General features: G+C 42.4%; 2 protein-coding genes across 2 annotated transcripts in view; one reads left to right on the forward strand and one right to left on the reverse strand.

The window, feature by feature from the left end:
- Positions 1–21150, forward strand: part of NOX4 (NADPH oxidase 4) — a 145770-nt gene extending 124620 nt beyond the window's left edge. The window contains exons 15-18 of the mRNA XM_070944016.1: positions 490–598; positions 2615–2683; positions 7303–7403; positions 21030–21150. Coding sequence (XP_070800117.1) covers positions 490–598; positions 2615–2683; positions 7303–7403; positions 21030–21150 — 400 coding nt within the window. The remainder of the gene's footprint in view (positions 1–489; positions 599–2614; positions 2684–7302; positions 7404–21029) is intronic.
- Positions 21151–48791: 27641 nt separating this feature from the next.
- Positions 48792–121450, reverse strand: TYR (tyrosinase). Its single transcript, XM_070944017.1, has 6 exons — positions 120632–121450; positions 96005–96221; positions 78736–78883; positions 61028–61209; positions 56470–56472; positions 48792–49012 (listed from the first exon to the last, which is right to left on the reverse strand). Exons 1-6 carry the CDS (start codon positions 121448–121450, stop codon positions 48792–48794), a joined length of 1590 nt encoding a protein of 529 aa, XP_070800118.1.
- Between the last annotated feature and the right edge of the window lie 20770 nt (positions 121451–142220).

Genomic DNA, 142220 nt, shown 5'->3' on the forward strand with positions numbered 1-142220 from the left:
AGATTCTTTATAGATGCCTAGGCTGGATAACAGATTCAGTTCTGGTTACGGTACCCTTTAAAATAGCAACTTTAAAATAGCTCTCCTTCTAGACCTAGATGGTGGTGTTGTCTCACTGTCCATCTCATTGTTGCCTGGTGTACCAGCCACATCTCCTCAGCACAATGTCTACAAAGGGATTTTAAGGAGCCCTTGGTGACACAGTGGTTAGAATGCATTATTGCAGGCTGACTCTGCCCACAGCCTAAAGTTCGATCCTGGCGGGATCAAGGTTGACTCAGCCTTCCAACCTTCCGAGGTTGGTAAAATTAAAACCCCAGATTGTTGGGGGCAATATGCTGACATTGCAAACTGCCCAGAGAGTGCTGTAAAGTACTATGGGGTGGTATGTAAGTCTCTAAGTGCTATTGCTATTAAATTGCTGCTTGATTTTGAACTTGTGATTTCATATTGCCTCTCCCCACCCCCAAACATGGTTCGTGTGTGAAGGGATGACTGGAACCACTACAAACTCAGAAGGCTTTACTTCATTTGGGTGTGCAGAGACATCTTGTCCTTCCACTGGTTTGCGGATCTACTCTGCAAATTGCATAACAAGGTAAGGAGTAAGTGAATCAGAATAGAGTTGGGAGGGACCTTGGAGGTCTTCTAGTCCAACCCCCTGCTCAAGCAGGAGACCCTATACCATTTAGAGAGATAGTTGTCCAGTCTTTTCTTAAAAACCTCCAGTGATAAAGCACCCACAACTTCTGAAGGCAAGTTATTCCACTGATTAATTGTCCTCACTGTTAGGAAGTTTCTCCTTAATTCCAGGTTGCTTTCTCTCCTTGATTAGTTTCCATCCATTGTTTCTTGTCCTGCCTTCAGGTCCTTTGGAGAATAGGTTGCCCCCCCCCCCCTCTTCTTTGTGGCAGCCTCTCAAATACTGGAATATGGCTATCATGTCAACCCCAGTCCTTCTTTTCTCTAGACTAGCCAAACCCAAATCCTGCAACCATACTTCATATGTTTTCGTCTCTAGGTCTTTAATCATCCTAGTTGCTCTTTTCTGAACTTTTTCCAAAGTCTCCATTTGACATACTCAATTCCAGCAACCGTTCTTTATATGTTTTAGCCTCCAATTCCCTAATCATCTTTGTTGCTCTTCTCTGCACTCTTTCTAGAGTCTATAATCTCTTTTTAATGTGGCGAACAAAATTGGATGCTGTATTCCAAGCGTGGCCTTACTAAGGCTTTATAAAGCAGTACTAATATTTCACCTGATTTTGATTCTGTGCCTCTGTTCATACAACCAAGGATTGCCGCACACGGTTGACTCATGTTTAAATGATTGTCCACTAGGACTCCAACTCCCTCTCACAGTTACTATTTTTGAGTTCCCCATAGTGCCATGAAAAATAATTGACGATTGTCTTAGAACTGATGGTCAGATATCAGGGATGGACTATATTCAGTTTAACTTTTTGAATTGGCATGTTTCCTCTGCACAATCCTCTGAACCAAGTGGGCTGTGTCTCCATAGCATACTCAGCCTCCCCAACCCAATCCAAATCTAACTAAAGTTGAACCCTAAATACTGCATTTAGTGTGATGCAGTCCTTAAGTTTTTAATTATACTGGTTAAAATGCAGTGGGATCTCAATTGATATTTTGGACTCCATACCAATACTGTATCTTGGAACTCTTGAAAGCTAGCTTCTGACCTGTTCAGGATTGGCTCTAACTGTTAGATCAGAGACCGAGATAGATTTTTTTTTCCAGGAATGTGTTCCTAGTTCTGTTGTGTGGCTGTGTTATTTTTAGCTATGATTCCTGGTTCAATCCCTTTGGTATTGTTTTGGACATTTGGTTCTTGATTTTTGGCTCCTATCAGATAGCAGCCAATGGCTCAACTTTGGCAGAGAGTTGGAGTGAATAGAGAAGATCCATCTCTCCTCCTCCCCATAGTCTGTGTATAGTTTGCCAATTGCACAGTGGCAGATAGGACAGCACTCCAGAGGGTCAACTTCATTGTCCAGAGGATCATTGGTTGCCATCTCCCCTCTTTGGAAGAGCTTTATAGCTCCCGCTGCCTTAAGAAAGTTCAAAACATTCTTAAAGATCCATCTCATCCATGGCAACCTTTTTTTTTTTTTTGAACTATTACCATCTGGCAGACGGTACAGGATAATAAAAACAAGGACAAATATGTTGAAAAACAGCTTCTATCTCAGGGCAATAACCGTATTGAATTCTACGGTATAGTGCAAGATCGGGTTTTCAATTTCAATTATATAGAATGTAAAGGATGTATGTTTGTGTTTTTACTTTTATAGTCATAATGTACACTGAAGATGGCATTTAATTTCGTTGTACCATGTGCAATGACAATAAAGTAAACTGAACTAAACTCATGACAGTGGAAGACCCAATTTCCTTGGCTAAGAAAAAACAGAGCCGAGATTTTAACTGTACACACTTTCTGTCAAGGTACACCACTGAAACATGCTAGATTGGCCATCTAACTCTTTCTTGAGAGTGAGGTTAATGATAGAAAGAGCTTTGTTTCCACAAATAAGAAAATATGCTAATTCACTTATGATTCCCCCCCCCATCCTTTTCTACTATGTGCTAGCTGTGGGAAGAAAACCGACCAGATTTTATCAATATTCAGCTGTACCTCAGTCAAACAGACGGGATACAGGTATGTTGCAAAATACAGTTCGCAGCTGAAGTGGTGCTTCAAATACTTGAAAAAAACCTATGTCAAATTAAGATTCGGAGGTTGCCTTAAGCCCCATGGATCGTCCATTGATGCTGGGAGCTTGAGAAATGAAATTGAGCCGATGAGTATTCTGCTGCTTAGGTTCATTGGTGACCTAATGGAACGATGGAAAATATGTAGGTGACATGATACCTTAGTGCACGGATGGTAGCCTGTGGCTGCATGTGGACTACTTCAGTAGCAAAATATTTTTCAGCAAACATTTTGGGTTCGTTTTTTTTACCCCACTTTTGTTTTAAACCAAGTATGTTTTTATTACATCTAAGAGAATCAGTTTGGTCTAGAGCTGTGATGGCAAACCTATGACACACGTGCCCGAAGTGGCACACGGAGCCATGTCGCCTGGCATGTGCTGTGCCAGCTGTTCCTCTTCCGGGTTTCTGGTCCTCATGCACGCATGACCATCAGCTTTGTGCATGCAGCAGGGCTGAATCCTGAAAAGCTGCTCTTCCGTTTTCTGGCGTGAGCATGCCTGCCGGCCAGCTGATCAGCACTTGTGCATGCGTGGCAGTAACCGGAAGAGTTGCTGGCGCGCCGGAAACCAGAAGTTCATTTTCCAGTGCGTGCATGCCTCCTGGGCAGCTCCTCTTCCTGTGCGCACACAAAGTGCTCCCTTTTCAGTACTCGGTACCACGTGCGTGCGCTCCCTTTTTGGCACTCAGTGCCGAAACAGTTTGCCATCACTGGTCTAGAGCTTAGGGCACCAAGCTAGAAACCAGAAGATGATAAGTTCTAATTCCTGCCTTAGGCATGAAAGTTATCTAGGTGACTTTGAGCCAATCACCAGGAGACTGAGAGTTCTAGTCCCTCCTTACGCATGAAAGCCATCTGGGTGACAATGTCAGGTTTAATGTCAGGAAGTTTGCTTTCCTGTTGCAAACTACGGATCGATACTTTGTAGATCTGAAAAAAAGTAGACCCTGCACTTGTGGGAAAATGCTAGGAAGAAAAAAAAATGCTTTTATTATATCTTCAGTGCCCGACCTTAGATTCTCGCCATCTTGATCCTGACTGTCAGAGTAAGCTTTTAAGGAAGGCAGCAATAAGTAGACAGCCAGTGATAAGAGCTCATCGAGTGGCGTGGAGAGCTGCCATTCAGAAACAGGGCTTTTCAAAATGTGTTCCACAGAATGCAAGAATCCTGTGAGAAATTAAACTGAACTTTGCTTCTTGAAAAGAGGTTCTAGGATTTTTTTTAAAAAAATAGAAACAGGTTTTGTAGCCTAAAAAAAACTTTAAAACCTCCTGTTCTAGAGTATCTTGTCAATACTTGGAAGCATTGGCACAGAGAACAGCACTAACCATTGAAGAATTGGGTGGTTTTTCATTTACTGTATTTTTCAGAGTATAAGACGCACCGGAGTATAAGACGCAGCTTAATTTTGGGGGAGGAAAATAAGAAAAAAAAAATCTGCCTACCAGGTATTCATCTGGCTAGCGTCCTTAGTCTGGTCATCTTCAGCACATTAGTTTGCTGGTTTTTTATCCCCTGCTTGGAGATAAAAAACAGCTTCTAAGGCACAGCTGAGAGGAAGCAGCAATGAGAAAAGCAGGCAAAGCACGGGGAGATCGCTTCACTCGGCTAGCGCTTAGTTAGGGCTGAAAAAAAGCTTCTAAAGAACAGCTGAGAGTCGGAGCAAAGCATGGAGATCGCTTCACTCGCTAGCGCCTCGTTAAAGCACAGCGGAGAGTCGAGGGAGCAGGCAAAGCTGGGAAGCTCGCTTGCTAGTGCCTCGTTAGCGTCTCGTTAGGGCTGAAAAAAAGCTTCGAAAAAGCTACATTCGGAGTATAAGACGCACCCAAATTTTCAGCCTCTTTTAGGGGGGAAAAAGGTGCGTCTTCTACTCCGAAAAATACAGTAGATCGGTCCATATAGTTTCTCAGTCATCCAGGTCATAATTGTCCCAAAAATGCTTTGTCGGGAGGCAACTGAAGCTTCTTGGATGAGAAGCGAAACATCTTCAAAAGAAAAAAGAAAAAAAAAATTAAGAAACTCCAGTTGCCTCTTGAAAAAGCACCTTTGGGACAACCATAACCTGGATGACTGAGAATCTCTACAAACCTTTAGCTATACAATTTGGGATGAACACCCTTGGAATGGTGTGAGAGTAGGAATGGATTTCCAGAGGGAAAAATTGCAGACTACAGGAACCAGGAGCACCACTCAGGTGACCTTAAGGACACAGATAAACCTCCAAGTGCTTCAACGACCCTCTAAAACAGTGTTTCTCAACCTTGGTAGCTTGAAGATGGGTGGACTTCAAGCTTCCAAGGTTGAGAAACACTGCTCTAAAAGGATGCAAATGTCCAGCTGTCTGCAAGGAATATAAATCCTCCCATTCTCCACTATTCTGTCAGAGCTGAAGAAGCTTCTTGAATGAGTAGCGAAAGAAAAAAAACAAGAAAGTCCAATTGCCTCCTGAGAAAGCACCTTTGGGACATTTAGATCAGTGTTTGTCAATCTTAGCAGCTTTAAAATTTGTGGTCTTCAACTCAGAGAATTCCCTAGCTGTTGTGCTATCTGGAGAATTCTGGTTGTTAAAGGCCAAACACATTAAAGTTGCCAAGTTTGAGAAATGGATAGGTTAACGCTAAAAATCAAAGGAAAAGAAGACTGGGAATATTTTATAACATGGAAACTATTCTATAAATGGTTAAGTGACAGATACTGAGGTTAGAGGAGTGGATTTATGTGAAATATGGACTACATGAGCAAGAAAAACAGATGAGTAAATATTTTTGTGGTTATATAATCGATACTATAATGAAAGGTAGTATACTTTTCAATAAAGATTGATATTATCGCATATATGTTTTATGTATATATGATCATAATGATTATGATGATGATGTTTATATGTTAACACTTTGGACACCTAGAAAACACACAGAACAATGGAAAACAAAGAAATGGAATATGTGATATAAAACAATAAAAAATATTTAACATAAAGTTGCCAAGTTTGAAAAACATTGATGTAGATTGCCCACAAGGCCTAGCTGTCTAGACCAGGGAGACTCAACCCCAGTCCATGGCTCGGTACCAGTCCATGACCCATTGGGAACTGGGCCACACAAGTGTGAGTGCATTTGTGCAAGAGATGCACTTATGCGCATTCATTCTCCCTTCCCACCCACCCACCCACCCCCGCCACTGGTCCACAGAGCTGAAACGGTTGGGTACTGCTGGTCTAGACACTCTAATCTTCTTGGAATAAGACCTAGGAGCAAGATGCTCCTAGATTAGACCTAGGAGAGTTCAGATATTTGTAGTTCTAATGTAAATATCCAACCTCATTTTAGATGAGTCTAATACAAAGGGACATGGTGGCTCAGTGGCTAAGATGCTGAACTTGATCAGAAAGTTGGCAGTTCAGTGGTTTGAACCCCTAGCACCGCGTAACGGAGTGAGCTCCCGTTACTTGTCCCAACTTCTGCCAACCTAGCAGTTCGAAAGCAGGTAAAACAGTGGTGGGTTCCTCCCAGTTCGGTCCGGTTCGGCCGAGCCGGTAGCGGTGACGATATGACGTCACCGAACCAGTTCTCCCCCCCTGCGCCCTCCCACTCCCCCACGTTATTCTTACCTTTTATTTGGTCCCACCCCCAATCTATTGCAGCCTCCTGAGTCTAGCTGATGACTAGAGGGAAAAAAACTGTTTAAACTCTTGCCGCGGGGCTTCAAAGGGCCGCCCTACAGCTGATCAGTGTTAAAAGCAAACAAATGTGTCGGGGCGTAAGTGCGAGGACTGGTCGTAAGTGCGAGGACCTTCCAGAAATGACTCAGACCAGCTAGCCACGCCCACCTAGTCACATGACCTCCAAGCCACACCCACAAAATAAGCCACGCCCACAGAACCGGTAGTAAAAAAAATTAGAACCCACCCCTGAGGTAAAAAATGCAAGTAGAAAAAATAGGGACCACCTTTGGTGGGAAAGGAACAGCCTTTGGTGTTTAGTCATGCCAGCTACATGACCATGGAGACGTCTTCGGACAGCACTGGCTCTTCGGCTTTGAAACGGAGAGGAACACTGCCCCCTAGAGCTGGGAACAACTAGCATGCATGTGTGGGGGGAACCTTTACCTTTACCTTAATACGTTATGCAATTCTAGCAAGTTATGTGAAACAGGTGATAGCATTAAGACATAATATTATTTATTTGTTGGCGAAATCCATGCTAGGGGAACACAGATCATGTGAACTCAACCTATTCCACCACCAATGGGGCAAGCATATTCTACAGTACAGTGGATCTTCCAGGGCACCAAAGTCTCAACAGATACCTAAGGAGGCTATCCATGGATGCAGGAGAATTTTCATATAATCAGATGAATGCATGCACATACGCACAAACAAACACATATTAACAGATGAATCGAACTGGCCATCAGTATTTTGAGATATCCGGAGGATGTTGTTCAGGACACGTTTTTAGACTGACATGCAAAGTGGGAGATGATTGATTGGCAGCAATCTGCAAAGTGCACCAAAGGGAATGTTTTGGTCTTTTTTTTTCTTTTGTTTGTTCTTTTTTTGCAGAAAATAATTGGTGAGAAATACCAAGTGCTGAACCGCCGGCTTTTCATTGGACGGCCGCGATGGAAACTCCTATTTAATGAAATAGCCAAGTATAACAGACAGTAAGTAAGATTCCCAACTCAGTTTATGCAGCAGCTTGAGGAATGGGAGTGTGTGTGTGGGGGGGGGGGGATTTGCGTTAATAAACTGGATTTGTATGGAAATGAGTCTGGGTTTAACACATTCATTTAATGCCAAAGCACCTGATGCTTGCTGTTATCTAATATGTTGTATCTTGAGAAATGGAGTTTTACCAAAGACCTGTCAGCTTCCACAATCGAAGTGCTTCATCTTCCCAGTAACCAGGCAGCTGGTAGGGGGAGAAAAAAAAGAAAGAAAGAAAAATTCTTCTATTTCAACATCCGTCCAAGGTGTTGCACTTTCTGATATATTTCCATACCTTGGCCTTGTTTGCAGCCTGCGTTGCTTTGGCACTGGCACCTGTCTCATCTGTTGTTATCGTTTCTTTGAGTTAGTTATCTTAGGAAAAGATCTGTAATCCGTGGGGAAATTTTCCTGCACAGATCTCTTGAAGTGAATGGGAGCTGATTGTTGGTACAGTGTTTCCCTGAAAATAAGACTGGGTCTTATATTAATTTTTGCTCTAAAAGACGCATTAGGGCTTATTTTCTGGTTAGGTCTTATTTTGGGGGAAATACAGTACTAAATGCATCCATCTGGCTGACAATCTTAACTGGGGCTTATTTTGGGGGTAGGGCTTATATTACGAGCATCTTGAAAAATCGTGCTAGGGCTTACTTTCTAGTTGGGTCTTATTTTCCGGAAAACAGGGTACCCATTTAGGTGGGACTTGTGGGGGAGAGTGGAGGAGATGCTGGATATACAGTATTATCTTTGGAAAATAAAATATTTGTGCAGTCAGGTGGCCATGGCATTCTCTCATTGTGTCCCAAAAATGTACGTGAGAACATAAAAATTGTCTTGCTGGATCAGGTCTAAAGTCTATCTAATCTGGGTCTCGGTTTCCAACAGCAGCCAAGCATATGTTGCTTCTTGGTCTTTTGGATAACAGAATACAGAATAACAGTTGGAAGGGACCTTGGAGGTCTTCCAGTCCAACCTCCTGCTCAAGCATCCTTTCTGGATCAGGACTCGTTACGCACGGTCACTCATGCCCTCGTCACCTCCCGTCTGGACTACTGTAACGCTCTCTACATGGGGCTCCCCTTGAGGAGCACTCGGAGGCTCCAACTGGCTCCAACTGGTGGTGATGGGAGCGACGTGGCGCTCCCATGTAACGCCCCTCCTGCGCGAGCTGCACTGGCTCCTGGTGGTCTTCCGAGTGCGCTTCAAGGTTTTGGTTATCACCTTTAGAGCGCTCCATGGCTTAGGACCTGGTTATCTACGGGACCGCCTGCTACCACCAATAGCCTCCCACCGACCAGTACGCTCCCATAGAGAGGGGCTCCTCCGGGTGCCGTCGGCCAAACAATGTCGACTGGCGGCCCCCAGGGGGAGAGCCTTCTCTGTGGGGGCACCTACTATCTGGAACGAGCTCCCCCCCGAGATACGGAGGATTCCGGATCTGCGTACCTTCCGTCGCACGCTTAAGACGTTCCTATTCCAGCAAGCCGGCCTGACCTAAACTTCTCCGCTTTTAAATGGGAATTTTAAATTTGGTTTTAAATTATTGGGGTTTTAAATATGGTTCAGCCAAATTTATTTAATTTGTTTTATCTCTATTTTAAATTTTGTACTTCCATGTTTTATTTTTATGGCTGTTCACCACCCTGAGTCCTTCGGGAGTAGGGCGGTATACAAATTCAATAAATACAAATACAAATACAAATACAAGCAGGAAGCCTTATACCATTTCAGACAAAAATGACTGTCCAATCTCTTCTTAAAAAAACCTGCAGTGATGAAGCACCCACAACTTCTGGAGGCAGACCGTTCGACTGATTTAATTATTCTGTTGGGAAATTTCTCCTTAGTTCTAGCTGTTAAGTTAGTAACATCGTTGTTAAGTGAATCTGGTTTTCCCCATTGGCTTTGCTGGTTTTCCCCACATGACCCCAGGACACTGCAACTGTCGTAAATATGAGACTGTTGCCAAGTGTCTGAATTTTGATCACGTGACTGTGGGAATGCTGGAATAGTTGCATGAAAAATGGTCATAAGCAGGAGTGAAATGCTCCCGATTTGGACTGGATCGCCCGATTCGGTAGCGATGGCAGTGGGTGGTTTGGAGAACTGGTAGCAAAAATCCCTGCCGCCCCCCCCCCCCACATGCCCAGCTGAGCCACGCGATCATCAGACTTTTTTTTTTAATTTTCAAAAGCATTTTTTCTTCGGCCGAAAAAATGCTTTTAAAAGTAAAAAGGAAAAAAAAAGCCTCTGATGATCAAGCGGCTCAACTGGGATCGTCAGAGCCTTTTAAAAGCATTTTTTAAAAATGCTTTTAAAAGGCTCTGACGATCCCAGCTGAGTTGCCTGATCGTCAGAGCCTTTTAAAAGCATTTTTTTCCAACCTCTTCAGCTGAAGAGGTTGTAGAAAAAATGCTTTTAAAAGGCTCTGACAATCCCAGCTGAGTTGCCTGATCGTCAGAGCCTTTTAAAAGCATTTTTTACAACCTCTTCAGCCGAAGAGGTTGTAGAAAAAATGCTTTTAAAAGTAAAAAAAAAAAAAAAAGTTGGCCACGCCCACCCAGTCACATTACTCCCCACCACCACCAAGCCATGCCCACAGAACCAGTAGTAACAAATTTTACATTTCACCACTGGTCATAAGTCATTCTTTTCAATGTTGTGTTAAAGTGTTAAGGTCGTGTTCTGTTAAAGTCTTCAAAAAGTCTTTAAATGAACTGTTGTATAATTCTCTCAACCCTAGTTATCCTCCCTTTCTTACATTCTTACAAACCCTACATTAGACTTGTCCAGGCATGTTAGATCTAAATACTTGTCCCCTCAAATCATTAGTATCAGAACTCTTAACCAGGACTGGAAATCAACTTACAAGGAACCAGCCTTGGGTTCTGACATTTATTGAGAAAATGGTTTAAGTGTGAACATGTGAATCCCAATGAGTATTTTGGGCTGTGTGAGATTATCACTTGCAGCCTTTCCAGGTGACGAGCTGGGAAGGTGTGGCTCAGAACATCTGGAGGGCGCAGGTGGGGAAGGCTGTTTGGCACATTAATGCTGCATCTGCAGGTGACTAACTAAAGGAGCTGTTAAAGGAGGAACTGGTTAGAAGATTGAACGCGTCTCCCTCTCCCAAGTGTCCAATTTATATATTTGCAATTTCTCTAAATAGATTGGATTTCTGTTTGTTGTTAGTCAGGCTGAGCGATCCGGCACAAAACATCTTTTGTGTTTACAGGATCTTTTCAAATGAGGAAAGACTGCCTTTGGTCTCAAGAAATGAAGGTTTTTTTCTTTTTCTTTTTAATGCATCTTGTATTCCCTGCTGAAAAGACACAAGCCAAGTAGATTTGTCTGCAAACCTATTGTCTGGAAATCCAATCATTTAGAACCATTAACCAGTTCCACCTTCCAGCAGTGAATTTGTAATGAATTGATGGCACGTTGCGTTTCCCTTGCATCTAATCTCAGAATGCGGTATGCGTGTTTGTGTTTGTGTGTGTGTGTGTGTGTGTGTGTCTGTGAGTGCACGGAAGGGTTGCGTTAGAGATGTTTTCTCAGTGGGAGACTTATCAGCAAGGCTTTCTCGTAACTTGGATAACTTGGATAGTTATTCAAGGTTGCAGGTGCTGCTTCCAGACACAACTGTAACATCTGCTGCTGTAGTAAGAGGCAGTCATTTACACAATATAACTGATAAGAGAATTTTGTTTCACAAAGAAACACAAGGGGAGGTAATATATACGGGTTGTCCTCGACTTATGACCGTAATGGCGCCCCAAATTTATGTTGATAAGTGAGATAGCAATAGCACTTAGACTTATATATCGCTTCACAGTGCTTTACAGCCCTCTCTAAGCAGTTTACAGTGTCAACATTATTGCCCCCAACAATCTGGGTCCTCATTTTACCCACCTCGGAAGGATGGAAGGCTGAGTCAACCTTCAGCCTGGTGAGATTTGAACTGCCAAATTGCAGGCAGCCGGCAGGCAGCAGAAGAAGCCTGCAGTACTGCACTCTAACCCCTGAGCCACCATGGCTGATTAAATGAGATTTGCTACGTTTTACAAACTTTCTTGCCACAGTGGTGAAGTGAAACGCTGCAGTTGTCGAGTTAGACACACAGTTAGTCAAGTTAAGTGAATCCGCTTCTCCGTCGACTTTGCTTGTCAGAAAGGGGATCACATAATGCTGCAACCATCATAAATATGAGCCAGTTGCCGAGCTTCCAAAATTCTGATCATCATGGGGATGCTGCAAAGGTTATTAAGTGTGAAAAACAGACATACTGTAAGTCCCTTTTTTTCGGTGCCGCTGTAACTTGAAACAGTGACGTTTTACAATGTAAGCATTATTTGCCTCTTGCTTCCAATAATCTGGGTCCTCATTTTACCGACCTCGGAAGGATGGAAGGCTGAGCTAACCTTGAGCCCTATCAGGATTGAACTCCAGGCTGTGGGCAGAGTTTGACTGCAATGCTGCTGTCTAACCACTGCACCACCAGGGTTCTCTCTGCTGTGGCTCTGTTCCACCAGATGCTAACAGAGGCAGCTAAATTAGCTTGCTGGAGAATTAAACCCCTGGCCTTTTTGAAAAGATTAGCATATTTTCTGCATGGTACAAATGTTTTTAGGCAGGAAACCATGCAGGGGTGGGCTTCAAAAATTTTAGCAAGGGTTTCTCTGACTGGTTGCTGGGTGGGCATGGCCATGGTGGGTGTGGCCTAGTTGACCTCCTGCACCATGGCAGGGTGTGTGTGTGTTTTTGCCCTCCCGGGTTCCGGAGGCTTTCTTGCATGCAGCCTTCCCAAGTTCCGTTTTTTCTGGCATAGGGTTGCAGGAGGCTGTCGCAGCCAAAAATGGAGCTCAGGAGCCACCACAGGCGCCCCTGACACAAGTGATGCCGAGCTGGCCACGCCCCCCATCCCTGCCCTCCCCGCCCCCCCCCCCGCCCCCCCAAGGTCAGACACAACACTGATGCGGCCCTCAATGAAATTGAGTTTGACATCCCTGGGATCAGCGGTGAAATCCTCTGAAGTCTGCAACCGGTTCTGTTAGTTTGCTACCGAGCGCGTGCTTTGCGTGCATGCACGCACGCCTGAAGCACCCACGCAGCGCTAAAAAAGGAACATTTTGAAGCCTTCCAAGTCTGCAGAGGTAAGTAGAACAGCGAGGGGTGGGAATCCGCTGTTCCATGCAATTTAGATTAGGTAGAAAGCAGGAAATCCGACGATTCTAGCTAATATAAATCATTCATCACAGCTGATTGTCGTCCAGCTGATTGTCGGAAATACCGGTTCGCCCGAATCGGTAGCATATTTTACTACCAGTTTGGGCGAACTGGTCCGAACCAGTAGCATTTCACCCCTGCCCAGGATAACATTATCATCATCATATCATTGAGGCTGTCATTTGCTCGATTAAAACATTGAGGCCCTGAGGTGGAAAGAGAGCTTCTGTTCTACTTCTTTGCCGTTCCAATTTGTAGAGAAGAGCTACAAGGAGGAGTTGTGGCTGTGCCATTCTTCAGCAGCTGGTCTTGGTGCATTCAACACCAGGGAACATTTGTGGCTCTCTTTAAATCTCTCGATGTTGCAGGAAAGCAAGCAAGAGCTCTCCCTCCCCCACTTCCCCATATTGTCTCATCCTGGGCATTCAGCCCTCTTCACAATTGTGCTGGTTTTGCAGCCTCTCCACACAATTTTAGAGTTGGGTTGATGAACGCAGTTGGAGATCGAGGGAGAAATATAAAAGACTCCTACAAGATTCATGCAAGAGTAGCTGGCTGCCACACTGTGAAACCTAGATTGAGTTTAAACTAGACCAAGTCAAATTCCAAAAATTCCTAACATTAAGAGCATTTCTTTGGTGGAACTAGTGGGCATAATTTTTTTCCCCAATTTATTGATATATTTTCTCTTTGCATACAATAAGTGCTTAGTGAACAGAGTACCATTTGAGTCAATTTGCTTATATAGTAATACTTTTTCAGTTCCTAATTTCTACCTCTATTACCCAACCATTGATAAAACAAGTCCCAAGTTCAAAAATATTCTGTGTCTTCTTTTTCTTTTATCTTCAGTGTTAGTCTATCCATTTCTGCACAGTCTAATATCTTTTTAATTATATCATCTTCTGTAGATATTTCCTCATTTTTCCAGTATTCTTGCTGCTGTCAAAACATGTAATATTAAATATACATTATATGTATATATGACCAGCGGGAGGTGAGCGCACATGTGCAGCGAAGCTGAACTGGGGCAACTGCTCGCGTGCCCACAGAGAGGGTGCTGAGTGCCACAGGTTCGGCATCATGGGTATAGGGTTTCCTCTTGAGCAGGGGGTTGGATTAGACAACGTCCAAGGTCCTGTCCAACTGTTATTCCGGAATAGTGACTTTTGATATTTTTATTACATCCTTCCTACACCTTTTTAAAATGCTCTTAATGTTTTAAGTAGTCCTGGAATCTATCCAGAGATTTTCAGATCCTACTCATTCGTTGACATCGGCAACCAAGTGAGAGCTGCAATGAAATGCTAAAGTAGGAAGGGCATCTCCTCAAAGTGCCAGCCAGCTAGATGTGCCGTCTTCAAAGAAGTCCATTTCATTTCTTCCTCCTACCTGATCTGATTTCTCCCCGCAGTCCGGGGTGAAATCCAGCAGGTTCTGACAGGTTCTGGAGAACCGGTAGCGGAAATTTTGAGCAGTTCGGAGAACCAGTAGCAGAAATTTTCAGTAGTTCGGAGAACTGGCAAATACCACCTCTGGCTGGCCCCAGAGTGTGGTGGGAATGGAGATTTTACAATATCCTTCCCCCAGGAGTGGGGAGGGAATGGGGATTTTGCAGTATCCTTCTCCTGCCACGTCCACCAAACCACGCCCACCAAGCCATGCCCACAGAACCAGTAGTAAAAACATTTGGATTTCACAACTGCCGCAGTCCTTCAGCACTCTCTACTCTCTGTTTATGGGCTGTGTCTGGAGTGTGTATGTGTGTGTTGTATTCATTTAAGATTTCTAAAGATACATTAGAATGCCTTCAAATCATGTGGTTCCAAATAGCATCTTTTTGTAACTCGAGAGACACCGTTTTGGAAATGCTTGCCAAAATGATCACCCTGCTGTGTCCTTCCTGTTCAAGTGGAAACAAATTCAGCTTCAGAGGCCAGGAAGGACTTTGTTCAAAATTCCCTAAGAGCTCTTTCTACATGTAATGGGGAAAGAAAAAGAACTTGACAGAATAACAGTCTCTTCTTGAATGAGACAGAGCTATGTTCTGAAGATACAATAAATATGGTGGATTACAAATGTTCATTCTGCTGGATCATGCTTTTTTTTTTTAAAAAAAAAACAGTTTTGATAACACTTGCCCCCCCTTCTCTCTCTCTCTCTCTCTCTCCCCATCCTTCCATCCATCCATCCATCCTATCTATCTATCTATCTATCTATCTATCTATCTATCTATCTATCCATGTTTCACCGAAAATAAGACCCTGTCTTATAATTTTTGAGCACCGAAATAAGCAGTTGGCCATATTTTTGGGGAGGTCTTATTATTTTGGGGCACGTGGAGCGAGACAGGGCTCCTCTTGTCTGTCTGTCTGTCTATCTATCTATCATCTATCTATATCATCTATCTATCTATCTATCTATCTATCTATCTATCTATCTGTAGTCGGATTCAACAATTTTCTGTGGATGTGGCTTGGTAGGTGTGTCATGGCTTGGTGGGCCTGGCAGAGGAAGGACACTGTAAAATCTCCATCCCCTCCCCACTCCAGGGGAAGGATACTGCAAAATCCCCATTCCCTTCTAATCAGCTGGGACTTGGGAGGCAGAGAATAGATGGGGGTGGGGCCAGTCAGAGGTGGTATTTACCAGTTCTCCGAACTACTCAAAATTTCCGCTATCGGTTCTCCAGAACTGGTCAGAACCTGCTGAATACCACCTCTGCTACCTACCTACCCATCCATCCATCCATCCAGGAGGAGTTGAATCCAATAAGGTATTTGGTTAAAGCTAGTGGCAATATACTTACAAAAAGGGGCGATAGAGTAACACCTAACAGAGCACTGCCACCATCATAAATGTATGTCAGTTGCCAACAATTAATGTGTGAATCTAAAAAATATCTCTCTGTACTAGGTTATATGTTCAGTGAAATCACAATTCACTAGTTTCTGGGCTTTTTTTCTTTCTGGCAGCCAGCAGACCCTTTGCTGCCCATTGGGAGACTAAGATAGATCTATTTCAGCCTTATAAGGCCTCATCAGTTAGCCACACCCTCATCTCATGTATCCTCCCTGTAAAGGTACCATATTTGTTTTTTTTTCTTTTTTGTAGGTTTTGTGTGTATTTCTAATACACATAAAAATACACATAAAACCTATGAAAAAGAAAGAAAAACAAATATGGTACCTTTACAGGGAGGATACATGAGATGAGGGTGTGGCTAACTGATGAGGCCTTATAAGGCCGAAATAGATCTATCTTAGTCTCCCAATGGGCAGCAAAGGGTCTGCTGGCTGCCAGAAAGAAAAAAAGCCCAGAAACTAGTGAATTGTGGAGACAGATCAGGCATGAAAACTTCAAGTGATAAGCAATAGTTGCACGATACGGTTTCTGCAAGCAGCAGCTGCTATGAGAGAAAGCAACTATTGTCTTGAGATCATTAAGAAAAGGTCACATCAAATATATAACTGCTTTCCAACAAATGTGTTGACCTGCCTCCAGAGGTTGTGGGTGCTCCATCATTGAGGTTTTCAAGAAGAGACTGGACAACTATTTGCCCAGAATGTTACAGGCAATCCTCGACTTATGACTACAGCTGAGCCCAAAATTTCTGTTGTTAAATGGGACATTTATTAAGTGGGTTTTGCCCCATTTTACGACTTTTCTTGCCATAGCCGTTAAGTCAGTCATTGCCGTTGATAAGTTAGTAACCCGATTGTTAAGTGAATCTGGCTTCCCCATTGACTTTGAAGGTTGCAAAAGGGGATCATGTGACTCTGAGACCCAGCAACCATCATAAATATGAAACTGTTGCCAAGCATCTGAATTTGGATAACGTGACCATGGGGGTGGGGGGGATGCTGCAAAGATCGTAACTGTGTGAAAAACGGTCATAAGTCGCTTTTTTTCAGTGCCATTGTAACTTTGAATGGTCACTAAACAAACTGTTAAGTCAAGGACTACCTGTGTAGGGTTCCTGCTTGAGGAGGGGTTGGACTAGAAGACCTCTGAGGTCCCTTCCAACGTTATGATTCTATGTTTTATGATTGCAGATGCATGATTGGTATTGAACTGTTGGAGGTACCTTGGCAAAACCTTTTTATATTAATGACTAGCTGATAACCCAGCATTGCCTGGGTATTTATTTATCCCAATCCTGCCTTTGAGGTGATTATCTGCATTAGCAGGCACCTCCCCCAACAACTTGCCCTCTTTGCTTGAAGCTGAGGGCCTAGGGTGTTAGTTTGTTTTTTAAGAACCAATCCCCCTTATCAGAGGAAGCCCCCTTGTTGAGTAGTGTGAAGCCATTATCATGGCAATTCCACTGTGCTGTACAGTAGAAGCCATTTTAAGGCACAACAGGCTATATCTTAACAGAACCTGAATCCAAAATGCACACTATCACTGTGAAAAGTACTGTGATTTGACACTATGGTTATAATTCATTCCTTTTCATTTCAGCAGCCCAGACATTCCAGAGTTATGCTGGAACACACACACACAACACATACACACTGAGGGCTGTTAGGGGTGTCTTACCCCCACAGCATTTTTTTTCCAGAGAGTAAGTCATCTGTGTACCAAGCTTGGTTGAAATTGATCAAGGCATTCCAGAGTTATGCTGGAACATACACACACAGAGAGAGCCATTTTTATACATAGATAGATAATGATCTCCAGGTGAAGCTCAGCAACCCCAATAGGAGAGTCAAATTCTGATTCCTAAGAGCTCATTAATCACTGTGTAGAACTGATCTACAGAAGGGGTAACTGGTGCCATCTTTGAATCATCTTATTTCAAAATGACAGTAACGATTAGGAAGCGAGAAGAACATCTGGCATAGATGCTGTCACCATGAAATGTTCCGGGCAACATTAAAAGGATTATTAATTGTGACTCTCCCACAGGAGATTATATATGGGCATAAGACTTGTGGTCGGTCCCGTCAATCCAAGATCAGCCTCGTCAAGCACCAGACCGATTAAATTAATTAGTCACCCAAAGGAGCTCTAGAAGTCTAGACCCATCTAAGAGAGGCAGATGCCAACGATTAATGGATCAACCCCACAAAAAAACCTATCTCTAGACTAGTTTTGTGATGAGAATCTTTTTCTCCCAAAGAACAAAGCTTCTGATCTTTGGAGACAGGTCAGGCATGAGAACGTTGAGTGATAAGTAATAGGTACATGATATGGTTGCTCCAAGCAGCAACGGCTGTGCAAAAGGCAAATGTTGTCTTGAGGCCATTAAGAAAAAGGTCACATCACATATATAACAGCTTTCAAACAAATATCTTGTGCAACTGAAGTTCGGATGATGTTATTTGGGCAATCAAAGAGAATAATAGAGCTGGGGTAGATGAGCTGGGACCATTAAAATGATCGAGGGACTGATATATATCCATATTCAATTTGTAATAGCTGCCCATCTGAAATCAGTGACTCTGGGCAGTAAACAGTCATAAAACCAGTGTTGGGATTCAGCCGGTTCGCACCGCTGCGGGAGAACCGGTTGTTAACTTTCTGAGCAGTTTGGCAAACTGGTTGTTGGAAGAAATCATTAGGGCAGAGAACCGGTTGTTAAATTACTTGAATCCCACCACTGCATAAAACTATATATTGAATGTTTTTATATATGTATATTCATTATATATTTTGAATGGTTGAATATATTCAAAATAAGAGCCTTGGTAGTACAGTGGTCTAAGGCACCCTGTTATTAAGTTGGTTATTAAGACCAGCTGCCTGCAATTACTGCAGGTTCGAATCTCGCCAAGGCTCAAGGTTGACTCAGCCTTCCATCCTTTCTAAGGTAGGTAAATTGAGGACCCAGTTTGTGGGGGCAATAAGCTGACTTTGTATAAATATACAAAAGAATGAAGGCTATTGCTTAGCGCATTGTAAGCCGCCCTGAGTCTCCAGAGAAGGGCGGCATATAAATCAAATTATATATATATTTGTTTTCTCAGGTTTTCGCGGGTGTTTGTATGTAGGTCTTTGGTTATTCGGGTCTTCTCCCACGTAAAATTGGAAGTGTCTTGGCGATGTTTCGACGAAGTCTCATTCGTCATCTTCAGGCTGGTGTTCTCGGCTTCGTGCTTCCAGGAGCAATTTGCTCCTGGAAGCACGAAGCCGAGAACACCAGCCTGAAGATGACGAATGAGACTTCGTCGAAACGTCGCCAAGACACTTCCAATTTTACGTGGGAGAAGACCCGAATAACCAAAGACCTACATATATATATATATATATATATATATATATATATATATATATATATATATATATATATATATATATATATATATATGAATGATTGTCTTGTGACCCACTCCTCGCAGGTAGCGATAAGACATTTACTCACGAGTAAAACAACCCCCTTTTTATAACAGGGCAGTAACAGTCTTTTATTCACATGGATAAACAAAAAATCAAACATAATTAGTCCCAACAAACCTGGGTTTAGCCAAGGAATCCGAATGGCTTGCTGTATCCTAAAAGTCTGTGACAACCGGCCCCTCCCAAACCCCTCCTATTTATTTCCCAGCCAAGGAGGGGCTGGCCAGCGTCCACGTCTGTCTTTCCTTGAGAGCCGGCTTATTGTTTTCCTTTGCTCTCCTCTCCTTTCCTCTCTGCGCATATGCACATCTGGGATGGGCCCCATCTGTTCCTCCCCCTCACTCAGCTCAGGCCCTGAAGACAGCTGCCCCTCCACCTGGGGGAGGACGGAAGGCCCCAGCTGTGCCTCTTGTCTCTGATGGTGTTTCCTTATCAGAGCCTTCCAAAGGCTCTGAAGCCGGCCTGGGCCCTCCCTCAACCTCATCTGACTCTGCTGCTAGCTCTGCTGGCAGCCGACGGGCCACAACAGATTGTTTATTGCCAGGAGTCACTGGATTGAGATGGGCACTAATAAAATGTTGTAGGTAGGTAGGTAGGTAGGTAGGTAGGTAGGTAGGTAGGTAGATGATAGATAGATAGATAGATAGATAGATAGATAGATAGATAGATAAGATAGATAGATGAGATAGATGAATGAATGATAGATGATACATGATAGATAGATAAATGATTGATAGACAGACAGATAGATAGATAGATAGATGATACGTAGGTAGATAGATAGATAGATAGATAGATAGATAGATAGATAGATAGATAGAGACAGACAGACAGACAGACAGACAGACAGACAGACAGACAGACGATGATAGATAGATAGATAGATAGATAGATAGATAGATGAATGATAGATAGATAGATTGATGATAGATAGATAGATAGATAGATAGATAGATAGATAGATAGATAGAAGAATAGATAGATAGATAAACAGACAGACAGACTAGACAGACAGACAGACAGACAGACAGACAGACAGACAGATAGATAGATAGATTGAGATATAGATAGATTGAGATAGATAGATAGAGATGATAGGTAGGTAGGTAGATAGATAGATGATAGATAGATAGACAGACAGACAGACAGATAGATAGATAGATAGATAGATAGATAGATAGATAGATAGATGATAGGTAGATGGATGAATGATAGATAGATAGATAGATAGATAGATAGATAGATAGATAGATAGATAAACAGACAGACTAGATAGATGGACAGACAGACAGACAGACAGACAGATAGATTGAGATGTAGATAGAGATGATAGGTAGGTAGGTAGATAGATGATAGATAGATAGATAGATAGATAGATAGATAGATAGATAGATAGATGGATGATAAGTAGATGGATGAATGATAGATGATAGATAGATGATAGATAGATAGATAGATAGATAGATAGATAGATAGATAGATAGATAGATAGATAGATGATAGATAGATGGATGGATGGATGGATGAATGATAGATAGATAGATAGATAGATAGATAGATAGATAGATAGATAGATGAGTGCTGTGGTGGCCTAGTGGCCACTCGCTTCCCACTCAGAAGTTTGAGAGTTGAATCCTAAGTAGTGGCAGATATTTCTTTCCTAGGACTCAAAGAAATGGGCCCACCCACAGGCCCACCCACCCGCCCCAGCTCTATGCCATCCTATTTAGGCAGAGATTTGAGGCCGGGCGCATACTCGAAGGTGCGCATGCGAGCAAAGCGCATGCGTGGAAGGCCGGGGACATGCACGGAAGGTGGACGTGCACGCGCGGGGCGAACCGCTAGCAACAAAATGTGAAAACCACCGCTGCTGGGAATCCAGACTATATTCCACCACACCTGTTAGTCTTTACAACCCAGAGAAGGGAAGGAGAAGGGTGGGCTCAATGTTAATTTTTTATTTTTTATTTTTGCATTGATGACTTTGGTAATTCTCTCCTTGGTCTCCCCAGGAAAACAGTTGGCGTTTTTTGCTGCGGCCCTCGTGGAATCTCCAAAGCTGTTCACAGACAAAGCAACAGGGACAATCCTTATGGGACGAAGTTTGAATACAACAAAGAGTCATTTAGCTGAGAGCATCTGGGGCTTTCCAAGGACTGCTTGAAGACTTGAGTGCAATTTTTTTTTTTGGTTAAAAAAAGAAAAATCAACGGCTTTACTTTAATCACTTGTACCAAAGCCTGTTTTTTTTTTTTTTTTCTTCCTTGCTTTCTCTTTTTTCCTGATAATTTATAACTATTTAAATCCAGGAAGCATTAAAAAAAAAAAAAAACCTTGAAACACACTCCTTCGCAAAAAATAAATAACATTGAAGTTATTACAGTTGTTGGCCGTCTGCCCAAATTGCACAAAGGCAATTAGAGATGGAGATTTGCATCTTTGGCTGCTTTTTTTTTTTTTTTAGAACAAATCGCTGGGACTTTTGAACTTTCCTCAAATCCCAGGAAATAACATGGCTTGATTGGACAGGAGATTGGAGTATGTAATGGAAGTGAAATTCTTCCCTTTGCTGGCAGATGAATAAAGCAACTTGAAAATGAAGGCAAACCTGCTACAGATTCAATAGGAGAAAGTAAAGAGCTTCCAATATTCTCAGTCAATTACAGTTAATTAGAAAAGGATCAAAAACATCCCAGAGGCAATGCCAGATTAACATACACACTGTGTTTCCCCGAAAATAAGACCCTCTCTTATATTTTTTTGAACCCCGAAATAAGCGCTTGGCCTTAGTTTCAGGGAGGTCTTATTATTTTGGGGCTAATGGAACCATTGTAACTTTGAATGGTCATTAAGTGAACTGTTGTATGTTAAGGATGTTGTATGTCTCTACATGGGGCTCCCCCTGGGGTGCACCGGAGGCTCCAGCTGGTCCAGAACGCAGCTGCGCAGGGGATTATGGGGGTGATGAGGCGCTCCCATGTGACACCTCTTCTGCGCGAGCTGCACTGGCTCCCGGTGGTCTTCCGGGTGCGCTTCAAGGTGTTGGTGACCACCTTTAAAGCGCTCCATGGCTTAGGGCCGGGGTATTTACGAGACCGCCTTCTGCCACCAATAGCCTCCCACCGGCCAGTTCGCTCCCACAGAGAGGGCCTCCTCAGGGTGCCGTCCGCCAGACAATGTCGGCTGGCGACCCCCAGGGGGAGAGCCTTCTCTGTGGTGGCGCCCACCCTCTGGAACAACCTCCCCCCAGAGATACGTACAATAACAGACCTCCGGATTTTTCGTCGGGCCCTGAAAACCTATTTATTTCAACGAGCTGGGCTGGCTTGAGTTAAATTTTAAATTGGGTTGTTTTAATTTACGGCCAAAATATTTAATTATTTTAAACTGTTTTTAAATTTTGTATGTTCTGTTTGTTACTTTGGCTGTTCACCGCCCTGAGTCCTATTTGGAGAAGGGCAGTATAGAAATAGAAACAAATAAATAAATAAATAAGGAGTATCTGTAGTACAGATGGTAGATTCTTTAGCAGGGATGGTATTCACTTGTTTTCCCTACCGGTTTGCAAACGTGTGTGTACACGCCCCATCCATGCATGTGCCCAGCCTTCTGTGCATACGCTTTGCTGGTGTGCGCGCCTTCCACAGATGCGCCCAGCCTCAAAAAAATACCTAAATAGGATGGCATAGAGCCAAGGGGGGTGGACGGACCTACCTGTGATTTCCGCTACCAGTTTGGGTGAACCGGTCCAAACCGGCTGAATACCACCTCTGCTCTTTAGGTATTAACTCTGGCAAGTTTCTGCTAAATTTCAAAGAGTTTATCAAAGTATATCTCTTTAAATATCCCCTTTGTAGCTCCTTCAAAGAAGAGCTAACAAGGATGAGGAAAGGATGCATAACAGCTTCCAAATTGTTCAGAAAAGAACCCACATTGGGGGGGGGGGTGAACAAAGGGAGAAAGGCTATATTCTGATCTATATATATATATATATAAATGGTTGTGTGTATGTGTGTATGTTCCAGCATAACTCTGGAACGCCTTGAGCAATTTCAACCAAACTTGGTACACAGATGACTTACTCTCTGGAAAAAAAATACTGTGGGGGTAAGACACCCCTAACACCCCTCGGTGTGTGTGTTCTGTTCAGATACAACATTGTGTACCTTAAAATGACTTCTACTGTACTGACTTAAAATGGCTTCTACTGTACAGGACAGTAGAGTTGCCATGGTAACGGCTTCACAGTACTCCACAAGGGGGCTCCCTCTGGTAAGGGGGGGGGGGAAATTCAATATTAGAAATTACATTTGGTCCGGATATTTTCAAAAAGGATTTGATTATTCTTGAGGACAACTGTATGGCCATGATCAATAAAACATTACTGCAACTCGGCCTGCCTGCACCACTACGAGACCGACACAACGTCCTTCATGCAGATTATATACAAGAAAAGAACGGCAACATCGAACAGCTTAGTGCATATATCGCGGACATGAAGCCACTTCTAAATCACGATCAGAAAAAAGGATACCAAATGATCAAGGATCAGCTACCAAAACAACAAGGTGGTATCATGTTACTTGACGCTTCTGGGGGCACAGGGAAAACATTTCTAACTAATTTAATTCTCGCCGAAATCAGGGCTCAGGGTGAAGTTTCTCTTCCTGTCTAATACAGGATTGGGATAAATAAATATCCGGGCAACGCCGGGTTATTAGCTAGTTTGAAAATAAAAACTTCAACTCCTATTTTTTTTTCACTTGCTTTTCTAAGCTGAACATTCGGCATCACACGGGAGAAAAACCAGTGAGTCCCTCATGATGTGCCATGTTAGAAGAGTTTTATATATATATATATATTGCTGTTGCTCAGAACCAAGGTTTGTACAGAGAACACGACAGGAAAAATAGATGCGTTAGCTAAGGAAATGACAGGTATTAACCAAGGGATGGGGAGTCTGCGCTAGTGACAGTGAAAACCTGATTAAGATCACCAAGGGAGGGAGGGAGAAGTAATTATATTCCTGCATCCTTGCTGTCCAAGGAATAGTAAACTCTCACCTCTAGCCTCAAATCTACACCTTTTGCTTGGCAACTCGTATGATATCGGTACAGTAAGGAAGAAGTTGAGAGGGGATGGAGTTACAGCTAAGTAGTGTCATCACACATTCACCACACGGCAGAGGAATTCAGGAATCGGAATAATCAGAAAATGACAGTTAAATAGCTACAGGTGAACTGAAGCGGAAAGCCAGGAGAGTTAGTGAAATTGAGGTTCCCACTCTCTCCTTGGGTGGAACTTTCTAGCTTCAGCCCAGCAATTCTGTTCTGACCCAGCTCCCCAAACATGACAAACCCTCTGAAGTGAACTCAAAGATTCCTTTAATTGGGAGTGCAGGCAGCCCCGGCAAAAAATTTCTCTCTCAACCCAGGCTAACAAGGCCGTCCAGCTGGAAGATGAATAATTGTCCACCACATCTATTCATCTCCACCTTTATCTCCCTTGACACACTGCCAAAGACCTAATTGGCAAAGCCACACAGAGTCCAGAATCAAACAGAGCTTCAGGGTTTAAGTTGAACCGAATGAACAAAGCTGCTTCCTGCAAAGGCTCAGGTGCCTTTGTTCCTCCTTTATGTCTTATGGGAGGGGCCAATCATCTCCAAGCCATACTCCCGAGTTGTCTCTTTTGTCTTAACTGTTCTTGCCTTCTGGCAGCTCTGTGCATGTGCGCACTGGGAACAGGCTCCCCCTGTTCCTCTGCCTCGCTGAGGTCTGACTCTGGAGGCTCCGGAGGCAGCACGTACCTCCCAGATGGCCCTTTCCCTGCCTCCGACGCAGAGCCCTCATCCGAACCTTCCCCAGACTCCAGGACTGGCCCATGGTCCTCCCCAGCCTCCTCACTGTCCGACTCTGCTGCCAGCTCTGCAGGCTGCTGGCGGACCGCAACACCGTGGTGACGCAGTGGTTAGAATGCAGTACTACAGGCTACTTCTGCTGACTGCTGGTTGCCAGCAGTTTGGCAATTCAATTCTCACTGGCTCACAGTCGACTCAGCCTTCCATCCTTCCGAGGTGGGTAAAATGAGGACCCAGATTGTTGGGGGCAATCGGCCGACTCTGTAAACTGCCTAGAGAGGGCTGTAAAAGCACTGTAAAGCGGTATATAAGTTATGCGTTATTGTTGTAAGATTCCAAGTTTGCCTGCCTTTGCTCTCAATACCTGCCCTCCCAGTCCCAGCCTTTACTGAAACTTTGTCAATAGTCCAATTTGGATCACACAGATTGGGTGCTGCTGGGAGAAAAATGTCTCCACGAAGATCATCTCTCATGTCCTCTAGGCCCAAAGGAGCATTTTGAGATGCTCTGCAGCCCTTTATTGCACGACTTGGAGGGGGGGAGAGAGGGACAGCAATATTTCAGAAAGAGCCACTCGGTCACCGTCTTTGATCTGTGCTTTGATCTGAATATCATTATATATAAATATATATAGTTTAACTCCTTCGCCTCCCAGCGCTGTCCAAAGCTGGAACAGAGCGTCCCTGGATGTAAGCAAATTTGACAGCTTGATAAATAAATCTTGGTTAAACGGCTTGTTGACCTCAGGTAAGGACAAGCATGAAGGCTGAGGAGTAGACTTACATAAATGTCTGGTGTATATAGGAACGCTTGGAAGAGAATGAGAGAGAGAGAGAGAGAGAGAAAGAGAGAGGGAGGGAGGGAGGGAGGGAGAGAGCACGCAGGCTGGCGAGCCAAAGCATTGCTTTAGTAGTGCCAGCCACCGATTAAAATTCTGTCATTGCAAGGTCATTCTGTTTGTCTTCTGATCCTTCTGCTACCTTCTCCCTCCGGGCTCAGAATTTGGATAGGAAAATGACAATTGTGCCTCCCCACTTTTACTCGAGAGATACGTCTTCACATTGTTGCAGGGCATTTCTTGCTGCTTATCTTACCCTCTTTTTTGGGGGTAAAAGACGGCACCCTTCTCGGCTTGACCGATTTACAGTCCTGATCAAGAGACATTTGCTCGCCGGATGATGCAGCGAGACGCCCTGGTTCTAGCCAAACAAGGGAAAAAGCTGCCAGACACACCATTAATAATCCCAAAGATATGTCACCTGGTCATTTGCTCTTGCAGAGAGTGTCCTGGTGTGTCTTGACAATGCAGTGTGGCTTCATTAAGCATGCTCTGCCATACTCTCTGGAAAAACTCCCCGGCAGAAATCTTCAGAGACGAAAGGAAATAAAATCTCAGGAAGAGAATTATAACAGCAGCCCCTGAGATCAGCTGGCGGGAACTGACTGCCCGATTTGGAGCAGTTGCTCTGAATTATTGTCTTTTTAAAAAAATAAATAAATAATAAATTTGTTTAACGTTACAAATGAAAAAGGTAAAAACTAATGCAAGCTAAAAGGAAGAAAACTAAATGTAATTTATTGTAATTTTGAAATGACAGCTAAACCAGGGAAATCCAGCAGGTTCTGACAGGTTCTGGAGAACCGGTAGTGGAAATTTTGAGTAGTTCTGAGAACTGGCAAATACCACCTCTGGCTGGCCTCAGAGTGGGGAGGGAATGGAGATTTTGCAATATCCTTCTCCCAGGAGTGGGGAGGGAATAGGGATTTTGCAATATCCTTCTCCCAGGAGTGGGGAGGGAATGGGGATTTTGCAATATCCTTCTCCCAGGAGTGGGGTGGGAATGGAGATTTTGCAATATCCTTCTCCCAGGAGTGGGGTGGGAATGGGGATTTTGCAATATCCTTCTCCCAGGAGTGGGGTGGGAATGGAGATTTTGCAATATACTCCTCCCAGGAGTGGGGAGGGAATGGAGATTTTGCAATATCCTTCTCCCAGGAGTGGGGAGGGAATGGGGATTTTGCAATATCCTTCTCCCAGGAGTGGGGTGGGAATGGAGATTTTGCAATATCCTTCTCCCAGGAGTGGGGTGGGAATGGAGATTTTGCAATATCCTTCTCCCAGGAGTGGGGAGGGAATAGGGATTTTGCAATATCCTTCTCCCAGGAGTGGGGTGGGAATGGAGATAGGAGTGGGGAGAGAATAGGGATTTTGCAATATCCTTCTCCCAGGAGTGGGGAGGGAATGGGGATTTTGTAATATCCTTCTCCCAGGAGTGGGGAGGGAATGGAGGTTTTGCAGCATCCTTCCCCTGCCACACCCACCAAGCCAAGCCCACCAAGCCACGCCCACAGAACCGGTAGTAAAAAAAATTGGATTTCACCACTCAGCTAAACAAATGGTCATAAATCAAGGATTACCTGTACGTGATTTTATTTATCTCTGCCGTGACCCTCTTTAGCATGTGCACCTGTAAACATACACACAAAAGAGGGGAATGGATGGAAACCAATCAAGGAGAGAAGCAACCTAGAACTAAAGGAGGAATTTCCTGACAGTGAGGACAATTAACCAGTGGAACAACTTGCCTTCAGAAGTTGTAAATGCTCCAACACTGGAAGCTTTTAAGAAGATGTTGGATAACCATTTGTCTAAAATGATATAGAGTCTCCTGCTTGAGCATGGGGTTGGACTAGAAGTCCTCCAAGGTCCCTTCCAACTCTGTTCTTCTGTTAAATCATAATGGTTTGTGCAGCATGATGGTGCAATAGCACTTAGACTTATATACCACTTCACAGTGCTTTACAGAACTCTCTAAGCAGTTTACAGAGTCAGCCTATTGCCCGCTGTTAGGATATGGTTTGAGCCTAACTATGTTGTCCAGGCAATATAAGTGTACTGTTACTTTATCTGTATATGTATTATGTGGCTTAATGCTGAGTCATGCTGTAATCACATAATTACTGGTTGTAAGAATATTTAAGCAAGGTACTGCAACGTGTTCAGTTGCTGCTATGATATGCTGTTGAGAGGTTGCTGCTATGATATGCTGTAGTGAGGAAGCTGCAATGCCATGCTGCCATTGTGTATGAAGCTGTTGATAAGCTATCATTGAGAGGAGTTGTTATCTGCTAATTATCATTGGATGGATCTGCAACCATCGTGGTTTGTGAACCAGAGTGAGTTTGTTATTCTAACCAACTACTGTTTGTTGAGTAAGAAGATTCTGTAACAACTGGACTGATTTACTGGCAAAGACTTGGAATTTGTTTAAAGACTATGAAACTGTTTTTCTACTATAAAGTAAGCTTTTGATAAACCAGTTTGCATAACTCTTAATCATTGCTCTCAGCAACGTTTCACTGTGCAATCTACTCTGCTGGTTGGTAACACAACAACAATAACCTTAACACCCGCAACAATCTGGGTCCTCATTTTACCCACCTCAGAAGGATGGAAAGCTGAGTCAACCTTGAGCCAGTGAGACTTGAACTGCCAAACTGCTGGCAGCCGGCAGTCAGAATAATAATAATAATAATAATAATAATAATAATAATAATAATAATAATAATAATAATAATAGAATAATTAGAATAATTATTAGCAATAGAATAATAGAATAATTATTAGCAAAGCTACTTTTGTGATTTTAATAAATCCTGCAAATGTCTCAGGCTTTCCCCATTTAAAAAATGGCTATGGGAGAAACAGCCTATGGATAACATTACAATAAAAACTTTACTGGGTCAAGCCAACAATTCATGAGGGTCAGGTTTTGTTTAACCTCACATCCAGGGCATGTAGAAAATGACCTCCTTCCTTTCCTGCTTCCCATTTGTGGGCAATCTAATGGCAAGACAGATCAATTCAATTCAGTTTATTACAGTCAGAGACCAGAACAAATAAAAACACTCAGTAAATAAGCAATTAAAAATTCTCGTATAAAATAATAAATAACAATTAAAATGTAATGGCAAGACAGATCACTAGAGAGCCCTATTCTTCACCTAGCATTGTTTCATCTCACATAACATCTCTTTTGTACATCAGATAGCTAATATATGCATTATAACTGAGCAATGTGGCATATGCAGTAAAATGCAGTGAGCCATGTGCAGATCTGTACATTGGGGAAACAAAACAACCACTTCACAAGTGCATGACACAACATAGGGGAATAAACCTATCAGGAGTAGACTCAGCAGTCCATCTGCATTTAAACGACAAAGGCCACTCTTTTGAAGACAGCGAAGTCCACATTTTGGACAGAGAGGATCACTGGTTTGAAAGAGGGGTCAAAGAATAGAATAGAATAGAAATAGAGTAGAGTAGAGTAGAGTAGAGTAGAGTAGAGTAGAGTAGAGTAGAGTAGAATAGAATAGAATAGAATAGAATAGAATAGAATAGAATAGAATAGAATAGAATAGAATAGAATAGAATAGAATAGAATAGAATAGAATAGAATAGAATTCTTTATTGGCCAATAATTGAATTTGTCTTCAGTGCATAAGCTCTCAGTGTATATAAGGAGAATAAAATACATTCATCAAGAATAAAAAGACACAACACTTAGTGATAGCCAATAATAATACTAATAAGCTATCAAATCATACTAAGAAACAAATAAAAACAATATATTTGAAAGATACAAGCAACATGGTTATAGTAATAAGTGGGAAGAGATAGATACTAGTAAGGAAGAGCAAAATAATAGTAATACAGTTTTAGTAGATTATGTGACAGTGCTGTGGGAATTAGTTGTTAAACAGAGTGATGGCATTCAGGGAAAAATTCCTTGTGTCTAGTTGCTTTGGTGTGCAGTGCCCTTTGGTGGTTTAGGGGTGGGGAATTTGTGGTGGATGGGAGTGTGTTTGCGGATTGTTATGTGTGTTGGACCTGGTCTTTGGGTGTTAAGTGAATTTCGTTGTATGGGTATACTGTGTATACAGGTACAATGACAATAAAGTTATTATCATTATAGCGTCTTTTTGAGGGTAGAAGTTGAAACAATTCATGTCCAGGATGTGAGGGGTCTGTAGATATTTTCACAGCATTCTTTTTGACATAGAGGCAATTTATGTCAAAATTGAACAGCCCTCTCTCAACAGAAGGGGAGGGATACAACATCATCTATCTCCAGTCTACAATACCGTCCTTTCAGTAGTTCCAAGAAGGCTCCACATCCATTTGCACCACTCAGGTGACCCTGAGGACAAAGATAAACCTCCAAGTGGCCTCAATGACTCCTTAAAAGAATGCAAATGACCAGCTGTCCACAAGGAGTATAAATCCTTCCATTCCCCACCATCAGAGCTGTAGAAGCTTCTTGGATGAGAAGTGAAACAACTTCAAAGAAAAACCAGAAAGTCCATCTGCCTCTTGAAAAAGCACCTTTGGGACAACCATGACCTGGATGACTGAGAATCTCCATAAATGTATAATGCATTTGTAATACACATTATAATGCACAAATGCATAACGCATAATGTGCATTATAATGCACATTATGCATTATAATATTATACTGTATATTGCCAATGGTCTCGGCTCAGTGGCACTGGGTTTTTCATTCTCCAGCTATTTTCCACAGGGCATCTTCATCCAAGTCCCGTCTTCTAACCGTTTCTCCTACATTATCTCCACAGGGTTGTCTAGTATTTCAGCTTCAACAGCAATACACTTAGTAGCAACAGCAGCCACAGCACTTAGACTTTTATTCTGCTTCATAGTGCTTCACAACCCTCTCTAAGCCGATTACAGAGTCAGCCTATTTCCCAAAACAATCTGGCTCCTCATTTTACCCACCTCGGAAGGATGGAAGGCTGAGTCCATCTTGAGACTGTCAGAATCGAACTCTTGGCAGTGAGCAGAGTCAGCCTGCAACACTGCCTTCTAACCACTGCGCCACCACGACTCTCAGTGATGGGATGACAGGGCTGGAAGCTGCCATTTTAAAAGTCCCAGGACAATTGCCTGAGAAATTGACATGGCATCTTTAGAACTATCTACCCAGAGCAAGACCAGAGTGCCGGAGAGAAGGACTGTATAAATGAACTCATGAGAAGTGGCAGCAGCCAGCAAAAGTTTATCTGAATTTAAAAACTAAATGTGATCAGATTTCCTTCATAAATGCTTGGGCAACCATCCCCCCAAAAGCCACAAGTGGGGGAGGCTACACTGGGAATTTTGGGTGGGTGGGGGGAGAATCACTCAGAGAAAGTCAACAGCAATAGTACCGTATTTTTCGGAGTATAAGACGCACCAGAGTATAAGACGCACTTTAGTTTTTGGGGAGGAAAATAAGAAAAACGCTGATTGGCAGGTGGATCGGCCTCCCAGAATACCCCCAATCAGCTGTTCCCAGAGGTGAATTTTAGCAACAGGTTCCTTGGTTGTGAGCTCTATGCCTTGCCTTTTTTTTTTTTTTTTTTGCTTTTTTTCCTGCCTCTGAAAGCCTCCAAAACAGTTTCAGAAAAAAAGCCTCTGAAGCTCTGTTTGGGGGCTTCTTTTTTGAAGAAGCTCTGTTTGGGGGCTTTTTTTCTGAAGCTCTGTTGGGGGCTTTTTTTTCTGAAGCTCTGTTTGGGGGCTTTTTTTCTGAAGCTCTGTTTGGGGTTTTTTTTTTTCTGAAGCTCTGTTTGGAGGCTTCTTTTCTGAAGCTTCTTTTCTGATGCTCTTTTCAGCCCCTGAAACCTCCATTTGAGAAGCTAGGCGGGGCTACATTCGGAGTATAAGACGCACCCAGATTTTCACCCTCTTTTTTGGGGCAAAAATGTGTGTCTTATACTCTGAAAAATACGGTACCTCTGGCTTGTTATCGAGAAAAATAACATGGACCTCCACATGTAGTTGCCAGGAGTTGAGCTGATTGGACTGAAATTTATTTATTTTTTACAGTTCAGGTATCAGTCAAAGGATTCATTAAGGATGTTCCGACTCAGATTTTGCCTGCCAATTGAATACTTCAAACAGTGCCTGTCAGATGTAAATGCCTTATTCTCTAATGTGTAAATAATGTATATATGGAACATCAGGGGTTAACTTATTCTTTGGACTTTAATGTATTCATAATTTACCACTCCCATTCCTGACTCCACCCCTTGTATATATAAGGAGCCATCCTCCCCATTTTACTTGCTTCTATCTTGAATATTCAGCGAATATAGAATGCCTATTATGATTAAAGAAAAATATATTTAAATCTCTAACTTCTATTATCTTTATTGAGTCTGATCCTGAAAATATTGCAACAAGCTGGTAGCAGAGGATGGTTAATTGACTCAATAAGTAATTAAAAATGTCCAAGAAAGATAGGCCCAACACCAGGGCCTACAGCAAAGAAATAGAAACTGATCAAGAGACGATCAACGAATCCACTAATGCGATTTCGAGAGAATCCGAAGAATACACCACTGAAGAAGAAGAACTGATGAGTGAAAATAACGACCAGGAAGAAATCGAGATAGAAAATAACGAACTCAGGTCAGAGATATTAAAAATACTAAAAAGCCAAAAGAATGATGAGAGCCTCATCGCGGACCTCCAGGAGATGCTGAGAAACAGCGGAGCAGCGAGAGAGAAAAACGTCATTAAAGAAAAACCCAAAGATCAAAAAACTGTGAGTGAAATGACTACTGAGAAAATAGTTGTAAAAAAGAAAAGATGTGACATCGCGCGAAATTTTGAATGGCAGCCATCTTGGTTTCAACGAACTTCAAAAGAGAGTGAAGCAGAGCCAATCAAAACGCTCAGTTCAAAATTTCTGGCGCGAAAAACGCTATCAGACGAAGAAAGTGAAAAAGAAGTCTCAAACTCTTCAGATGAACCAAAATCAGAAAGTGAAGACGATTTAACAAAGTCTCAAGTAAAGTCAGCAATGAAAACGCTTTTTGCTGCTTTTGGGCCAAGATTGAAAATTTCCAAGACATCAACAAAGAAGCAAGAAATCAAACCGACAACTCAAGACCTGCACGCTCCCATCCTGACTTCGAAAACGACGACACCCGAGCCCAGAGAGCCATGCCGATTCCGTCCTACACCGCAGACAGAATCGAGTGCCAGCGCACACAAGAGAAAGAGAAGAACCGTCGCCATCACCAAAGCCCCAAAAACCGAGCCAGAGACCGACTCATCTGAAGAGGAGCGGATCGAGAGAGCTGAAATGGAGAGAACCTTCCACAACGGCGCCAAAGAAGAAATGAGCAACGCGCATGTGCAAAACTACGTAGACAGCCCCGAAAGACTTGAACTGGCCAGAGAACCGCGCAGACTCGTTACAAGCATCCCAATGCCGTTCTGTAATTTCCTGCACTTGAGAGACCACGGACTGCCTCAGGTTGTAAGTAATGGACAAAATAATGTGGGGAATTTACCCAGTGACTTCCCAAAACTTAGAGTTGATGGCATTAATTTACAAGAGTGGTACCAACAGCTTCAGGTTATTTTTATGAAAGAAAATTTACTATTCTTTATAACTAGTCCTCCAAGAAGACCTTGGACTTTAAAAATAGATTGTTTACATCATAGAGCATTTTTCATAATAATTTCTAGCGTGTCTCCTGCAATGTATCATAGCATCAAACCAAACCTAACTGTATCAGAAATAATTCAATGCATGTTTAATCTATTTCACAGCGATAGCGTAGCCACAACCACAAGAATGTCTAAGGATTTCTTTTCTTCTAGAGTGAAACCAGGGGTTTCTATAAGTGAGCATTTGATAAATCTAAACAAAATAAGAGCTGAGCTGCAATTGAGGGGGGAAGTGATTTCAGATCAAACAATGAAAAGTGTTATTATCAATTCACTTGATCCATCATGGGATAGCTTTATGTCACACTTAGATACCATTAATTTGGGATATTTATCAATAGAAAGTCTATCTAACAAATTGATAGCAGAAGACAATTCAAGAAAAAATCGTTCCAGTAACCAAACAGAACACAAATCCTTTAGGAAAGTAGTCTTTCAAGATAAATATAATGAGGCCTTTAGATGCCACAATTGTGGATCCAGGGAACACAGTAGAAGAGACTGTCCCAAAGTCCCAAGGGAGAGACATAGGCCAGAATATAGGAGCAAATACAATTACAGACAATCTTCCACAGATAGACACAAATATAGAAGTCCACCAAATTACAGAGAAAGTAGAGGGGGTAGAGAAAATTCAAAAGAGAGAAAATCTGGGTCACTAAATGGGCTAAATAAACAAGACAGCATCAGAACACAACAAGATGAGAACAATAATTGGCTTATTGATTCTGGTGCAACAAATCACACCACTAACAACAAAAGTATATTATCTTCATTTACAGAAGATAAGTTTGTGATAAAGGTAGCTAATCAAGAAAAGGTTCAAGTATTAGGCAGAGGAAATGTGACCTTGCCTGGTTTAGGGAAAATAGAGGGGGTATTATTAATCCCAGAAATACCTCACAACATACTGAGTGCTATAAAACTAAGCAGAGAATCTGACATCAATATAGTTTTCTCAAAGGGGAAAGCAACTATAGAAAAGAACAAAACAAATGTAGGCACTGTGATGATAAAAGGGGGTCTACCCTATCTGATAACCAAAGAAAGATGGTTACATAACATTGATTCAAATATGGAAGATTGTATTGAAGCAGATGATGAAAATGTCAGTAACAGTGACAATGATGAATGTAAAATAACTCATGATAACAAAAATGCACACAATGAGAAGAAACCAAAAATAGGTAAACCAATTCATGATGAGTGTGCTCACATCTTACATAGGAAGTTAGGACATGCAAGCTTTCCTGTAGTACAAAAAATGACTGAACACGCAGAAGGTGTCAAAATAAAAAATTGTGAAAATTATTTGGAATGCTCAGTATGTAAATCCACCAAACTAAAAACCAGTCCCAGACCAAAAAAATCTAACAGATCAACCAACAATATTTTTGATTTGGTACATATGGACTTAGTTGGTCCATTAACTCCATCAATTACCTATAGAAAACGTTACTTCCTAACAATAGTGGATGATTACAGTCGCTATGGTTTTGTTTACACATTAAAGCACAAGGATGAAACATTTCAGAAATTTAAGGAATTCTACAAACGCATAGAAACACAACATAATATCAAAATAAAACAAATTATGACAGATAGGGGATGTGAATTCATGTCTAAAGAATTCTCCCAATGGTTAAAGGATAGAGGGATGCTACATTTCACGTCCAATCCATTTTCTGCATTTCAAAATGGGATTGCAGAGAGAAAGAATTCCACACTACAAACCATGATTAGATGCACATTAGAGGATGCTGGTTTAGGCAAACAATTTTGGTCAGAAGCCTTACATTATTCAAATTACACTCAAAATAGGACATGGTCCAGTATTGTGAATAAGACACCATATGAGGTGATGTACAATAGAAAACCCAAATTAGCACACATGCACATATTTGGAGTTACTGCAGACGTACACATACCTAAACAATTGAGGAGAAAGGGAGAAAACGTATCCAGGAGATTAAGATTCATGGGATACGAAACTGGAACCAAAGGGTACAGATTCATTGATAATAATAACAAATTTATAGTATCCAGAACAGCTGTGTTCCATGAGCAGGCCAATTGGTCTAAATTGCACCTTAATGAAATATTTCCTAATAAAAGCAAAGATAATATATCTTGCGAGGAAGGAACAACAGAAAATCAAAGTATTAACAAAAGTAAGAACAAAACCAAAACTTGGACAAATAGTCAGCATAAAATAAAGACAGACACATTAACAAAAAAGGAAGCTAGATATTTGCATGACAAACATAGCAAACCTGAAAGAAATATTAGAAACAATAGAAACCAAATACCAAATAAATACAAAGATTACATAATGCATATGGATGAAGAACAAATAACACCTAATACATATGAGGAAGTATTGAAACTTCCCCGTGAAGAAAGAGAAAAATGGGAACTAGCTATGGAAAAAGAGATGGAAAGTTTACAAGGATTAAATGTATTCACACCTGCGATCGCACCTAAGGATAAAACAATTATAGGTACCAGGTGGATTTATAAAATTAAGAATTTAGAAGGAGGTAATACCTTATACAAGGCCAGACTAGTTGCACAAGGTTATGCACAAAAATATCCAGAAGACTATACTGACACATATTCACCAACAGTGAGAACAGAGAGTGTCAAAACAGCTCTTGTAGTAGCATCTGCACTCAATCTGGACGTGTTTCAATATGACATACAGACTGCATACTTACACGCAAAATTAGATAAGGAAATATATGTAAGAGCACCACACAGTCAATACACTAATAAGAACGAAATTTGGTTATTAAATAAGAGTCTGTACGGATTGAAGCAATCTGGCAAAAGATGGTACGATTGTTTGGTAAAAGTACTTAAGACCATGGATTTCAACGCCACCACTGCTGATAACTGTTTCTTTGTAAAAAAGAGTAATGATCATATTGAATTTGTATTAATTTATGTTGATGATATTTTATATATTGGAAAGCATAAAGAGAGCAGGGAAATCTTTGTAAATAAGTTAAACGAACACTTCTCATTAAAATCACTAGGTAGAGTGAACAAATACCTTGGTGTACAAATTAACAAAACAAAAAGGGGATTCAAACTTACTCAGAAAGATAAAATCATTGAACTCCTAAACAAATGTAACTTAAATAATGCCAAAACATGTGACACACCTATGCAAACTGATTTTCTCAGAAACATTGATGAATCTTCCCCTGAGTTTAAAGACAACACATTTTACAGATCAGTTATAGGTTCACTCCTTTATATATCTAATTGGACTAGGCCAGATATTGCATTACCTCTCAATTTATTGTCAAGATATGTTAGCAGACCAACCTTGTATCATTGGGAAGCTGTCAAAAGAATTTTAAGATATCTGAAAAGTACATTAGATTTTTGTTTAATATTGGAACCCAATAATGACAAAGAACCAAAAATTACTTGTTATGCTGATGCAGATTGGGCTGGTGATACATCATGCAGAAAGAGTACCTCTGGTTATGTTTTTCTATTGAACGATTGCCCAGTTTACTGGTATACTGGTAAACAAGAACTGGTAGCCACTTCTACCACAGAAGCGGAATATGTTTGCTTGTCTAAAGCTGCAAATAACCTTGTATGGTTCAATGATTTGATCACAGATGTTTGGAAGAAACCTACTTTACCATTTATTATGCATGAAGACAATAAAGCGGCCATTGAAATATCTAGATCCGATGCAATTGGACAAAGGTCCAGGCATATTGATATAAAATTTAAGCACGTGAGACAACTATCTCAAGACGGATTCATCAAAGCAATACATTGTGATACTTCTGAACAATTAGCTGACATATTAACAAAACCCTTACCTTCTAAACAACACAAATATTTAACTTCTAAATTATATGTATTATATTGTCCTGAATCTGAATGTAACTGGTGTTGTATAACGAACCGGCATTTAGAGGGGGATTTGTCAGATGTAAATGCCTTATTCTCTAATGTGTAAATAATGTATATATGGAACATCAGGGGTTAACTTATTCTTTGGACTTTAATGTATTCATAATTTACCACTCCCATTCCTGGCTCCACCCCTTGTATATATAAGGAGCCATCCTCCCCATTTTACTTGCTTCTATCTTGAATATTCAGCGAATATAGAATGCCTATTATGATTAAAGAAAAATATATTTAAATCTCTAACTTCTATTATCTTTATTGAGTCTGATCCTGAAAATATTGCAACAGTGCCTTTGGAATCATATAGTAGAATGGATTTATTTCCCTGCTACGTTTGGAGCAAGATCTTGGCGAGGAAGCTTGAAAATGCTCTCAGATGAGGTCTGTGGCCAATTTTGTAGTTATCAGGAAGCAGATATTTGGCAGCGATTCCGCTGTGGAACAAACACTTTTCATCTTCTAGGATGTTGCCAGTTCAGAATAGAATTCAGACGTTTAGCTAAATAATTAGATTTCCATTGAGTAAACTGGTAGTAAAAGCTATCGCTGTGATACAAGGCCAGAGGAGCCTAACTTTTTCAAACATATACCTATACCTGCAGAATAGAGCTGGAAGGGACCTTGGAGGTCTTTTAGTCCAACCCCTTGCTCAAGCAAGAGACCCTATACCTCAGTGGTGGGTTCCTCCCGGTTCGGTCCAGTTCGGCTGAACCGGTAGCAGTGATGATATGACATCACCGAACCGGTTCTCCCCCCCGCCCTCCCACCCCCCCCACGTTATTCTTACCTTTTATTTGGTCCCACCCCCAATCTATTGCTGCCTCCTGAGTCCCAGCTGATGACTAGAGGGAAAAAAACTGTTTAAACTCTTGCCGCGGGGCTTCAAAGGGCCATCCTACAGCTGATCAGTGTTAAAAGCAAACAAATGAGTCAGGTCATAAGTGCGAGGACTGGTCGTAAGTGCGAGGACCTTCCAGAAATGACTCTGACCAGCTAGCCACGCCCACCTAGTCACATGACCTCCAAGCCACACCCACAAAATAAGCCACGCCCACAGAACCGGTAGTAAAAAAATTTAGAACCTACCCCTGCTATACCTGTTATGGCGAACCTATGGAGTCATATCTGTGGGCACACAAGTATTGTCCTAGCTCAGATCCAGAATGTAAGCCAGCTAATTTTCAGGCCTTCCAGGCCACCGGAATTAAGGAAACGGGCTGTTTCCTACCTCCGGAGGGCCTCTGGGGGGAGGGGAGTCCGTTTTCACCTTCCTCGGGCTCCTAGAAAGTCTCTGGAACCTGGGGAGGGCAAGAAATGGGCCTTCCGGTCCCACCAGAAGTCTGGAAATGGGCTGTTTCTGGCCTCTGGGGGTGGTGGAGAAGGCTGTTTTCACCCTCCCCAGGTGCCAAGAAAGCCTCTGGAGCCTGGGGAGGGCGAAAAATGGGCCTACCTGGCCCACTGTGCCATTACGTGCCAAAAGCGAGGGGAGCGCGGCGGGTTGAGCGCACATGGGCAGGACACATTGAATTATGGGCGTGGGCCTTTGTGTGTGCAACCCCCTGAGCTCCCCCTGCTTTTGGCAAGCGATGGCAAAAAAGTTAGCCATCACTGCCCTATACCATTTCAGACAAGTGGTTGTCCAGTCTCTTCTTAAAAGCCTGCAGCAATGGGGCACCACAACCTCTGAAGGCAAGCTGTTCCAGAGGTGGTATTCAGCCGGTTCGCACCGGTTCAGGTGAACCGGTAGCAGAGATCGCGGGTGGGCCTGCGCCCCAGCTCTATGACGTCCTATTTAGGCACGTTTTCGAGGCCGGGCACATGCACGGAAGGCATGTGAGCAAGCAAAGTACATGTGGGGAAGGTGCACGCGCGAGGCAAACCACTAGTAAGAATATTGGAAACCCACCGCTGAGCTGTTGCATTGGTTGATTGTTCCCACTGTCAGGCAATTTCTTCTTAGTTCTAGGTTGCTTCTTTCTCGGGTTAGTTTCCATCCATTGTTTCTTGTCTTGCCTTCTGGTGCTTTGGAGAATAGTTTCAATCAATCAGAACAGAACTGGAAGGGACCTTGGAGGTCTTCCCATCCAAACCCCTGCTCAAACAGGAGCCCCTATACCAGTGGTGAAATCCAATTTTTTTTTTTTACTACCAGTTCTGTGGGTGTGGCTTGGTGGGCATGGCAGGGGAAGGATACTGCAAAATCCCCATTCCTTCCCCACTCCTGGGGGAAGGATATTGCAAAATCTCCATTCTGGGACCAGCCAAAGGTAGTATTTGTGGGTTCTCCGAACTGCTCAAAATTTCCGCTACTGGTTCTCCAGAACCTGTCAGAACCTGCTGGATTTCACCCCTGCCCTATACCATTTCAGGCAAGTGGTTGTCCAGTCTCTTCTTAAAAACCTCCAGTGATGAAGCACCCACAGCTTCTGAAGGCAACTTCTGTTCCACTGGTTAACCTACCATCTGGAACGAGCTCCCCACAGAGATACGGAAGATCCCGGACCTGCGCACGTTTCGCCTTGCTCTCAAAACTTTTCTATTTCAGCAAGCTGGCCTGGCCTAACTCCCATCTTTTAATTTTTTTAAATTTTTTAATTTGTGATTTTATAAATTGGGTGTTTTAATCTGTGTTTCGGCCGAAATATTTAATAATTTTAAGGGACTTTTTTAATATTTGTATTATCCGTATTTTATCTTGGCTGTTCACCGCCCTGAGTCCTTCGGGAGTAGGGCGGTATAGAAATTTGATTAATAAATAAATAAATAAATAAATAAATAAATAAATAAATAAATTGTTCTCACTGTTAGGAAGTTTCTCCTTAATTCTAGGTTGCTTCTCTCCTTGGTTAGTTTCGATCCATTTTTTTCTCGTCTTCCCTTCTCATGCTTTGGAAACTAAGTTGGCCCTCTCCTCTTTGTGGCAACCCCTCATATATTGGAACACTGCTGTCATGTCCCCCCACCCCCAGTCCTTTTTCCCCCTAGATCAGTGGTAAAATCTAAAATTTGTTACTATCGTTTCTGTGGGCGTGGCTTGGTGGGGGGGGGTAATGTGACTGGGTGGGCGTGGCCAATTTTTTTTTTTACTTTTAAAACCATTTTTTCTAAAACCTCTTCAGCAAAGAGGTTGTAAAAAAAAAATGCTTTCAAAAGGCTCTGACGATCCCAGCTGAGTTGCCTGATCAGCAGAGGCTTTTTTTCTTTTAAATGTCTCTGCCGATCAGGCAACTCAGCTGGGATCGTCAGAGGCTTTTAAAAGAAAAAAAAGCCTCTGCCGATCAGGCAACTCAGCTGGGATCGTCAGAGCCTTTTGAAAGCATTTTTTCTACAACCTCTGAAGAGGTTGTAGAAAAAATGCTTTTAAAAGCCTTTGACGATCCCAGCTGAGCCGCACAATCATCAGAGGCTTTTTTTTTACTTTTAAAAGCATTTTTTCTACAATCTCTTCTGACGAAAAAATGCTTTTAAAAGTTTTTTAAAAAAGCCTCTGATGATTGCACGGCTCAGCTGGGATCGTCAGAGGCTTTTCAAAGCATTTTTTTCTGCAACCTCTTGGCTGAAGAGGTAGTAGAAAAAATGCTTTTAAAAGTAAAAAAAAAAGCCTCTGATGATTGCGCGGCTCAGCTGGGCATGGGGGGTGGGCAGGGATTTTTGCTACCGGTTCTCTGAACCACCCGCCTCCATCGTTACCAGATTGAGCGATCCGGTCCGAACCTGGAGCATTTCACCCCTGCCCTCGATGGACTAAGGATGACATCATAGCATTATGTTCCAATATTTGAGGGGCTTCTAATTTCTTTTGATGTCCATGTTGCTTACATTGATCTAGCAGTACTTGCAAAATGTTGGAGTTTCTCAACTGGAAAGTCCCCACTTCTTGTCAAACGCCAAGGAAAGTATTTGATTTGCACTTTTCTTTAATGGCATACAATTCTCCTCTCCCTTATTTTTTTTTTAATACGTTTTAACCTGCTGTGACATGTTGGGTCATTTTATGGAACTGTGTTTAATTAGCCTGACTGTGAAATTGCTTTGTGAGCTGCCATAACTTAGCTAAAAGGAAGGAAGTCTCTCTGTTTTTTTAACCATCTGAAAAGGTTTTGAAAATCAATTTCAGTTGTTACAAATTTCATTTTTTTCCCTCCATCTGAATAATAGGCTTGACCGCTAATAGCTACTTTGGCATCCTCTGTCTTGGCGTGCAATTTTTGCAGGCACTAATTGACTTGTGTAAAATGGGAACAACCTTCGGATGCGATATTGTTGAGTAGCAGTACACAACAAAGCACTTAGTGCATTAAAAGTACTGTAACAATCGGGCTTTATTTTTTGCAAGCACAGATTTTTCTCCAAAGCACACATTAAATCTTGGGGGTAATTGTAGGGTTTCAGTACTGTACAGAAGTTGGGACCACCCCCCAAATCGTTTGAAAACAGAACATTCCTGGAAGATGAAATCAGAGAATTTCTGAATATGGGTCATTAAAATCCATACCGTGCCCTGCCTGATATATCTGGTCCTCTATTTACGACAGGGGTGAAATGTAAAATTTGTTACTACCGGTTCTGTGGGCGTGGTTTGGTGGGGGGTGTAATGTGACTGGGGTGGGCGTGGTCAACTTTTTTTTTTTTAACTTTTCAAAGCATTTTTTCTAATGCTTTGAAAAGCCTCTGCCGATCAGGCAACTCAGCTGGGATCGTCAGAGAAGCTTTTCAAAAAATACCTCTCTGCCGATCAGGCAACTCAGCTGGGATCGTCAGAGACTTTTTAAAGCATTTTTTTTACCACCTCTTCGGCCAAGAGGTTGCAGAAAAAAAATGCTTTGAAAGGCCTCTGATGATTCCAGCTGAGCCGCGCGATCATCAGAGGCTTTTTGTTTTTACTTTTAAAAGCATTTTTTCATTGGAAGAGGTTGTAGAAAAAATGTTTTGAAAAGCCTCTGATGATCCCAGCTGAGCTGCAAGATCATCAGAGGCTTTTTTCTTTTTTTTACTTTTAAAAGCATTTTATCTACAACCTTTTCCAATGAAAAAATGCTTTTAAAAGTAAAAAAACAAAAAGCCTCTGATGATCGCGCAACTCAGCTGGGATCATCAGAGACTTTTCAAAGCATTTTTTTAACCACCTCTTCAGCCAAGAGGTTGCAGAAAAAAATGCTTTGAAAAGACTCTGATGATCCCAGCTGAGCCACGCGATCATCAGAGGCTTTTTTTAAAAAACTTTTAAAAGCATTTTTTCGTTGGAAGAGATGGTAAAATAAATGCTTTGAAAAGCCTCTGATGATCCCAGCTGAGCCGCAAGATCATCAGAGGCTTTTTTTTTTACTTTTAAAAGCATTTTTTCTACAATCTCTTCCAACAAAAAAATGCTTTTAAAAGTAAAAAAAAAAAGCCTCTGATGATCTTGCAGCTCAGCTGGGCATGGGGGGGGGGCAGGGATTTTTGCTACTGGTTCTCTGAACCACCCGCCGCCATCGCTACCAGATTGGGCGATCCAGTCCGAACCGGGAGCATTTCACCTCTGATTTACGACCACAATTGAGCCCAACATTTCTGTGGTTAAATGAGCTTTGGCCCCTTTTACGACCTTTCTAGCCACAGTCGCTAAGGGAATCACTGCAGTTGTTGACCTAGTAACACGGTTATAAAGTGAATCGGTCCTCCCCCATTGACTTTGCTTGTCAGATGGTCACAAAAGGGGAACACATAACCCCCGGGACATTGCAACCATCATAAATACTAGTCAGTTGCCCAGCATCTGAGTTTTGATGACATGACCATGGGGATGCTACAATGGTCGTTAAGTGTGAAAAATGGTCATAAGTCCCTTTTTTCAGTGCCGATGTGACTTCAACCATCATAATGTTATAAGTCAAGGATTAGATGGACAACCTATGGCCCTAATGCCATTTTTAGCTCTAGGTATCACTGCACTAATAGCAATAGCACTTAGACTTATATACCGCTTAACAGTACTTTACAGCCCTCTCTAAGCAGTTTACAGAATCAGCACATTGCCCCTCAACAATCTGGGTCCTCATTTTACCCACCTCAGAAGGATGGAAGGCTGAGTCGACCTTAAGCCTGGTGAGATTCGAACTGCCAAATTGCAGGCAGCCGGCAGGCAGCAGAAGTAGCCTGCAGTACTGCATTCTAACCACTGCGCCACCATGACTCAATCCCAACATCTTGCTGAATGAATAAGAGAACTGGAGGGGAGTTTAAATGAACTTGAGGAAGGGATAATGGAGGTAGGGTGGGGGTTATCCAAGCATCTCCAGACTGGCTTGCAATTTTCAGTACGTTATTCTTGAGAAAGTCTTCTACTTCAGCTTTCGTGTGGGATGTAGCAACTACATTTTAGCAGCTACATTTTCATTGTGATATTTCTTCAGCCTTGGGAGATACCAGATCTTGCCTTGGGAGGTAGTAATATTTAAAGAAGCTGAGCTTGTCACCTGGAAAGCTGACAAACACAGGAGCTCATCCCGTTGCAAAGTGCTCGGGTCTTGAACCAGGGCTGTCAGCTTTAATCCCATTGCGAAGTGCTCGGGTTTCGAACCAGTTCGAGACCTGAGCCACTTCGCAATGGGGTGAGTTCCCATGCTTTGCTCCACCTCCTTGTCCACCTAGCAGTTTGAAAGCATGCAAATGCAAGTAGGTAAATAGGTATCACTTTGACGGGACGTTAACAGTGTTCCATGCATCTTTGGCATATAGTTATGCTGGCCACAGAACTACAGAAATTGTCTTTGGACAATTCTAGCTCCCTCGGCCAAGAAATGGAGATCATCACTGTACCTCAGAGTCAGGACATTACTTGAACAAGGAAATCTTTATCTTTTCAAGATGAAATATTTAGCCTCTTTGTTGGGATGGCAACTGGAAGAGGCTGGAGGTTATTTAGAGGTGATTTCCTCTTTGGGTCCTTGTTGCTCTCTGGATTTGGTTGTTTTCTTGCAGACATTTCCTTACCCAACTTGGTAACATCATTGTATCATCATGATAGCAATAGCAGCAGCACTTAGACTTATATACTGCTTCACAGTGTTTTACAGTCCTCTCTAAGCGGTTTACAGAGTCAGCCTATTGCCCCCAACAATTTGAGTCCTCATTTTTACTGACCTCGGAAGGACGGAAGGCTGAATCAACCTTGAGCCTGGTGAGATTCGAACTGTCAAATTGCAGGCAGCCGGCAGGCAGCAGAAGTGGCCCGCAGTACTGCATTTTATGCTACTACAGCTCTTAGGATGATGTTACCTACTTGGGTAATGAGACATTTGCAAGAAGAACAATCAAGCTCGGAGAGCATCAAGGACTCTCAGTTCAACTCTGAGCTTTAAATATTGTCTTGCATTGGTATTTTCTCTCTATTTGCAGAAGGAGAAAATGAAAAGTTTGCAAAGTGAACTTGGTGGAACATTTGTGTTTGTCTCTAGGTTGAAATCTTTCCTTCTCTTTTAATAGAACCGGGTACCCAATTTAATATTTCTCAAGCTTGCTTTTCCCCAGCTTCAAAATATGTTTCATTCTTACCTCCTATAATGTAATGTAATTGGAATGTAATATTGCAGGCTGAATTCTGCCCACAGCCTGCAGTTCAATCCTGACAGGCTCAAAATTGACTCATCCTTCCATCCTTCCGAGGTCTGCAAAATGAGGATCCAGATTGTTGGAGGAAATATGCTGATTCTGTAAACCGCTTAGAGAGGGCTGTAGTACTGTGAAGTGGTATATAAGTCTAAGTGCTATTGCTATATCTATCTGTATTCAAAGTATTAAAAGCCCCTGACTCATTGGGGGAGCTGTCAAATATTTCATTCTTTAAAGAAGTTAAGGCACAATATTTGGACATAAGGAGGAGCCCTGGTGGCACAGTCAGTGGTTAGAATGAAGTATTTATTCGAGGCTGACTCTGCTGACTGCCAGCAGTTCAATCCTGACCGGCTCAAGGTTGACTCAGCCTTCCATCTTTCCAAGGTTGGTAAAACAAAGACTCAGATACTCGGGGGAAATATGCTGACTCTGTAAACTGCTTAGAGAGGGCTGTAAAGCACCATAAAGTGGTATATAAGTCTAAGTGCTATTGGTATTGCTGTAATTGTGGCACGTAGTAGGAGATCCCATTGCAGTTGTGTGTTGCCAAATCCTTCTTCTACCTGCTGCCGTTTTCTATTGAATGATTGAAGCAGTGAACAGAACTGTCGAAGATCTTCTATTGTCCCTGTCTGAAAAGTCAAAGAAATTTTGAGTATGTGCCATTCAGTCTGTCTTTCCAGATTTAAAAAAAATGCCTCAAAGCCAGCTTCAATTCATAAGAATTACTGCAGTTGCCAGGAGTGCATTTAACAGAGAACTGTTTACGGAAATGTATTGGGTGTTACGAAAATATATTGTCATGAACAAAAACTTTAAATAAAGCAACCTATATTTTTTTTCCCCAAGTTATTATGATCAAGAAAACATTTGTGGCTTTGCAAGAAACTGTAATTTTGGAACACTGCTGGAATATTAAGTAGGAAGCAGCTAGAGTTTTGCTTTTAAGAAAACCTGGAAATTTTACAGAACCATTTATGCAACCTTATTTCTATAAAAGAAAACAAGTGGTCCTCAACATAAGAACAAAATTGAGCCCAAAATTTCCATTGCTAAGCAAGACAATGTTGTTAAGGGAGTTTTGCCCATCAGCATATTGCCCCCCAACAATCTGGGTCCTCATTTTTACCCATCTCGGAAGGATGGAAGGCTGAGTCAACCTTGAGCCTGGTGAGATTCGAACTGCCAAATTGCAGGCAGCCGGCAGTCAGCAGAAGTAGCCTGCAGTACTGCATTCTAACCACTGCGCCACCACAGCTCTTAATAATATTGAAATAAAAGGTGATTGCTATGTAATATGACAAACTGGGTGTATGAAAACAGTGGTGGGTTGCTACCGGTTCACCCCAGATTGGGCAAACTGGTAGCAGTGGCAGTGGGACGCTCTGCCTACCCATCTGGACATCTGTGCATGCGTAGGAGCTTCTGTGCGTGCCCGCGAGTGAACCAGTAGCAATGGGATTTGAATCCCACTACTGTATGAAAGTGATATAAGGCATTTGTTTGACGGGACTACCTGGCTCCTCATATCTAATGAGTCCTGAATCCATCCCAACTCTTTATAATTTTACCTAATTTTCCCCCCTCTCTAAAAAATTTGAGGGGGTTCAAAAAAGGTGAGTCAGAATGTCTCTGTTCAATTCCTATGTTCCAACCCTGAACCCCAATTGCCGATTGATCATTGTAATGACTTCAAAACTCCATAATACATGTGAATATTCTCATCATCACTCGATGGTTCATTTCCCCAGCTATTATGGCTTAGGAAGAAGAATCTGGAGATTCTCCAGCATCCAAGTCATGGTTGTCTCAAAGGTGTTCTTTTTCCCCAAAAGGCAACTGGACTTTCTTGTTTTGTTTGTTTTTCTTTGAAAATGCTTCACTTTTCATCCAAGAAGCTTCTTCCGTTTCAGAAGAACAAAAGCATAGCAATTAAAGTATTGAAGCGGGCAAGAGATGATGGATAGATGATTTTTCATTTTTGGTGTTGTTTTGATTTGCCTTCCTTTTCCTCTCTCTTTCCTTTCTTTTTCTTTTGTAGGCAGGTGACATGATTAGCAGTTAGGTTGGATAGAAAGAAAATGTTTTTTTAACAAAGGATGATATGATTAAAAGTCAGAATAAGAGATAGAAATAAGAGAAAAGGGGAATATTAATGTATACAGTTTGATATAACAAAATAAGAATAATAATAAGAGAAAATATAGAATAATTGAATAATAAAAGATTGCAACTTTATATAAATATGGATCACTATTAGAAATATATAAATTGGATTGAAAGTAATTAACTATGACTAAATGCTATTAGTTTATTTGTATCAGAATGTATGATGCCCAGGCGCCACATTGTTCACGCATTGATATGTCTGTAAAAAAAATAAATTAAAAAAACTTTTAAAAAAAGAAGAAGCAGCTTCTTGAATGAGAAGTGAAATGCTTTCATAGGAAAAAAAAAACAAGAAGCCTTTTGGAACAAGAAGAATATGTAGCTCATATTCTGTCAACCAACTATAAGCCATAGTATGCAACGTAATACGCACCAGTGGTGAAATCCAAATTTTTTTTTACTACCGGTTCTGTGGGCGTGGCTTGGTGAGCATGGTGTGGCTTGGTGGGCGTGGCTTGGTGGGCATGGCAGGGGAAGGATACTGCAAAATCTCCATTCCCACCCCACTCCAGGGGAAGGATACCGCAAAATCCCCATTCCCTCCCCACTCTGGGGCCAGCCAGAGGTGGTATTTGCCGGTTCTCCGAACTACTCAAAATTTCCGCTACAGGTTCTCCGAACTACTCAAAATTTCCGCTACAGGTTTTCCGAACTGCTCAAAATTTCTGCTACTGGTTCTCCAGAACCTGTCAGAACCTGCTGGATTTCACCCTTGATATGCACCATTCAGACAACGCAAGCATCCATTAAAAAAGAAAACCATTATCCTTTCATCATTACTCAACCAACTAAGTTGCAGATACAAAGGAGACCAGAAAGTCAGCTTTGGAATGACCATTGGACAGTTTTCAGTGACTTTAATTTCAATTAGCACCTTAAAATAACTTTTGGATTCATAGGTCAAGGTCAATGGGAATCCAGCAGATGTGCGATCGCCTGGTCTTCTCTCAAAATTTAACATGGAGTGACATCAGGAAGGAGAGCCAATCCATAGTGCCATGGGGATTATAAGGGTTTCTGACCTGTTTTGAAATCCACCAGTGAGGCTTGATGCAAGAATCACACACAATGACAGCTATTTTGTAGAGGAGGAGGAATATGGAGTAGGAAAATGTTATGTAAACAGGAACACTGCCCAACAAGTTTGGAAATCCTCAAAGGATGATCATCACAGATGTCTATGGGGATTCTCAGTCCTCCAGGTCATGGCTGTCCCAATGATGCTTTTTCAAATGGCAACTGGACTTTGTTTTGCCTTGAATATGTTTCACTTCTCATCCAAAAAGCTTCTTCAATTCTGACTGAATGGCTTTGTCACCTTCTGACTGTGTTGTAAACAGGATACGACACCATCTATCTCCTGTTTGCAACACAGTCCTTTCAGCAGCTCCAGGAAGGCTCCACACCCACTTGTACTATTCAGATGACCCAGATAAGCCTCCAAGTGGCCTCAGCGATTCTCAGAGGGAGTACTAACAACCAGATGACTGCAAGGAATATGAATCTTTCCATCCTCCACCATTCAGTCAGCTTTGAAGAAGCTTCTCAAATGAGAAAGCAAAATGTCTTCAAGGAAAAACGAAGTCCAGCTGCCTTTTGAAAGAGCACTTTTGGGACATGCCAACATGGATTTTCTTCTTCATCACAAAGTTAGCGTTAGGTGTCAGCGCCAGGATGGTTTTATAAGTGTGACTGATACGTAAGGTGTGGATAATTTTCATCCTCCATGAGTAAAGGCTGGGTCTCTTCCATGTTTCTTTTCTTCTTTCGAGTCCCTAGTGTGATGAGTCCTTTGATCGCCATTGCTATTATGGCACCAATCACAGCAGCTCCGAGTAACCATGGCCAGATCTGACGAGCTTGTTCCAAGTAAGGGGTGAGGAAAGTCTGAAAAGGAGAGGCTGTAAAAATGGAAAGATAAAAAGAATATGTCTTTTATTTCACACGAAGTACTCTTGTCTGGAATCAGAACCTGATCAAAAATCTGGTGAGTTATATATGAGCCTATGTGAATATGAGCTTATCTGTAAACTGTAAACTAGACTAGAAAGTTTTTTTAAAAAAATCCCAGAAATAATCAGTGGCCAAACATTTATTTACTGTAGTCAAGAAAACTACATGAATGGAGTTTTCTTGACTACAGTACTACCTCTCACAAGGTTAGAATGCTGGGCTGATGATTTGACAGGCTTGTGTTCGAGACCTGTTGCTGCCATGGGATGGAGTAAGCTCCCATCATGTGCTCCAGGTCCTGCCGACCCAGCGTTTTGAATGTGAGCAACTGTGAGTAGATAAATGGGTATCACTTTGCTGGGCAACTTAATGGGGACATGAAAAGAGCCCAGACTGGATGTCCCCCGGGCTACAGTGATGTCACCAGCAAATCCTTTCATCATGGAAGCACTTCCAACACAGAAGTATTAGTAATGAACAGAGCAACCTTTTTTCTATATGCAGGTAATCCTGGATTTATGACAATTTCCGTTGCTAAGTGAGACAATTGTTAAATGTGTTTTGCCCCCTTTTTTTGACCTTCCTTGCCACAGTTGTTAAGTGAATCACTGCCGCTGTTAAGTTGCTAACATGGCTGTTAAGTGAATCCGGCTTCCCCAGTGACTTTGCTTGTCAGAAGGTCGCAGAAGGTATGAACCAGTGGTGGGTTGCTACCGGTTCGCCCCGGATCGAGCAAACCGGTAGCGGTGGCTGCGGGAGTCTCCGCCCACCCGCCCGGATGCTTCTGCGCATGCGCAGCAGCATCACACGCACGAGCGAACCAGTAGCGACAGGTTTTGAAACCCGCCCCCTGGTGTGAACACGTGACCTCCAGGACACCGCAACCGTCATCAATTTTCCCCATTGTCCACATCCTAAATATGAACCAGTTGCCAAGATTCCAAATTTTGATCATGTGACAAATAGGGATGCTGCAATGGTCATAAGAGTGAAAAACGGTCATAAGTCATTAATTGTAATTAATTAATTAGTCATTAATTGTAATTTTTAATTTTATTATATAAAATATAAAATACCAAAAAAAAGAAGAAGAAGAAGAAAATAAGAAATTAAGGGCGGGATAGGGAACAGGAAAAGGGAGTGTGGAATACAAGGGGGAAGAGAAAAAGAAAAAGAAAGAAAAGGGGGCATTGACTTCCAACTCTTCCTAGCTCAGTGCAAGATACACACTCCAGCCTCAACTTTTTGTTTTTATACATTAATATGTAACTAGCCATTTCTATAGCACCAAATCTTTCTAATCAACAAAACCAAGATCAACGTTTCATTTATTTCTTCACAAGCACAAATTCCAGAAGTGATATCCAAATAAGAACACATTTTCCTCTTTAAATAAAGTAACCAAGTTAACCATTCCTGCTTTATCTTCCTTGCTATGGAAATAACGTGTATTTCTATTGGCGCCTAGCAATCTTTATAAACTGTCACGAATTTTGATCACATGACAAATAGAAACGTTGCAAGGGTCGTAAGAATGAAAAACGGTCGTAAGTAACTTTTCCCAGTGCCATTGTAACTTTGAAAGCTCACTAAATGAACTGTTGTAAGTCGAGGACTAGCTGTGTATGAGACAATTCAAAGTAGGGTTGCCAGGTCTGCTTCCAAAAAATAGCGGACAACCGGGGTGGGGGGAGGAGTTTTAAGTAGTAAAAAAATAAAAAAAAATTACAATTAAATTATATATTTTCTTACAAACATTTTAACACGTATTAAAATAATCACTTCAAAACTTTACTTAAAATTCAAAACATCAAATATATTATAATAATATGTAAAATATTAAATTACATTTTACTTTGCTGTCGTGTGTATTTTTTATTTGACTGCGCAGCCGGTACAAGCAGTCGGTTACGTTCGTCAGTCCACAAATTTCCCATGACGCTGAAAATTCGTTCAATGTTTGCATTTGATACCGGAATAGATGCACAATACTGGAACAGTTTCAGTAAACTCGGAGCTGGCTCTTTCTTAAAAAAGTACGTCCACTTATCAAGGGATGAATCGCCCTGCAGATGAACATGAATTTCTTCTAAGGCAGAATTTTCATCGAAGTGAGTGTTGGGTGGAAGTTCTTCTCGCCATGGTGATAATAACCAGATGTTCATTATTTCTTCTAAAGTTGGAGGATTATTGCGATCAATTAGATTGAAACAATTTAGCGTCTCATATACTGAATCAGTGAAATTATACCACTTTTCTAGGTATGCAATGGCTCTTTGATACACGTTGATGGCTTCTTTCTTGAACTTTTGCACAGCATTCTCAGGCAAATGTTTTTTATGTAAGGCAAATAAAACTTTCATTCCAAAAACATGCTCATCGTATTTTTTTTGCAGAGAATCACGCAGCTTACACATGATAATGTGAAGATCACATGCAAGAATTTTCTTGCTTTCCAGCTTCAGTAGGGTGTCTTGCATTATTGACATGAAGAAGTGCGTGAAATATAAATACAGTTCTGAAATTGTTAGTTCATCGTCCTTTGCGTGTTCATTTTCCTGATCCGAAATAAGGTTCCAGATAACCTTATGGCACTCATCAGATCCAAGAGAAATAAAATACGATTTTAGAGGTATCCAGTTTAAAAGAAGTCTTTCGACCGCTTTAAACAAACTTAACCAACGTGTTGGAACATGGCGCAAAACTTCATGGAATTCTGACCCACAAAACTCAAAAAATGATTTCAACTCTTCTCGTTTCTTCGCAGAATTTGAAAATTCGGCAAAAACTTCAGCACTACATTTTTGATATCAAAAGATAACTGCTTTAATGCATTTTTTGCGCTGTTGTGTAAAATGTGATTATTGCAATGAGCATTCGATCTTTGTCTCATTCTAACTTATGAAAAAAAAAAGACAAAACGCGATTCTCCTATCCTTATTCTCTTAGACTGTACAGCTTTAGATTACGTACCATTTCATCATAAAGCTTTTGAATAAAAAAAAATGTCCACTATTTTATGAAAAAAAATAGTGAACATAATGTGAAAAAAGTGGACTGTCAACTCAAATAGTGGACACCTGGCAACCCTATCAAAGACAGGACCATCTCTGTCTCTCAGATGCTCTCTCTGGTCAACTTTCATTCAAGTACTATTTCTTCAAGGACCAACAGGTATGGACCTTCTTAACTCTTTGAGATCCATCAGTTGCTAGTTAGATGCCGCCACTTAATGAGAGTAGGTTAAAAAGGCAGAGCATAAAATGACTATTCCTCTGGTATATTGATGTAAGTAATTCAGAGTGGTGCGGTGGCCTGGAGGTGGCGCTCTCGCCTCACAATCAGGGGGCTGTGAGTTCGATCCTAGGTAGAGGCAGATATTTCTCTCTCTGGGCACATTGAGAATATATCTGCTGAATAAAACTCTGTATTGATGTCAGGAAGGGCATCCGGCCAGTAAACACTCAGCTCCATTCAGTTGCCCAGACTCCACCCCACAAGGGATTATGGGACTGTTAAAAGAGGATGATTGATGTAAGTAATTCAGGCTAGCTATATGGCCAATCAAGCATAATTAAAAGATAACGGGGTAGAGAGCTGGGGAAAGATTTGAATCAATGCCAATCCATCTTGATCAAGTCAGGAAATAGAATCCTTAACTTTCAGGAAGCAATTTAATTTCTGAGGGAGTAATAAGGTGAAACTGAGGAAATTGCTACCGTTTGCAAAAAACGGGACCACGGAACAGGGTTTCAGGATGCCAAAAATGGCTGTATTCGGTGTATAAGATGCACTAACATTTCCACCCTCTTTTTGGGAGGGGGGGAAAGTGCGTGTTATACTCCAACAAGTACGGTAATTCTTTTAGAAAATCTAAACCTGCCAGAAATAGTCCCTTTGCCTTGGATTTTTTTTAAAAAAAATGGGTCTGGGAAACTGCATGAATCTGAAGATTGCCATTCTTACCATAAAATGTCATTTATCAATCAAAGACTTTTCCCACTAAATCTGACTACAGTCACCTCCATCATGTCCCTGCGTGCATTTCTGGTCTGAACTCTCCTGCTGATAGGTACCTGTTCCAATAGTCTTGAAAGGAAATCATAATTACTTTTCCAAAGATTGACTGTTTCTGCGAATAATTAAGTCAATGCAGATAACAGTTGTAATAAGCTACAGCATATTATCCGCAGGATGAGGGGACAGGCGCAGTGAAGGGGGAAAAAAATCTCTTCCTTCCTCTTCTCTACCTTTCTCTTTTCAATTACTTTTATTCTCCTTTCCCTGTGACCTCCCCCAAAATTGCTTAGGGCTAAAATTTTCTTTTTCTAATCGCTTCTGTTAATTTGACGTTTTAATTTTGTTTCCAGTCACACATTATTGGTATTTAAACACATATATCTCAAGAGGGCAGTTCCTGTGGGCTTTCAACGCTTAATTAATGCCAATTGGTCAACCGTCATCATTGTTTCATTGGAACTAAATAGAGGTTTTTTTTTTTTTTCAGAGCCACCAGATCGGATCCCCAAAACAACGCTTTAGAAGGAGCTCGTTTTGTAGCATTCCGTGTGGTGGTTGATTAAACTGCATTTTTTAAAGGAAAAACTTTGGCTCGCTTCTTCTTGAAGAGTATATACAATTCTACACAGAGGTTCACAGGTTCGTGTCATAGAAATTAGAATAGAATAACAGAGTTGGAAGGGACTTGGAGGCTAATTGTTCTAACTGTCAGGAAATTTCTCCTTAGTTCTAAGTTGCTTCTCTCCTTGATTAGTTTCCACCCATTGCTTCTTGTCCTGCCCTCAGGTGCTTTGGAGAATAGCTTGACTCCCTCTTCTTTTGGGCAGCTCCTGAGATATTGGAACACTGCTATCATGTCACCCCAGTCCTTCTTTTCATTAAACTAGACATACCCAGTTCCTGCAACCGATCATTATATGTTTTAGCCTCCAGTCTCCCAATCATCTTTGTTGCTCTTCTCTGCACTCTTTCTAGAGTCTCCACATCTTTTTTACATCATGGCGACCAAAACTGGATGCAGTATTCCAAGTGCGGCCTTACCAAGGAATCATAAAGTGGTATGAACACTTCACATGATCTTGATTCTATCCCTCTGTTTATGCAGCCTAGAACTGTGTTGGCTTTTTTTGGCTGCTGCCACACATGGCTGGCTCATATTTAAATGATTGTCCACTAGGACTCCAAAATCCCTCACACAATTACTATTATTGAGCAAAGTACCACATATACTTTGCTCAATAATAGTAATGGTGTGAGGGATTTTGGAGTCCTAGTGGACAATCATTTAAATATGAGTATAAAATGTATAATACTTTTTTAGTCAGGGTTTTTTCCTATGTAGATCAAGTTGTTTACATGGCCATAGTGGGGCGATATCTCAAATCACCACTTTCAGGCTTTGTCAGACATCTTGTGTTGTTTGTTCTGAGACTTATGGGAGACTGGGATAGCACTATTTCTGTCTTTTTGGACATCGGCCAGCCACACCTATATTTTATGACTCCTCCCTGTAAAGGTCAAATATTTATTCTTTTAATTCATAGGTTCAAATGTATAATACTTTTTTTAGTCAGGGTTTTTTCTTATGTAGATCAAGTTGTTTACATGGCCATAGTGGGGTGATTTACAGGGAGGAGTCATAAAATATGGGTGTGGCTGGCCGATGAAGTCCAAAAAGACAGAAATAGTGCTATCCCAGTCTCCCATAAGTCTCAGAACAAACAACACAAGATGTCTGACAAAGCCTGAAAGTGGTGATTTGAGATATCACCCCACTATGGCCATGTAAACAACTTGATCTACATAGGAAAAAACCCTGACTAAAAAAGTATTATATATATATATATATATATATATATATATATATATATATATATATATATATATATATATATATATTTGTTTTCTCAGGTTTTCGCGGGTGTTTGTATGTAGGTCTTTGGTTATTCGGGTCTTCTCCCACGTAGAATTGGAAGTGTCTTGGCGACGTGTCTTGGCGACGATTATGAAGGTGTGGACGACACCTTCATAATCTGGCCACATGGGAAAGAAAAACTGGACAACTTCCTCACACACCTCAACAGCCTACACCCCAAAATACAGTTCACCATGGAAACAGAAGCGAACAACCAACTTCCCTTCCTGGATGTCTTAGTCTACAGAAAATCCAATGGCTCCCTAGGACACACTATCTACCAGAAGAAAACACACACAAACCGCTATCTGCACACACTCTCACACCACCACCCTGCCCAGATCAACTCTGTAGCCAAGACACTCATTTCCAGAACAAAACGCTTAGCTGACGAACAACACCTAAAAACCGAACTACACACTCTCACTAACGTACTAACATCCAATGGATTTCAAAGAAATAAGATCACCAACCTAATCCAAAAAGAAACCCCCACTAAAATCCAAGACAGAGAACAAGAAAACGGCAAAGCCCTCCTCCCATACATAAAAGGCACCACAGACAGAATAAGCAAAATCCTCCACAAACATAACATCAAGACAGCATTCTGCATAAACCGAAAAATATCCACCATCCTAAGGAACCCCAAAGACAAAATTGAGTTAGAAAATCAAGGAGTATATGAAATCCCATGCACCGCCTGCCCCACCACATACATCGGACAAACCAACAGACGAATAAGTGCACGCATAGAAGAACACAAGAACTCAGTCAGAAAAGAGGAACCAACTTCTTCCCTGGTCCAACACCTTAAAGCCACAGGACATGATATTGACTTTAAAAAGACCAGAACTATCGCCAAAACTGAACACTTTAACAACAGAATAATCAGAGAAGCCATCGAGATAGAAAAACGCCCACACAGCATGAACAAACGAGACGATACCTCCCGCCTACCAGCCATTTGGAAACCCGCCCTTATTGACAAACGAGTCCCTAACACGACGAATGACACCAGACCCACACTCACGAGAGCCACACAGGATGTCACCACCACACATCCACGCAGAAAGCAGACTCAAACCCACACTGATAATGAGCCACGACCAAGGACCAGAAGCCAGACCGCAGCTGCATCATTAGCCACTTTAAACCCCTCCAATCCATACATGAAGCAGACTGACACCCACCATGAAGAGCTCGCACGGCCACAAACACGAAGCCAAACAACAACAACGCAGCTCACCAGCTCAAATCCCCCTACAACTCAGACTAAGCTGAGCACAACCAAGCCCCCACCCAAACAGAACACACACCCAGCCAATCAGAGCACAACCAACCCCCCATCCAATCAGAGCACAGCCAAGCCTCTAACCAATCAGAACACACCTCTACCCAATCAGAACACAGCCAAGTTCCCACCCAATCAGCTAACACCCCCACTAGCAGTTAAAAGGAAGAGACAGCTGCGATCTCACATTGCTCCTGGAAGCACGAAGCCGAGAACACCAGCCTGAAGATGATGAATGAGACTTCGTCGAAACGTCGCCAAGACACTTCCAATTTTACGTGGGAGAAGACCCGAATAACCAAAGACCTACATACAAACACCCGCGAAAACCTGAGAAAACATATATATATATATTTATACCAATGGTGATTTTTTTTAACTACCAGTTCTGTGGGCGTGGCTGGGTGGGCGTGAGTGGCTAGGCATGGCTGGGTGGCCATGTAAGTGGCTGGGCATGGCCAACTCAATGTCACTCCCACATGAGCCTCCCCCCCCCCAGCCACACCTGTCCAGGTTTTGTAGCTCCCGGTGTTTTCTGTGGGAAATGGGTCATGTGACTGGGTGGGCATGGCCAACTTGATTGGTCTCACCCTTAGGAAATTTCTCCTTAGTCCAACTCACAATAAATAGCAAAATAAAATAGCACTGTTCCAATATTTAGAATAGAATAGAATAACAGAGTTGGAAAGGACCTTGGAAACCGTACACCACTTCAGACAAATGGTTATCCAACATCTTCTTAAAAACTTCCAGTGTTGGAGCATTCACAACTTCTTCAGGCAAGTTGCTCCACTGATTAATTGTTCTGTCGGGAAATTTGAGGGCCTCCTACAAAAATGAGGGAGTTAATCTATTTTCCAAAGCACCAAAAGGCACAACAAGAAACAGTGGATGGAAACTAACCAAAGAGAGAAGCAACCTAGGACTAAGGAGTAATTTCTTAAGGCTGAGACCAATTAACCAATGGAATAGCTTGCCTTCAGAAGTTGTGGGTGCTCCATCACTAGAGGCTTTCAAAAAGAGTGAGGGAAGTACACCCCAAAAGGAATCCCTAGATGGGTGATTGATGGATTTCCCTGCCCTAATCCTGTCAGTTTCTGTTGTTTATTGACTTGAGTCAGCACGTATTGGCTGCATTCCAGCTGCTGTTAAGTGGAGCTATTAACTGAAGGGAGAGAGCGAGGGGAAAAAGAAAATCTCTCTTGCACTTTATTTTTAACAGGTTCTCTGAACTGTCTAAGAAAATTACTAACGGTTCGGGCGAACCGGTGAGAACCGGCTGGATTTCACCTGTGGTATACATATATGTGCACATCGGTTTGGTGTTATTATCAGGCAGGAAGAATCACAATCACACAGTAAGTTCCAGTTAAGCTGATTTATTGCTCATGCCCAAAGTAGCTAGTCAACTAATGGTCAGCACTAGGTGCTAGATAAGAGTTAACAGAATCCAAGAGAGATTAGATTTAGACCCTTTGTGGGAACTTAATGATTCTAGGCTGATTCCTGTCTTGATTCCAGCCCCAGGTTCTGCCGGTCCTATTCCTACAGTTATTGAAATGAAGTTTGAACTTCTTCCTCCCTTCTATCTTCTCAAATTCTTATCCTATCAAACATCTAGATTTGGGCAAACCACAGGATATTGGATTGATTATTTAAACCCAGCAATCTGGAGCAGTAGTGGTTTTTTCACTTACCTTCCTACCGGTTCGGAACTGTGAGTGTGCGTGCGCACACGCTTTGCTGATGTGCAAAACCTCTGCTGATTTGCAGAACCTTGATGATGATGTCCAGGTGGGTGGGCGGAGCCTCCCACTGCCGCCGCTACCAGTTTGCCTGAACCGGGGTGAACTGGTAGAAACCCACCAATGATCTGGAGCAGTGGTGGGTTTCAAAAGTTTTTACTACTGGTTCTGTGGGTGTGGCTTGGTGGCATGGTATGGCTTGGTGGGCGTGGCTTGGTGGGCATGGCAGGGGAAGGATACTGTAAAATCTCCATTCCTACCCCACTCCAGGGGAAGGATACTGTAAAATCTCCATTCCCTCCCCAATCCAGGGGAAAGTTACTGCAAAATCCCCATTTCCTCCCGATCAGCTGGGATTTAGGAGGCAGAGAATAGATGGGGGCGAGGCCAGTCAAGAGGTGGTATTTACCGGTTTTCCGAACTACTCAAAATTTCCGCTACCGGTTCTCCAGAACTGGTCAGAACCTGCTGAAACCCACCTCTGATCTAGAGCCTATCGAAACCATGGTTTGGGAGCTGGAAAAAGGCAGCAGTGGGTTTACAGCTTGCTCTCAAACTAATTTAACATGTAAAGTTGGGAGAAATGGCACCGACGGAATGAAGAGAAAACTAGGACTTGTTAGCCAACCAGGAAAAAAAAATAATTCTACTTCAAGGAAACTTTACTTTTAAAAAGAAACAAACTGCATTTAGCTGAAGAGTGAGGTAGTTAAAGTGGAAGGTAGCAGAGGCCCTATATGGAATTGATTAGTACCTGACCTATTTGCTAAAAATACTGTAACTCTCTCTCTCCATTCCCCCACGACAGAAGATTAAATGGTTTCCTGAAAAAGCGTTGGGCAGACGATTAGTCTGGCAGAATGCCTACTGGTGTCGGATGGGATGTGGTGGCGAGAGAGGGTGGGAGGAAAAGAGATTTAAACATTACTGGGACTGAAACATTCCCTGTCATCCTTGGTAACTGGTCTCCGGGCTCTAGAATGCATTTTTCTGCCAATGCTAAAATGCACTGTACGAAGTTTTGCAGCAGAGACAGGAATACAAATTTAGAGGTAACTCTTGGCTTGTATTTAGCACCTTTGAAGAGCAGAGCAAGCAAACAGAATGCACACATACATAGGTAGTCCTCAACTTACAATGGTATGTTTAGTAACTGTTCAAAGCAGGGGTGAAATCCAGCAGGTTCTGACAGGTTCTGGAGAACCGGTAGCGGAAATTTTGAGTAGTTCGAGAGAACTGGCAAATGCCACCTCTGGTTGGCCCCAGAGTGGGGTGGGAATGGGGATTTTGCAGTATCCTTCCCCTGGAATGGGGTGGGATTGGAGATTTTGCAGAATCCTTCCCCTGGAGTGGGGAGAGAATGGGGATTTTGCAGTATCTTTCTCCTGGAGTGGGGTGGGGATGGGGATTTTGCAGTATCTTTCTCCTGGAGTGGGGTGGGGATGGGGATTTTGCAGTATCTTTCTCCTGGAGTGGGGTGGAAATGGAGATTTTGCAGAATCCTTCCCCTGGAATGGGGAGGGAATGGGGATTTTGCAGTGTCTTTCCCCTGGAGTGGGGTGGGAATGGGGATTTTGCAGAATCCTTCCCCTGAAGTGGGGTGGGAATGGAGATTTTGCAGTATCTTTTTCCTGCCATGCCCACCAAGCCACGCCCACAGAACCGGTAGTAAAAAAAATTTCAAAGTTACAACAGCACTGAAAAAGTGACTTATGACTGTTTTTCATTTGTTAGCCCTGAAGCTGGCTTAACTGTGGCCATTTACTTTTTGTAGCTTTTCTCTAGGGAAGTTTTTCTTCTGACACAGCCTGGAGCAAGGGGCCAGGGATGGCGGTGTAGAGATAACTGGGGTGTTGTAGCCCTAAATAAAATTCTTTCCCCTGGGAATCAAGGACGCTCATGCAGGTATTCGAAAGATGGAGAGTGAGGTCACCTAGCAACTGGACTACATGCTGATTAGATCAGGTGACCGGGGACTTGTGACTTGTGACTTGGGGGAGGGGAAGTGACAAAGTTTTACTTTTAATGGTCACCACGATGTAAAAAAGATGTGGAGACTCTGGGAAGAGTGCAGAAAAGAGCAACACAGTTGATTAGGGGACTGGAGGCTAAAACATATAACAAACGGTTGCTGGAATTGGGTAGGTCTGGTTTAATGAAAAGAAGGACTAGGGGAGACATGATAGCAATGTTCTGATATCTCAGTGGCTGCACCAAAGAAGAGGGAGTCAAGCTATTCTCCAAAGCCCCTGAGGGCAGGACAGGAAGCAATGGGTGGAAACTAATCAAGGAGAGAAGCAACTTAGAACTAAGGAGAAATTTCCTGACAGTGAGAACAATTAATCAGTGGAACAACTTGCCTGCAGAAGTTGTGAATGCTCCAACACTGGAGGTTTTTAAGAAGATGTTGGATAACCATTTGTCTGAAGTGGTGTAGGGTTTCCTGCCGAAGCAGGGGGTTGGACTAGAAGACCTCCAAGGTCCTTTCCAACTCCGTTATTCTATTCTATTCTATTCTATTCTATTCTATTCTATTCTATTCTATTCTATTCTATTCTATTCTATTCTATTCTATTCTATTCTAATTGGGTGTAAAACTGGAGGGAACCTAGAGCCAGTTTTCCACCAAGACTGTGCCAATTGGATATGTCCCAATAAAATGTTATTTGAGGAATATGCCTGCCTCGGAGTTCTCATTGAAGGGGATGTATTACTTGGAAGCTTGACATCATGCTTATGACCATTGCTGTATCCCCACAATTATGTGATCAACCTTCAGACACCTGGCATAAATTGTAAGTCACTTTTTTTAGGGAACTTCAAAAAGTCACTCAGTGAACTGTTATACCTTGGGGACTACCTGTATTATTCTTCTCAATGGGATCTTATTTCTGAGGGTCCTGATGAGCCCATGAATCAAAATAAAGACTGGTACAAAAATGCATATCGCATTGCCTCTACTGGTCCTCCTTAGAGTGAGGGATCAGATTACCTGGTTCCAGGAGATACTCGTAGTCGTAGCCCAATTCTTTGGATGAAATGAAGAATTCCCCATTCCTATAGAGAGGAATGAACGGGACCATGAAATATCCCCGGTTGTGTCCAATAGGAGCGTTGGCTTCGGGGTAGGCCTGAAGCAGGGGTTTGTGTCTCCGGAGCCACTGTTCATAAATGCTGTGGAAGGAAAGTTTGATATGAATATTTCAACAAAGGAAACAACGATGCTTTTCAAATCTAAAATAGGTAGGAACGAATGTCCATGTTGGTCCTAGATAGATCCAGATGCAGGAGATCAACTGCAGGTTTCCATGAGAATGGTGAAAACACCTACCTGGACAGTCCACCGGAAGACCATTAGAAATTCAGAAAATCTTGGGCACAGGTGGTCCTTGACATAACAACCTGTCAGCTAGCCTTCTGCTTACTGTCATAGAAAAAGGGGGAGGGATCAGTGGAGAATTTTTCATTGCAGCTTTGCAACTACGGCCTGGGCTTTACTTCCCTCTCCAAGGCCATTTCTTCTAGCTTTGGTATGCAGCAGCCCTCTGGTTGCCTAGCTACAAGCGGGTTGGTCTGTACAGTTTATTTCAAGTTGCTGTTTTTCGCGCGCTTTGCCTCAGAGCTTGCCTGGAACTTCTTGCTTTCGGTTCGTTCCTGGTAAAAGTACTTTTCGCTAAATCTATGGAGCCAAGGATTTTTCTTTCCTAGGAAATGGACGGAGGCAGCCCTGGCACAACCGTAACAGACCCTGTTTTAAGACCCTGATGGTTTTAAATCAGCTCAGTCATGTGAGTGACTCGATTTTATGACCTTTTTTGCAGTGGTCATCAAGTGAATATGGCACTCATAAAACTAACGCAGTGCTCATTAAATGAATGCCATGATTGTTAAGCGGACTGTTTATTCACTATGGCATAGTTTTGCTGAAAATTGCAATTAAGTTGCAGTTTTCAGCAAAAACGTCCTGAGAGATGGTCATGTCTCATGGAGGCTCCAACTGGTCCAGAATGCTGCCGCGCGAGTAATAATAGGGGCGACCCGTCGCTCCCATGTAACACCCCTCTTGCACGAGCTGCACTGGCTCCCGGTGGTCTTCCGGGTGCGCTTCAAGGTGTTGGTTACCATCTTTAAAGTGCTCCATGGCTTAGGACCTGGCTATCTACAAGACCGCATTCTGCCACCGATTGCCTCCCACCGACCGGTACGCTCACACAGAGAGGGCCTCCTCAGGGTGCCGTCAGCCAAACAATGTAGACTGGCGACCCCCAGGGGGAGACCCTTCTCTGTGGGGGCCCCTGCCCTCTGGAATGAATTACCCCCGGACATACGAAGGATCCCCGACCTCCGCACCTTCCGTCATGCAGTGAAGACCCTGTTATTCCAGCAAGCCGCTCCGATGGGATAAATGATTTTAATTTGATCTTAATGGGGTTTTAAAATTGGTTTTAAAATGAGAGTTTTAAATTTGGCCTATGATTTAATTATTTTAATCTGCTTTTAAATTCTATTTTGTACATTGCTTTTATTATGGCTGTTCACCGCCCTGAGTCCTTCGGGAGAAGGGCGGTATATAAATAAAATAAAATAAAATAAATAAATAAATAAAATGTGATCCTAGGGGTTCTGCAAATGGGCATAAATGTTGTGTTGCTGAGTGTCTGAGGTGTGATCATGTGTCTGCTGGAGAGGACATCATAACTTTGGAAGTGAGGGATAGCTCCCTTCTTCCAGGTATGTTATACCTTTGAATGTCACTAAACATTCAAATAAACTCTACAGATAGTCTTCAATTTACAGCCGTTTGTTTAATGTTCATTTGAAGTTACGACGGCACGTAAAAAGTGACTTGTGATCATTTTTCACACTTAATTTACCATTGCAGCATCCCTGTGGTCACGTGATCAAAATTCAGACAATTGGCAAATGGCATGCATTTATGACGGTTGCAGTGTCCCCGGGATCACGTGATCCCCTCGTGTGACCTTCTGACAAGTAAGGTCCAAAGGGAAGCCAGATTAGAATAGAATAACAGAGTTGGAAGGGACCTTGGAGGTCTTCTGGTCCAACCCCCTGCTTAGGCAGGAAACCCTACACCACTTCAGGCAAATGGTTATCCAACGTCTTCTTAAAAATTTCCAGTGGTGGAGCATCCACAACTTCTGCAGGCAAGTTGTTCCACTGATTAATTGTTCTAACTGTCAGGAAATTCCTCCTTAGTTCTAGGTTGCTTCTCTCCTTGATTGGTTTCCACCCATTGCTTCTTGTCCTGCCCTCAGGGGCTTTGGAGAATAGCTTGACTTCCTCTTCTTTGTGGCAACCCCTGAGATATTGGAACACTGCTATCATGTCCTTCTTTTCATTAAACTAGACATACCCAGTTCCTGCAACTGTTCTTCATATGTTTTAGCCTCTAGTCCCCTAATCATCTTTGTTGCTCTTCTCTGCACTCTTTCTAGAGTCCCCACATCTTTTTTACATCGTGGCGACCAAAACTGAATGCAGTATTCCAAGCGTGGCCTTACCAAGGCATTATAAAGTGGTATTAACACTTCACGTGATCTTGATTCTATCCCTCTGTTAATGCAGCCCAGAAATGTGTTGGGTTTTTTGGCAGCTGCTGCACACTGCTGGCTCATATCTAAATGGTTGTCCACTAGGACTCCAAGATCCCTCTCACAGTTACTACTATTGAGCAAGGTACCACATATACAGTACCTGTGCATTTGGTTTTTCTTCCCTGAATGTAGAACCTTGTTTTTTTCACTGTTGAATTTCATTTTGTTAGATAGAGCCCAATGTTCAAGTCTGTCAAGATCCTTCTATATCTTGAGCCTATCTTCTGGAGTGTTGGCTATTCCTGCCAGCTTGGTGTCATCTGCAAATTTGATGAGTTCACCATCTATCCCCTCGTCCAAGTCATTGATGAAGATGTTGAAGAGCACTGGGCCTAAAACAGCCCTGGGGTTCTAGCCCTGGGGTAAGTGAATCAACCTGGGGTAAATTCACTTAACAACCATGCTACTAACTTAACAACTGCAGTGATTCACTTAACAACCATGGCAAGAAAGGTCATAAAATGGGACAAAACTCACTTAACAAACTATCTTGCTTAGCAATGGAAATTTTGGGCTCAGTTGTAGCTGTAAGTTGTATTGCTCTTAAATGGGAAGTTGCTGGACGTCTTAGTAAACTACATTTCTTTTTGTCTTAATAAATCTTGTTAAAGTGACACTGGGAGATTGGTGGCTGGGAAAGAATTGCTTTTGGGCTGCGCCAAGGAACCTGACCAATCACCATGAATAATCATGAAAGCAAAGTAAAGCAAGTCCAACAGAAACTCAAGAATTGCTTTAACTCTGCAGTTGAAAGCTAACAAAGAAACATCCTTAGGGACTTGCAACTTGAGGGCCCTAGTGAAAAGACCCTGTGGAAAGTGTTTTTCTGCAGGAAATCTAAATGGGAGGTTTACATCATGCAAGAGAAGCTATAAAACTATAAGGCAACTTATTCAAATTTGGAAGGACTCTAACACAGTACCCTGAGTGTTATGGATTCTTGACTCTGTGAAGTGTTTGCTTACTTCTGGAGTTACACACAGATAACAGTTTCGAAAATGAAAGGAGACAACCACTACACTTGTGTAAACATTCATGTTTTCTGCCTTGTGCAGATGAGTCCATCCACATGTTCAATAAATAACAATAGCACTTAGGATCAAACCCTTCCTTCCTTCCTTCCTTCCTTCCTTCCTTCCTTCCTTCCTTCCTTCCTTCCTTCCTTCCTTCCTTCCTTCCTTCCTTCCTTCCTTCCTTCCCTCCCAATAGCACTCAGACTTATATACTACTTCATAGTGCTTTACAGCCCATTCTAAGCAGTTTACAGAGTCAGCCTATTGCCCCCAACAATCTGGGTCCTCATTTTACCCACCTCGGAAGGATGGAAGGAAGGCTGAGTCAACCTTGAGCCTTGGTGTTGTGGTCCGCCAGCGGCCTGCAGAGCTGACAGCAGAGTTGGACAGTGAGGAGGTTGGGGAGGAACATGGGCCAGTCCTGGAGTCTGGGGAAGGCTCGGACGAGGGCTCTGAATCAGAGGCAGAGATGGGGCCAGTGCCATCTGGAAGTTATGTGGTGCCTCCGGAGCCTCCAGAGTCAGACATCAGCGAGGCAGAGGAACAGGGGGAGCCTGTTCCCAGTGCGCACATGCACAGAGCTGCCAGAAGGCAAGAACAGTTAAGACAAAAGGGACAACTCGGGAGTACGGCTTGGAGATGATTGGCCCCTCCCATAAGACATAAAGGAGGAGCAAAGGCACCTGAGCCTTTGCAGGAAGCAACTTTGTTCGTTCTGGTCGATTTAAATTCTAAAGCTCCGTTTTGATTCTGTGCCCCGTGTGGCCTTGCAAAGCTAATTGCCAATTAGGTCTTTGGCAGCGTGTCAAGGGAGATAAAGGTGGGTGCTTATCAGCCTTATCCCGAAGGACTGTGGCAAACTCTGTCGGACTCTTTACAAACTATTTATGACTCATTACGGGCTGTGAATGAACAGAATTCACAGCTGTTGAAATAAAAAGAGGGTTTTTGGGACTAATTGTGTGCTTTTTACTGTCTCAGGAAGCCTAGGTCAGAACACTTGGTGAGATTCGACCTGCCAAACTGCAGGCAGCTGGTCATCAGCAGAAGTAGCTTGCAGTGCTGCACTCTAACCACTGTGCCACTGCAACACAAATGCATGGAAAAATGGATGACCTGTGCCCATTTCTTCTAACTTCCCATGAGTTTTGCACATCAAAGTGGTCAATAGGTTCCTGATTGTACAGAGCAGCTTTAGAGGCACAGTTATACTTCAGGCTGTCTGCCTTGTTTCTGTGCGGTTCAGATGAGCCCATCCACATGTTCAATAAAAGTTGTGTCTAGCTCTAGGGGGCTCTGCTCATCTCTGTTTCTTAGCTGAGGGAGTCTGCGTTGTCTGAAGACCACCTTTCCGTGGTCATGTGACCAGCATGACTATATGCTGAGCCACATGGAACGCTGTTAACTTCCCACTGAAGTGGTAGCTATTTGTCTAGTCACATTTTCATGCTTTCAAGCTGCTAGGTGGGCAGGAGCTGGAGCAAGGAACGGGAGCTTACCCCATCATGTAGTGCTCGGGTCTCGAACCTGGGCAATCAGTTTAGAGCTGGTAAGCTCAGCATCTTTAACCACTGAGCCATTGGGACCCCTTCATGTTTAACACAATGCATGGAAAAATGGGTGGTGTGTGCTCATTTATTCTAATTTCCCATGAATGTTGCACGTTAGTGTGGTCGTAACAGTGGTGTGTTGCCCCTGGTTTGGACCGATTCTATAGAACCGATAGTAAAACCGGTGGGAGGCTCCACCCACTGACCCCGACGTCATCAGGAAGCTTCTGCGCATGCACAGAAGCGCACACAAGCGAAGCAAGCGGTCCCATTGCGAACCGGTAGTAAAGGTAAGTAGAACTCACCCCTGGGTCACAAGGTTCTTGATTATATATATAGCAGCTCAGGGACATAGTTACATTTGCCCTAAAGTGAGTAGTAGCAATGAGAGCTTCTAAATTTCTCCCCTTCGTTTAGCCAACGAGCAGGCAAAGGACCACAAGTGAATCTGTTCACAATAGGATTAGAGAGATCTAATAATAGCTGATGCATTCTGATCTCACAGAGTTTAGGGGCAATTTGATGAACTGGAGCATAATCAGAGTATCATGCACAATTTTTTAAATTGCCAAAGCTTTAGAACAGTGGTTCTCAACCTTCCTAATGCCGCGACCCTTTAATACAGTTCCTCATGTTGTGGTGACCCCCAACCAGGGGTGGGTTCTAAATTTTTTTACTACAGGTTCTGTGGGCATGGCTTATTTTGTGGGCGTGGCTTGGAGGTCATGTGACTGGGTGGGCGTGGCTAGCTGGTCATGTGACCGGGTGGCCATGGCTATGTGTATAGGGACTACTCAGAGGGCTGAAAAAAATCATTTCTGACAGGTCCTCGCACTTTTGATTGGTCCTCACACTTATGACCATCCTCACATTTATGCCCGTGCAGCATTCTTAACAACCATGTCACTCATTTCACAACTGCTTCTCTTCACCATGGTGATAAGATAGGGCAAAAAACTAAAGTTTTTAAAAAACTTTTTCTAAAGTTTAGAAGGAATATCAAATAGGAGTTGGAGATGGAATCAATGGAACCAATCAATTTTATCATGTTTGGGGGATTGCCAAGAAGTACTAGGATCGGATATAATAGAATAACCGAGTTGGAAGAGACCTTGGAGGTCTTCTAGTCCAACCCCCTGCTCAGGTAGGAGACCCTATACCTTTCCAGACCATTGGCTGTCCAGTCTCTTTTTGAAAGCCTCCAGTGATGGAGCAGCCACAACTTCTGAAGGCAAGTCACTCCACTGATTGATCGTTCTCACTGTTAGGAAATTTCTCTTTATTTCTAGGTTGGATCTCTCTTTGATTAGTTTCCATCCATTGCTTCTTGTTCTGCCTTCAGGTGCTTTGGAGAATAGGTTAACACCCTCTTCTTTGTGGCAGCCCCTCAAATGTTGGAAGGCTGCTGTCATGTCTCCCCTAGTCCTTCTTTTCACTAGACCACCCAATTCCTGCAACATTTTTCATGTTTCAGCCTCCAGCCCCCTAATCATCTTTGTTGCCCTTCTCTCCACTCTTTCCAGAGTCTCAACAACTTTTTGATGTCATGGTGACCAAAACTGGATGCAATATTCCAAGTGTGGTACTCAGGGGTGGGTTCTAAATTTTTTTACTACCGGTTCTGTGGGCGTGGCTTATTTTGTGGGTGTGGCTTGGAGGTCATGTGACTAGGTGGGCGTGGCTAGCTGGTCAGAGTCATTTCTGGAAGGTCCTTGCACTTACGACCAGTCCTCGCACTTACGACCTGACTCATTTGTTTGCTTTTAACACTGATCAGCTGTAGGATGGCCCTTTGAAGCCCCGCGGCAAGAGTTTAAACAGTTTTTTTCCTTCTAGTCATCAGCTGGGACTCAGGAGGCAGCAATAGATTGGGGGTGGGACCAAATAAAAGGTAAGAATAACGTGGGTGGGTGGGTGGCTGGGAGGGCGGGGGGGAGAACCGGTTCGGTGACATCATATCGTCACTGCTACCGGCTCGGCCGAACCGGACCGAACCGGGAGGAACCCACCACTGGTGGTACTAACATCTCACATGAACTTGATTCTATCCCTCTGTTAATGCAGCCTAGGACAGTGGTGAAATCTAAAATTTGTTACTACCAGTTCTGTGGGCATGGCTTGGTGGTGGAGGTGTAATGTGACTGGGTGGGTGTGACCAACTTTTTTTTTAACTTTTAAACGCATTTTTTCTATAACCTCTTCCGCCGAAGAGGTTGTTAAAAAATGCTTTTAAAAGGCTCTGATGATCCTAGCTGAGTTGCCTGATCGTCAGAGGCTTTTGTTTTCTTTTAAAAACATTTTTTTTGCTTTTAAAAGTAAAAAAAAAAGCCTCTGATGATCAGGCAACTCAACTGGGATCATCAGAGCCTTTTAAAAGCATTTTTTCTACAACCTCTTCGAAGAGGTTGTAGAAAACATGCTTTTAAAAGGCTCTGATGATCCCAGCTGAGCCTCGCAATCATCAGAGGCTTTTTTTTTTTTTTACTTTTAAAAGCATTTTTTCGGCCAAAGAAAAAGTGCTTTTAAAAGTAAAAAAAAAAACCTCTGATGATCGTGTAGCTCAGCTGGGCATGGGGCGGGGGGCAGGGATTTTTGCTACCCGTTCTCCGAACCACCCGCTGCCATCGCTATCGGATCGGGCGATCCGGTCCGAACCGGGAGCATTTCACCCCTGGCCTAGAATTGTGTTTGCTTTTTTGGCAGCTGCTCTGATATATTGTTTGATTCAGAAAATATTAAAAATGGATGTCAACGTAGAAATCAAAGATTTTTTTTTTAGGTATCATGAATAAGGAGATTGAAAGAAAACATGCAAAGAAAGAATTTTGGGAGCTGAAGTCCACACATCTCAAAAGTTGCCAAGGTTGAGAAATACTATTCTAGAGCCTTGATGAATTTCTAGCCTCAAAATGAAAGGGGAATTGGCATTTTAGCCTTTGTTATTATCTAAACCTTGTACTGTATTCCTTGTTGTCTTATATCAAACTAGTTACCTAGGGCACGGACTATGGAAATTACCGTACCAGATTTTTAATGATTAATTTGAACATCAAAGGGAATATTAATTACTGAAACAGTTACACAATTGTCTTGCGATTTCCAGCTCAGCTTGTTTTGCCAGACAGAATTTCTCTCTAACTTCCACTGCTCAGGCTCCAGACTGCTGGAGGAGGAACTGAATTCTTCATGGTGAGAATTTATGAATTTAGGGCCCGTGCTTTCTATATAGGGTAATGTAATCCTATTAGTCAATATGGGCTAAGGAAGTTTCTTTGCAGGAATGAAATTAACGTGCCCGGGAAAACAAAATAAAATATATTTTAACTTTCATCAATGATGAACTCCATAAAGCTTTACAAAAGCTGCACAAAAATAGATTGGATTTAATAACTGAAAATGATGGTGTGGTTTTTTTTTAAAAAAATGTTGCAGTTCTTGTTACTCCTAGCAATGCAATGAAGACTACTTTAATGAAATGGGGAACGTTACATTTTATAGCAAAGTTATGCTTTACCCATCATGCTATTCCCACTGGGGGTAACAATAAAGGAGAAAAAAGTAGTAACCCAAAGCAATTAGAGATTATTTAAAGAAAAAAAAATCTGATCGATGCCAACACCATTGACTATCCTTCTTTATACCTTTTAGTCTTTATAACCCTTTCTTAGCTTCCATCGCATCCATACACCGTTTCAATCATTTTGTTTTGTTATTTAGAGCTTTTTAATTGAAGAATTAAATTAAATTGTAAAGAAGTCAGGCCTGGTTATCAACATCTCTTTGTCATCTTTTATTCATGCCAGAAGAATAGACACAAAACTATTCAGTCACCTGCCAAGATCTTCTGTATCCTTTTATTTTGTTTAGTCTTTTTTCCCTGTTTCCTTCTCCACTATTTTTTCCCAGGTGGGTCCCTCCCTCCTGAACTAGCAATATTTAGATCGCAAGAAAGAAATCTCCTATAGATCTCTATGTATAGATTATGGTCCTATATGCATTTTCCTCCTTTTCCCCCACCCTCCAATCTCTTTTCCTTTCCTTCCTTCCTTCCTTCCTTCCTTCCTTCCTTCCTTCCTTCCTTCCTTCCTTCCTTCCTTCCTGTTTATATTTTAAAGAATGTCAATGATTATTTACTGCTCTGTATGCTGATTATTTACTATATGCGATGAATCTCAAATATTTTTTAACAACTGTTTCAATTGACCATTAATCCTGCTTTCATTTTTTGGATTTCCAGAAGCCAGTTCAATGGTAGACTCTATAATTGTATGTCTTTTTATCACATTTCATGTTATTATTTACTTATATAATTGTATTACGATACGGAACATATGTTCTATGGATACATTAGTACAGATATGACCACAATGGGCTCCAAAATTTCTGTTGCTAAGTGAGACAGTTGTTAAGTGAGTTTTGTCCCATTTTATGCCCTTTCTTGCCACATGAATCACTGCAATGGTTAAGTTAATAACATGGTTGTAAATTTCGCTTCCCCGTTGATTTTCTGACCATTCTGATTTTCTGACAATACTATTCTGACAATAAAACAAAGGGAGATCTCTTCATAAGCATTTTTGAGAAAGTCAAGAGCCTTGGTAGTACAGTGGTCTAAGGCACCCTGTTATTAAGCTGGTTATTAAGACCAGATGCCTGCAATTACTGCAGGTTCGAATCTCGCCAAGGCTCAAGGTTGACTCAGCCTTCCATCCTTTCTAAGGTAGGTAAATTGAGGACCCAGTTGTGGGGGCAATAAGCTGACTTTGTATAAAATATACAAAAGAATGAAGGCTATTGCTTAACGCATTGTAAGCCGCCCTGAGTCTCCGGAGAAGGGCGGCATATAAATCAAATTAAAAAAAAAAAAATAACACTACAAACCAAACCAGCCAACCAGCCAATCCAGGAAAAAAAAAAAAAGACTAACAAATGGATCTCAGAAATGCATCCCTCTGCTAGCCTTAATCTCCAGGGGTGCTTATTTTGAGGATAGAAGACCCTCAGGCAATGAAATCTCAAACCAAAATCGGCAATTCGTCCTAACTGTGCACAGGAAATTGTGGCAAACAGTCAACACAATGTGGTTACATGCAGCTTCATGGTAATTTTCAAGTGGTTAATCACTTATTTCAGCCATTAGCTGGCAATTCTGGGCAGAGGGCCAGAGAAAGTTAGCCTGCTACATTTTGGAAATTCAATTTATTCTGCATTCCAATGAACATGGCTGGACCTGTGCTTCTCAGGCTAATGAGATTTTAGTTAGCCTGCCACTAACCTTTGCACTTACCAAACAGTCTGTTATCCTTTTGCACTCCAAAGCTACTGGAAAAAATATATATGTTTTCCTGAAAAAACCAGATTAAAATGTACCATGAGTAGGAAAACATTATGTAATTGTCTTTCTTTCTTTCTTTTTTTTTTTTAAAAAAAGAAAAGTCAAAATCAGGGTCAAATGAACCAATAAAGGATGACAAAATTGGGACCAAAGGGTGTTGCTTTCTCTAATAATTATTCTGTGAATAGATTGTGATTGCTGTACAAGTGTTCTAAAAAAATAAATCCACTCTTTTTATTAGAGGAGGAAATGCTGGTGTATAGTCCTCTCGGCCAATTTCTAAACAGGCAGGAATAATAGTTGATGATAAACTCTGTATGTGGATAGATAGCCAGTAGTTATAAATACTTCTATTTGGAGTTTTGCACAGTAAAATTGGACAATATTAAGTAATGGGACCAAAGGTGGGTTTCAGCAGGTTCTGACCAGTTCTGGAGAACCGATAGCAGAAATTTTGAGTAGTTTGGAGAACCGGTAAATACCACCTCTGACAGGCCCCATCTATTCTCTACCTCCTGAGTCCCAGCTGATCGGGAGGAAATGGGGATTTTGCAGTATCCTTCCCCTGCCACGCCAACCGAACCACGCCCACCAAGCCACGCCCACCAAGCCATGCTACTCCCACCAAGCTGCACCTACAGAACCAGTAGTAAAAAAAATTTGAATCCCACCACTGAATTGGACTGAATTGGACTCCCTTTTAAATTGGGTTTAAAATGTTTTATATAATTGGATGTTTTTAGATTTGTTCTTGAGCCCAAATTATTTAATCTATTTTTAATAGTTTTTAACTTTTATATGTTACTGTATTTTTATCTTGGCTGTTCACCGCCCTGAGCCCCCCTGGGAGTAGGGCGGTATATAAATATGATAAAATAAATAAATAAATAAATTAATTAATAGGCTACAGGCCCAACTGTATGCTTTTAAAATGCTCTGGTTGCATGATCTTTTGGCTTGTTGTTCATTTGAATGCAGCCTTCTGTCTATCTTTCCAAATCGCTGCAAAAGGTTTGAGCTGCCTATCCTGAATCGAAACTTCAGAAAGTGTGATTGGAAAGTGTGGTTTAGTTTGGAAAACTGAGAGTCAGAAAGCTCCTCTGTGAAATGTCTACGGAGATTTTCAGTCATCCAGGTCATGATTGCCCCAAAGGTGCTTTTTTCAAAGGGCCCCTGGACTTTCTGGATTTTCTCTGAAGACGTTTCGCTGCTCATCCAAGAAGCTTCTTCAGCTCTGACTGGATGATGGGGAATGGAAGGATTTATACTCCTTGAAGACAGCTAGTCATTTGCGTTCTTTTAACGGGTCATTCAGTAGTGGTATTCAGCCGGTTCAGATTGGTTTGGGCGAACTGGTAGCAGCGACCATGGGTGATAAGCCATGTTTTTGAGGCCAGGTGCATACACAGAAGGCGCACACACAAGCAAAGTGCATGTGTGGAAGGTGCGCGCAAAGCGAGCATATGCACACCGGGCGAACCGATGTTAAGAATATGTGAAACCCATCTCTGGGGTCATTAAGGTCATCTGGAGATTTATCTGTGTCATCAGGGAAATTATTTCATCATTTTAAATGATGACACAGATAAACCTCCAAGTGGCCTCAACAACTCTCTAAAATAATGCAACTGACCCACTGTCTGCAAGGAGTATAAATCCTTCCATTCCCCACCATCCAGTCAGAGCTGAAGAAGCTTCTTGGGTGAGAAGCGAAAACATCTTCAACGAAAAACAAGCAAGTCCAGTTGCCTCTTGAAAAAAAGCACCTTTGGGATGTCCTCCGAGAAGTAAGATTACAACATTTCTCATTCTTCATTCCTGGATTCCCAAACCTAATGCTGAAAGCTGAGGCTCATTTAATCTGGAGAGGGTGGTGGAGGTTCAAAGAGTTCCCACTTGAGTGCTTCCATGCAGTGCTAATTGGATGGTGGGCAGTAGACATGATGGGTTACTCTTGAGAGAAGGGAAGAAGGAGGAACCCTGGGGGAATAGCAATATGGTCCTCCAGAATATCGCAGAGCTGCAACTTATGGTATCCTTTACTCTTCAAAATAAGTGCATTAGACTTTCCTCCTCCTCCTCCTCCTCCTCCTCCTCCTCCTCCTCCTCCTCCTCCTCCTCCTCCTCCTCCTCCTCCTCCTCCTCCTCTTCCTCTTCTTCTCCTTTTTCTCCTTCTCCTTCCTCTCCCCCTCCCTCTCCCCCTCCTCTTCCTCCTCCTCCTCTTTCTGATGTAAGATTTTTTTTTGTTTCATTTGTGGAAGTAGGAATCAAAGCTTGGGTCCTTCAGGGCTAAGAGCTTAGAATAAGAAGGGGATTGTTTCTTCTTTCTTTCTTTCTTTCTTTCTTTCTTTCTTTCTTTCTTTCTTTCTTTCTTTCTTTCTTTCTTTCTTTCTTTCCTTCCTTCCTTCCTTCCTTCCTTCCTTCCTTTCCTCCTCCTCCTCCTCCTCCTCCTCCTCCTCCTCCTCCTCCTCCTCCTCCTCCTCCTCCTCCTCTCCCTCTTTTGCTATTCTTCTATCAAGGGAGATACAAATTTCTGGTTCTTTCTCTTCTAGTGGCCTCAACCATGATTATTTCATTTAGACTTTGCATTGCTCATTAAAACCACTCAAATTGGACAAAAGGGGGTAGGTAGCTGCTTTAAGAATGGCATTATCATTTAATTCTTTAAAACAGTGGCCTTTTTGTTTCAGGCTTTTGCAAAAAAATCCTTCAACATTAGGATACTTCACTGAATAGTAAAGAGGTATTGGGGACTCACAGAACGCCCCAAACAACTTCTTATCAATTGCTTTTGAAGCCTGCAACTTCTAGTAGCTTCTTGTTCCACCTTGGGGGCATCCTCAGGACAGAGTCAGAAAAGTAAAGCTGGCAGTTACAACTGTGCAATCAAAAGCCCTCTGCTTATGATTTTTTTTAAAAAAAAATAAAGAGTGAAGGTTTTGACTCTTTTTTTAAAGGATGCAGATTTCGTTAGGCAGCCGCAGCCACCATCTTCCCTTTGCAAAACCCTCTGCATCAATGGTGGAATTCAGCCGGTTTGGGCCAGTTTGGGCAAACCGGTAGTTAAATTTCTGGCTGGCCCCTCCCCTTCTCACCCCTTCCAGGAGTCCCCACGTGCCCCATTTTGGCTCCCAGGTAAGTGCAGGGAGGCCTCCTGGGTCCAAAATGGGGCACAGGGGGATGGTGTGTCCCCCACAGCCTGTTTTCGGTCCCAGGAGGCTTCAGGGAGGCCTACTAGGCCCAAAACAGGGTGCAGGGGGGGTCATGTACCCCCCCGCGGCCAATTTTTGCTCCCAGGGGGTGCAGGAGGCTGAATACTGCCTGTCACACCCCCTGGCCATGCCCACCATGGCCACACCAGCCCAGTCGGTCATCAGGGCAGAGAACCGGTTGTTAAATTATTTGAATCCCACCACTGCCCTGCATCCACCAAAGGGATCTCTAGAAGTTCCTCTAAAGAGAAACCCTTCAGAGGAGATATGACATTATTCTTGGTTTTTTTTAAAAAAAAAGCTATCGTATGCTGCACTGAATGTGCTCAGCACAACACTCTGAAAGAACATCGCCAGAGGTCATTTTTTTCCCCTCACCTATTTTAAAATAATCTCATTCTTCCTTTTCAAGAACTTGAAATGTCAGTCAGAGAAACACAGGCTGATCTCAGCCCTGCGTGGTTGAACCTTTTCAGCCACCCAGAGAATCTATACAGATTTTTCAAAGGCTCTGATTTACGTGTGGGAGGTGGGCTATTCTTCCCGGCCCCCTCTTGACCTGCCTTTGTCTCTTGCAAGCTATCATGGATTTGCGCCACAGCGCCTGCCATTTTCTTGTGTGTGATTGGGAGCATCTTTCATCACTGGCAGGGGGAGGAAAAGCCTGAAAGCAGCTTGAGACTTGTGTGAATAGCAAGGTAATCAGCATCGAAATACAGGTGAAATTCGAAAAATTAGAATATCGTGCAAAAGTTCATTTATTTCAGTAATGCAACTTAAAAGGTGAAACTATTATATGAGATAGACTCATTACATGCAAAGCGAGATAGTTCAAGCCTTGATTTGTCATACTTTTGATGATTATGACTTACAGCTCATGAAAACCCCAAATTCACAATCTCAGAAAATTAGAATATTGTGGAAAGGTTCAATATTCTAGGCTCAAAGTGTCCCACTCTAATCAGCTACTTAAGCCATAACACCTGCAAAGGGTTCCTGAGCCTTTAAATGGTCTCTCAGTCTGGTTCAGTAGGAATCACAATCATGGGAAAGACTGCTGACCTGACAGTTGTGCAGAAAACCATCATTGACACCCTCCATAAGGAGGGAAAGCCTCAAAAGGTAATTGCAAAAGAAGTTGGATGTTCCCAAAGTGCTGTATCAAAGCACATTAATAGAAAGTTATGTGGAAGGGAAAAGTGTGGAAGAAAAAGGTGCACAAGCAGCAGGGATGACTGCAGCCTGGAGAGGATTGTCAGGAAAAGGCCATTCAAAAGTGTTGGGGACTTTCACAAGGAGTGGACTGAAGCTGGAGTCAGTGCATCAAGAGCCACCACACACAGACAGATCCTGGACATGGGCCTCAAATGTCATATTCCTCTTGTCAAGCCACTCCTGAACAACAAACTGAAGGATCCATTTGTGTCTAATTCTATGCTCAGAGGTACTATTTTAATTAGGAACGACTGGTTCTAACAATAATGTCATCACATGAACCCTTCAAAATAGAAAATATAAAAGTCGTTAATAATTAGATGATCCTAACATTCTTCTTTTTTTAAAAAAAATACACCATATGATGTCAACAATGAAGAGAAAATATACCATGAGTGAAACCAATTCCAATAAAACTTGAGTTTTCAAACTTTGCAAGGTTGTGATCTCCCCAGATTTCAAATAGAATTGACCTTTCTCTGTTATCACAAATTTTAAGAATCTGCTCTGGGTAATACTATTTAGGTAACGTTAAATTGAAACTCTTAAGAAATGCAATGATGGGGTGGACAAAAAAGACTCCATATAAAGAATTCCCTTTGAGCTGGATGGCATTTCTTGATAGTAAAAGGTTAGAAAATTTGCTTTAGTCAGAGAACTAAAAGCAGAAAAAGGAACAGCTTGATATGCATCTTTGAAGTGGGTTTTTTTTTTAAATTTATTTATTTAAACTCAACTTTTTTTTCTTTAACTTTGTTAATATGGAAAATATTTATACGGTTAAAACAATTTAAAGGGCTTTACTACTTCAGAGGCATCAACTGCAATCCTAAACTCACTGACCACATTTCTGCTTGATAAATGTAATGGACACATTTCTGCTTATAACTGGACAGATGTAATGCAATTTTGTGCCGGGAGTCCTATGGAATTCAATCCAGTGGTGGGTTGCTCCTGGTTCGGTCTGATTCTATAGAACTGGTAGTAAAACTGGTGGGAAGATCCGCCCACTCGCCACGTCGTCATTATGGGTGATCTGCACATGTGCAGAAGCTTCTGCGCATGCGCAGAAGTGCACACGAGAGAGAGAGCAAACCGGTAGTAAAGGTAAGTAGAATCCACCCCTGATTCAATCGGTATATAAACGGAGACAACTGATGACCTCCTTTTACCGGTCCACAATAGAAAGCGTCCTCACTTGTTGCATTACGGTATGGCATGCCGGTTTGACAGCCGCAGATAGAAAAACATTACAGAGGGTGGTGAGCACAGCACAGAAAATCTTGGGCTGTCCCCTGATACCACTAAATGAGATCTCTAGGGCTCGCTTCCTTAGAAGAGTGAGGAAAATCCTCAGGGATGACTCACACCCTGGTCACCATTTCTTTACCCTCCTACCATCAGAAAGGAGATATAGATGTAGGAGGTTAGCACACACCCCTTTCCTAGGAGAATGAAATATTTTGGGAAATATTAAAAAGGCAGAATGTTATGTTTCCCTGTATGAGAAATGGAGAAGCATGTTTTTAAAGACAAAGCAGCTCCAATTTTCTTGCCCCCACCCTTTTGTTAATGGGCCAGAGGCAGAAACTTAATCTTTGTCAATGGACCTCATCTGCAAGACAATGGGACCCATCTAGGATGAAACTCACCACATGGCACCTGGGAAGATTACATCAGCCAGCAAGGCTAGCTAAGACCCCCACCCCCTGGAAGTCTGACAACCAATCAAGATACTCTTTCTGGGCTCCAGGAAGTTCAAAGCCAGAGAGAGCATAAAACCTGAAAACTCGCTATAGCTGCCCCTTTTCTGTTCAGGAACTGAAGCCATGTGATCCTGTCCACCATTAAACCATCTTTCCAAGCAGTCTCCATGTTTCCAGTGTCTTTTTCCCATTTGGAGCAGAACCCAGAAGGATATATCTTCCTACATAGAAGCATAGCCAGCTGCACAAACAGGTTGAAGAACAGTTTTTATCCATGGGCTGTCAGACTCCTGAAAGCGAAATAACATCACAACTACGTAATACGATGGACTTGCAGGGCCAGAGCAATGTGTAACATATTCACACTAGTGCAGTAGGACTGGGGGGTTTGTTAATATGATTTATTGGGTTAGGGATTTTCTGTCTTCACTGTGAGTTGTTTTGTGTTGGAGGGTGCACTGAGAGAGCTCAACCAATTTCATTGTATGTATGTTGTGCACTGACAATAAAGATTTGAAGTTGAAATTGAAATTTTGTTAATTATGATTATATCTTGTGATTTATGATTTATCGCTTTGCTGTTTGTATGAGAGCAAATTCCTCATGTGTCACATCATACTTGGCCAATAAAGAACTGTTCTGTTCTGTTCTGTTCTGTTCTGTTCTGTTCTGTTCCGTTCCGTTCCGTTCCGTTCCATTCCACTCCTCCTCCTCCTCCTCCTCTTCCTCCTCCCTATTCTATTCTATTCTATTCTATTCTATTCTATTCTATTCTATTCTATTCTATTCTATTCTATTCCATTCCATTCCATTCCATTCTAGACACATACCCCTAGAACACAGTATGGTCTTCATCCAGCATTCTTATTAGTATATTATCTATGGGACAGCCATAATAAACTCAAAATTCTTAAATAGACATAAAACAATAACCAACGTCTAGATCCTAGAATCTCTGCAAAGTCTCTCTTGTAATCCATATGCAATATATCCAATTATTGTGATCTCTATTATCATGGAAGATATAATATTTACCAGGAAGTGTTCAACTTACCTGTCAACAAAGGCATGGTGCAGGATGAAGATGGGATCATTGGCTGAACCCTGGACCTGAGACATGGAGCCATTCATGTAAATGTGTAGCGCATTGTGTAGACTACTCTGTGACAAATTGGATATTCCAGTACTTGGGCTTGCAAAGCCTGTAATTAAGGAGAAATGGAGAGGATAAGAAGATACAGTGATTAGACCTTCCTTCCTTAAGGGCAGGGGTGAAATCCAGCAGGTTCTGACAGGTTCTGGAGAACTGGTAGCGGAAATTTTGAGCAGTTTGGAGAACCAGAAAATACCACGTCTGGCTGGCCCAAGAGTGGGGTGGGAATGGAGATTTTGCAATATCCTTCCCCTGCCATGCCCACCAAGCCACACCACGCCCAACAAGCCATGCCCACAGAACCAGTAGTAAAAAAATTTGGATTTCACCACTGCTTAAGGGTCACATTTTCAGGTGGACCACACGGAGTTTCCTTTGTGACATCCCCTGCCACCCCCCTGTGAAAGTAACCAGATTTTTGATCTGAGGCTGCTTGTTGCTGAATGTCCCAAAAGTGCTTTTCCAAAAGGCAACCAAACTTTCTTGTTTTTTGCCTTAAAAAAAAAAAAAAATCTTGAAGCTTCTTCAATCCTGAAGAACTGTGGAAGGAGGAGGGGACTATTTTCCAAAGCACCAGAAAGAAAGACAAGAAGCAATGGGTGGAAACTAATCAAGGAGAGAAGTAACCTAGAACTAAAGAGAAATTTCCTGACAGTTAAAACAATTAATCTGTGGAACGACTTGCCTCCAGAAGTTTTGGTCCCTCTCACTGGAGTCTTTCAAGAAGACACTGCCTTCTTATTCTGCCTTTTTAATATTTCCTAGAATATTTCATTCTTCTAGGAGCGGGGTGGGTGCTGACTTCCTACAATGACAACCAGAAATGTATATATTGTTAAGAAAAATATTTAAGAGAATTTTCCCCTCACATTAGTTATGCATGTACCTTGCAAGACACAGTTAGATAGCTCAGTTTCAAGGAACATCTGGGTTGTTGTTTTTTTGCTATGTTAAGAGTCTGTTGTTTTCTCTAATATTTTTCTTTCAACAGCTATGGGATAGTTTTAGTATACAGTCGTTTCTCTTGGCTTTTAGCTTCTTATTTATAAAGCAAAGTCGCCCTTGTGTAATTCCAGAGAGGCTCAAGATTGTAACAAGACGAACATAATGTGATTATTAAAAACATTTCTCTCCTCTATCTTCCTCTATATCTCCCCTCTTAAAGTAAACACCCACATGGACCTTACATCTTTTTTTTCAAATATTTGTTTCTCTTTCTGTGATTTTAGCTAGAGTTCTCCATCAGTTTATATTCTAATATATGAGAAGTTTGCCAGTGAGGTTTGCTTGTTTATATCTCCTTCAGTTCATAAAAGAAAGCTACAAAAAAGGTTCATAAGATATGGGTATGTCTAGTCTTATGAAAAGAAGGACTAGGGGAGACATGATAGCAGTGTTCCAATATCTCAGGGGCTGCCACAAAGAAGAGGGAGTCAAGCTATTCTCCAAAGCACCTGAGGGCAAGACAAGAAGCAAAGGATGGAAACTAATCGAAGAGAGAACCAACCTAGAACAAAGGAGGAGGAGGAGGAGGAGGAAGACTGTCTTAAGGATATAATTATAATAGTTCCAATATCTCAGGGGCTGCCACAAAGAAGAGGGAGTCAAGCTATTCTCCAAAGCACCTGAGGGTAGAAGAATAAGAAGCAATGGGTGGAAACTAATCAAGGAGAGAAGCAACTTAGAACTGAGGAGGAATTTCCTGACAGTTAGAACAATTAATCAGTGGAACAACTTGCCTCCAGAAGTTATGAATGCTCCAACACTGGAAGTTTTTAAGAAGAGGTTGAATAACCATTTGTCTGGAATGGTATAGGGCAGTGTTGGTGAACCTTTTCGACACCGAGTGCTGAAACGGGAGTGCGCGCATGCACAGAGGAGCACCAGAAACTGGAAGAGCAGCTCCTTGGCGCACATGCACGTGCCTGGAAGCTGAGCTTCCAGTTTCCAGAATGCATATGCATGCCAGCCACCTAGTCTTCCAGTTTCTGGCATGCATGCATGCGTGAAGACTAGTTGGCTAGTGCGCATGCACGTGCCGGAAACTAGAAGCTCACCTTCTCAGCCCGTACACGTGCGCCAGGGAGCTGCTCTTCCGATTTCTGGCGCTCCTGCATGCGCGAAGACCAGCTGGGCTGGAATCCGGAAGAGTAACAGATGACGGTTGGCGTCCCCGGAGAGATGGCTCTGCGTGCCACTTCCAGCACATGTGCCATAGGTTCACCATCTCGGGTATTGTGTCTCCTGTTTGAGCAGGAGTAGGACTAGATGACCTCCGAGGCCCCTTCCACCTCTTATTCTACAAGTTCTATGAGTACAGGTAGTCGTTGACATACAACAGTTCATTTAGTGACTGTTCAAAGTTACAACGGCACTGGAAAAGTGATTTATGACCGTTTTTCACACTTACGGCCGTCACAGCATCCTCCATGGTCACATGATCAAAATTCAGATGCTTCCTATTTATGACGGTTGCAGTGTCCTAGGAGTCATGTGATTAGCTTTTGTGACCTTGGGAAATCCAGATTCACTTAACAACCATCGTACTAATTTAACAACTTCAGTGATTCACTTCCCAAGGGTGGCAAGAAAAGTCGTAAACTGAGGCAAACTCGCTTAACCAATGTTTCACTTAGCAACATACCATAAATGTTGGGCTCAATTGTGGTCGTAACTCAAGGACTACCTGTATTTTATTATTATTATTTTTGTAGCCACATCAAGCTGCCAGCACACATTCAGTTTTCTAAGCAAGGAACATTATATTTGTCTCTGTTAACTTCCACTCCTTTACTTTCTCATTTCTTGAACCTGTGAAGTTTAGGGTTAGGCTTTGTCTGCAAATGCCTGTGGGTTATACCTCTATCAGTTATAATTCCTGGGACAGGAAGCGTGGCATAACAAAACAAGGGGAGCTGAAATGCCATTGGACACTGATTCTATGCCCATTACTATAGACACATTATCTGGAAATCTGCATAACCGACGAAGCTGCAAAAGCAGAGGAGCTACAGATCAAAGGAACGGAGGGAACAGTTTGAATATTTAACAGCCGCACATGTTTTTCTAACAATTTATTCTGGTGGGGAAAGTTGACAGCATTTTTGAGATAGCTCTGAGCTCAGCAGTAACAGACAGAAGGTGGTGTCTTTTTTTGAACATCAGTGCCTCGAGGAGTTGATGCTTCTAATAGCATCCAGGCAAGGAAAAAAAAAAAATAGAAAACCAGCTGTACAGCTATGTCTCTTGGGTGCAGTTTGAGGAGATACACTGATGGGACCTGGAAGAATCGAAATCGAAATAGAAATAGAAGTAGAAGTAGAAGTAAAAGTAGAAGTAGAAGTAGAAGTAGAAGTAGAAGTAGAAGTAGAAGTAGAAGTAGAAGTAGAAGTAGAAGTAGGAATGGGAATGGGAATGGGAATGGGAAGGGAACAGAACAGAACAGAACAGAACAGAACAGAACAGAACAGAACAGAATTATTAAAATGGAATGGAATGGAATGGAATGGAATGGAGTGGAGTAGAGTAGAGTAGAGTAGAGTAGAGTAGAGTAGAGTAGAGTAGAGTAGAGTAGAGTAGAGTAGAGTAGAGTAGAATAGAATAGAATAGAATAGAATAGAATAGAATAGAATAGAATAGAATTCTTTATTGGCCAAGTGCAATTGGACACACAAGGAATTTATCTTTGGTGCATAAGCTCTTAGTGTACATAAAAGATATGTGTGATAAATCATGATCATAGCCATCATAAATACATCCATCATAAATCATAAGATACAACACTTAGTGATAGTCTAATAAAACAATATAAACCGTAAAGATGCAAGCAACAAAGCTATAGTCATAAGTAGAAAAGGAGATAGGTAATAGGAAGGATAAGAAGAATAGTAATAGTAAATAGTTTGACTATTTGGCAATAGCACTTAGACTGATATAGCGCTTCACAGTGTTTTACAGCCCTCTCTAAGCGGTTTACAGAGTCAGCCTATTGCCCCCCCCACCTCATTTTACCCACCTCAGAAAGATGGAAGGCTGAGTCAACCTTGAGCTGGTGAGAATCGAACTCCTGGCTGTGGGCAGAGTCAGCCTGCAATCCTGCATTCTAACCACTACACTATGCACCACAGAAATGCATAATAATAGGCCCCAGTTTAGTAATCACTGAGTAATAGCGTCATTTAAGGACCTCTTGGATTCAGGTTTGAAGGAAATGGTCATGTTGACTAAAGAGATGGTGAAAATTGCTATCAAGACAAGGTGTTCTCTTTAATTCAGGTTCCTTGATTTACGACCACAATTGAGCCCGGAATCACTGTTGCTAAGTGAGACATCTGCTGGATGAGTTTTGCCCCATTTGACAACCTTCCTTGCCGCAATAGTTAAGTGAATCCCTGCAGCTGTTAAGTTAGCAACATGGTTGTTGAGTGAATCTGGCTTACCCCGTTGACTTTGCTTGTCAGAAGGTCGACAAAGGGGATCACATGACCACATGACCACCTCATAAATATGAGCCGGTTGCCAAGTGTCTGAATTTTGATCATGTGACCATGGGGGATGCTGCAATAGTCATAAGCGTGAAAAATCATCACAAGTCTCTTTGTTAAGGAATTCGCAGAGCAACCCTTGAGTAGCAAGGGTGTGCGCATGAAAACAATTGAGAGCAGTTACGAATAAATACAGCCAGCACACAGATACACTGAGTTGTGTTTACTTTTTTAGGAAATAGTAATAAGGCACAGTCCAATAAACAGTCCAGGTCATACACAGATAAAGCAGTAGATAGTAGAACAATAGTCCAGGGATAATCCAATAACAAAGTCTTCTTACCAGTTGTTATAGTCATACACAATAAACAGTTGCAAACAGTAGCAAACACAGCAAAGAGCAGTAAAGATCAGCAAAGAGAAATAATGGTCAGCAAAGAGAAACAAACCATGTTTGAAGCTCTCTCTTAAGGACATTGGCTACAGAGCTAACCAATCAGGACACAGTATGATGCAATACAGCAATACAGTCTTAAAGCTATATTGAGGGTTTATATATTGCCAAGCCAACAAGTTAGGTAATTATCATTTCTTCAGTGGCGTTGTAACTTCAAGACGGTCACTAAATGAACTCTTTTCAGTCAAGGACGCCCTGCATTATTTTTACAAATAACTCAAGGCAGCAAACATATCCAACACACCTTCCTCCTCCTACGCCGTTGCACAAGTCATAAAATATTATCTAACACAATTGCAACTCTTGATCTTTATTTTAGAAGTGATTCTGTTTTATTTCGCTCTAGGTGTGATAGCCACAGGAGAGCCAGTGGCCTTAGGAGATTCAATCTGAATACATAAACTAGGTGGTGGAGAGACAGAGCTGCCCTGTGCTTGCTTTTTGATGTTTAATTCTGAAACATGACACATCGCTGCTCATGTTGCTGGAAATAAGTGGACAAATAAGGGTAACCACTTGCTTTCCTTCAGTGGAATATCAGTCACCCTGAGGTGGCTTATATATATTTGATCTGCAAAAGCTCCTTCGGTGTGACATGATAGCAGTGTTCCAATCTCTCAGGGGCTGCCACAAAGAAGAGGGAGTCAAGTTATTCTCCAAAGCACCTGAGGGCAGGACAAGAAGCAATGGGTGGAAACTAATCAAGGAGAGAAGCAACTTAGAACTAAGGAGAAATTTCCTGACAGTTAGAACAATTAATCAGTGGGACAACTTGCCTGCAGAAATTGTGGGTGCTCCAACACTGGACATTTTGAAGAATTAATTAGATAACCATTTGTCTGAAGTGGTGTACGGTTTCCTGCCTAAGCAGGAGGTTGGACTAGAGGACCTCCAAGGCAAGGGTGGGTTCTAAATTTTTTTACTACTGGTTCTATGGGCGTGGCTTATTTTGTGGGTGTGGCTTGGAGGTCACATGACTAGGTGGGCATGACTAGCTGGTCAGAGTCATTTCTGGAAGGTCCTCGCACTTACGACCAGTCCTCGCACTTACGACCCGACTCATTTGTTTGCTTTTAACACTGATCAGCTGTAGGGTGGCCCTTTGAAGCCCCGCGGCAAGAGTTTAAACAGTTTTTTCCCCTCTAGTCATCAGCTGGGACTCAGGAGGCAGCAATAGATTGGGGGTAGGACCAAATAAAAGGTAAGAATAACGTGGGTGGGTGGCGGGGGGGAGAACCGGTTCGGTGACGTCATATTGTCACTGCTACTGGCTCAGCCGAACCGGACCGAACTGGGAGGAACCCACCACTGCTCCAAAGTCCCTTTCTATTCTGTTATTCTTATGCAGACTTGTTCTGCATAAGTCATGGATTCCATAAGATTTTGTGTAGATTTAAGAGGCATAAGGGTCCAAGAATTTATCACTGCTTGCTGTGACACACAGACATTTCTACCCACTTTTAGGGGGGGGGGGAGTGCATCTTATACTCCGAAAAATACGGTATCTGATGAACAATGTTCCTCATTGGTGACAGGAAGGGCATCTGGCCATTAAATGCTCTGCTAGCTCCATTCAGTTGCCCAGACTCCACCCCGCCAGGGATTATGGAGTCGTTAAATGATGATTATGATTGAGATTGTTGAATCCAGCCTATTGTTCCAAGCAGGAATTAAAATTGAAGCATTGCCTTTCCCCAAACCCTCTCCAATTTGTCTCATTCCTTCTTAAAGTGTAATTCTTGGAACTTGAATATAGAAGGGAGGCCATTGAGTTCAACTATGCCCTCCTGCCAAATTAAAGCTTTTTTAAAAAAATAAAGTTCTTCAGTCTCTACTGGATCACACAAGCCCTTATCCTACCCTCTGCAGTGATAACAAGCCTTAGCTTTCTTTGATATCTCAACGTTCATGTGATCACATATCAAATCTTTCAGTCTCTTTTCAAAGAGCTTAATGTCTAACCTCCTGGTCATTCCTATTGATTTTTCAGTACTGGTTCCAATTTCTCTGAATCCTTCTTAAAGTTTGACATCCAGAACTGAACACAAGATTTGATGTGAAAGCTCATCAAAAGCAGAATAAAATGGAAGGGGATCCATCTCTTCTGGTTATTTAGAATTATGCTTCTGTTGATCCATCTTAAAATTGCAGTTTTCTCTTTTTTCTCTCTCATCCTTATTACATCAGTGACTCACGTCCATCTTATAATTAATTATTGTTTCCCTGAATTGGCCTTCTGAAGTGAATCAGGGCTTTAGAAGATCCAATTGTATAGGGACATTTTGAATTCTGAATCGACCCAATTAGGTACTCTGATTCAAAGTCTTACATCAAATGGACTCAGTTTTCCTAATTTAATCACTGAATCAAGAATCAATTACAGTTTCACAAAGCCAATCCTGGGCGAATCATTTCTTCTTAGCCCTAGGAAGGAGGCAATGACAAACCACTTCTGAAATCTTGGCAAGAAAACTGAAAAGGACTAGGCCAGACAGCCATCATGAGTCAAATCTGAGTTGAAGGCATGCACACAGAGAGAAAAATCACTGATCCAGATAAACACCTTTGAACCATCTGAATCAAGCAGATTTTGAATCATTTAAAAGCTAACCTCACACATCCCTATTCCATAAACCCAAAGACACTACATCCTCCTAGCCCAGTAATGGCTAACCTTTTTGCCATCGCGTGCCAGGAGAGGGATGGGTGGGGGAGGTTCACGCATGCGCGTGCCCAGACCCATAATTCTATGCACCCCCCCTGCGCATGCGCGTGTAACCCCTCTCCCCCCCCGGCTCCTGGCACGCGATGGCTTGGTAGGCCCATTTTTCTTTCTTACCTGGCTCCAGATCCTCTCTATGCATCTGGGAAGGGCAAAAACAGCTCTCTAGGAGTCTCTGGAGGCTAGGGACAGCAAAAAACATCACTTCTTGTCCCACCAGGAGTTGGGAAATGGACCCTTTCAGGCCTCCGGAGGGCCTCCGAGGGAGTGGGAAAGGCTGTTTTGCCCTTCCCAGATGCATAGAAAGGATCTGGAGCCAGGTAAGAAAGAAAAATGGGCCTTCCCCCCCTCCCCGGCCCTCCGGAGGCAGGAAACAGCCTGTTTCCCTACTTCTGGTGGGCCCAGAAGGCCTGAAAATTAGCTGGCTGGCATGCGCATGTGCGCCAAAGCTGAGCTGGTGTGCCCACTGATATGGCTACGTGTGCCACCTGTGGCACGCGTGCCATAGGTTCGCCATCACGGTCCTAGCCATTTCAGAAGTGGTTTGCCATTCTCTAAAATTTTGTCTTTTAATACAATTTTCAGGAAAGGTTCTCTTTCTTTAATGGCCCTAGAATTTGTGTCTAGTTTCATCAAAAGAAGGATTATAGGGGCAACATGATAGCAGTGTTCCAATATCTCAAAGGCTGCCACAAAGGTGAGAGGGTCAACCTGTTCTCCAAAGCACCTGAAGGCAAAACAAGGAGCAATGGATGGAAACTAACCAAGGAGAGAAGCAACCTAGAACTAAGGAGAAATTTCCTGACAGCTAGAACAATAAACCAGTGGAACGACTTGTCTCCAGAAGTTGTGAATGCTCCAACACTGGAAGACTTTTAAGAAGAGATTGGACAACCACTTGTCTGAACTGGTATAGGTTTTCCTGCTTGAGCAGGGCGTTGGACTAGAAGACCTCCAAAGTCCCTTCCAACTCTGTTATTCTGTTGTGGACTTCCAACCCCAGAATTCTTTCTGACGGCCATGCCAGCTGGGGAATTTTGAGAACTGAAGTCCATGCATTGGAAAGATACCAAATTTGCAGAAATCTCCTATAAATCTACTGGTATTAAAAATAAGGTTGCTGGACTGAAATCTTTTACTTTCAAATCTGCAAACTGAAGATGATTGCTGTTGGAAGAAATGTCCATCTGGGTTCAATTCGAAGTGGGGAGAAAGACACTGGAAACATGGAGGCTATTTGGAAAGATGGTTTAATGGTGGACAGGACCACATGGTTTGAAGTCCTGGGTAGCTGACCACATGGAGTGGAGAGTGAGATATATTTATACCCTCTCTTGGGCTTTGAACTTGCTTCCTGTTCCTGTGAAAGAAATGTATTCTGATTGGTTGTCAGACTCCCATTGAGCCATGCAAGGGTAACTTTGTAGGTTGTCTTGAGTCCCAGGCTTGGTTGAATCTTCATAATAATCATAAGTTTACTTGTCAATCATATATACACGAAAAGAGTAAGTAAAAAAGGAATATTAGGACAGGGACGGTAGGCATGTTGGTGCTCTTATGCACACCCCTTACAGACCTCTTAGGAATGGGGTGAGGTCAACAGTAGACAGTTTAAGGTTAAAGTTTTGGGGATTTGGGGAAGAAACTACAGAGTCAGGTAGTGCATTCCAGGCATTGACCACTTTGTTACTGAAGTCATATTTTCTGCAATCTAGTTTGGAGCGGTTAACCTTGAGTTTGTATCTATCATTTGCTCGTGTATTGTTGTGGTTGAAGCTGAAGTAGTCATTGACAGGAAGGACATTGTAGCAGATCATTTTATGTATTATGCTTAGGTCAGACTGAAGTTGGCGTAGTTCTAAGTTGTCTAAGCCCAAGGAGTCTGGTGGCATAAGGTATTTTATTGCAGTTAGAGGAATGGAGGACTCTTCTCGTAAAATATCTCTGGACTCTCTTGATTGTATTTATGTCTGATACGCAGTGCGGGTTCCAGACAGATGAGTTGTATTCAAGAATTGGTCTAGCAAATGTTTTGTATGCTCTAGTTAGTAGTACAACATTACCAGAGAAGAAGCTACGCAAGATTAGGTTAACAACTCTTATTGCCTTTTTGGCAATGTTGTTACAGTGAGCTCGGGCACTTAGATCTTTAGAAATGAGTACTCCAAGGTCCTTGACAGAGTGAGGGTCATCTACAAGGTCATGTCCATCTAATTTGTATTTTATGTTTTGATTTTTTTCTCCCCCAGCTGCCATGTGGTGAGATGAGTAGAGGGCTAATAATAATAATAAACTTTATTGTCATTGTATGTGTGTACACAGTATACACATACAACGAAATTTACTTAAAACCCAAAGACCAGGTCCCACACACATAATCCCCAAACACACTCCCACCCACCACAATTCCCCACCCCTAAACCACCCAAACATCCACACAACATAATAATCCTATTATGTCCTGAGGGTGAAGATTAGCTGGCCCAGCCTTTTGTCTTGTAGATAGGATGGCCCAGTCTTTCTAGGGCTATTAGCAAAGGTGGGGACTGCTTTCCAGGAGCATGTTTCTCCTTTTCTCATCTAGGGAGGTATAATATTCTGCCTTTTTAATATTTCCTAGAATATTTCATTCTTCTAGGAAAGGGGTGGTTGCTGACTTCCTACAATGCCAACCAGAAATGTATATACTGTTAAGAAAAATATTGAAGAGAATTTTCCCCTCACATTAGTTATGCACGTACCTTGCAAGACACAGTTAGACAGCTCAGTTTCAAGGAACATCTGGGTTGTTTTTTGTTTTTTTTTGCTATGTTAAGAGTCTGTTGTTTTCTCTAATATTTTTCTTTCAACAGCTATGGGATAGTTTTAGTATACAGTCGTTTCTCTTGGCTTTTAGCATCTTACTTATAAAGCAAAGTCGCCCTTGTGTAATTCCAGAGAGGCTCAAGATTGTAACAAGACGAACATAATGTGATTATTAAAAACGTTTCTCTCCTCTATCTTCCTCTATATCTCCCCTCTTAAAGTAGTTTTGAAACACCCACATGGACCTTACATCTTTTTTTCAAATATTAGTTTCTCTTTCTGTGATTTTAGCTAGAGTTCTCCATCAGTTTATATTCTTATATATCAGAGAAGTTTGCCAGTGAAGTTTGCTTGTTTATATTTCCTTTAGTTCATAAAAGAAAGTTACACAAAGGTTCAAAAAATATGGGAATGTCTACTTTAATGAAAAGAAGGACTAGGGGACATGATAACTGTGTTCCAATATCTCAGGGGCTGCCACAAAGAAGAGGGAGTCAAACTATTCTCCAAAGCACCTGAAGGAAGGACAAGAAGCAATGGGTGGAAACTAATCAAGGAGAGAAGCAACTTCTAAGGAGAAATTTCCTGACAGTTACAAAAATTAATCAGTGGAACAACTTGCCTGCAGAAGTTGTGAATGCTCCAACACTGGAAGTTTTTAAGATGTTGGATAACCATTTGTCTGAAATGGTGTAGGATTTCCTGCCTAAGCAGGGGGTTGGACTAGAAGACCTCCAAGGTCCCTGTTATTCTATTCTATTCTATTCTAAATATGATAAATGGCAAATAAAAATATTTCATTACAGCGTACCATCCTATTTCTCTATGTCTCTTCAAAGGATCAATCATGCCCACTTGTGGTTAACAGAATTGCAGGTTTATTTAATTACGTATTTGCCTTTCATTCAGGTGTTTGATAGTCATTCTTTTTAATTTTTTCTCCCAGAGCATCAACCCCGCAAGAAACTGAATAGGCTAAAGAAGGATATTTGTCTGAAAATGGATTAAAACTTGGATATCTCGATTCTTGAATCCTTGAACTTCTGCGTCAGGCTCACTATCATTTTTTTTTGTAAGAATTATTTGTATTTATTTTATTTATATTTCAGATTTGGAGACTGTCCATCTCACTCAGCGTTTCCTCAATAAACAATTTGCAAATAAATATTCTCATAAGCATTAATTTCCTTTCTTTATTTACTCGATTTGTTTCGCTGCCCATCGCAGGCCAGTGTCAGGTTGTAAATAAATCCTAAAAACAATAAAAGCACAATACCAAAACTGCTTTCTCTCAAGAGGCAACTGGACTTTCTGGTTTTTCTTTGAAGATGTTTCACTTCTCATCCAAGAAGCTTCTTCAGCTCTGACTGGATGGTGGGGAATGGAAGGATCCATCCAGTCAGAGATGAAGAAGATTCTTGGATGAGGAGCAAAACGTCTTCAAAGAAAAACCAGAAAGTCCAATTGCCTCTTGAAAAAAAGCACCTTTGACACAATCACGACCTGGATGACTGAGAATCTCCATAGACAATATCAAAAGAAATAAAAAACAATTAACAGTCAGGAGATATAATCCATTAGTGTCAGTATAACCAGGAAACCGTGCCCTTCACAATCTTGGGATAGCTTTAATGGTTCATAAACTTCACTTATTTGTATTTTTAAAATTTTCTTGGTACCCCACCTTTGTTATTTTAAAAAATGACTCAGCAAATTCAACCTTCTTCCTCCTATTTTGTATATTTATTTATTATTTATTTATTATTTGAACTTGTATGCTACCCTATCTCCGAAAGGACTCAGGGCGGCTCACAACAATAAAAACAGGCAAAATCAATGTTAAAAATACCCAATAAGATTATAAAAAGACTATTAAAATCCCCTTTAAAACCCCTTCAGTCCAAACCAGCCAGGCGAAATAACCATGTTTTAAGGTCACGGCGGAAAGAGCGAAGGTCGGGGGCCACCCGGAGCTCCAGGGGGAGCTGATTCCACAGGGTAGGTGCACCCACAGAGAAGGCCCGCTCTCTAGGGGTTGCCAGCCGACATTCTCTGGCTGACAATACCCCAAGGAGGCCCTCCCTGTGAGAACGCACCGGGAGATGGGGAGCTGTCGCTGGCCGCAGATGGTCAGCCAAATACCCCGGGCCTAAGCCATGTAGGGCTTTATAGGTAATTACCAGCACCTTGAATCTCACCCGGAGGGCAACCGGTAGCCAATGCAGGTCCCGCAGGAGAGGTGTAACATGAGAGTGTCGGGACACTCCCATTACTACTCGCGCGGCCGCATTCTGCACCAGCTGAAGCCTCCGAGTGGTCTTCAGGGGCAGCCCCATGTAGACAGCATTGCAGTAGTCGATCTGGGATATATTACCAGCCAAAGAATAAGCTGGAATAGATAGTTTCATCCATCCATTCTGGCTCAGAATTTTGGAAACCGAAGCCTCAAATATATCTACAAATTTAAGCACAGATTGGAGGCAACTGAGGTACAGATAGTCCTTGACTTACAACCATTGGAGCTATAACTGTTTGGAACTACAACAACACTGGAAAAAGAGTGACTTATCATCAGTTTTCCCACTTACGACCATTGCAGTATTTTCATGGTCACGTGATCAAAATTGATGCACTTGGCAACTGGCATGTACTTATGACAGTTGCACTGTCCCATGTTCATGTGATCGCCATGTGTTAGCTTCCCAGCTGGCTTCTTCTGACAAGCAAAGTCAATAGGGGATGCAGTGGTGAAATGTAAAATTTGTTACTACCGGTTCTGTGGGCGTGGCTTGGTGGTGGTGGGGGTAATGTTTTTTTTTTTTTACTTTTAAAAGCATTTTTTCTACAACCTTAAGAGGTTGAAGAAAAAAATGCTTTTAAAAGCCTCTGATGATCCCAGCTGAGCCGGGTGATCATCAGAGGCTTTTTTTTTTTTTACTTTTAAAAGCATTTTTTCTACAACCTTAAGAGGTTGCAGAAAATAATGCTTTTAAAAGCCTCTGACGATCAGGCAACTCAGCTGGGATCCTCAGAGGCTTTTAAAGGCATTTTTTTTCTACAACCTCTTCGGCGGAAAAAATGCTTTTAAAAGTAAAAAAAAAAAAAGCCTCTGATGATTGCGTGGCTCATCTGGGCACGGGGGTGGGTGGGGCAGGGATTTTTGCTACTGGTTCTCCGAACCACCCGCTGCCATCGCTACCGGATCAGGTGATCCGGTCCGAACTGGGAGCATTTCACCCCTGAGGGGATGTCATATTCACTGAACAACCACATAGTCCACTTAAAACTGCAGTGATTCACTTAACAACCATGGCCAAAAATAAGGTTATAAAAGGGGGCGCGACTCACTTAACAACTGCCTGGCTTAGCAACAGAAAACTTGGAATCAATTGTGTTCGTAAATCAAGGATTACCTACACATTACTAGAGGAGGAAGAAAATCCAAACAGCTAATTTGATTATCTAAGAAAGTTGTGGCAAGCTGGGTTTTATTTTAGTTTTATTTGCCTAAAAACGACTATGCAAAATCTTGTTAGAGATTGCCGATAAACATACAAAACACAGTTCTATAACCATTATTAGCATTTCCACAAAAATTACATTTATTACTGAGAATTTTTTTTTTTAAAAAAAATGTTAATTTCATGTACATAAATAGAAGCGAAGAAGAGATAACCGTTTGTTCCAAATAACTTTAAGGACACAGATTTGTACTGGAAGCTGATATTTAAAATTATTTCTTTCGCAGAGATGTAATATTTGCAAAGGTACACAATGTAGTCCCGTTTGGCGAGGAAAGCAAAAACATTTTAAATGTTTCTATTGTGCGGTGAATACACAGCTGCACAAAATAAGCAATTATAATGCATGGGATTAGTGCATTAGGAGTACTGTGTACAAACTGGCTGCATTAGTTCGAAAAAGACAGTGATAAGATGGTGAAGGATTTGGGGGGGGGGAAAAGACTTTTGAGGAACAGTTAAAGGAGCTGGGTTGGTTTAAATTACAGAGAAGACAGCTGAAGGAAAATAGGATATTGGGCTTCAGATTATCAAGGGTGAAGGATCAGGTCCACACCTGTGAAGATCTAATTAAATTGATGTATTGCTACTCATGCCCAGAGGTGATATTCAGCCGGTTCGGACCGGTTCACCCGAACTGGTAGCGGAGATCGCGGGTGGGCCCGCTCACCCGCCCCGGCCCTATGCCGTCCTATTTAGCCACGTTTTTGAGGCTGGGCGCATGCACAGAAGGCACGTATGTGAGCAAAGCGCATGCACAGAAGGCCGGGTGCATGTGCGGAGGTGCGCGTGTGTGCGATGCGAGCGTGCACATGCGGGGTGAACTGGTGGTAACAATATCTGAAACCCACCGCTGCTCCTGCCTATGTACAGGAATATCCTCAGCTAATAATTAGCCCCTGCTAAGAGTTAGATAAAGGTCAACAGAATTAGCCCACTTGCGGCTACATAGAGATTCTAGGCTGATTCCTCGTTTAACTCTGCCCCCAGGTTCTGCCGCTTTTTTTCCTTACACAGATTCTTCATTATTTCTCCAGAGACAGCACCAAAAACAATATAAGGAAAGAGGTTCTGGATAGACATCAGGAGAAACTCCTTGACTGGATGAACTGAGAGTCCGTGGAAAGGTTGTCACATGTTGAGGTGAGTTCTTCAGAGTTTGGATAGTTGTCTGCCAGAATTTCTACAGTAGAACCTGATGAAGTTTCTGAGTCATACAGGTAACGTTGTCTGAATGTTAAGTCATGGCAAGTGGACAGCAGTGGGTTTCACATTTTGTTGCTACCAGTTTGCCGTGCGCACTCAAGCTTGCTTTGCGCATACGTGCACCTTCTGTGCATGCGCTCTCCTCACATACGTGCCTTCCGCACATGCACACTTTCTGTACATGCATGCCTTCCTCACATGCACCCGGTCTCAAAACCATGCCTAAATAGGACAGCATAGAGCCGGGGCAGCCCACCCGCGATCTCCGCTACCAGTTCGCCCAAACTGGTACTGAGCCAGGCTAAGATTCGATATTGGGATAAAACTCAAATATTAGAAATCCAAATCTTTGGTCAAGACAGAAGTGCCTCTTCCGTGCCAAGGTGCTAAGCTGGCAAAAGGTATTTGACGTAGGTACAGAATTGTAAAAGGGCAAACTGACCCTAAACAGATACATTCTGTTGTTTAATGTTTATTGCATCCCAAATGTCATGCATATCCCTGGATAAGGGGTGCTGCTTCCTTATTGCCCTTGAGGCGTCTCCTAGCCTCTTATCTCCTTTTGTTACGTCTTGAGCTCCGGAGCTGAGAACCTGAGCCTGTGGGAAAAGGGCTGTTATGACTTTCCTAGAGATAGATTAAAGGGTAACTTCTACGTGTGAAATGTCGCACTCTTCGTAATAACTTTGCCTTTATACTGTATAAATATCTGGTCAAAATCAGCCATCTTTGTTCAGACCCTTCGCTGTCTTTGGACTGTTTGAACCTTGAGCAATAAACTCTTTCCTGCATTGAAGAGCTTGGCCTAGTCCGTCATTTTTCCTATAACAGTACGAACCGGCTGAATACCATCTCTGCAACTGGACTTATTTTTCTTGTTAGTTTGAGACGTTTCACTGATCATCCAAGTAGTTTTTTAGAGAAAATTAGTTGGGCAAAGAGTTGTTGGAATGTATCAACTCCTCTTCTATATTTCTATAGTAGAACTTGCACTGAAATATTTGATTCCTTCTAACTCTCATAGTCTAAGGGCAGATAAATGCATAGTTTTACGTAATTAACACAGACATACATAGGCCCTCAATTCCACGTACCCATAAACCAGAATGCCATATGCTGAGAAGATAATCCAGCTCAACTCCCACTCATATTTTGAAAGCTCATCCATCCAAAACTGAATTGGTATTCGTCTCCTGATAACATGCTCTTCAGAATTATTCACTAGATTTGATTGGATTAGTCGTACGTTGAAGTTCTAGAACATTGTTAGATGTTTCTGGTAAATTGTTCCCTCTGACTTTCTCAGTCAATTTTGCCTCTTGCTTTATGATCTAACTCACATAGCAGCCGTGTTTCAGATAGTTCCAGGTACATTTTCTTAATTATGAAGTAGTCCAAATGCAGGTAATGCTAGATACAGTGGTGGAATTCAAATTTCTTTACTACCAGTTCTGTGGGCGTGGCTTGGTGGGCGTGACTTGGTGGGTGTGGCAGGGGAAGGATACTGCAAAAATCTCCATTCCCACTCCACTCCAGGGGAAGGATACTGCAAAATCTCCATTCCCACCTCAGTCCAGGGGAAGGATACTGCAAAATTCCCATTCCCTCCCCACTCCTGGGGGAAGGATATTGCAAAATCTCCATTTCCTCCTGATCAGCAGGGACTCGGGAGGCAGAGAATAGATGGGGGCGGGGTCAGCCAGAGAAGGTATTTGCCAGTTCCCTTGGGAGTTGGGCGGCATAGAAATTCGATAAATTAAATTAAATTAAATTCTCCAAACTACTCAAAATTTCCGCTACTGGTTCTCCAGAACCTGTCAGAACCTGCTGAATAGCTGGCTAGATAGCATTACGGTATTCATGTGTGAAAATTCAGCATATAAAACAGCATATAAAATGTGTATCGAAATATAAAACCTGTAACAGTGACACACAATATTGCATTAGAAATCATGAAAAGAGGGGCAAACCTTACCCTCCAAAGTATTCCGGAAACTGAAGTTAGCCATTTTATCCATTGTCCCGGTTTCATATTGCGTCAGACTTAAGCAGAATTCAACTTCAGCTGAAGTTGGAAGCCGAGGCGTTCTCCTTTTATCGTGGTTGCCAGGATTTCGAAGGACAGGCCCTTCATTCGTTCCATTACAAAGGGATTGGCGGCTGTTGTACTCTTCCGATTGGGTGCAAATGACCTAGAAGAGGATACAGAAGGTGACACAGGGTTGGGATGAGACCTTTGGGACCAGTAAGACTGTTTTCAAAACCATGAAGTTCCAGCTCGGATCAGGAGATCTGTGCAGATAAACAAGCATCTCAAACTTCTCAAACTTCTAGGGGATTGGAGGCTAAAACAGATGAAGAAGGGTTGCAGGAACTGAATATGTCTAGTTTAATGAAAAGAAGGACTAGGGGAGACATGATAGCAGTGTTCCGATATCTCAGCGGCTGCCACAAAGAAGAGGGAGTCAATCTATTCTCCAAAGCACCTGAAGGAAGGACAAGAAGCAATGGATGGAAACTAATCAAGGAGAGAAGCAACCTAGAACTAAGGAGATATTTCCTGATAGTTAGAACAATTAATCAGTGGAACGACTTGCCACCAGAAGTTGTGGGTGTTCCAACACTGGAAGTTTTGAAGAAGAAAGTGGACAACCATTTGTCTGAAATGCTAGAGGGTTTCCTGCCTGAGCAGGGGGTTGGACTAGAAGACCTCCAAGGTCCTTTCCAACTCCGTTATTCTATTCTATTCTATTCTATTCTATTCTATTCTATTCTATTCTATTCTATTCTATTCTATTCTATTCTATTCTATTCCATTCCATTCCATTCCATTCCATTCCATTCCATTCTATTCTATTCTATTCTATTCTATTCTATTCTATTCTATTCTGGTGTAAAACTGGGGGGAACTTTGACCCCTCTTTCAAACCAGCGATCCTCTCTGTCCATGTGGACTTTGAGTCAATGTGGACTTTGCTGTCCTCAAAAGAGTGGCCTGTGTCTTTTAAATGCAGATGGACTGCTGAATCTAGTCCTGATGTGTTATTTATTTATTTATTTATTTATTTATTTATTTATTTATTTATTTATTTACACGTATTTATATGCCGCCCTTCTCCCAAAAGAGGCGAACACAAGCAAAAACATACAATAAAAATCCGAATTAAAACAAGTTAAAATCAAATAATAATAAATAATAAAACCCAAGAACCTGAATCAGCCCATTTGTTGAAATAGCCAAGTCTTCAGGGCTCAACGGAAGGAATGGAGATCAGGCGCCGTCTGGAGCTCGGTGGGTAACTCGTTCCAGAGGGCAGGGGCGCCCACAGAGAACGCCCTACCCCTGGACGTCGCCAGACGACATTGTCTGGTCGACGGTACCCTGAGTAGAGCTGCCCTGTAAGAGCGGACAGGATGGTGGGAGGCAGGCAGGAGATGGTCCTACCCTGGACCTAAGCCATGTTCTTCTATGTTGTGTCATGTGTTTTTGAAGTAGTTGTTTTGTTTCCCCAATGTACAGATCTGCACATGGCTCACAGCATTGTACTGCATATACCACATTGCTCAGTTTCTGTCTGGGTGTTTTATCCTTGGGGTGAACAAGCTTCTGCTTTAGTGTATTCTTGGGTTTCAAGTGTACATGTACTGTAAGTTATTTGGCTGAAGTATAGTGCATGCAATATAGTTCAAAACGAGTGCCTTGATCATTAGTAGATCAGATTCTTGTGCATAGGTTGCATGGAATAAACTTGGTATACTTTTGAACCATATCCTGGTCCTGATTTCTTGCACCCGACAATTGAGGTATGAGACTTGGGCTGCAACTTTGATAGGGAAGTCTTGTGTTCAAGCCAACATTCTCCATAGAAGAAGCTTCTTGGATGAGAAGCAAAACTTCTTCAAAAGAAAAAAAAAACAAGCAAATCCATTGTCTCCTGAAAAAGCATCTTTGGGATTCAACTGGAAGGTGCCTTCTGTGGCTCAGTTGTTGACTTCTCCCTTTATTTTTGACTCTTTCTGATTCTTCTTGCATCTCAAAATATTCTCAGCCATTCTTTTTCCAGCCTCGCAGTCAAAAGCTTCCGTTCCAGTTCATTCAGTTCTTTCTGATGATCCGGCTTTTAGAGACCTCTGTTACAAGTGGGAAAATCATAACCTTGACTGTCCATATCTTTGCTGTCAGGGTGATGTCTCTGATATTTTGACTGGATTTCTCAAAGACTTTTCCCCCCAAGCAGCTGTATTCTCTTTATCGCGGGGGCTACAGTCACAATCCAGTGAATCTGTGAATTTAGGAAGATAGCATCTCTTATTATTCTTCCTATTTGCATTGAGTGTCCATTGCCTGCTAACATAGGTTTCTTGGTTGTTTAATACTAAGCAGCACATTTTTTGCATTCTTTTCTTCCTCGTTCAACAAAGGTTCTTATTTAGCATTACTACCCATTTTTGGTAGGATATTTTTTTAAAAAATTCCTTATCCACTGCTGTGTTTCCCCCTACTGGATTAAAAGCTACAGCTGGAACTTCAATTGCATTGTCTTGTAAGTTTTTTAATCAATAAAGTGATATTTAATTAATAAACAACAATCAATAAATCAATAAAATAAATAATCAGTCATCCAGGTTGTGGTTTGTCCTAAAGGTGCTTTTTCGAAAAGCAACTGGACTTTCTTGTTTTTTCCTTGAAGATGTTTCACTTCTCATCCAAGAAGTTTCTTCCATTCTGAAGAAGAACGGAAGAAGCTTCTTGGATGAAAAAGTGAAACATCTTCAAGGAAAAAAAAAAGAAAGTCCAGTTGCCTTTTGAAAAACCACCTAAGCTGATATTTTCTCAACCCCTGCAACTTGATGCTAGGAATATTTTCTTGGACTGACGATTGTTTATTTACTTATTGCAATTATCTATTTGCCGCAAACATCTCTGCTTGAATTTTCTTTTTTTTTTTTTGAAAAAAGTTTTTTATTTTTATTTTTCATCAACATGTTTAAATGTACAGTCTTTTATCCATCCTTATACATTATTCATTCATCTTCTTTTTTAACTTCCATTAGGTAATTAATTAATTATTTGTTCGGGTCTGCTCTTTTACCATTTCCTTCTTTTGTTTTACTACAACCTTTTCTTTTTCCCTACCATTCTTTCTCCTCCTTTCTTTCTTCTTTCCTCATTCCTCCTCTCCTCTCCTTTCCTACTTCCTTTCCTCTTTCCCCTCTCCTCTCTTCTTCCTCCCCTTCTTACCCTCTCTCCTGCTCTTCTTTCCCCTTCCTTCTTCCTCTCCTTTTCCCATTCTCCTTTTCTCACCTCCCAACTCCCCTACTTTGCCCTCTCTACTCCTCCCCTCTTTTCCATTCCTTTGTTGCTTCCTTTTTTAATTCAATCTGAGATGGTATTTGAGCAAACCCGATTTCTATTTACATATGTCTTCATTTCCAATTTCATTTTTTACTTTACTATTATTCCTCTAGTATTCCTGTACATTTTTTAATCAATCCATGTATCATCTGGGTATAACATTTGTGCTATCGTCTTCAAAGTTTACCATTATTTCTTAAAATATATATTTATCTTTCCTTCTTTCATTTAATTTTAATATACTACAACATATTCATCTCAAAGTTCTTGTCTTTATCCTGTTTATTATCTATACTCACTTGCTATCCATTGATAAAATCTCTGCTTGAATTTTCATTCTACATACCAGAATGCTTAGTTCTGGAGGGATCAAATCTGCATACTTACCTGCAATTTCAGATTTTTCCCCATTCTTCTGTATATTCTCACTATCCCATCTTTATAACTTCTTTCACCAATAATTCTTTGCTCTTTTTTTTGTCCTTTATTGTACTTATCTTTACATAAAAGTTCCCTTGATATTTTCTTAAGATTAAGAAAATTCTTTTCTTAAATCTCCTGCCTTTCCTGTTTGGGTTGCTTGCATTATAAATATAAAGCTTTTGTCTTTTCTTACACTTTCCTGGCACTCTGTGTTTAGGTGGATGTTTTTTTCCCGCTTTCCCTTTCTCTTCTCTTTTTTCCTCCTGATTTCAATGTATCAGCACGTTCTACTTTATCTATTTGGGGACATTTTTGTTTTTTGCTTCCTTATGATGCTATGCATTTCCCTCCAGAGTTCATCCAATTTTCCATTTATCAAATATAATCCATTCCTTCCTTTTTTCGTTCAGCATATAATTATATATTATAATTATATACCTAATCTTGCATAGCTTCTTCTCCAATAATATTACACTACTAACCAGAGCATACAAAACATTTGCTAGACCAATTCTCGAATACAGCTCATCTCTGGAACCTGCACTGCATATCGGACATTAATACAATTGAGTGCGTCCAGAAATATTTCACAAGAAGAGTCCTCCACTCCTCTGCTCGTAACAAAATACCCTATGCCACCAGACTTGAAATTTTGGGCTTAGGAAATTTAGAACTACGCCGCCTTCATTATGACCTAAGCATAGCTCATAAAATCATCTGCTACAATGTCCTATCTGTCAATGACTACTTCAGCTTCAACCACAACAATACACAAGCACACAATAGATACAAACTTAAAGTGAACTGCTCCAAACTTGACTGCAGAAAATACGACTTCAGCAACAGAGTGGTCAATGCCTGGAATGCACTACCAGACTCTGTGGTTTCATCCCAAACCCCCCCAAATTTTAACCTAAGACTGTCTACTGTTGACCTCACCCCATTCCTAAGAGATCTGTAAGGGGTGTGTATAAGTGCACCAGCGTGCCTACCGTCCCTGTCCTAATGTTCCCTTTAATTGTATTTATTTTATGTGTTCAATTCATGCTTATACTTATATATATTATCTAATATGTACTCAGCAAAATAAATAAATAAATAAATAAATAAATAAATAAATAAATAAATAAATAAATAAATAAATATGGAAATTGCTGAGATTGTATCTTGTTGGCTTAAAGGTTTGGCTTATTTTCTCCAGTTTAAGTTGTAATTTTGCAAAACAAACAAACAAACAAACAAACAAACCATTTGTGAGATACAATCAACAACTGGTTTACTTTTTATTAACTAAACAGAATGCCTCCATCTTTGCAATCAATATAATGTTGTATAATGTATACACAATGTAATGTGGGTGTCATGGTGTACACACATCAGTATGTAGAAAGATCATTTAACATGGCTTAGCGCTCCATGGCTTAGGGCCTGAGTACTTACGGGACCGCCTTCTGCCACCGATAGCCTCCCACCGGCCAGTGCGCTCCCACAGAGAGGGACTCCTCAGGGTGCCGTCGGCCAGCCAATGTCGGCTGGCGACCCCCAGGGGGAGAGCTTTCTCTGTGGCAGCACCTGTCCTCTGGAACGACCTACCCCCAGAGATACGCACGATACCAGATATCCATGCTTTTCGCTGTGCCCTTAAAACATTTTTATTTCATCAAGCCGGGCTGGCTTAACCCCCCCCCTTAGATATTTTTAATTGTTAATTGATTTTAGTTGGGGTGTTTTAAATTTATTGGGCCAAAATTTGTTTAATTCTTTTTAAAATTTTAAATTTTTTATGTGATGTTTTTATTCTTGGCTGTTCACCGCCCTGAGTCCAGTGGGAGAAGGGCGGTATAAAAATCTAATAAAATAAATAAATAAATAAACATGCTTGGTGGATTTGTAAAAAAGCCAGAAATGTCTAGGTTCAAATATACATAATGATACAAAGAATTTTAAAAAATCAATATTCAACCGAAGCCAGCATTTTTCTTGCTGGAATTAAACATCAACTTACACAACCACAACGTTGTCCATTATTTATATTGCTAAGCAAGACAGATGTTAAGCAGTGATGATATTCAGTGGGTTCTATCCGGTTCGGATGAACCAGTAGGGGCGACTGCGGGATGCCCCGCCCACCAATGTGGATGTCATGATGCCCCATTTTTCCACATTTTTGAGGTTCTGCGCATGTGCAGAAGGCCTTGCGCATGCACGGAAGATGGCGTGTGAGAGTGGAGCGCTTCTCTCCTTGACTAGGTTCTACCCAATGCTTCTTGTCCTGCCCTCAGGTGCTTTGGAGAATAGCTTGACTCCCTCTTCTTTGGAGCAGCCCCTGAGATATTGGAACACTGCTGTCGTGTCTCCCTTAGTCCTTCTTTTCATCAAACTAGACACATTCTCTGTATTTGCCTTTTCTCTAGGGCTCTGAAGTTTAGAAATTTAGCCAATCATTATCAAGATAATGGAATGTACTAGTTTATTAGACACAAAGCTTTCCTTATCTCAGCCTGAAAGCAGATGCCTTCTTATTTATAGCTAAACAAATATCTCTTTATCTAAAGCTAAAACCTCTACGTTTTTCAAGGCGTAAGATATATGACTTCCTTTGATGGGTAGGCTACGTGATGTCTCTATTTGTTTGAAACATTTGATAGCACAAATGTTATACCCAGATGATACATGGATTGATTAAAAAATGTACAGGAATACTAGAAGAATAATAGAAAAGTAAAAAAATGAAATTGGAAATGAAGACGTATGTAAATAGAAATCGGGTCTGTTCGAATACCATCTCAGATTGAATTAAAAAAGGAAACAACAAAGGAATAGAAAAGAGGGGAGGAGTAGAGAGGGGAAAGTAGGGGAGTTGGGAGGTGAGAAGAAGAGAAAAGAAGAATGGGAAAAGGAGAGGAAGAAGGAAGGGGAAAGAAGAGCAGGAGAGAAGGTAAGAAGGGGAGGAAGAAGAGAGGAGAGGGGAAAGAGGAAAGGAAGTAGGAAAGGAGAGGAGAGGAGGAATGAGGAAAGAAGAAAGGAGGAGAAAGAAGGGAAGGGAAAAAGAGCAGACCCGAACAAATAATTAATTAATTACCTAATGGAAGTTAAAGAAGAAGACGAACGAACAATGTATAAGAATGGATAAAAGACTGTACATTTAAACATGTTGATGAAAAATAAAAATAGAAAACTTTTTTCAAAAAAAAAATCTTTTCTTTCTCTAAAATGGATACGGCCTATTCAGTTTTTAAACATATAAGGAAAGTATTCGAGCACAGTAGCGTTGCTATTTACGATGAGCAGGGATAAAAGCCAAAAGGGTGTTTCGTTGTCAATGTATCTAGAGCAGGGGTGTCAAACTCAAGGCCCAGGAGCCAAATCCGGCCCAGAGGAATACTTAGATCTGGCCCGCAGGGCCACCCTGGAAACAGCGAAGGACCAGCCTGTGGTGCTTCTGCCAGCAAAAACAGGCTCCCGAGCTCCATTTTCGGCTGCCATGTCCTCCTGCAACCCTCTGCCAGTGAAAATGGAGGTCGGGAGGTCCAACTGTTGTGTTTCATTTCTACCTTGGAGCAAATCAAGAGGTGGTGTTTTAATCCTTCTGACCTTTGTCACATACAGGTAGACCTTGACTTATGACCACAATGGGGACCAGCATTTTTATTGCTGCCCTGTTTCCCCCAAAATAAGACATCCCCTGATAATAAGCCCAATTGGGCTTTTGAGCGCATGGCAATAAGGCCAAGTGCTTATTTCAGGGTTCAAAAAATATAAGACAGGGTCTTATTTTCTGGGAAACACAGTAAGCAAGGCGGTTGTTAAGTGAGCCACACCTGATTTTACCATCTGTTTTGCCATGGTGGTTAAGGAAATCCAGATTCTCCCATTGACTTTGTTTGTTAGAAGCCAGCTGGGAAGGTCACACATAGCAATCACCTGACCATAGGATGCCGCAACCTTCATAAATGGTAAGTTGCCAAGCGCACAAATGTTGATCATGTGCCTGGGGGGATGCTGCAATAGTCATAAGTGTAAGTCCTGTGGGTCCTGTGGTGCCATTGTAACTTTGAATCAGGGGTGAAATGCTACCGGTTCAGGCCGGTTCGCCCGAACCGGTAGTAAAAAATGCTACTGGTTCGCCAAACCGGTAGTAAAAAAAGGTAAAAAAAAAGTTCTGAAGATCAGCTGAATGACGCGCTATCATCGGAACTTTTCTTTTCTTTACTTTTTAAAGCATTTTTAAAGTAAAAAATGCTTTAAAAATGTTTTTAAAAAGATTATGATGATTGCGCGCCACAGCTGTGATCGTCGGAACTCTTTTTTTTACCTTTTTAAAGCATTTTTTACTACCAGTTCTGGAGAAACTGCTAAATCCTAAATAATTGTCACATGACCATCAAGCCACGCCCACAAAATAAGCCACGCCCACAGAACCGGTAGTAAAAAAAATAGAACCCACCTCTGATTTCAATATGCGTGCTTGTTTGTTTTCTCATTCTCTCCTGTCCTTTATGCACTGTGTCAATATAGAAGAATTCTACCATCACTGTCAGAATTATTGCAAAGAAGTAAGTCAAAATCTGCCCTTTGCTTCATGTTGTTATGACAACGGTACTTTTTCCTGGCACATTTCGACATTCCAAAGGAACACCCACCTCCCTTTCATTTCTAACCTTTCTATTAGTGTGTTTTCATACTTATCAATAAAGATTTCAACAGTACAGAATACCAAACATATCCCACACAGCACTGATTGTCAGGCTACAAGTTTATACCGTGAGCTACAGTTCCAAAAGTCAATCATCGTTTAATGTTCAGCATTTCGATTCATCCTAATTAGAGAAAGCTGCTGCTCTTGAATAGTGAATTTTTGGGAGATCGCATTGAATAATGATTTTCGGATAGATTTATTCGGCACAGCCACTTCGTGAAAATGAAGTGCATAAGTGAGTTTAGACAAGGAAGTGGTGCAATCTCCACCCCAGGCCCCCCCAACGATGCCCTTGAAGTGATGTCGTGGAGGCCGTGCGGGCCTGGATGGGGAGAAACAGGCTCCGACTCAACCCTTCCAAGACCGAGTGGCTGTGGCTTCCGGCGTCCCGATATAGCCAGCTGGCGTCATCACTGGCTATTGGGGGCGAATCACTGGCCCCCACAGAGAGGGCTCGCAATTTAGGCGTCCTCCTGGATGCACGGCTGTCTTTAGAAGAGCATATGACGGCTGTGGCCAGGGGGGCTTTTTATCAGGTCCGCCTGATACACCAGTTCGTCCCTTTCTGGATCGAGACTCCCTACGCACTGTCACTCAAGCACTCGTCACTTCCTGCCTGGACTACTGCAATGCTCTCTACATGAGGCTCCCCTTGGGGTGCACCCGGAGGCTCCAGCTGGTCCAGAATGCGGCCGCACGGGGGATTATGGGAGCGACGGGATGCTCCCATGTGACACCTCTCCTGCGTGAGCTGCACTGGCTCCCGGTGGTCTTCCAGGTGCGCTTCAAGGTGTTGGTGACTTAGGGCCGGGGTATCTACGAGACCGCCTTCTGCCGCAAATAGCCTCCCACTGGCCAGTATGCTCGCACAGAGAGGGCCTCCTCAGGGTGCCGTCCGCCAGACAATGTCAGCTGGCGACCCCCAGGGGGAGAGCCTTCTCTGTGGTGGCACCTGCCCTCTGGAACGACCTCCCCCTAGAGATACACATGATACCAGACCTCCGGACTTTTCGTCGGGCCCTGAAAACTCATTTATTTCACCTAGCCAGGCTGGCTTGATCCCATCCGTTTCGGTTTTAATTTGAAATTGGTTTTAATTGGGTTGTTTTAAATTCTGGGCCGAAATTATTTAATTACCTTTTAATCTGTTTTTTAAATTTTGTATGCTCTGTTTTATCTCGGCTGTTCACCGCCCAGAGTCCTGCTGGAGAAGGGCGGTATGCAAATCAAATCAAATCTATAAATAAATAAATAAATAAATAAATAAATAAATAAATAAATAAATAAATAAATCTCAAATGAAATACTCTCATCAAGCTAAGAAAGCCTCCTTTCCCCAAATCCCTGAAACTCTGAAACTCTGAAACTTTATATATTAAGGAAGTAAGATCCACTCTGTCAAGACGAATTATCAAGATGAATTGCTATTTTCCAGGTGCATGGAGGTGTGTGCTTGTGGGTTTGTGCATAAAAAACTCTACAATGAAAAACAGAAAGAGTCCAGTAGCACCTTCCCAATGCTGGTACAGGGTCAGCTGTTTATGTGAGTTGTCCCAACGGTGCTTTTTTCAGGAGGCAACTGGATTTTCTTGCTTTTTCTTTTGAAGACGTTTTGCTTCTCATCCAAGAAGCTTCTTCAGCTCTGACAGGATGGTGGGGAATGGAAGGATTTATATTCCTTGCAGACAGCTGGTCATTTGCATCCTTTTAGAGAGCCGTTGAAGCCACTTGGAGGTTTATCAGCCATGATGGCATAGTGGTTGGAGTGCAGTACTGCAGGCTACTTCTGCTGACTGCTGGCTGCCTGCAAGGCTCAAAGTTGACTCAGCCTTCCATCCTTCCGAGGTGGGTAAAATGAGGAGCCAAATTGTTGGGGGCAATAGGCTGACTCTGTAAACCGCTTAGAGAGGACTGTAAAGCACTGTGAAGCAGTATATAAGTCTGAGTGCTATTGGGAGGGAGGGAGGGAGGGAGGAGGGAAGGAAGGAAGGAAGGAAGGAAGGAAGGAAGGAAGGAAGGAAGGAAGGAAGGAAGGAAGGAAGGAAGGAAGGAAGGAAGGAAGGAAGGAAGTGTTTGATCTTGACTGGCTCAAGGTTGACTCAGCCTTCCATCCTTCTGAGGCTGGTAAAATGAGGACCCAGATTGTCAGGGGAACAATATGGTGACTCTGTAAACTGCTTAGAGAGGGCAGTAAAGCACTGTGAAGCGGTATAAACTGTAAGTCTAAGTGTTATTGCTATTGCTATCTGTGTCTTCAGGTCACCTGAGTAGTGCTAATGGTTCCTGTAGTCTGGAATTTTTTTCTCTGGAAATCCATTCCTACATTCCTACATAATAAGATGTATGTCTCTCTTAGCAACAGAAATTTTGGGCTCAATTGCGACCATAAATTGAGGACTACCTGTATATCCAAAAATGATACGTTTAATATTATTGAACAACAACATATCGCTATCTCAGTGATAATCTGAGTGATAATGCAACCAGCCATCATATCATCATCATCATCGTCCATCCTCATCCTCAATCATTGTTATCATCCTCATTATCAACCATTGCCTTTAACTTCTTTTTATATTTCTCCTCACATACCCAGCCCTCATTCCTAGAAACTAAGTGGACAGAATTATCCACTCATACAGAGCCATTGAGATGACTTCGAACACCATTCAGTCCTCAAAACAGATTACATATTATTCACTATCTTTCTACCGGTATTTGCGTGTCTTAAAATTTCTAACACAATTTTCCCATCTTCGATAAACTTTTTATCAACTTACACAAATTCATCTACTTGTTTCAGATTATTTCCATTTATGTATGACTTTAATTCCCTCACTACAATTTCTCTGGTCCATGATAACTCCCTTGATGGGTACATTAATTTTCAGATACGTTCTCTTCATTGTACCATCTAATCCAGGGATGAGTTCTACTTACCTTTACTACCGGTTTGCAATGGGATTGCGTGCATGCTTGCTTTGCCCATGCACGCGCCTTCCTTCTGCACATGTGCAGATCGCCGATGACCACATCAAGGGTGGTGAGTGGAGCTTCCTGCCAGTTTTACTACCGGTACTTGCGAAACGGTCTGAACCGGGAGAAACCCAACACTGATCTAATCTAATATTTCTCACAAATTATTCAGGACTTCAGACCTGCATATAAGTATACATCTGTCTTCATGTCCACAATCAATACTTCTCTACAGTAACAACAAGGATTATTTTTACATTAATCTAATAACAGGATTTATTTATTCTAATAAATTTATTAATTTATAGCTTTCATCATTCACACCTTCGATTTTAATCATAATTTTTCATATGGCCTGATCACCACTAGATGGGCCCCATAGATGAGGGATCCCTAGTGCTCTCTAAATTTTGCACAGTAGCACTGATGATGTTACTTAGTTGGGTAATGGAACGTCTGCAAGAAAATAACTAAGCTCAGAGATCACACAGGACCCTTCATTTCAAACCTGAGCTATAAATATTCTCCTTTATTGGGACCCATAGATTTTGAATTCTACCGTCATTATGGTTTTCATCAGTTCAGGTTTTTACAATTTTTTAAGTGTTTGGTTAACAATATAGAAAAGATGCCAGCCTTAGGCATATCAATGCCATTTGAAGAGATTCATTTGAAAAGAAATAAAAAAGAGCCTTGGTGGTGCAGCAGACTAAAGTGCTGTTAAGTAGCACCAGCTGCCTGCAATTACTGCAAGTTCGAATCTCACCAGGCTCAAGGTTGACTCAGCCTTCCATCCTTTCGAGGTAGGTAAAATGAGGACCCGGATTGTGGGGGCAATAAGATGACTTTGTATAAAAAAGAACACTGCTTGGGGGGGGCGAAAGCCCTACTAAGCAGGTATATACAAAAGTATGAAGGCTATTGCTTAACACATTGTAAGCCGCCCTGAGTCTCCGGAGAAGGGCGGCATATAAATCGAACCAATAAATAAATAAATAAATAAATAAATAAATAAATAAATAAATAAATAAATGAATGAATGAATGAATGATAGATAAATAAATAAATAAATAAATAAATAAATAAATAAATAAATAAATAAATAAATCCCCTGATAATGTTAAGGGCAATACTGTCAATCTCAACACATTTTAGCCAGTATGCCAAAATCAAGGTTTAATTAAACATGCTCATACTATCTCTTGCAAGTCAGGATTTGCAACTTAGAGATTACCTTTCAAACCAACACAACAACATTTGAATCTCACCAATTTGAGTATATGAAGCATCCCGGCACAATTAATTTTGATTTATTAAGTGATGTAAACTATCAGTTAATAAATCAAAACTAATCAAACCCAATTCTCTTGAGCCTATTGGTATTGCTCTCTTGTCCGTAGATGTGTAATTTTAACTATACAAAGGCAGGTAACTCAGAATGCATATTTGCTTTTAATATTTAGCACCCTTTGTAATTTTGCACATATTAAAGAAAAGTGAAGTAATTATTTTTCTCAACCCTAGTAATACCATACCAAGCCTGTTATTAACATTCAGCTGTCTGCAATTAAAGTAAGATCGAATCTCACCAGGCTCAAGGTTGACTCAGCCTTCCATCCTTTCTAAGGTAGGTAAATTGAGGACCCAGTTTGTGGGGGCAATAAGCTGACTTTGTATAAATATACAAAAGTATGAAGGCTATTGCTTAACGCATTGTAAGCCGCCCTGAGTCTCCGGAGAAGGGCGGCATATAAATCTAATTTTTTTTAAAAAAATGACACTTTAAGACAAAAATATTTCTAGAAGGATAATGCCAGGTAAAAGAAGGGTTAAGGTAAAGGTAAAGGTTCCTCTTGCACATATGTGCTAGTCCTTCCCGACTCAACAGGGTCTCCTGCTTGAATGGGAGGTTGGACCTATAAGGTCCCTTCCAACTCTGTTAATCTGACTCTAGGGAGCGGTGCTCATTTTCGTTTCAAAGCCGAAGAGCCAGCACTGTCCAAAGACATCTCCGTGGTCATGTGGCCAGCATGACTAAACACCAAAGGCGCACGGAACACTGTTACCTTCCCGCCAAAGGTGGTCCCTATTTTTCTACTTGCATTTTTTATGTGCTTTCGAACTGCTAGGTTGGCAGAAGCTGGGACAAGTAACGGGAGCTCACCCCCTTACGTTCACCCCGCTGAACTGCCGACCTTTCGATTGACAAGCTCAGCATCTTAGCCACTGAGCCACCATGGCCGGAATATAATAACCCCCAAATTTAAATACTATGCCATGTCAGTAAAGATTCAATCAAGACCCTGTACTCTAATAATAGTCAATGTATATTTTCCAACTGAGGAGAAAACATCAGCTCAGGAGCTTATGGAACAATTTTTAATGTTGCTTGAATACATGCATGTATTATGTATGTGTATATATATATAAATTTATATTAAAAAAGCTGAATAAGTGTTCTCTTTGCCCAAATTTTATTGCTCTCTCTCTTTTTTTTTCCCGTGTCAAAAAAAAAAAAAATCAGCGGAAAATCTTCTCACTGCAATTCCTCATTTTGCCTGCAAATTTCAGAGATTGAAATTTCACAGTCTGGGGTAGTAGTTTTGAGATTTCTCTATTTTTATATACACCCTTTAGACTCTGAAATCCTTCAAGCAGACCCTTCCTCCCCCCCCCACCCCCGAGTCCTAACTGGAAAACTCACCTGTCACTGGCGTGCATTACAATCAACATTTACCTTGAGGGAAAATGGAACAGTGGTGGTGGGGAGGATTGAATAAATGGCTTTTTTTTATAGCTTTGATGTCAAGAGCGGCTACCTTTTAAGCCTGCTGAACGTGTGGAAAATGTGGCTTGCAAATTCGTTTAGCGAAGGACTAACTACAGTTGGCTGAGGAAGACTTTTAAAGGTTTGGGTGGGTTGGGGGAAGCGAAGTCAGTATTTCACCCAAGCGTTCACAGTTATTGCAGTTTCCATGGCAACAGCCTCCCGAGAATAAAGTATGGCCTCTTTTCTTTAGAAGAAAGGATATCTGAGTTAGAAATAGAAACTTCACAGATTTCCCTTTCCCCTCGTCTCTCCCTGACTCTTGAGGGTTTTCTAACTTTCTCTCGAGTTTTATTTTGACGGGTGACTTAGGGTTACCCCTATGAATCCCCCACACTTTGCCTCTGCCCCTTGCAAAAGAACGAGCTTTTTTTTTTTAAAAAAAAAATACTTTTTATGCACTTGCCAATGTGACGCCCTGAAAAAATAACCCTCCATTCTCCCTTTTTATTCTTCTTCATTTCTGGGTTTTGGGCTATGCCTGACAGAGTTCCAGCATGCCGTGCAGTGAAACTGGGGTTGTTTTGACACCAAAAATGAGCCTCCGGTGATTCCAAGAAGTTGTTGTGGTCCGCCAGCAGCCTGTGGACCTGGCAGCGGAGTCGGACAGTGAGGAGGCTGAAGAGGAACATGGGCCATGTTCGGGTCCGAACCTTTCCCAGGCTGGAGTCTGGGAAAGGTTCGGACGAAGGCTCTGCGTCGGAGGCAGAGATGGGGCCAGGGCCATCTGGGAGTGATACGCAGACTCCGGAGCCTCCAGAGTCGGACAGCAGAGAGGCAGAAGAACAGGAGAAACCTGTTACCAGTGTGCGCATGCGCAGAACTGCCAGAAGGCACGAACAGTTAAAACAAAAGGGACGACTCGGGAGTAAGGCCCAAGATGATTGGCTCCTCCCATAAGACTTAAAAGAGGACCAAAGGCACGTGGGCACTTTGCAGGAAAGCAACGTTGTTAATTCTGTTCCCAGTCAGCATCTCTGTTTGATTCTGGACTCTGTGTGGCTTTGCCAAGTAGGTCTTTGGCAGCATGTCAAGGGAGATAAAGGTTGGTGATTATCCCAAAGGACTTCTCCCAAAGGACTTTTTGCAACTAATTGGGACTCAGCTGTGAATGAACGTAATTCACAGCTGTTGCAATAAAAGAGGTTTTTGGGACTACTCGTGTGTTTTAATGACTCAGGAAGCCTAGGTCACAACAGAATTATGTCTGAATGTTGAGTTGTTCCAAGGTGAGAGAGTGTGCAAATTATTTTGGGGCATAATATGACCAGCTTTGACAGGAGATGAAGGAGGCACCGATAAAGGAGAATATTTGTAACTCAGGGTTTAACTGAAGGAGTCCTTGGGGCTCTCTGAGCTTGCTTGTTTTCTTGTTTCATCACCTGACTAGGTAACATCATCAGTGCTAGTAAGGAGTGGGCTTTGCTCTCAGTTTATATCCTTGTGCAGTGATGGCTAACCTTTTCTGGACTGAGTGCCCAAAGCGCGCCCGAACCCCCAAAATGCAATGCGCTTGTGGCCCCGCACCTGCCTCCTGCCCCTCCACATGTGTGTACCCCCTGCACACACCCTACCCCCGCACATGTGTGGCAGAGACCCGAAGACCAGCTGGCTGGTGGGAGGCATGCGCGCATGCGTGGCAGAGCTGAACTGGGGCAACGGCTCACGTGCCCACAGAGAGGGCGCTGAGTGCCACTCCGGCACGCGTGCCATAGGTTCGCCATCACGATCCTAGTGGTTTGCCCTGTCAGTGTTGGTAGAAGTGGTCTTACAGGTTCTTTGGTTGGGCTGTTTACTGTTAGGCTGTTTAGCTGTTGCGTGATTGGGGTATGGCTTATTTCTCGATTGTTGGTCTGGTGTTAATCTTGGTATTAATCTCTGCTCACCTGGGTACTGATTGCGGGTGTGGGGGGGCAGTGTTTGACAGGTACACTGACAGGGCAAGCCACTAGAACAGAGATCTTCAAACTTGGCAGCTTTAAGAGTTGTGGACTTCAACTCTGGGAGTCGAAGTCCACAAGTCTTAAAGCTGCCAAGTTTGGAGACCCATGCACTAGAATATAAACCGAGATCAAATTCCACTCCCTACCAGCGCTGATGATGTTACCTAGTTGGGTCATGAAATGTCTGCAAGAAAACAAATTTAATTTAATTTAATTTAATTTAATTTAATTTAATTTAATTTAATTTAATTTAATTTAATTTAATTTAATTTAATTTAATTTAATTTAATTTAATTTAATTTAATTTAATTTAATTTAATTTAATTATTTAATTGCCGCCCCTTTCCGAAGACTCAGGGCGGCTCTGAACAGCCAAGTTCAGAGAACACCAAGGACCCCTTCATTTCAACCCAGAGCCACATATATTTTCCTTTATTGATATTATCACTAATGATCTAAGCAGGTGTTTATGAGAACTTAAAGAAGCCATTAGACATTTTTTTTTTGCTTTGGGATCCTTGGTAGCCTCTGAGCTTAATGGTTTTCTTGTGGAAGTGTCATTACCGTAACTGGGTAACGTCATCCATTTTAGTACGGAGGGCCGTTTGCTGTCCGTTTATATTCTGGTGACTTGCCTGTCTGGGTGGATGGGGGCAGAGATTCTTTGGTTGGGCTGTTGGCTTCTTTGGCAGTTTCTTGATTGGGGTATTGTTTACTTGATTGCTGGTCTGATGTTAATCTTGGAATTAATCCAGGCTCATCTGGGTGTTGAATGCGAGTGGAGTGGTGGTTGGGACTTTTTGTTCCTTTTGTGGCTGGATGATTGTCTCTTTTGCATAGTCTACAGAAGTTGTTAATGTCCTATGTGTCTATTGATGTCTGGTTTGTCAGAGTGCCAGGCTTCTAGAAATTCCCTTTTAACCATTTTTGGACTTGGCTTGGTTTAGCATGGTCCCATTTTCCCAACTTGTGAATTTAAAAATTTCCGTCATGCCTTCTGACGGCCAGTTGATGTTCATGGATGGGTTCTGCCGGTCTTCTGAATTTAAGAAGCTCCTTGGAGGAGAAGCGAAACATTGAGGAAACACAAAGAAAACCCAGCTACCTCTTGGAAAAAAAGCACTTATGGAACTCTACCGTTTTCAGAGATCCCAGATGACCTAGAGCCGTGATGGCGAACCTAGGCAACATGTGTCAGAGATGACATGCAGCACCCTCTCTGTGGGCATGTGAGCCGTCGCCCCAGTTCAGCTCTGCTGCACACGCGTTCACGCCTCCCGCCGGCCAGCTGGTTTTCGGGTCTCTGTCGTGCATGCGTGGGGGCCATGGCACATGTTGGGGACTGCATGTACATGTGTGCTGCGGCAAGGCGCATGTGGGAGGCCGCGTGCACATGCACAGGGGGGCACATCTGGGGGCCATGCACACATGCATGGGGGGCAGGGCAGGGGTGAGTTCTAAAAAATTTTACTATCGGTTCTGTGGCGTGGCTTATTTTGTGGGTGTGGCTTGATGGTCATGTGACAATTCTTTAGGATTTAACAGAGGTACTAGTCTACCAGGCTTTTAACTGCTTGCAGAGCTGTACCGGTCTACTCATTTGTTTTTGGAGGCACCGGTCTACCCATTTGTTTTTGGAGGCACCGGTCTACTCATTTGTTTTTGGAGGCACCGGTCTACTCATTCATTTTTGGAGGCACCGGTCTACACATTTGTTTTTGGAGGCACCGGTCTACCACCACACTGCCTTTTAACACTGATCAGCTGTAGGGCGGCCCTTTGAAGCCCCGCGGCAAGAGTTTAAACAGTTTTTTTCCTTCTAGCCGATCAGCTGGGACTCGGGAGGCAGCCATAGATTGGGGGAGGGGCCAAATAAAAGGTAAGAATAACATGGGGTGGGCGGAGGTGGGTGGGAGGGCCCAGCTCCTGAACAAAGAGAACTGGTTCGGTGACATCATATCATCACCGCTACTGGCTCGGCCGAACAGGCCCGAACCGGGAGGAACCCACCACTGGGGCAGGGCACGTGCATGGGGACCGTGTGCACATTGCATTTGGGGGGTTCATGTGTGCACACATGCATGCTTTGGACATTTGGTCCGGAAAAGGTTAGCCATCACTGACCTAGAGAGGCTTAAGATAAACTGACTGGTCAAACTGACTTTGCTGCAGTGTTAATATTTCCAGTGTTTTGGCTGTTTGATGTACGGTGCTTGCATCCCGATCGCCCTTTTTAAAAAACAAAATAGTGCACTGCATTTCCAATGGGTTGTAAGTCATCATAAGCACTATGGCTGGAAGACAGAATATCCCTTGGGATGTCAGCTAAAAGCATTTCAAATGGCAAGACTCATCAATATTTCTGAGCTTGAGACTTCAGGGAGCTATTGCCAGTGAGAATATACACATCACAGGACTGGCATAAGTCATCTTCATTTCACACGTTATGATCGTAGCAATATGCAAGATAAGCCTAGATCTTCATAGCTTTCTAGCATAAAAGTACTGCATTTTTTGGAGTATAAGATGCTCTGGACTATAAGACGCAGCTACCTTTTTTGGGGAGGAAAAAAAGAAAAAAAAATCTGCCTCTGCTTCCCAGCAATTTGCCTCCTTGCAGCAAACAGCAAACAGCCTGTTTCAGTTTCATTTTCAGCACAGTCTGCTTAGCACAAGAAAAAAAAAATCTGCCTCCCAGCAATTTGTCTCCTTGCAGCAAACAGCATGTTTCAGTTTCAGTTTCAGTTTCAACACAGCCTGATTAGCAAAGAAAAAAACTCTGCCTCTGCCTCCTAGCAATTTGCCTCCTTGCAGCAAATAGCAGCGGCCAAAAATGGGGCATGTGGAGGCAGCAATAGGCAATGGTAATCCCTGCAGCCTGAAACAGCTGATGGTTGGGAGGCTGATCCAATCGACAATCAGCTGCTTGTGCTAATGAGGCTGTGCTGAAGCTGAAAATGAAACGGGCTGTTTGCTGTTTGCTGCAAGGAGGCAAATTGGTGGGAGGCAAAGGCCAAAGAGTGAGGGCTGGCAGGTGGGCAGGGCTACATTTGGTGTATAAGATGCACCCAAATTTTTACCCTCTTTTAGGGGGAAAAAAAGTGTGTCTTATACTCTGAAAAAGTATAAGGGTTCCACCCATTGCTTGTTACTTTGCTTTCTGGTGCTTTGGAGAATAGGTTTTCCCCCTCTTCTTTGTGGCAGCTCCTCAAATATTGGAACGTTGCTATCATGTCACCCCAGTCCTTCTTTTTATTAAACTGGGTTTACCCAATTCCTGCAACTGGGATGAGTTTCTAGTTCTCTGGTCACCACTTTTGTCCTTCTCTGAAACAGTTCCAATTTCTCTGAAACTTTTTTAAGGCATGGAGCCCAGAATTGGAGACAGTATGGGGTTGAACCAAAGCATACTTCTTATCAGATGCCATTTTCACTTGCTTGACAGTCCTAGAATCCATAAATCTCATTGCTAATTTCATATCAGGAATGTTCTGCATTAGTGAACTGTATAGATTTTCAACTCCTGCATACAGGTGGTTGTCAACTTAGAACTGTAATGAACCCCAAAATTTCTTTTGCTAAGAGAGACAATTGTTAAATGGGTTTTGCCGCATTTACAGCCATTCAGGCCATAGTTGTTAAGGGAATCACTGCAGTTGAAACTGTTCTGACCCAGCTCCCCAAACACAACAAACCCTCTGAAGCAGTGGTGAAATCTGAACCGGTTTGCTGGCTGTGCATGCGCATTGCGCACCAAATGTGCACTGCATGCACAAGCACAGTGCACACAAAATGTGCGCTCTGCACACACACATGTGCAGTACGCATCAAAAGGAGGCTTGGGAATGTGAGGGGGGAATCAGCTGTTGTGCACAATGTAGCTTTGCTAGAAAGCAGAATTTCCTGTTTTCTAACAAAGCTAAACCGCGCGGCACAGCTGATCGTCGGAAATACCGGTTAGGAGAAACCGGTAGCTTTTCTTTTTATTGATAGTAGTTTTTATCACTACCAGTTTGCCCGAACCGGAGCGAACAAGTAGCATTTCACCCCTGCTCTGAAGTTAACTCAAAGACTCCTTTATTAGGGGTGTCAGCAGGCCTGGCAAAAAGTTTCTCTCTCACCACAGGTTAACTAATCCATCCAGCAGGGAGATGAATAGTTGTCTGCCACATCTATTCATCTCCGCCCCCTGCCTTTTATCCCCAGAGCTAGGGTAGGGCTTCACTAGCAGCGGTGGCTCTTCCATCCCAAGGATCAGCCCACAGATTTCCACTGCTCTCCTCTCCTCTGCCTTCTGCACATCCACATGTCAGGCACTGGGCCCAGCTGTTCCTCCTCTTCCTAATCAGCCACTTCCAGACCTGGGGGCTGTTGACTCTCCATCTGAGGGTTGACGGATGGCCCAGGCTCCGCCTCTGTCTCTCTCTCTGCCAGCTCCATTCCCTCTTCCCCCTCGGAGCTCCCAGGTTGCCTTGATGTTGACCCTGACTCCCACTCCGTCTCCCCAACTGATTTGGCTGCAGGAGGGCCTGGCGGCCAACAGGCCACAAAAGTTAAGTTAATAACACTGTTGTTAAGGGAACCTGGCTTCCCCATTGTTTTTGCTTCTCAAACGTCACAAAAGTGGAATCACATGACTCCGGGACACTGCAACGGTCATAAATACGAACCAGTGCCAAGCGTCTGAATTTTAATCACATGACCACAGAAATAATGCAATGGACATAAGTGTGAAAAATAGTCCTAAGTCACTTTTTTTTTCAACTTTGAACAGTCACTAAATGAATGATTGTAAATCTTGGATTACATATATATCGTGCAAAATTCTTCCTTTCCCTCCTAAGTTTCATAATTACATTTGACATTATTTTTATTTTTTTTAATTTTGATTTATATGCTGCCCTTCTCCGGAGATTCAGGGCGGCTTACAATGCGTTAAGCAATAGCTGTTAGTTGTTGCAAGAAATGTAGCTTCCAACAGCTGGGATATTAAATGGATATATAGCTTACTATCTAAATGCTGTAGCAGGGGAAGGTAGAGGCAGACCTAAAGGTGGAATAGGTATATTGTTAATTAGGAGCCTGAATATAAAGGTAAAGGTAAAGGTTTACTTCGCACATATGTGCTAGTCATTCCCGACTCAAGGGAGCAGTGCTCATTTCCATTTCAAAGCTGAAGAGCCAGCATTATCCGAAGACATCTCCATGGTCATGTGGCCGGCATGACTAAATAGCAAAGGCACATGGAACACTGTTACCTTCCCACCAAAGTGGTCCCTATTTTTCTACTTGCATTTTTTATGTGCTTTCGAACTGCTAGGTTGGCAGAAGCTGGGACAAGTAACGGGAGCTCACCCCCTTACGCGGCACTAGGGATTCGAACCGCTGAACTGCCAACCTTTCAATTGACAAGCTCAGCATCTTAGCCACTGAGCCACCATGGCCGGAATATAATAACCCCCAAATTTAAATACTATGCCATGTCAGTAAAGATTCAATCAAGACCCTGTACTCTAATAATAGTCAATGTATATTTTCCAACTGAGGAGAAAACATCAGCTCAGGAGCTTATGGAACAATTTTTAATGTTGCTTGAATACAGGCAGTCCTTGACTTACAACAGTTTGTTTACTGGCCACGTTCGAGACTGACTTCTGCCACCAGTAGCCTCCCACCGGCTAGTCCGCTCCCACAGAGAGGGGCTCATCAGGGTGCCATCGGCCAAGTTATGTTGGCTGGCGACACCCAGGGGGAGGGCCTTCTCTGTGGGAACCCCTGCCCTGTGGAATGAACACATTGTAAGCCGCCCTGAGTCTTCGGAGAAGGGCGGCATATAAATCAAATTAAAAAAAAAAAAAAAAAAAAAAAACTGCCCCCGGAAATACGTAAGATCTCCGACCTCTGGGTGTTTCGCTGCGCATTGAAGACCCTGTTGTTCCGCCAGGCCGGGCTATCAATGTAAATGATTTTAAATTGGGTGTTTTAAATTTTGGGGTTTTAATTTGGGCCAAAATTATTTAATAATTTTAACTATTTTTTAATTGATGTTTGTATATTTTTTTTTGTGTTTTTAAAAGGCTGTACACCACCCTGAGTCCTTCAGGAGAAGGGCGGTATAGAAATATAATAATAATAATAATAATAATAATAATAATAATAATAATAATAATAATAATAATAAGTACAGTACTTATGTATTACTTGAGTACAGTAAAAACCACTGGGAACATCAGGTTGAGAAAGTTTTAGAGAATGAGAAACTCAAGATCTTGTGGGACTTTAGGATTCAGACTGACAGGCACTTGGTCCACAACACACCTGACATAACAATAGTTGAAAAGAAAAAAGTATGGTTCATTGACATTGCAATACCTGGTGATGCACGGATTGAAGATAAGCAGCAAGAAAAAATCACAAAGTACCGGGACTTACAAATTGAAGTTGAGCGACTGTGGAAAAAGAAATCGTGTGTTGTCCCGATTGTAATTGGAGCCCTCGGAGCAATACCCAAAGGGCTACCCCGCTATTTAGAAATTCTAAATTTGCCAGACTTGAACATTTTGACTCTACAAAAAACCACCTTACTCGGAACAGCTTACATCCTCCGACGATACCTTAACAGTTCCTAGGTCCTTGGTTAGGACTCGAGCTGCTGAGCTATTAACCAGCCTCAAAGGCTGTGAATCTCACTAAAGATTAACCAATAAATAATAATAATAATAATAATAATAATAATAATAATAATAATAATAATAATAATAATAATAATAATTATTATTATTATTATTATTATTATTATTATTATTATTATTATTATTAAAGTTCAATACCACTGAAAAAAGCAATTTATCACCAATTTTCACACAACTGTTGCAGCTCCCCCATGGTCACGTGATCAAAATTCATTTGGCAACTGACTCATATTTATGACGGTGGCAGTGTCCCGGGGTCCCGTGTTCACCTTTTGTGACTTTCTAACAAGCAAAGTCAATGGGGAAGCCAAATTCACTTAACAACCGGGTTACTAGCTTAACAGCTGCAGTGATTCATTTAACAGGTGAGTCAAGAAAGGTTGTAAAATGGGGCAAAACCCACTTAACAAATGTCTCACTTAGAAAGAGAAATTTTGGGCTCAGCTGGGGTTGTAAGTTGAGGACTACTTGTAATTTACATACTTATCCATATGTATATAGGATATTAAATAAAAGCAATCAACATAAATAATAAAATACAAATTCAAAGTTATAGTCATAGGAAGCTAAAGAAATAGGTAATAGGAAAGATGAGAAGGATAATAATAAATTATAGATGATAGACAGACAGACAGACAGACAGACAGGTAGATAGATAGATGATAGATAGTTTAATAGATAGATAGATGATAGATGATAGACAGACACAGACACAGAGAGAGATGATATAGAGAGAGAGAAGACAGAGAGATGATAGATAGATAGATGATAGACAGATAGATAGATAGAGATGATAGAGAGATAGATAGAAGATAGAGAGATAGAAGATAGAAAGATGATAGAGATAGATAGAGAGATGATAGATAGATAGGTAGATAGATGAGAGATAGATGATATATATATAGAGAGAGATGATAGAGAGATAGATAGAAGATAGAGAGATGATAGATAGATAGAAGATAGAGAGAGAGAGAGAAAGAGAGAAGATAGATGATAGAGATAGATAGATAGATAGATAGATAGATAGATAGATAGATAGATAGATAGAAGATAGAGAGATGATAGAGATAGATAGATGATAGATGATATATATATATATATATATATATATATATATATATATAGAGAGAGAGAGAGAGAGAGAGAGAGAGAGATAGAAGATAGATGATAGATAGATAGATAGATAGATAGATAGATAGATAGATAGATAGATGACAGATAGATGACAGATAGATGATAGAGAGAGATGATAGAGATAGACGGAAGATAGAGAGATAGAGAGAAGATAGATACTGTAGATGATAGATGATAGAGAGATAGAGAGATAGAGCGAGAGAGAGAGAGATGAGAGAGAGATGATAGATAGATAGATGAGAGAGAGATGAGAGAGATAGATGAGAGAGAGATGAGAGAGAGAGATGAGAGAGAGATAGAAGATAGATAGATAGATAGATAGATAGATAGATAGATAGATAGATAGATAAGAGAGAGATGAGAGAGTTGATAGAGAGATAGACAGAAGATAGATTGAAGATAGAGAGATGATAGAGAGATAGAGAGATAGAAAGAGAGATGATAGAGAGATAGATAGATGTGTGTGTGTGTGTGTGTGTGTGTGTGTGTGTGTGTGTGTGTATGTGGAAGCCAAATTCCTCTCCCTCCTCCCCACCTCATGCCTGTACATACTTGCCATGAGGAGAAGAAGGACCCTGGGTTCAATAGGTTTGGTTGACTGGGATGTCTGCCTCCCATGTACTCATCTGTACAGATGTCGCAGCCTTCAGCATCTCTCCAGTCCCAGTAAGGTATGGTGAAATCTTCATTCCCAGTAAGCTTCTGGATCTCACGTTCCCACAGGAGCAAAAACAGCCGATGCCAAGGAAGGAAACCCGGAGCTTCGTGAGCAAAGTCAATATCCCTCCAGACGTTGGCGCCTCCGAGAAGCGTGTCTCGAGACGCATAATAGTGCATCCAGACGAAAAGGTCATAGACGTTGGTGTCTCGGAACATCGGGGTGGTGCCGTTGTTCATTTGGGCATACGTTCCGGTGGCAATGACGAAATCCCGGCTGGTGGTATATTTCGCCAAATTGAGATAGGCGAGGAACTGGTAGCTTTCTCCGGCGTTGAGCTTGAAGATGTCTTTCCTGACCTGCAATTTTCTTTCCGTGCAGTTGGGTCCTCCAAAGTTGAATTTGCAATCGCCACAGTTGTATCCCATAAAGTTGCCTGAGCATCTGCAAGTCCTGTTGTAAAACACCGCCGGCCAGTCCTCTCGGTCATCCACTCCAGAGAAAGGGAACTGAGGACCGAGAGGAGCAACCGAAAGGAGACTCCCTCTACAAGAACCCCTGCCTGAAAGCTCTCCACAAGGAGAACCATCTCCGGGCCACGTTGGACAACATTCCTTCCTCAGCAAGTTGTCTGAGTTAGCACACGCCCGAGGGAACTGGCTGTACCCAAGGGGAAGGATCCCCAAAATTATGCTTATGGAAAAAAGAGGCATTGTTTTTGAGAGACACACAAAAATCTAAGTGGCCTGGCTGGTTAACTCCCGGCAAGCAAAGATTTTATCCGTCTCACTGGCTGAGAAATTCTTCTTGCATATTTCTTCCTGCTACTTCATTCGCTTCTTCCTCTTGACCCATGCACGCACACTTCGGTAATCTGATTATCACATGCTCTGGGCTTCATCCAAGAAACATTCCCCCACTTTCTACTCCAATTATACACAGACTTTTTTGAACCTCATCTTCTGCCTAGCACATGACTTCTGACAGGCTGGATTGTAGTGCTTTCTCACACCGAGCTACTCAGATCACTGGGTTCCTGGGCTGATGGATGAGGGAGGAACAATGAAGTGATGGTGGATGGGGTGAGGTGGAAATACTCAACTTTGCAAGTCAAGTCAAGTCTTGAGCAAAAGATAGAGATAAAAGTTTCCCTGTCAGTCATGTCTGACTCTAGGGCAGGGGTGTCAAACTCAAGGCCCACGGGCCGAGGCCGGCCTGTGGGGTGCTTAGATCTGGCCCGTGGGATTGCTCTGGAAACAGTGAAGGACTGATCTGCAGTGCCTCTGTGCAGCCCTCCCGAGCTCCGTTTTTGGCCGTGAGGGCCTCCTTCAACCCTCGGCCAACGAAAATGGAGCTCGGGGAGGCCATGCACAGCCTGCCAGGGCTATGTTTTCACTGGCAGAGGGCTGCAGGAGGCCGTCATGGCTGAAAACGAAGCCTCGACGAGTGACATCGAGCTGGCCACGCCCAACCTGGCCATGCCCACCCCCGGCCTCACATGTCCAAACACAACCTTGATGTGGCCCTCAATGAAATCGAATTTGACACCCCTGCTCTAGGGCATAGTACTCATCTCCATTTCTTGGTCGAAGGAATCAGCAAATTGTCGAAAGACAATTTCCGTGGTCAGGTGACCAGCATGACTGTACCCAAAGGTGCATGGAACGCTGTTACCTTCCCACCGAAGTGGTACCTATTTATCTACTCGCTGTCAAGCTTCAAAAGGCGCTTTTGCTGCGGCAACTATTATCGCTTGTCAGCTTGCCAAAGAACTATGGGGGGAGGGAAGGGGGAGATGGAATGGAGGTTCCAGACATCAAGAAAACAGCTGCACTTTGGCAGGTGTTTACCAGTGCCAAAAGTCTTTCCCATAACAATACCATGAGAACCAGGAGTGGTATTCACTTACCTTCACTACCGGTTCGCAAATGTGAGTGCACGCATGCTCGATTTGCTCGTACGCGCCACCTCCGTGCATACACAGGGCCTTCCGTGCATGCACAGAGTGACAAAAACGTGATGTGATGACATCTGGGCAAGTGGGTGGAGCCTCCCGCAGCTGCCGCTACCTGTTTGCGGGAACCAGATAGAACCGGCTGAATACCACCACTGCATGAAACTCAACTGGACAATGTGACCTGGTCTAAAAGGGGGAGGGAGAACCTAAAACTTTAACTACGTGGGTTTGCGCGGGAATTAGCTAGATCGGGTTTTGCCCTCATCTTTGCCGAAGTGATGTATTCAATAAAGTTTTGCATGAAGAGATTAGATTGTCTCAGCCCTGCTTGCTTTGGTTGGGTTCGTCAGTCAGAACCTTGACACTCGCATTTGCCTGCTTTCGAACTGCTAGGTGGGCAGGAGCTGGAGCGAGTAACAGGAACTCACCCCATCATGTGGAGCTTGGGTCTTGAACCCTGGCTGTCAGCTCTCCAGCCCGGGTCTCTCTCAGTCTTTAACTGCTGGGGCCGTCACGCAAAATCTTGTGCAAAATCTCAGAAATAAAAAAGAAATTTTTAATTTCTTAAATTAAATTAAATTTAGATTTAATTTAAATCTAAATGATTTAAAATCATTTAGATTTCCTTTCAAAGAAAGGGACGGTCCTATTGCATGTTTCTAAGCAGAAAGACATTTGTATATAACCTTCCTGGACACACAAAGGCCAAATAGCAGTACAGGCAGTCATGCTCGTTCTTTGCATTTCCATTTAACAGAATAAGAGAGTTGGAAGGGACCTCGGAGGTCTTCTAGTCCAACCCCGTGCTCAAGCAGGAAACTCTATACCATTTCAGACAAATGGCTGTCAAAATCTCTCCTTAAAAAACTTCCAGTTTTGGAGCATTCACAATTTCTGGAGGCAAGTCGTTCCACTGATTAATTGTTCTCACTGTCAGGAAATTTCTCTTTATTTCTAGATCAGTATAAGTGATGATAAGAGAAGTTTCAATGACACAATGCTCAACAATGATTAAAAAGGTAAGTTGGCAATGTGAGAAATGTGCAGGCACATTGGAGCATGATGGATCAAGCTCAATTTCTCCTGGCAGAGGGAGTGACTAACCCAGGGTCCTTGTGGGTGGGAGCAGTGGTGAAATCCAAATGTTTTTACTACTGGTTCTGTGGGCGTGGCTTGGTGGGCGTGGTGTGGCTTGGTGGGCGTGGCTTAGTGGGCATGCCAGGGAAGGATACTGCAAAATCTCCATTCCCTCCCCACTCCTAGGGAAAGGATATTGCAAAATCTCCATTCCCTCCCCACTCCAGGGGAAGGATGCTGCAAAATCTCCATTCCCTCCCCGCTCCAGGGGAAGGATACTGCCAAATCTCCATTCCCTCCCCACTCCTGGGGAAAGGATACTGCAAAATCTCCATTCCCTCCCCACTCCAGGGGAAGGATGCTGCAAAATCTCCATTCCCTCCCCACTCCAGGGGAAGGATGCTGCAAAATCTCCATTCCCTCCCCACTCCAGGGGAAGGACTTCAAGAAAAGTCATAAAATGGGACAAAAAAATCACTTAACAACTGTCTCACTTAGTAACAGAAATTTTGGGCTGAATTGTGATCGTAAATTGAGGACTGTACTGCTCTAACTGAAGGGCTAATCCAGTTCAGGCTGAGTTTAAAGCTGTAAGGAAGGAGAGAAGAATAGGACTGATTATCCAATAGAGAGAGGGGGCATCCCCTCTTGACCTTATAAACATGCCCCATCTTGTGCTGCATTTGTTTGTCATGTGTTTACAGAAATAACCACTGCAAATAGAAAAGCTATCGTTATTTAGGTGCTCTGCTCTGAATTTTTTTTTTTTAAAAAAGAGGATTTCAGTGTACTCCTTGGCCTGATCCCAGTTTCTTCTGCTACTGAAACAGAGGAACCATATTGCTAATTTGAACTACTTATTTCTAAATTTGCAACCCTCGATGTAAAACAGAACATGCATGGAAGCATCACACAAAATCTCAATCTCTCTCTCTCTCTCTCTCTCTCTCTCTCTCTCTCTCTCTCTCTCATTTCTCTATCTATCATCTCTCTCTCTCTATCTTATGCTATTTCTCTCTCTCTCTCTCTATCTCTTACACACACTATTTCTCTCTCTCAGTCTCTCTCTCTCTTTCTCTCTCTTACATTTTTTCTCTGTCTCTATCTCTCACACACTATTTCTCTCTCACACATACATATACAATTTCTTTCTCTCTCTCTCTCTCTCTCTCTATCTATCTATCTATCTATCTTATGCTATTTCTCTCTCTCTCTCTCTCTATCTCTTACACACACTATTTCTCTCTCACATGCACACACACACTATTTCTTTCTCAGTCTCTCTCTCTCTTTCTCTCTCTTACATTATTTCTCTGTATCTCTCACACACACTATTTCTCACACACACATATACAATTTCTTTCTTTCTTTCTTTCTTTCTTTCTTTCTTTCTTTCTTTCTTTCTTTCTTTCTTTCTTTCTTTCTTTCTCTCCCTCTATCTATCTATCTATCTATCTATCTATCTATCTATCATCTATCTATCTATCTTATGCTATTTCTCTCTCTCTCTATTTCTTACACACACTATTTCTCTCTCTCAGTCTCTCTCTTTCTCTCTCTTACATTATTTCTCTGTCTCTATCTCTCACACACTATTTCTCTCTCACACATACATATACAATTTCTTTCTCTCTCTCTCTTTATCTATCTATCTATCTATCTATCTATCTATCTATCTATCTATCTATCTCTATCTATCTATCTTATGTTATTTCTCTCTCTCTCTCTCTCTCTCTCTCTATCTCTTACACACACTATTTCTCTCTCACACGCACACACACACACTATTTCTTTCTCTCAGTCTCTCTCTTTCTCTGTCTCTATCTCTCACACTATTTCTCACACAAACATATACAATTTCTTTCTTTCTTTCTTTCTTTCTTTCTTTCTTTCTTTCTTTCTTTCTTTCTTTCTTTCTTTCTTTCTCTTTCTCTCCCTCCCTCCATCTATCTATCTATCTATCTATCTATCTATCTATCTATCTATCTATCTATCTATCTATCATCTATCTATCTCTTACATACACTATTTCTCTCTTTCTTTCTCTCTCTCTCTCTCTCACACACACACACACACACTATTTCTCTCCCTCTCCCTCCCTCCCTCCCTCTCTCTCTCACACCCACCCACCCACCCATCCGCACCAGTTCCTCCACCAGTTAATAAAATCAAATCCCAAACCAAAGGTTTCAGAGCCCCAATGTAACAGGAAAGTCCTTGAGCATCCCTTTAGAAAGCCGGCACATTCCTGGGAAAATGCCTCTTGGCGGGGATCAGGAGTCCATCATATGATCTGGCTAAGAAGCATGAGAAGCTTTAATCTCTTCACTTCAGGAAACAGAGATTATCACAAGGCCTGCACTGCCTCGGCTTGAATGGATTTTCCCCCCTCCCCAATTGTAAAGGTTAATTCAAACGTCTGACAGGCATCCTGGCCTTATCCCATCCTGTGGCATGTTGAGTTTAACAATTCAGCACTTTCCAGCACAAAGTTTTGCATTTGTCTCATTTGAAATATAAGAAGTTCTGGAGAAGTTTCTCTATGGAGATTCTCAGCCATCCAGGTCATGGTTGTCCCAAAGGCTTTTTCCAAGAGGCAACTGGACTTTCTGGTTTTTCTTCGAAGATGTTTCGCTTCTCATCCAAGAAGCTTCTTCGGCTCTGACTGGATCTTTTCATTCCCCGCTATCCGGTCAGAGCTGAAGAAGTTTCTTGGATGAGAAGCGAAACGTCTTTAAAAAAACCCCAGAAAGTCTAGTTGCCTCTTGAAAAAGCACCTTTGGGACATTCTGGAGACATTCTTATTTGGGGATATGTGGACCCCATCAGTAATGGTGTAGGAGAAGAAGGCTCCTACAAAGACAAGAGGGTCAAACTATTCTCCAGAGCACCTGAAGGCAGGACAAGAAACAATGGACAGAAACTAACCAAGGAGAGAAGCAACCTAGAACTAAGGAGAAATTTCCTCATGGTGAAAACAATCAACCAATGGAATGGCTTCCATTCAGAAGTTGTGGGTGCTCCACCATTAGAGACTTCCCAAAAGAGATTGGACAATTATTTGTCTGAAACGGTATAGGATCTCCTGTTCCAGCAGGAGGTTGGACTAGAAGACCTCCAAGAAGAAATGAGGGGAGTTAGGCAGGGGTGGGTTCTACTTACCTTTACTACTGGCTCGCAATGGGGCCGCACGCGTGCACACTTCTGAACATTCCTGATGACGTCGGGGTCGGTGGGCGGAGCCTCCCACCAGTTTTACTACCGGTTCTATAGAACCGGTCTGAACCGGAGGCAACCCACCACTGAGTTAGGGAGTAAAGAACACACTGATGCTCTGTATTTAAAGGCCTGCTGAACATGTACAGTACATTCAACAGGTATAGCTTTTCCTTAACACTGGAGTTGATGGAAACCTAAGTTACTCCTCAATTTAGGACCACAACGGAGTCCAAAATTTCCACTGCTAAGCGAGACAATTGCTAATGAGCTTTGTCGCATTTTACGACCTTTCTTGCCACAGCTGTTAAGTGAGTCACTGCAGTTTTTAAGTTATAACACTTTTGTAAAATGAATCTGGCTTCCCCATGAACTTTGTCAGAAGTTCGCAAAAGGGGATCCCATGACCCCGGGACACTGAAACCGTCATAAATATGAGTCAGTTGCCAAGCGTCTGAACTTTGATCACATGACCGTGGGTTGCTGCAATGGTCGTAAGTGTGAAAAATGGTCCTAAGCAGAGGTGGGATTCACATAATTTACCTACTGGTTTGCCCAGCACTGAAAATGTGACTGCACGCACCACCTCCGCACATGTGCCTGGCCTTGCACGCATGTGCTTTGCTCACGCGCGTGCCTTCCGCACATGCACCCGCCCTCAAAAATGTGCCTAAATAGGACACCATAGAGCAGTGATGGCTAACCTTTTTGCCATCATGTGCCAGGAAGGGGGGGAGGGGGAGGTTTGCGAGCATGCATGTACCCATAATTCTGTACGCCCTGCTCTGCGCATGCATGCATGACCCCCCCTCCCTGCCCCCTGCTCCTGGCACACAATAGCCCGGTAGGCCCATTTTTCTTTCTCACCTGGCTCCAGATCCTCTCTATGCTTCTGGGGAGGGCAAAAACAGCCTTTCCCACCCACTCGGAGGCCTGAAACGGCTCGTTTCCCAACTTCTGGTTGGACAGGAATTGACATTTTTTGTTATCCCCAGCCTCCAGAGACTCCTAGAGAGCTGAGCTGGCGTGCCAGGTGACATGGCTCCATGTGCCACCTGTGGCACGTGTGCCATAGGTTCGCCATCACAGCCATAGAGTGTCCTATTCTATGGGGGGAGGGAGACCCACTCACAATTTCCACTACCGGTTCATGTGAACTGGTCCGAACCGGCTGAATGCCACCTCTGGTCCTAAGTCACTTTTTTCACTGGTAACCTTGAAAGGTCTCTGATGGTTGTAAGCCGAGAACTTCCTGTTCTGTGTTTCTGTTTATCCTGCATGTCAAAAAAGCAACAAGACTACAGCTTACTCGACTTACAACCATTCATTCAGCAACCTCTCTAAGTTGCAACATCGCTCAAAAAAACAACAACCCTGACTTAGAACCGGTCCTCACATTTATGACATCACAGCATCCTCACAGTCAAAGTGATGCAAAAATCAATTAATTGGCAACCGGCATGTATATTTGTTGATTGTAGATTCCTGGAATCATGCGATCGCCATTTGTGAGCTTTTTCAGACAGCTTCTGACAAGTAAAGTCAATGTGGGAAGCCCGATTCGTTTAATGGCCACATGACCTAGTGATTTGCTTAACAGTCATGGCAAAAAAAAAAAAAAGTTGTAAAATTGGGCATGACTGACTTTGCCAATGGCCGCCTTCTTTAGCAACAGAAATTCTGCTCTCATTTTTTTTTTAATTTGATTTATATGCCACCCTTCTCTGGAGACTCAGGGCGGCTTACAATGCGTTAAGCAATAGCCTTCATACTTTTGTATATTTATACAAAGTCATCTTATTGCCCCCATAATCTGGGTCCTCATTTTACCTACCTTAGAAAGGATGGAAGGCTGAGTCAACCTTGAGTCTGGGGAGATTCAATCTTACTTTTAATTGCAGACAGCTGGTGTTAAATTACAGTGCTCTGTCTGTTGAGCTATCCAGGCTCCTTAGTGGTCATAAGTTGAGGACTATCCAGGCTCATTAGTGGTCATAAGTTGAGGACTATCAGTATTATGAGAAGAAAATGGTGGCCACATTAAGCAGCAGGAGCATTTAGATACTAAACTCCTTAACGCTAAGGATGGATAGGTTTCTAACACAAAGGGGACATAATTTGGTTTTTACTACTGGTTCTGTTGGCGTGGCTTGATGGGCATGGTGTGGCTTGGTGGGCGTGGCAGGGGAAGGATACTGCAAAATCCCCATTCCTTTCCCACTCCTGGGGGAAGCATCCTGCAAAATCTCCATTCCCACCACACTCCAAGGGAAGGATACTACAAAATCCCCATTCCCTCCCCACTTTGGGGCCTGCCAGAGGTGGTATTCGCTGGATCTCCAAACTACTCAAAATTTCCGCTACCGGTTCTTGAGAACCTGTCAGAGCCTGCTGGATTTCACCTCTGTTAATTTCCCTTTCCTAGCAGGTATAGTTTCAAAATTAATAGACTGGAATCTCCAGGGATCTGGAGAAGAAGCCCCCAAATTGAAACAAATAGAACTAGTTTCAGAAAACAGTCATCTCAATTGGTAAAAAAAAAAAAAAAAGACATTTAAGTAAAAATAGTGAATAAGATTCTTTTTATTATTATTATTGTGACTATGTATGCTTATGTCTCAATTCTTTGAATATGGCATTTGTTTTCTGTTCGAGCTCAATAATTGTGACACTTATGCAAAGCAGCGTCTCTTTACAGCAGAATGGCCTCTAAATGAGGGATAAACCAACATCATTTGGTGCCTTTCTTAGAGTTTTATGTGTATAATATATATTTTTCCTATGGGACTTGCTTTTCAGTCACAATCTGTACCTCGATTGGCTCTGTATTTTCATTTCCACCTAATAGTTTGCAGGAGACTCTTTAAAAAAAGAAAGGAGTTTTTTTAAAAAAACATTCTCTTTTTTTCTTTTTTTAAAAACACAGTTTGGTTTCATTTAACCCTGGTGTGATTGACCTATTTTTTTCAAGGAATCAGGACAGCAAGGGCTGATTCCCCTCACCAAGGGTGGTGTCAGGTTTCGATGTCATCTCAAATAAATTGCACTCCCAAACAATTAATCTTTGCTGAAATATTCCATTTATTGAGTACGACAGATCTGGCCCCGACTTCGTCGTAGCCAATACTAACCCTCTGACCCCCAAACCCTTCCTTTTCCGTTCCCCAATTCTCATCTTCTCATTGGCCATCTTCCAAGTCAGTCTCCCCAGCTTCTGACCTCACCCCACAGGAATGTTCCCTCCACCATCCCATCTCCTAGGGGATATTATCTACAGAGAAATAAGTAGGTGAAAAGTCAAGCCTCGTCTTTTTATGGCAGCATCAGAATGCTGACAGGTGGGCTGCTGGGGGTTCGCAAGGGTTCGGGAGAACCTCTAGCTAAGATCCTGTGCAGTTCGGAGAACCCCCAAATCCCGCTCCTGGCTGGCCTTGCCCACCCTGACCTGCCCCTCCCAGGAGTCCCCATGCGATCCATTTTGGATGCAGGTAAGTGCAGGGTGCGCACAGAGGCTCGGGGAGGGTGAAAAACGGGCCTACCGGAAGATCGGGAAGAGGGCGAGAGGGCCTCCAGAGCCTGGGGAGACCGTTTTCACCCTCCCAGAGGCTCAAGAAATACCTCCGGTGCCCGGGGAGGGCAAAAACACCTCCCCGCCGTTGTGCACAAGGCCAACTAGGCCACACCCACCATGGCTACACCCACCCAGCAACCAGGCAGAGAATCCCTTTCTAAAATTTTTGAAGCCCACCCCTGCCCCTAACTGTATACCTCAGTGTTACAAAGGCAAGAAGTGGCACTATGGATTATTTTCGTCAGTTTTTCTTCTAATTTGCCAAAAATGTTAGTATGGATTATGAGAGAACTATCTCTTTTCTAAAAGTCTGTACCAATTCTCAGTCATCCAAGTCATGGTTGTCCCAAAGGTGCTTTTATTCAGGAGGCCACTGGACTTTCTTTTTTTTTTCTTTTGAAGACGTTTCACTTCTCATCCAAGAAGCTTCTTCATCTCTGACTGGATAATGGGGAATGAAAGGATTTATATTCCTTGCAGACAGCTGGAAATCTGCATCCTTTTAGAGGGTCATGCTTCAACAAACTTCAACATCAACAAAAGTCCAGTTGCTGTTCTGACCCAGCCTTAGCAGAAGCGAGAAACAGACGCCTTGTCACGAAAAACTCCTCTTTATTTACCCCTTGTGAATTAATGGCATTCACCCACTGAAAAGTCCAGGCAATAGTCCTTCAAGGAGTTAGCTGCAGTACAGACCTTATTGGTTCCTTGCGATAATTGCAAGGCCGTAAGCTCCCAGCCGAAAGGCTGCAAATTTAAGTTCTGGCAAGCAGTCTTTGATGCACAAAACACAATGAGCAAAATCTCCAGAAATACGAACAGTTGTCTCCTACGACAACCACTCCCTTTTCCTTCTATATATTCCCCAGCCAGGGAGGGGTCATTCAGCGTCCACGTGTGCTTTGCTTCCCTAGTTGACTGCTTGTCCTCCTTTGCTCACCTGTTGTGGCCCGTCAGCGGCCTGTGCAGATTGTAGCTGATTCCGACAACGAGGAGGCTGGTGTGGTGCTGCTTCAGCAGACTGTGCAGCTGGCGCTCGAGTTGGACAGTGAGGAGGCTGAAGAAGATGTGGTGCCAGAGGCAGGGATTCAGCCAGGGCCTTCAGAACCTCCAGAAGCTCCTTTAAGTGAAGAGGATGAAGAGGAGGAGCCTCTTCTCGATGCACAGGCGTGCAGAGCTGCCAAAAGGCAGGAGTGGGTCCTCAGGAGGAGGTCTCCTCAAGAGTAAGGCTTGGGGCTAATTGGCCACTCCCTTAGCCTATTTAAGAAGGAACGCCGCTTGCAACAAGCTGTAGAGAACAACTTTCGTTCACTCTCCTTTACGTCTGCAAAATTGCTTCTGGGCTTTCTGCCAACTTTAGTAAGACTATGATTACCTTATCGTAGAATTCTGGTAGGCTGTTAAGACAGTTTATTAACAGCCTTTGGTTGATAAAGACTGTTATTTGAGTAAAATAAGCTTTGTATAGAGTTTGTGTGTGCTGCGTTCTTTGGGGTCCGTAGCTGGGGCAAAACATCACCTCTTCTAACTGCTCTGCACATATGTGCATCTGGAACAGGCCCCAGCTATTCTTCCTCCTCACTCATATCAGCCTCCAAAGGCAGCTGCCTCTCCAGTGGCTGGGAAATGTCAGACGGCCCTGGCTCCATCTCTGCGCCTGACACAGAGGCTCCATCTGAGCCTTCCCCAGACTTCAGCACTGGCCCAACTTCCTCCCCAACCTCCTCCTCATATGAGTCTGATGCCAGATCTGCTGGCAGCTGGCAGGCTACAACACTTGCCTCCTGAAAAAGCACCTTTGGAACTATTATCTTTTTTCTATGTAAGGATTAGATGGAAGATGCTATGTGGGATTGTCCCTAAGGCAATTGATGGCAATAGGAAATATGAAGCTGTTTCTCCAAGACAGGAAGCCTGGATGTGGAGATCCAGAAACTTCTGAGAAGGGAGGAGAGAGACCTCCCATTTTCACTATGTGAGTGCAGCCACGCTGTTTCAACCACCTTATAGCTTAATGTGAACCAGGAGTGGGTTCTACCGGTTCTGTGGGTGTGGCTTATTTTGTGGGCGTGGCTTGATGGTCATGTGACAATTATTTAGGATTTAGCAGAGGTACTGGTCTACCATGCTTTTAACTGCTTGCAGAGCTGTACCGGTCTACCCATTTGTTTTTTCCAGGCACTGGTCTACCCATTTATTTTTGCAGGCACTGATCTACTCATGTGTTTTTGCAGGCACCGGTCTACTCATTTGTTTTCTTTTAACACTGATCAGCTGTAGGGCAGCCCTTTGAAGCCCCGCAGTAAGAGCTTAAACAGTTTTTTCCCCTCTAGCCATCAGCTGGGACACAGGAAGCAGCAATAGATTGAGGGTGGGGCCAAATAAAAGGTAAGAATAACGTGAGGGTGGGGGGGCGTGGGGAGCGGGGAGCGGGGCAGGGCGGGCAGAACCAGTTCGGTGATGTCATATCGTCACTGCTACCAGCTCGGGAGAACCGGGCCGAACCGGGAGGAACCCACCACTGGTGTGAACCCAATGAAAATGTACAGTACCGTGATAATAACAGAATAACACAGTTGGAAAGGACCTTGTAGATCCCAAAGGCGTTTTCTTTTTCTTTTTCCAAAAGACAACTAGACTTTGTTTTTTCTTGAAGACATTTTGGGATAACTATGAGCTGGAAGGGACCATGGAGGTCTTCTAGTCCAGCCCCCTGCTCAAGGAGGAGACCTATAGCATGTCACACAAATGACTGTCTCATCTCTTCTTAACACCTTCCAGTGATGGAGCACCCACAAATTCTGAAGGCAAGCCATTCCATGGATTATTTATTTTTAACTGACAGGAAATTTCTGTTTAGTTCTAGGTTGCTTCTCTCCTTGGTTAGTTTACACCCATTGCTGCTTGTCCTGCCTTCAGGTGCTTTGGAGAATAGCTTGACTCCCTCTTCTCTGTGGCAGCCCCTGAGATATTGGAAGACTACTATCATGTCTCCCCTAGTCCCTCTTTTCATCAAACTAGACATATCCAGTTCCTGCAACTGTTTTTTGTATGTTTTAGCCTCCAGTCCCCTAATCAACTTTGTTGCTCTTCATTCTAATGATAGAAACTTAATATGCAGATAACACATTCTGACGTACTTTGTACTTTGAAATCAGGGCTATACACACACATATCTGTTCATAATCTAAATCCACAAAAGGTTGAGTTTACATACCATGATTTTATTTTATTTATTAATTAAATGTAACCCATCTCACTGTTGCAGCAACTGATATAAACAGGATTTCCATATTGGAGGAATTACCAACTCAGATACACAATCAAACAGTAAACAACATCCTAATCAAGGCACCATCAAAAACACTCCTATTAACACTGACAGGGCAAGCCGCTTATATGTAAATCCTACTCCTTTTCTGGCACTGATGATGTTACCTAGTTGGGTAATAAAATGTCTGCAAGAAAATAACCAAGCTCAGAGAGCACCAAGGTCTCCATAGATGAATGTGGAATCTGCAGCTTTATTTATTTATTTATTTATTTATTTATTTATTTATTTATTTATTATTTATTAGTCATATTTCTATGCCGCCCACTCTCCGAGGACTCTGGGTGGCTTACACCAAAGACAGTATACTAAATAGCATATTGCCCCCTAACCATCTGGGTCCTCATTTTACCCACCTCGGAAGGATGGAAGGCTGAGTCAACCTTGAGCCGGTGAGATTTGATCCGCTGATCTGCTGAACTAGCAGTCAGCTGAAGTAGCTGCAGTACTGCACTCTAACCACTGCGCCACCTCGGCTCAAGCTTTAGAAAGTCAGCTGTCACCTGTTATATATAAACAAAATCAAGCTTTCTTCAGATGGATAGATCTATGAGACTTACCTTACAGAGTGAGGCAGCCAATCTCCTTCAAGGTTCAGTAAATTCCAAAATTCCAGAAATGGCCTAATCCACTCTGAGGATAATCTCAATTCATTTTGATCCCCAGATCAGAAGAAAACAAAGCCAAATTGCAGAGGAAAGCATCCTGAAACAGATTTTTCAAGGCGTCTACATTCGCACAGAAGTAGATTCAGATCCACTGTAGCACCTTGGGGAATCCATTCTCAATTACTCAGCCTTGTCTCAGAATTCAGGCTTCAGCCAACTCCAATATACACCTCTAATTTATCTGGATGATCCTCTCCCTTTCAGCTTTCTGCCAAATCCTCTTCGCTTTGAACACGGGGACAGAGGGCGAAGACGTCCGAGGCCCCTCCTGATTAAACACATCTGCAGTCACATCCATCAATGTTTCAGCTCTTGTCTTGGAGAACATTAGACCTGCTGGCCTTGTGGAAAATTTTTGATTATTTAGGACACACTGACAGATGCTCGCCTCTTTCCTGACCCAGCAAGCAAGGGCCATTAAAAGCTTCCCTTTTCTAAATTCCACAAAGCTTTCCATCTGTCCTTTGGCTGCAAAGGTGGGTGAAGGTCATCTGAGGGCCGCCTTCAAATAAACCAAGCAAAATGGCAAAGTCTTTTTATTTTATTTTTTATTTATTTATTTATTTGTCAAGCGTGTATAAGATAACAGATATAAGTTTAAACATGATTATGAATACAGGATAAGGATACGAATATATGGGGACAGTAGGACAGGGACGGTAGCAGTGGTGGGTTCTAACTGGTGTTACCACTGGTTCGCTTCACGCACATGCTTTGCGTGCGATCCGCTTTGCCGCGCCTTACAGCTGGGCTAAAAACGAAGGAAGAAAGGTAGGTATAGCACGGGGGTGGGCGGGCGGGAGCGAACCGGTTCGCTGACAGTCGGAGCGAACCGGTTCGCTCTCACATCAAGATTTTCGCTACCCGGCTCTCCCGAACCGGGGAGAACCGGTAGCAACCCACCACTGGACGGTAGGCACGCTGGTGCTCTTATGCACGCCCCTTACAGCCCTCTTAGGAATGAGGGTGAGGTCTACAGTAGACAGTCTAAGGTTAAAATTATGGGGGTTTGGGGAAGTAACCACAGAGTCAGGTAGAGCATTCCAGGCATTGACCACTCTGTTGCTGAAGTCGTTTTTTTTCTGCAATCGAGTTTGGAGTGGTTTACCTTAAGTTTGTATCTATTGTGTCCTCGTGTATTATTGCGGTTGAAACTGAAGTAGTCGTTGACAGGTAAGATGTTGTAGCAGATAATTTTGTGTACTACGCTTAGGTCGGACCGAAGGCGGAGTAGTTCTAAGTTGTCTAAGCCCAAAATTTCAAGCCTGGTGACATAAGGTATTCTGTTGTGAGCAGAGGAGTGGAGGACTCTTCTCATGAAATACCTCTGGCCTCGCTCAATTGTATTAATGTCCAATATACAAGGCGGGTTCCAGGCAGACGAGCTGTATTCGAGAATTGGTCTAGGAAAGGTTTTGTATGCCTTAGTTTGCAGTACAATATCACTGAAGAAGAAGCTTCGCAAGATTAGCTTAACAACTTTTAATGCCTTTTTGGCAATGTTGTTGCAGTGAGCTCTGGCACTTAGATCATTTGAGATCAGTGGTGAAATGTAAATTTTGTTACTGGTTCTGTGGGCGTGGTTTGTGGGGGTAATATGACTGAGTGGGCGTGGCCAACTTTTTTTTTTTTTTACTTTTAAAACCATTTTTCTACAACCTCTTCAGCTGAAGAGGTTGTTAAAAAATGCTTTTAAAGCCTCTGATGATCGCAGCTGACTTGCCTGATCGGCAGAGGCTTTTTCTTTTTTTTTAAGCCTCTGACGATCCTAGCTGACTTGCCTGATCGGCAGAGGCTTTGTTTTTACTTTTAAAAGCATTTTTTCTATAACCTCTTTGGCCGAAGAGGTTGTAGAAAAAATGCTTTTAAAAATAAAAAAAAAAGCCTCTGATGATTGCGCGGCTCAGCTGGGCAATGGGGGGGGCAGGGATTTTTGCTACCGGTTCTCGGAACCACCCGCCTCCATCGCTACAGGATCGGGTGATTCGGTCCGAACCAGGAGCATTTCACCCCTGTTTGAGATGAGTACTCCAAGGTCCTTGACAGAGTGAGGGTCGTCTACGAGGTCGACTCCGCCCAGCTTGTATTTGATGTTCTGATTTTTTTTTTTTTTACCAATGTGTAAAACAGTCTTCCGCTGAAGAACAACCGCCCAAAAGGCAAGGACTAGAAATGGGATCGCTTGACCTTCCGTTTACCTTTTGAAGTGGGAGCTATGCACCCAAGTTATAACAAAATGCATGAATATTATAATTGGAAATGCCGGCAAAGTAAACAGCATTTTACCTGATGAGCTATGTTCTTGGAACTGATTGAAGAGATCAATTAATCAGTTTTATCCACTCGCAGAAGCTGAATTTCTTTCTGATTAACCACACCAAAAAAAGGGGGGGGGGGAGAGAGTAGAAAAGCCTAAATCGAGACATGTTTTCTGAGGATAAAAATGTCTTTTTACTGAACGTTTCCCTAGGTGTAAACGCAAGCGGCAGAAGTAGATTTACTTGTAGGATTTCAGCTCTTGGATCTGGATGGAAGTATTCTTTTTTTAAAATTTCTGTTGGGCAAAGAGAGAAAGAGAAAAAGCAAATATTGACAAAGGGATGGATAATCCTGACCTTTACCCCTCGCTCAAGTGTTCACACATCTCTTTCTTTCCTTTTGAGTTCTTGGTCAAGTTGAAGCTATTGCGTAAGATCTAATCAATAATCAACTATCCAGAAGAGAGACATTTTAATCCACGATAGCCTGGGGTTGTAGGTTAAAATGGACGAAGCCAAAAAAATAAATAAATCTGGAGTCTTGTTTTTTTGACATTTGGGGCAAAATGATTGATACAATACTTGTGTGAGAAACACAATTCTTGTGTGAGAAAAACATGTTTTTGAAGGAGGGGAACATGTTATATATATACTGGAGTATAAGATGCACCTTAGTTTTTGGGGAGGAAAATAAGAAAAAAGCTGATTGGTGGGTAGATCGGCCTCCCGGAATACCCCCAATCAGCTGTTCCCAAAGGTGAATTTTAGCAACAGGTTTGTTGGTTGTGAGCTCTGCGCCTTGCTTTTTTTTTCTGCCTCTGAAAGCCTCCGAAACAGAGCTTCAGAAAAAAAAAAAGGCTTTTTTCTGAAGCTCTGTTTGGAGGCTTTTTTTCTGAAGCTTCTTTCAGAGGCTTTTATTCTGAAGGACTACCTGTACTCTGTTCAATCTCCTTTCTTTGGTATTGGTATGTAGATTAACCTCTTCCAATCTGTTGGTTATTGTGTCATTCTCCAGATTAGTTAGCATAGTTTGGTTAGAACTTTTACTGATTCTTCTTTTGTTGCTTGCCATGTTATTTTAGATAAGTCTTTCAGAGGCTTTTTTTCTGAAGCTTCTTTCAGAGGCTTCTTTCAGCCTCTGAAATCTCTATTTGCAAGGCTGGGCAGGGCTACATTCGGAGTACAAGATGCACCCAGATTTTCACCCTCTTTTTTGGGGGGGGAAAGGTGCATCTTATACTCTGAAAAATACAGTCATTTCTCCAGTCTTAGGAATTTAGAAATCTCTTCCTGTCACATATCTGATACTTCAGCTTACAGCAGCTGCTCTTCGGGTTCTTTAGGATTTGAGCCTCCAACGTTTTTCAGTCTGGCTAGGTGCTCTATTCCAAATCATTTTTTTTAAATTTGATTTATATGCCACCCTTCTCTGGAGACTCAGGGCAGCTTACAATGCGTTAAGCAATAGCCTTCATACTTTTGTATATTTATACAAAGTCATCTTATTGCCCCCACAAACTGGGTCCTCAATTTACCTACCTTAGAAAGGATGGAAGGCTGAGTCAACCTTGAGCCTGGTGAGATTCGAACTTACAGTAATTGCAGACAGCTGGTGTTAATCACAATGCTATTAGTCTGCTGAGCCACCAGGTCCGTTTCCCCAAATATCAGAACCAGGCTTAGCCTGCTCAATTGAATATGGAAATCGACAGAACTTCACTTCCATGAGCATATTCTGAATACAGTTGGATACTGCTTAAACTAGCCTGTTCATTAAAAATATCTCGCAGCCCCGAGACCCTATCCCTAAACCAGTTTTATGTCCCATAGAAAACTCTGTTATTGCAGTTATTGAAACTCCAAAGAACAATTCTGTGCTTTTTTTTTCTTTTTTTTTAAGGAAAGAGGACTTTCCTAAAATCTCCTGTCAGGGTTCCAAGTAACACCCTCAACCAAGTAAGACTCCAAGGCTAGAAGTCCCTCAAAGATCCATTTTATTAGAGATGTCATATTGGCATATCTGGGAAAAGCCGATTCTGAAAGCTCCTGGGTTTTTCCCACCCAAAGGAAAGTCCAAGTTCCTTCCATCACATGGTCCAATCAATCCACTGTCCCAACTAGAGATGCCTCCCAGTCATACCACTCTAGGTGCAGGCTGAATGTCCTTGACTCTCAGAGAAAAGAATGTTGTTATGGCTAGATATCTCTTCAACTCCATGCAATCCCCCCTCCCAGTTTCCCACAGCACTAAGTGTGGCAGCCCTGAAGATCCGAAAGAAAAGATGGCCTCCAGGGCTGACATGTCCATTCAAGCTCTATTCCTGCTCTGTGTTCCTTTCTTGAAAGCATTATGGAAACGGTTTGTCACTGTTTTCTTCCAGGTTTTTTAATCGATTTCCCTGTACAGTCTACCGCTCTAACATTTCCTCATGGAGCCCACAACAGATCAGACGGGGCATAAAAGAGGCAGCATTTTGCAGCAATTTTTGGGCCAAATTTTTGAATTCGGGTGAAATGCAGGCTTTGGCATAAGATCTGACAAAGGACTTCCGTTTCTTGTTTCTCAGCCAAAGCGTTCTGGCCTCAGAAAGTACAGCTCATTATCTGGTTTATTACTGCAATAAATCTATTGAGCAAACCTTGTAGTTGTAAATCCAGTCCTCGTTCGGAACACAAAAGAAACTTCCGGAGAGTTAAAAGGAATTTTGAAAAAGTAAGACATGAGTCTAAGTCAAAGGTCAGAAATTTTCTTGTTCCAATGTACAGATGCCCCTTGACTTACAATCGTTTGTTTAGTGACTATACTCTAAGGTTATAGTAATAGAATTTTGTCAGCCTGAATATGATTTCCCCTCCCTTCATCTATGTGAGAAGTAGGGAAGTAGGTGCTGTGGCCTGCCAGTGGCCAGTGGCCAGCGGAGCTGGTGGCAGACTTGGACAGTGAGGAGGTTGGGGAGGAACATGGGCCAGTCCTGGAGACTGGGGAAGGCTCTGATGAGGGCTCTGCGTCGGAGGCAAAGACAGGGCCAGGGCCATCCGACAGTTGTCAGCTGCCTTCGGAGTTGGATATCAATGGGGCAGAAGAACAGCTGGAGCCTGTTCCCGATGTGCGCATGCGCAGAGCTGCCAGGAGAAGGGAACAGCTAAGGAACAAGGGCCGACTCAGAAGTAAAGGCACAGGTGGACGGTGAATGGCCCCTCCCATAGGGAAGAAAGAGGAGCAAAGGGAAGGGAAGTTTGCAGGAGACAATTAGTTCAATTCATGAGGGTGAAGATCTGTTCCTGACTTCTTGCCAAGTAATTGCTGCTACAGAGTGGAGTTTGGAAGATATCGGCCTGGCAATTCTCCAGGCCTGATAAAAGGTCTGTAGTTGTGAAATCTCATGAAAGACTGTTTGCCAGAACTTTGCTGGAGAGGAATTCCCTTTAACATAAATAAAAGAGGTTTTATCGGAGCGAGGAGTCTGCTTCATGGTTTGGGGAAGCCTAGGTCAGAACAGTAGGGAAAGTCTTGCTTGAGACACTTTCTCACATTACAGTCCTGAGAGAAGCGATCTAGAACTAAGCAGAAATTTCCTGACAGAATAATTTATCAGTGGAACGACTTGCCTCCAGAAGTTGTGGGTGCTTCAACATTGGAGGTTTTTAAGAAGAGACTGGACAGCCAATTGTCTGGAATGGTAAAGGATTTCCTGCTTGAGCAAGGAGGTGGACTAGAAGATCTCCAAGGTCCCTTCCAACTCTGTTGTTCTGTTATGGACTTCAAACCCCAGAATTCCTTCTGATGGCCATGCCAGCTGGGGGATTCTGAGAACCGGAGTCCATGTATTGGAAAGAGAGGGGCTCTTCCGGGTGCCGTCGGCCAAACAATGTCGACTGGCGGCCCCCAGGGGGAGAGCCTTCTCTGTGGGAGCACCTACTATCTGGAATGAGCTCCCCCCGGAGATACGGAGGATCCCAGATCTGCGCACCTTCCATCGCGCTCTCAAGACTTTTTTATTCCATCAAGCCGGCCTGGCCTAAATCTTTCCCCTTTAAAATGTAAATTTTAATTTATTTTAAAATTATTGGGTGTTTTAAATTTGTCTCGGCCAAATTGTTTAATTCGGTTTTATTCTGTTTTTAAATTTTGTATTTATGTGTTTTATTCTGTGGCTGTTCACCGCCCTGAGTCCTTCGGGAGTAGGGCGGTATACAAATTCAATAAATGAAATGAAATGAATGAATGAATAATCCACTGGTATTAAAAAAAAATAGGGTTGCTGGACTGACATCATATACTTTCAAATCTGCAAACTGAAGATGCTTGCCAACCAGAATAGTATCCAGGGTGGAGATAAAAAGGTCAAAAGTTATAAAATCCCTTCCTTTTAAATGTGCCCTCCCCGATGTTGCCCACCGGCAAATAATCCCTCTAAATTGTATCTATTAAGTGTGTTGTCTGCTAATGGAATCCAAATGTTGATGTATTCCACGTTCCATCTGATTCTGTCTCTTTAACATTAAAAGTTCCCCATCTAACTGATGAATCAGACGAATGGGAAGATTTAGCTTTTTTTCCCCCCAGCTTATTCATGGCCCCTGCAGTCCATTTTAGCATTAGAGTGGGTGAGCAGACTTTCTAAGCTAAGCATCTGCCTGGTTCAGGAAATCCACTTCTTGCTTGCTGGACAGACAGTAAGAGGAGATAAAACTTCAAGCATCATCTTTCCTTTCCTTTCTTTTCCTTTCTTTTCCTTTCTTTTTTTTTCTTTTTTTCTTTTTAATTTGATTTATATGCCGCCCTTCTCCAGAGACTCAGGGCGGCTTACGGTGCGTTAAGCAATAGCCTTCATACTTTTGTATATTTTTTATACAAAGTCATCTTATTGCCCCCACAAACTGGGTCCTCAATTTACCTACCTTAGAAAGGATGGAAGGCTGAGTCAACCTTGAGCCTGGCAAGATTCGAACTTACTTTAATTGCAGACAGCTGGTGTTAAATTACAGTGCCTTTGTCTGCAGAGCTATCCAGGCTCCTTTCCTTTCCTTTCCTTTCCTTTCCTTTCCTTTCCTTTCCTTTCCTTTCCTTTCTTTTCCTTTCCTTTTTCCTTTCCTTTCCTTTTCTTCCTTTCCTTTCCTTTCCTTTCCTTTTCTTCCTTTCCTTTCCTTTCCTTTCCTTTCCTTTTCTTTTCTTTCCTTTTTCCTTTCCTTTCCTTTTCTTCCTTTCCTTTCCTTTCCTTTCCTTTCCTTTCCTTTCCTTTCCTTTCCTTTCCTTTCCTTTCTTTCCTTTCCTTTCCTTTCCTTTCCTTTTTCCTTTCCTTTTCCTTTCCTTTTTCCTTTCCTTTCCTTTCTTTTCCTTTCCTTTTTCCTTTCCTTTCCTTTTCTTCCTTTCCTTTCCTTTCCTTTCCTTTTCTTCCTTTCCT

The sequence above is a fragment of the Pituophis catenifer genome, unplaced genomic scaffold, assembly GCF_029215685.1.
Source record: "Pituophis catenifer annectens isolate HBS135680 unplaced genomic scaffold, rPitCat1.0.hap2 SCAF_4, whole genome shotgun sequence".
Classification (NCBI taxonomy): domain Eukaryota; kingdom Metazoa; phylum Chordata; class Lepidosauria; order Squamata; family Colubridae; genus Pituophis; species Pituophis catenifer.

Excerpts from the sequence above, each read along its gene's own strand:
- TYR (XM_070944017.1), bottom strand. The coding sequence starts at position 121,450 with ATGCCTCTTTTTTCCATAAGCATAATTTTGGGGATCCTTCCCCTTGGG. Across the intron at positions 96,222-120,631 it reads CCTTCTTCTCCTCATGGCAA|GTCATTTGCACCCAATCGGA; the intron begins GTATGTACAGGC and ends ATCCTCTTCTAG. Across the intron at positions 78,884-96,004 it reads TTTCCGGAATACTTTGGAGG|GCTTTGCAAGCCCAAGTACT; the intron begins GTAAGGTTTGCC and ends CCTTAATTACAG.